The sequence below is a fragment of the Urocitellus parryii genome, chromosome 5, assembly GCF_045843805.1.
Source record: "Urocitellus parryii isolate mUroPar1 chromosome 5, mUroPar1.hap1, whole genome shotgun sequence".
NCBI lineage: Eukaryota > Metazoa > Chordata > Mammalia > Rodentia > Sciuridae > Urocitellus > Urocitellus parryii.
The window spans coordinates 203,877,155-204,021,023 of NC_135535.1; the positions used below are offsets into that span (position 1 = coordinate 203,877,155).

Consider the following 143,869-nt stretch of genomic DNA (forward strand, 5'->3'; position numbering starts at 1 on the left):
AAAGTGCTCATGCCCATCACCAGGTGACTGGTTTAATAAACAACGGTATCACCAGACCCTGGAAGACCGTCCTCTTTTTAAAGAGTCAGGAGGGGCTTTATGTGCTGATGTGGAATAATCTCCAAAGTGTACGCTGAGGTTTTTAAAGAGCTCGGTGCAGGTGAGAGCCCGTCATGCTTTTGCTCAAGTGTGTAGACCTTGAAAATGCTGAGCCTTCCATGGACAGGGTAGCACAGCTGGCTGAAGGAGGACTAGGACCTGTGGCCCGGCGCGGAGTCTCACTCCCGCTCTCCACTGTGCTTCTTCTGTGCTTTCCCCTTCTGTGTGTCTGCATTTTATGTATCAAAGCAAAGAGAGATGAGAAGGGCGTGACTGGATCCTGGCCGGGGTGGGCTGTGGAAAGGACTGCGTTGACTACTCTGCAGAGAGCAGGGCTGACAGGGGAGGGGTTTGGTGGAAGCACAGACCCTTCCCGCCCTTGGGGAGGCCAACAGGTCTAGGGAGTCTGGGGGGCCTGGCTGCCCTCTAGGAGGGAGTGCTCTGTACAGAAGAAGCACAGGCAGAGCCATGGTGGGATCTTCAGGTTTGGAGGACTTTAGTAGCCGGAAGAAAGTCTCCTATTAAGGTGACGTGGGAATGTGTGACTGCAGATGCCTCGGACCCTCGCCCAGCTCAGCCCGACTGAATCAGAACAAGAAACCTGAGCTCCACGCTGGCCCCACCCAATCCTGCCCCAATGGGAACTCACTGTGTTCTTCTAGAACATGGGTCTGATCATTTCACAAGCCCTCTAGAGCCTCCTGTGGTTTTGCATTGTATGCAGAACAAGGATGTTCACTTACCCAGGTCCCCCGAGGTGCTGCCCTGCCACTCACCAGCAGACCCTCGGTGCTGGCTGAGTTAACCCCTTCCCTCCAATGCTATGCTGGAATCCCCTCTCCCAGGGTGATGCTCAGACGGTGGAGCCTCTGGGATTACTTCCCACATCACTTCCCTGGTTACTTTAGGGCAGGAAGGGGGAGCTCCGCTTCATGGCATCAGTGGCCTCATAAAAGAGATGTCAGAGAGAGCCCCTGCCCGTTTCCATGTGAGGACACACGAGGAAGATGCTCATTTATGAACCAGATACAAGACCTGCCACTGCCCCTATGTTGGAGAGTCTCCAGAAATATACCTCCAGAAATGACTGAAGCCCCCTGTTTTGCTGTTTAACTACATCAGCACCAGGGGTCGACCACCCATTCCGACGGTTAGCATCGCAGACTTACCAGAAGCACCCAGCACATTCACTGTGCCTCTTGACAGCTCCTGGCTATTCGTTTTACTTTGATTAAAAACACAGGTGCACATATTGCTTGTTTCAGGTGTTATCTAGGGCCAGAGGCAGCCAATTATCCCATTACAGAAATCATGTACTATACTTGGAATGATGATTACCTTCAGAGTGATCCAATTTCATCCACCTGAGTAAAGCAAAAGCATTTATATTGCTCTGAAGACTGGCTCATTCTTAAGGGATTCTAGCGTGGGTGGATGGTGGGTGGAAATTCTTCCAACTGAGATCCGGAACATGGGGGTAGGAAGGATGGGTCCCTGTGGGCCATGGGAGTCTCAGTTTGGGACATCCCGTTGACTGTTGGGTAGACGACCTTGAAGGCAGAGAGTTCTAGGACGCAGATAAGGGGTTTGGGAATCACCCGTTTTTAGGAAACAATTGAAGCTAAATGTGTGGAGCCATCAGACACCAAGGGTGTGTAAGAAAGACCCAGAGAACGCCGACGTGGGCACGTGAAGAGAGAGATGGAGACAGAGAGGCACAGTGAGGGCCACGGTGAGCACAGAAGCCAAGGAGTGAGGAGGTTTCAAGAAAGACAAAATGTGGTACCAAGGACCAGCAAGGTGAGGCCAGCTCCATGACTGTGGCTGGAGGCAGGAAGTCAGAGCAGAGAGTCAGAGCTAGAAAGGGGAGATGTGGAAGGGCCTCGCCAGGCTGATGAGAACTGCGCCTCCCTCTGTGTGTTAAGTAAAGTTTAAAAAGAAAGGTAAATCCCCCCTGTGTTTCCCGGCCCCTCACTGTCCAGAACATCCTCTTCCAACCTCAAAGAGTAAGTGTGTGTGTGGGGGGGGGGGTGGGTCTGTTTTGCTGTGTTTGTCACTTTGCTTTCAGGTTTTGCTTCAAAACTATTTAAAATAGAAAAATAGAATGCCCCCCACAACAGGGAGGGTTCTCCAGAAACCCAGAAGCCACGTCTATTAGGACATTTATTTTAAGGAATCGGCTCACGTGGTGTGGGGGTTGGAAGTGTGAAGCGGAGGCTGGAAATCCAGGCGGGAGTCGCTGCTGCAGTCTGGAAGCAGAAGTTTTCTTCTCCAGAAAACTCAGGTGCTTGCTCTAAAGGACTGCATCAGATGGGAGGAGCCCCATCCCATCCCACCACTGCACAAGATGACCTCCTTGATTTAAATGCAGCTGACGGTAGACATTGGCCGTGTCTGCAAAATGCCTCACAGCAACACTGAGACTAGTGTATGAAGAGATAACTGGCCACTCCCGCCAAGCCTCGCCGACACATAGACCACCATCACGGACCCTCGATCACATGAACAGCTGGTTTCCTGTCCACCCTGGACCCTGGACCCTGGACAGACTGTCATTTCTGGTTAATGATCATTGGAAAATGGAAGAAGGAGCTCTTGGGGTCCTCCTGTGCCCCCAGTAAGTCATGAAGAAGCAGAAAGTGTGACAACCCCACTTTTCTCCGGCGATTTCACCCCACACAACCTAAGTGTCTTACACAAAGAAATGCCTTTTTATTTATCCAGCAGATGTGGTCCCAAACTGACTTTCCCCACAGAGGGTTAGCAAGCAGGGCTCCTAATGGCAGCCAGGGAGCGGATAAAACGCCCCTCCCACACGTGGATCTTACCTTGTATTTAACAAGGTCAACCTGTCAGCAGCTCCCAGGGCTGCCCTGGAGGGCCACCCATCAGTCACCACAGGGGAGGTGGGATGCTGCAGAGAGGCCCACAGAGCCTTCTCTGGGAGAGCCTCCTCCCCCAGCTGAAGGTGGCGACTGGAAGTGGACCAGAGGGCAGGACCAGCCCCCTGCTGTGCAGTTGAGCCTGGTACCAAGCGCTGAAGGGCAGAGGAGGTGCCTGGGCTCCCCCACCTGCCTCCCTTGCCTGTGGGCTTTTGGCTTTGTCTCTCTGCAGTGGTTATTCTCTCCTTGGCTTGGTCCACAGTGACCAGCATCCACCAAAGGTGTGGCTGTAGGGTCTACCTGCCAGGCAGATGCGCATTTCTCAATCGGACGGGGAGACTCTAGATTTGGGAAAGGATCAGCCACTAGCAACTGAGGGCTCCTCGGCTGATACTGACACCTGCGGACCTACCTCTTCCTTTGTGGACTGTCTCAGTGTTAAGAGCAGAGTGCCCTTAATTCTTCTGCCATCGAAGGTGTGACATGCTTGAGGCAGGGGCGAGTCCACTAGACGGGGGCTCCATGGGGCTGTTTGGGTTCTGCGAATTTGAATCAGGGAAAAAATTCCTTTGCTTTCACTAACTTCTGAGGTCTAACATCCCTCAATTATGGACATAGGTAGGGGACACTTCAAAGTATTATTGGTAGCACCGTGACTTGTCACCACTGATCATCACAGACATTTCCATAGCATATTACAGTTGCAGAATTCTAAAAATTGCACTTCTGCTCACTTCTGCTTCACAGCGTGGCCACTCTGGGGTCATCGGTCAGACCTAGCATCTCATGTACTAATAATGATGAGGACTCTTACTGTATCACACACTTGTTTATTAAAATATTTTTATCATTTTATCTCAGTGTAATAGGTTTCCTTGGCAGCCCTACTTACATTGTCTTGTGCACTGAATAGATGATCATGAGAAATTTGTGCCAGAGGAGGATCAATAATTTTCAAATGGTGGGAATGATCCTAGCAGCCATAGGTCAAAAATCAACTTAATGGGTTCCAATTGCCACTTTCTCTAAGGAAAACTGAATAAAATAGAAAGTATAAGAGTACAGTTTGTGTACTAAAGACACACCCAAAGTTTCTTATTGTGGGGTGTGTGATTACTGACTCACAAGGTAAAATACAGTTCTCATTGTGCTATTGTTGAAGTGTGTGAAAGTCCCAGTGCTAAACAGCAAGGCTGATGGGGACAGGATCGTGCTTGCAGTTAATAAGGGGGTTGGCAAATACCTGTAGGATGGAGAAGTGGAAACCGAAGAGTGAGAGCCATACGACACACTTCTCCATCAAAATGTTATGAGCCATTCAAGAAACACTTTTTGCATACTTCTGCCTGGGTAGCGTGCCTGGTGGTGGAATTTCATAGCAAACAGTTAACCCTTGTGAAGTTTTATTCTAGCAGAATGAATAACTTTTTGAAGTTTTGGCAAGAAGAGAGAAAGAAAGAAAGTGGGAAGGAAGGAGAGAGGGAAGGAAGGGGACGGATGATGAGTGTCATCTTCTGCTGCGGCAGTTCCTGATCTTAAAGCCTTCCGCCAGGATCCTATTTTCTTCTCCTATATTTTCGATTTCCAAGCTCGAGCTTGCATCTGGTTATTCTGGAATGGGTCTCTGCGTCTTCCTCCCATCTGCAACTCCCTCTGTGAAGCTTACTGTCTAAGCTGCCACAGACAGTTCTAGTATTTCCCACCACTGTTCCTTGTTTGTATGACTCGGACTCAGATAGATTGGTCTCTTATACATTTTATAACTTTTTATAAACTTGTAGGCTGATACAACTGGAACTCTCCTCCTGGGAGCTCAGCACAGTTGCTGGACAGTGTGCTCCTCGGGGAGGATCGTGTTTGCTCCTCCTGGCTCCTGGGAGCATGAAGGACCTACCATCACTTTTTGTGAAATATTTTCCTTGAGCCTCCCAAATGATATGATTTCATATCACACCGATGATATGATCTCTCGTTCCATGGGTCAGCTGATGGTGACAATATTGTAGGAGAAGCTTTTTAAGGATCTTCTTTTTTTTAATATTTAGTTTTTTAAAAAGTAGCTGGACACAATACCTTTATTTTGTTTATTTATTTTTATGTGGTGCTGAGGATCAAAGCCAAGGCCTCGCACATGCTAAACGAGAGCTCTACCATTGAGCCACAATCCCAGCCCAAAAGATTTCCTTCTTGAAGCCAATATGAGGTAGACAGATTTCCGTGACATCCAGTACCGTTGGGCAGGTCCCTGGGGGCTTCCCAAGCCATTTCCCTGAAGGGACATGGCCTCCGTGCAGCAGGGGAGCCCAGGCACGTGGCGCGCAGGGCAGCACTGGGTTACCTTCCTGGCCGCCCATTCCCTGGCCTCAGAAGCTCCTTTCGTTCTCTTGGGATCTGTCTGGTCATTTTAAAAGGATGTTCTGTTGCATTCTCAGGTGCCTTGAGCCTGGGGGAACTCAGGGTCTCTGGTCCAGGGCACTGGCAGATCCTGGCACTTAGAGGCATCTTAGAAGATGAAGACAGAACATGCAGCTGGGGACCCAGTCTCCACAAGCACCTGCTCTGGCCTCTGTTGGCCAACACAGCGTGTCCTAGAGCTTTGGAAGCTGGGTGGACATGAAGAAGAGCTGACCCGTCAACTGTGCCTGTGATTCTGGGCACAACTCCTGGAGTCAGCAAAGACGTCCCCGCACCTGTCCCCTACCCACATGACCAGACAGGCCTACTTTCCAGGAGAAGGGGAAGGACAGAGAAGTGCAGGGATTACAGGGGGCTGCAGGGCAGACACCGTTGGGCAGAGGGCCATGCGGCTGCGGGGAGGCATGGCTGTGGTAGGTACTTAGGAGACACCCCCTGGAAAGAGGCCATTAATCTGAACCCTCCTGAGGCCATGGGTCATGCTGACTTCTGGAAGAGGGGACAACAGCGGGAAGGCCCTGCGGTGGGAATGGGTTCGGCATCCCTGAGGCTAGAGAGAGGAGTGAGAGGGAGGTGGTGTCGCAGGCGGCCAGCCGGAGACGTAGAGGAGACTGGACCACGAGGTCCCTGCAAAAGACAGGAGCCATGGGGGCTGGGGCAGAGGAGTGCCAGGGCGTGGCTTAGACTTACCAGAATTGGTGACAAGATGCCTGAAGGAGGTCAGTGGGCGTGTCCAGGAGCAGGTGGAGGGAGGGGCCGTCTGAGGTCAGGAAGAGGCCTAAGTTCCCGTGAGACTGGGGCTAGCAGGGGTCTCAGACCTGAGTCCTGGCAGCTCCTCTCCCCACCCACTTGCCACCTGGGACTTGGAGTACCCAGCGCAACAGAATCTGGACATGGATAGTCTTTAAAATAATCCAAAGACTGAAGCCACCTGATGTCGTGGCAGACAGCAGGCGAAGACTGGGGACTGCTGCTGAGCAGCTCCGCTCCTTCCACTCCAGCCGGTGCCCTAGCCAAGTGGCTTGGGCTAACTCTGACGCTCCCCTTGCCTTGAGCTCCTCCTTCCTTGGGCAGTCTCAGCTCTTAGAAGGGCTGGCTCCATGTCAGCAATGGAAAGTGCCACCTTGCTTAGGAGGCAGGTCCCAAGCCACCTCCTGGACTGGCTGACTTGTGGGGCTATGAGTACCAGGACATTCATCTGAGGCCAGGACAAGGTGACTGAACCACAGGAGGAAGGAGAGGTGCCAGCCAGTGTCGGATCCCACTGTGGTCTGGTGGGCGTGTGGACAGGTGGAAGTCCCCTCCCTGTGCTCAGGAGGGGATGGTGGCAGAGGAGCTGCCCTGGGTCTCCCCACCAAGCCCTGGGCATGGCGGCGGCTCAGTTCCCCAGGCTCCCTGGGCTCTACAGCTCTCTCAGCATCCGTGCCATGTCTGCGGCCCCTGGCCTACTGGCCCACTCCCCCACGTGGACAGTGAGCTCCTCTCCATCAAGAGCTGCAGCTCATGCAGCAGCATGTGGCCCGGTGCCGGGAAGAACTCCAGGAAGAAGGAGCTCCAGGAAGTTTTACATTGAGAAGAGACCCCCAGGCGGAGAATGTGCCTAAGAGACACAAAGACGCTTCTTGTTCCCAAACCACGAGGCACAATCCCTATACCACAAGGAGCCCCTCTGCCTATGACAGCAACAGCCCCTTCCTTCGCCTCACAACGGGCTGAGTCCCTGCTCCCAGGCCATTCTCTTTCAGACGACCGAGGCTGGGATGTGGTCCAGATGCAGCGTGCCTGCCGAGATGTCAACTGCAGCTGATTAGTTCTATCTCTACACACTAACGGTGCCTCCATATTTTGGTGCAGCCACCAAGTAGCCCCACCAGCCTTAGCAACGAGGCCTTGTTCAGACAAGGATCTGTGGTTGGCCAGTGTCGTGGAATCCGGAGCATTGTAGAGATTTCTGCAGTGTCACCCCAGGCACGGGTGGCAGCTTCTCACTGTAATCTCCAGGAGTCCACTGTCTGTTGTCAGAGGGACCCCCGCTCACCCACATACCTAGAATGTCAAAGCTCTAACGTGCGAACCTGTGCACGCGCACGCACACACACACGCATACCACCTGCCTGTGAGCTCCCTGGAGAGTCCCCCACTGTCCCCTGACTGCAGTGGGAAGGTGCCAAGGCTTTGGAAGCTCCTTCTGGCTTCTTTCTGGTCTCCATGGAAACCTTGAAATGAGACAGTGCAAGGTCAGCCTGAGTTATTTGTCTCCCAAATGAGGAGCCACAGTGGAGCTCAGTCCCTGGGGCTACAAGTTAATAAGACAAGGACTTCTCAAATAGACATGCACAACATCCTTAAAATACTCGGGCCAGGTGGACTAGGGACAGTCCCTTCACACAGAGCCGAATGTATTCCTAGGTGAGGTGGCCGGTGCTGGGACTGAATATGGGCTGATCTAACCCTTCAGTAATATTAATAAAAATAAAATGATGATAGCTATTGATAATTGAGGACTTACTATGTGCCAGGCACTGGGTAAAAGGCTTTAACAAAATCATCCCCTGTAAACTGCACAACCTAGTGATCTTTCTGTGGCCGTGTGACATCTCCAGATGCCCCGCTCCACTCCTTCCTTCCTCTGCGGAGCGCCTCTGCAGTCGGCTGTCCTGAGCACTGGCTTTGAGCTGCCGGTCCTCTCCTTGCCCTTCTTCTTACTGCACTTTGATTCCCTTCTCCCCACTCACTGGCCAGCACTGACTGAGACCTGACAGCTCCAGAGCTGGGCAGGTGACCCTGGTGCTCTCTGGCCCCCTCCTTGGCCAACTTCATACTAGTTCATAGATGGACACTTGGCCCAAATCAATCCTGTGAGGAATAACCTCAGGATATTTTCAGGAAGTTTGACACCAGCGTCGAGGCTACTAGGATGCAGGCTTCAAAGTTCTAGGAACTTAAAGGGTGAGCGACGGCTCCGAAGCAACCCACCATAAAACTCGCCGGCTCACAGCAACAACTGTGTGACCTTCTCTCATGATTTCACAGCTCCACTGGGATCAGCTAGGAAGTTCCTCTGCTGCACGGGATGATGCTTGGGCTGCAGTGGAACATTCAAGCACTTGATGCTGGCTGCTGGCCCAGAGCTCAGGGGTCCGCTGACCAGGGGGCCTCTGTTCTCCTCTCTGTGGCCCCTCATGTGGTGAATGAGTCCCACAGTCGTGCTCCCGAGGAGAAGTTATGGTGTGCAAGCACTAACCAAGCCTCTGGTGGTCATCACGGGAGGTCTGTAAACAGAAGGATACCCAACTAACTTTGTGATCTTGACGTTTCTCACTCACCTAATGTCTTTGAGGTCTACTCAGGTCATTATGAGAACTGATAGCTCATTCCTTCTCATTACTGAGCGTATTCCATGGCGTGGATGTACCCCATTGTTTGAATCCATCCACTTGTTGATGAATATTTGGGTCCTTTCCAGTTGGGGGCTATTACACACAAGGCCTCTGTACAAGTTCATTCATGTACAAGTCTTTACATGTGCTCTCATCTCTCTACCAGTAGGATTGCTGGACTATTTAACAGGTCCATGTTTAACTTTAAAGAATCCACCAAACCCTCTTCCAATGTGATCGTATTCTTTATATCCCCACGAGTAGAACATGGGAATTCTAGTTCCTCTGCATCCTCACTAAGTGCTTGGTAACACTTGGTTAATTTTTTTGTCTTCAATTGTAGTCATTCTTGTGTGTTGTAGCAATTCATTGTGGCTTTAATTTGCCTTTTCCTACTTAATGGTATTGATTATATCTTCATGCGTTTATTTTCCCTCCATATATCTTCTTTGGCAAAGTTTGTTTACAATTTGTTGTCCATTCTTTAATTGAGCTATTTGGTTGTTTATTATTATTATTATTATTATTATTATTATTATTGAATTCTTAGAGGTCTTTATATAATCTGATCATAAGTCCTTCATCAGAAATTTCCTTGCAAAGACTTTCTCTGAGCCAGGGACCATAGACCCTAGTGTAAAACCTACAACATAAGACTTACAGAAGACAGGAAAAAATGCCTGCGACTTTGGGTTAGGCAAATATTTCTTAGATACGAAACCAAAAGCCAGCTCTTTGAAATGGCGTATTGATAAATTGAACTTCATCAGAATTAAAAGTGGATCCTCATAGGACAATTTTAGGAGAATAAAAAAATTTGAAACTACTTTTATTCCATTTTAAAGAGGAGCATGTGTCATCCCTTAACAATGAAGTAATGTGCCTCACTTGCCCAGAGTGAGGATCCAGGCCTTGGGCCCAAGACAGAGTCGTTCCAGGCACGTACCCCTGGCCAGCTATGTCTAGTATTTCCTGAGAATGTTCTACGGCCTCTGTTTAGAAAACAGTAGCAGACTTTAAACACTTTCCAATTACTCAGACAGAGTGAAACCTTGGACATGTTTCCAAAGTCCAAAAAGCAAAGGAAAAAACAGAGACATTTTTGGTGCAGTGAGAACACACAGACACGGTTAAATCCTAAGGGACACGCCTCAGATTCCAGGGCTGGAGTCTGCAGCGCATCGGTTCACCTCTGAGGAGGCAGCGACCAGTCTGTTTGGAGAAGTGTCTGCAGCCGGGGCCAGGAGGCCTCCCTTCCCCAGACTCCCTGGGCCACTGTGCTGGCCGCGGGAGTTGACTAGCGCTCCAGGCTCTTGACAGCTGTGACCGATCTGCAGGGGAGATTCGGAGCATGAAGTTTGTTGACTCCCTGATGGGACCTGCGTGACATGAGGGGAGCCTTGCTGGCTGTCCTTGCCCACCACCTCCGGCTTCTCAGGGCAGAGCTAAGGCTCCCTGGATGAAAAGGCCACACTGCAGGGACCTCTTTTGGGTGCCTTCTAGGTGTGCTGGCGGCCCCCGGGGAGGCAGGCCAGGGTGGGGACATGAACCCGAGTGGGGTCCTTCGTTTTCCCCCACAGCTTCTGCACAACAACGATGACAGTGACCATACCAGGTTCCGGGAGCCACCAAGGCGAATCTGAAACGGAGAAGGGCCTGGCGAGGAGCTCCTGGGCAGCCTGCGGAGGGAAGGAAAATGCCCACAGCCCTGCGTGGGGACCTCAAGGGAGCTCGCGACACAGTAGGGCTGGGGACGAAGGTGTGCTTATCTCTTAGCATGGCCACCTTCCTGGACACAAGCACTTCAGCCAGCGCCGCCCGGCATTGATGGGCTCTGTACCAGAACTCACAGCGGTCGATGTGTTTTCTTTGTCAAGTGCTTTGTTAACATTCATGTCCTCAACAGGCCAGGAATGCGGGCGGCATCATCCCCGATACAAGATGGAAACGCTTAGGGTCACCAAGATTAGTGCCTCAGACTGGCTGAGGGGTGGACCTAGACTCCAATTCAACATCCCTGCACCTCAAGGAGGCTTGTGTCGCAAAGTGGGGCAAAAGCCGCCGACACAGACACGTAGTCAGGGGTCCTGCAGACGCTGGTTAGCGTGGGAGGAAGAGAAGACTGGAGGTGGGCAGACCTCAGAGCAGACGAGCAGGGGAGGGGTGCCTGGGAGTTGGGGACAGGCTTCCGCAGGAAAAGGGAAGCAGGAATTTGGGGGATGTCAGAGGGTGCTGAGCTCTGGTCATACCATCTGCACCTGACAGGAGGCTGGTGACAATGGAGCTGTGCGGTGACTGACTCACCTGGAGGCCAGGCCAGCATGGGGGTGCTCTGGGTGCTGGCCACAGTCAGACCTTCCTGTGGTGGGAGGGCTCCGTCATGTGGGCAGCCTGGCCCAAGGTACTGACATGTGCACGCATGCCCAACCTCCCCAGACCTTGGCTCTCCGCTGCCAGCACACAGGGCACCTGGACAGTCCTCTGCTCACCTGGGCCCTGCTGATCCTGAAGCAGAAACAGTACCAGATCCCCCTGCCCTGGAGGATCTGCTCCCAGCATCTCCGAACAGGGTCACAACACTCCCATGGGATCACAAGGAGCAGGTCTCTTGTGCTTAAATCTGAATCCACTTTTGGTGAAGTTCAAGGTCAGGAGAGAAGAGAGAAACCAGCAGGGCACAGAGGAGGCCCACCCACCTGCTCTGCTTCAGGGCTGAGCTTTCCTTCTTCACTAGGTCCTCAAGTAAAAGCCCTGTGCTGCACCCTGCCCCAAGCGGGTCATCTTGACATGGCAAAGCAGAATTTTACACAGAGGTTCTTAATTAGAAAAGAAACCCCACAGCTTGAATCTAACGATAGCAATGTCCTGTGACATGTTCAAGGGTCTCCTCTTGTCCTCATGTTTCAGACACTGATCAAGAAGCACACTCAGCCAGTGGTGCAAAGGCGGGCGAACGGTGGATGGGGTTTGGAAAACACGCAGGAAGATGCATCTGTGAGCTGAAGTCTCAAGAATGACCCAACCAAGAAAATGCCACCTGAGCTCATTCCCTTTATATCCGGCAGTATCCAGGTCCCGGCTGCCCCCTCTCCCAACATAACATTTCCTTTAGGGCCATCAAACATCAAAGGGGGAAGGATTTTCCCCAGATCATAAGGGCCTGGCAGAGAGAAAAGCAGAGCACTATCGGCCCACAGTTGCTGCAGCTATGGAACCAAGAGAGGGCCCTTCTATTCCAGGGAGTGGGCCATGGGAGTTCAGTACCGACAGCCCCACACCTGGTGCAGGCACGGGGTGCACCCGCCAGGGAGGAAGGAAAATCTCCCGGGGGTGGGGGGGGGCTTGTGGGGTCTTATTAGTCAGAATGAAAGACTCAGCGCTTGAAGGGAGACAGAGACCCCTCCACCTATGGTGCTTTTATTAAGTCAGTTATAAGAGCTCCATGCAGCAGTGACCAGATCCCATGTTCCTGCTCCCAGTCCAGTGCCCACTCACTCAGCCCCATAGCACCAGTGACATAGTGGTCAACAAAGCAGCAAGAATCCCTGTCTCACAGAGCTTATGAAAATCTGCTGTTGCCCTGACTTCTCTCTGAAGCTCAGTTTGAGAGCCACCCACAATGAAGCAAACTCCAAGGAAAACAGAGGCAAGTATAGAAAGCGGCACCCAGTGACATCATCTGCACCCAGATCCAGCCACACCTGATGTCCGATACTCCTTGAAGTTTCAGTCACATTATCCAAAGAATTTCTTGTATCTGAAGCTCATTTCAGTTGCTTTTCTCTCCTTTTCAGTTCAAACAGTCTGAATCTCTATAATGAGGATGACCCTTTTGTACACACTTCAAATGAATCTACTCTGACAAGCAAAGGCAAGGTGCCAATCAAATCCCTTCCATCCACTGCACCCCTGAGTTCCATGCCCGGCTGTTCATTCCTGCCTCGTCTCTGGGTGGGCTCAGACACCACTCTGCTGGAACACAGGGATGGGAAAATCCTAATTCAAGTCATTTTTAAACTGTGCAGGAAAAGAACCTCCATAGCCCGTGACACAGCTCACAGTCACAGACACACAGCTGCATTTCTGCGTGTTGCTGAGAAGCTCACCTGTTGCCACCTCGGCCCTTGAATGCATGAAGGAAAGCAAGATGGTGCCTCTGCTCAGGGACCACCGCCTGGCCACAGGACAGCAGGGAGGACAGGGTAGGGCACAGGGAACTGCAGAAACCACTCTCCTTGCCCGTGCCCACTGACGTCAGCTTCCCCGAGGTCCTTGGTTTTGGGGGAGCAACTCCCAGGTGTGGAGGCCGGGAACTGGCCAGTGACACCAACAAAGGAGGCCCCTAGGAAGAGCCTCACATTTCTCTCCCCAAAACTATTTTTCTATCCCTAATAAATGTCAAATACAGAACTCAAGTCAGAAAGAAGCCCATAAATCAGCCTCTGGCATTGTGCTGCGGGGGATGACTGATAGCCATCTCACTGTGTGATCCGATCCTGTGAATTTCCCATTAGATTGACGCCTCCCTGCAAGAGCGCGTAACTCCTCGCAGGACAGAGTCAGCATCAGCAGCTGTGTTCTTTCCTGCAGAAAGCACACTCCTGCTCCAGAAGAATCTTCCTTCTTTTGGGTAGGAAACCTGACGTGGTATGTGGGGGGAAAGGCAAGGACCGTGGGGCTTCCCTGATCATGTCCTGGCTGGTGGTGTCACACAGGACAAACCTGTGGCACTTCCGGTACCGAGAGGCATCGTTGGGAACCGGCACACCTTGGAATCCCTTTCCAACCTAGAGAGAGGCATGTCCCTCGACAGCAGTGTAACCAGTTATGAAATGTGATCGCCTGCTCCTGTTCTGAGCAAGCGAGACCTTCTGTCTCCTTCTCTTCCGTCCAAGGAGGAGGTCGAGGGGTTTTGCTGAGGACCCTAGAGTACCGGAGAGTCTTTGGAAAGACAAGCTATTGGGACGTGGCAACGGTGTCGGGCTTGTTTGGCTAAAGACTGTGGACATCATGAGAAAAATGTCCCCAAGTATGGGCGAGATGGCCTGGGGATGTCCATGGCAGCCTGGCTGATTCCAAGGCCTCTAAGAGTCCTGGTCTTGGCCTCAGTCCTCAAGAGGGAGGAAAAGGACCCGCTTGGGAGCCCTGGAGTCCATGGCTACCTTCAATATGTCCTTGCTACCACCGGGCAAGTTAGACGTGTTGGACCTGAGACCAGACGTCTGCATAGGAACCGCTTACCTGGACTCCGCGAGAGCAGGCCCTAGGTAAGACCGGACGTGGTACCATCCGTGGCCGCCCCGTCCTAGACCTGGGCCGACTCTCACCTGCATAGAGCTTCCCAAAGACTCCTCTATGAAATTTTCCCGCCAACATCATCCTTCCCAGGCCGCTGGAGAAGGGCCACCTGTCCTCGGCTCTGCGGCACCCTTGCAGCTCAACCACACCTGTGTGTTTGTGGAAGGACTGGAGTGCTGTGTGTGGACGACCTTGGGCCCCACCGACCTGGCCAGACTTTTCAAAGGCCTGAGGTTGACCCCCAGCCTCTAATCTTCTTTCCTGGATGGAGATGTTTGTATCCTGCAGACTTTTCTCCAGGCCTCCTTCCTGGCCGAGCACATCCCTACATCTAACAAGGAATTGTCTCACCAGATTCCCTCCATCGGTGACCACAAGGCTCCCTCCATCTTTGCTCATCTGCAGGAAGCCCACGGAGGCGGAAACATCCAGGGGAAACTCGAAGAACACCTCAAAAAAGCCATGTTCATGAGGCCGGAGACATTCCCTGCTTTCTTCCTGGCTTTGCCCTCTGATCCTAGCACAGTGTCTTGTAAACAGCAGGTGTTCAATAAATACCTGTGAAGTGAATGAGCCACTGAACTGGATGTTCTGCCCAATCACCAGCTCACCTCCTGCCCTCCAGTTCCTGGAACCTGGGATTCCTTATAACCAACCTGCACCTGGGCGAGGAGGGGGGACCTGGTCTCCACAGTCGGGGGCTGAAGTGGTGACTGTAAGTAACCCCTCCTCTTCGGTTGTTTCCTGTTTGGAGCATTTTCCTGAGCCCACCTTTCAAAGATGACTTCAGGGTGTGCAGATGCTCCTGGGGAGTGGAGCCCACGTCCCTAGGTCCACCTCTGATCCAGCTCCTCACTTCCCACTGGCGGATTGGCTCGTCCTCTGCTGTGCTCACTGTTTACACCAGGCCCTTTCCTGGCCCCCTGGAGCCCATGGGGCCTCACACAGGGGCCTTGAGTGTGCAGGGGGTCAACACCCCAGGGACAACACTTGACCAGCAGGAAAGGAGCTGGGGAACAAAGCTCTCGCCGCTGTCCGCGTGGAGGAGAACAGGGCATCTGGACGCTTCTTAAATGTCCCAGGTCATGAGCCACCACTGCTGCGCACAGGCTTCCGTTGGCTTCTCTCCTCCATGTCCCCTTCCCTGCTCCCACCCCTGCTTCCTGGGACCACCCTCAAACAGCACTGAAGTTCTGGCCTGGGCCTTGACACTAGGGGGACCCCAAACCCACGCACACAATTAGGCAAAACACCTAATACTTTTCTGCTCCAAATACCCATCTTCTGAACTTGTCAGTTATCCACCCTTCACAGAGTCCCAGCCTCTCAGGATTTCTGCTTCTTGTTAGGGGTCAAATCTTTGGAAATCCCCTGACTGGCACAGGCCTCACGGCTCCCTGTCACACAGGGAGAAGGACACCTGTCTCCCCAGTCCTGCTGCTCTCCTGGGACAGGAGACAGGACAAGCTGGTGTGTGGCCCGTGACGGCAAAGCTACCAGATCTGGTAGATGTAAGTTTGCAATTAAATGGTGAAGCCCTTCCTGCAGTTGCTTGATTCTTTAAAAGCCTATTTACCCTCCTTTCTTAAGAACTCAACATTCTTTCCACTCCATTTATTAGAAAGAAGCTTTTTAATGTGCCTATTTTGAGAAGGAAGTAACCACTCTGGATGGCCCCATTACAGCTTCGCACAGAGCTGCGCTCCGGCTCCCGTGGCGTCCCTGGGAGCTGCGTGCGTGGCCCCTGCTGCCTGCTGCTGGCCTGGAGCTCCCACAGGGCACTCGGGGCCTCCCCGGGCAGCAGGGCCTCCCTCTTGCCCTGCTCTCCTCTTGGCTTATGTGGCTCTGCTCATGGGATTTCCCCTCTACTGGGGGCCTTCCTATGCTCCTGAACATGACGCACCCATGTCCCTCTCTGCCATCCCTACCCCGGGCCCCTTTGCCACCCGTGTCCCTCCTCCCTGGAGAGGTCAGCCAGCTCTTGTCCTCCCCTGCCTGCCAAGTAACTCCTCCCCCTCCAGGGAAAGGGCACCTTTTGGCCTGATGCCACCTCTGGTCCTCAGGGAGAGCTGACCCGTCTCTGAAGCACACATCCAAGAGCATCTGCAGGTCGCTGGGGTCACCTCCCTTTCCCAGAAGAGGCTGGGGACTTGTCCACCTGAGAGTCCCCAGTGCCTCTCAGAGGGGGTCAAGCAGATGCTCAACAGGTTTTGACACACAGCTTCCTGTATGGGAAGCCTGCAGTTTCCGGGCTCCTGCAGCCCCGCTCACAGCAGACAGACGTCCTTCCTGGAAGGAGGTATGATAACTAGGTCATTGGAGCAGTTAGGGTCTTTCTGATCACAGGGCAGGATTCTCCGATTCTTCCGAGCCCTCCCCTCCGCGGCACCGCCAGCTCCTGGTCTTCCTCCTCCTGCCGCCCTGGCTCCTGACCTCACGGCCTCTCTCTGGATGGCTCACAGTGCAGCCGGATCCTGCAGAACCAAGAGCGGCTGTGCAGCTCTCCATGGTGTGAGGCTCCAGGCGAGGCGGAAATGCGTGAGTCCTCCCCTGCTGGCCACCTCTGCGCCCTCCTTAGAGGCTCGGGGAGGCTCCAGGCAGGAGCGAATGAGGTGGAACAGGAGTCGAGGCCTCCTGACCCAGAGCTCAGCCAAGGAAGGTTTCTTTGGTCACAAAACGAACCTTTTCCCACCCCCATGGCAGAAGATTCAGAGGTGCTGACTGCCCTGCTGGAAGAGGGGATCCAAGTGGGGCTTGCCCGTCCCGAAGCACTGGACCTGCCCAGGCCCAAGTGAGGGACCCAAGATCAAGGGGGAGCAGCGGTTCCAGCCCTCACAGTGCAGCAAACCACCCACTGGGAAAAGTGAACTGGGTTCTGTCCCATCAGCTCAGCCTTCAGGAGGTGGTAGATGAGCCAGGAAAGGAGATGCACGGACGGCGTCAAGGGCAGGTCATCTGTGAATGCCCGGAGTCCTTTAGAGGTGAGAACTGAACCCAGGGCTTCGTGCATAGGAGGCCAATGCTCCCCACTCAGCCCACGCCCAAGCTCTCTCTTTCATTATGTATTTTATATTCTCTGTCTCCAGAGGTTATGAGTAAATCATATTAAAAGTCCCTTAAATTAAAGAAGTTGCCTTCTGATTGGTGTAAAGAGATAAACACAGAAATTAAATTTCCTAAAATTTTCAGAAAACAAGGACATTAACCTTATAATACTTTAAATGTTCCAGCAAAGCTAACTTACAAGTATTTTAGGAATCCACATAATTAAGGTAAATCTTTGGTAAATGAGACTAGTTGAATGATTGTGATTTCATAAAAATACCAATGACTTCTCTAATTAATGCTATAAATAATATGAGCAATATTTTATTCTACTATGTGTGCTATTTCCTAAACTTTTTCATATTTGCTGATCAAACAAGCCAACATTCTCAATTAATGTTGAGGGCTACAAAAATCAAAGTAAATTTGTGTTCAACTAAATTGAATCAATATCCTGAGAAACTCTATATTTCAATAGAAAATCCATCTCATGATGTGTCAGACTGAACATAATTTCTAAGATCTTTAAGCAATTTAAATCTTGGGCTGATATTAAAGTGCGTGAATTAATGGATTGTCATCAGATGCCCAGACCCTTCCTTGGTGAGATGCATCCTGAAACACTGACTATTAAGCATGGATTTGAGTCTACAGGCACTTGATCCTTAGGTGTGTATGCTTTGAGCCATATTCATGAACATAGGGTTTGGCTCTTTTAGAGGTTTTCTAAGGGGGTATGAACATGGAGTTAGGAGGTTCAGAGAATTGGCCAGCTCTGTCAGGTGGCTGAAATGCAGGTGTGTGGCAACAGTTCTCCGTGAACTGCCCTGCAATTTGCTCAATGAAAAAATGTTTACTTTGATCAACCTGATAACTGATGTAAGTGGTTATGACTGTACCAGACATGGGTAAAGAGCAATACAACTGCGTATGTGCTTCTGTTTTTCAAGAGCAAATCGAACAGTACTTTTGTCCTAAAGTGACATTTCTCAGGTTTTTTTTTTTTTTAATTTCAAGATACCTTTGAGTTTGAAATTTATGGAGGACCCAGGGAGCTTTTGACTTTTGGATTATAACTGTTAATGCTTTCTATATGGGAAATTAAAATTGAGAATTCAGTTTTTAAAAGTTTTTTATGGATGTATTGAAGAAAACAACCACGAATGCTCTGCATGTTGACAGCATCTTAGTATCATTATTAAATCAGTCCTGGCCTCAAAGAACCCCATGACCTGTCCTCAAGCAGAGGGTCAGCTTATTCCAGAGTGTGAAGGTGCTAAACAAGGACAGTGGGTTGGATTTGACTTGGCTTTTGATCCTGACTTCAGAACCTCTCCTGAGTCTCCCTCCTCAGGATGGATTTATGTGTCCATTTGCCTACATTCAATAGAAATCTGTCCTCCTCTTCACTAGGATATAATCAGAAAAATTGCTCATACAACCAAAGATCTTGCCTGGAATGCTGTATTTGAAAATGATTCAGTATGACCCTATTTTTTTTAAATAGCTTTATTGTGAGTTTATAAGTTTAAAGTGTATGAATTTATACATTAAAAGCGTTCAACTCTGGGGTTTTTCACCACAATCAATATTGAATATTTACCCCAAAGGAGACCCCCTGACTTATGTGGGCTGCACCTGTCCCAATCTCCCTGTTTCCCTAGACAACGGCTGGTCTACGGTGTCCCTGTGGATGTGCCCACTCTGAACATTTCACAGAAATGGAATCATTCATGTGGCCTTCCGTGATTAAGTTCTCTTGCTTGATGGTTTCCAGCTTCTCCTGGCTGGTGAACGTGACAGCACTCTCTCCTTTTCATCGACAAGTTAGGTGCCACCACAGGATGACCACCTCTTGTTGACCCATCGCCCAGACCATGGGTTGCTGGCTATCCAGAGCATGTTGCTGCTATGAACATTCACGCTGGGTTTTGTGCTCACGGTTTCCAGTTCCTGGGGCGTGCACCCTGGGGTAGATCTGCTGGATTCCCGGAAGCCCCCAGGGTAAACTGGAGGAGAAGCTGCCTGTCCCTGCTAAAGCAGCCGCACACTTCTCTAACTACAGCCCATTTTCGCTTCTAGGTCACTTCAGTGTTTAAGTTCTCGGTGTTTTAAATAGATTACCCTCAACCAAACCCACACAACCACCCCAAAAGTCAGGAGTGACTGTGCGCACTTTGGAGATGGGGAATCAACCCTGAGAGGATGATGTCACTTGCTCAAAGTTGCTCAGATGGAGAGGCCGTCCGGGGTTCCAGCAAGCCCACCTTCCCCAAAGCTCCAGCCCTTTGCTCTCAATCCCACTGACCCCCGAGGGGTGCAGGGACTGGTGGGCTTCTTCCTTCCTCTGAAGACCCTGGGCTGCCTCTCCTCAAGGCCTCTGTCTCCTCCCCAGGCTTACATGTGAGGTAAGTTACTCTGCCCATTTTACACATGAGAAACTGAGGCTCATAACTCACCCACAGCCGTGCAGGGAGCAAAGCAGGGCTGGGACTCAAACCCAGATCCCCGAGCCCCAAGGATGAGACTCTCAAACACCTGGCTTTGTTGAAGGCTACTCGGAAGGACCTGGAGGCAAGTCCAGCTGGTAGGTGGTGGACTCCCAGGATGGACTCACATGTCAGATCCTCCCTGCTCAGGCTGCTCCAGAGGGGTTGCGGGCAGCTCCAGGGAGAGGCCCTCCCACGGATCCGGGCAAGTGCACGAGGCACGATGTTGCGTAACCCAGCACCAGTGAGCCCCGAGCAGGGCCACCATCCCCTCCCGAGCCAGGTTGTGCTCACGACGCTGCCGTGTGCTGCTGACCTCCTGACACACGGGGGTGGACAGACCAGTGAGGGATGCGGAAGCTGCACCTCCAGGAGCGTCACCAATGGAAAACCAAGTGTGACAGGCAGTTGGGAGATAGCTGTCAGGTCCTCCCACCCGGACCTGGAGCTGTGACACAGGAATCAGGCCCGATCAGCTTCTTCAGGGCTTTGCTGCGTGTGTAACCTGCTCCTTGCTGGTTTCCTGCACATGCTGAGCCAGCGAGGGCTCCTTCTTCATTCCTGTCATTTCCAGAGGGGCCTGGGGCCTGGGATGCTCTGTCACTGCCTGGAGGCATGAGCTGCTCCTGAGAAAGTCAGGCCCTGCAGGCCAAGACGTCGAACCCCAGGGTTGTCAGGACCTAAAGACAGCTTCCCAGGCTGCAGCTTTCCTGCCCTTAGTGGAACATGCCTTTGGGGGATCCATGGCCCTCCCAGGGGCTCAGTTTTCCTGTCTGGAGGGGGGCGGGCGGGGGCTGGACCTAAAGGCTGCCTTCCCGCTCTCACCCCTTCCCATACCCAGAGCACGTGGCTAATGAATCACAGCAGTCTTTCCCACGGAGCCAGAACTCTGCCTCAGAACCCTCCTTAACACCAAGTTCCAAGTAACTATGCTGATGAGTCAGTCTGCAAGAGGAGGCCTGGCTCCATACTTGCCGGCACTGGTCTCAGAAGTGGCCCTCAGCTCCAACTAAGGCACTCTGCTCTCCTCTGCACTCACCGAAGCACCCCAAAGATTTTTTCACCCCGTGTTTCAGTTCTTGGATTTTTATTTTCCTCATTTTCTGGGGACTTTCTGTGCCCTGGACACTTGGGGATGTGTTTAAGTGAGGGGGATCCACAGTCAGGAGAGGACCAGCCGCCACAGCCTCAGAAGAGGTCAGCCCAGGAACCATAGGTCTCAGCAGCAGCTGGCTGGTCCCACTGGGCTGTGGCTTTGCGGGTAGCAGCCACCCCACTGCTGTGGCTGCCCACTGGGTATGGGGACACCAACCCAAAATGGTATGGAAACCCAAGCTTCTCCAGCAGGGTGGTGCCACCCAGAGCTTATCCTGAACCTGCAACTCAGGGAGACCTTTCTGGCCTTGCCATGCAGAATACCACTGAAATCCAATGCCACTCACACCCGTGCTGATTGCACAGGGTAACCACGTGTTGCAGTTCTACAGTTCTCTGTAACATCCCTTTGTGCAGGGACTGAGTCCTGTGAAAGACTGTGCCCCAAACTCAAAGAAAACGAGCTGTGATCACTGAATAGTTCTGATTTGAGCTTCTGCTCCACGCAGCCCCTCAAAACCCTTCAGTAGGGCCAGGCGGGGGTGCACACCTACAATCCCAGAGACCTGGGAGGCCGAGGCAGGAGGATTGCAAGTTCAAAGCCAGCCTTAGCAACTGTCTCAAAGCAAAAAGTAGAAAGGGCTGGGGATGTGGCTCAGTGGTTAAGCATCGCTGGGCTCAATCCCCAGTCCCATACCAACAGTTTCAACATCAAGCAGGGGTGGCAGTCAAATGGCAGTGCAGCCACCTGGGACTTGAGTGGGGAATATAGATGACAAACACTTATCCTTAGGCTGATCTTATCCTATAGAAGGACATCTGAAACAAAACAGACCCCCCATCTTCTGAATGGATAGTGTTTCTACTCAGCGAAGTCCAAGATTGGCTTATACAAGTGAAAACTCAAGAGGAAAAAACACACTCGATAAATTCAAATGACCGACTTTCAATTTCTAAAGTCACATTTTCTCAACTTTTAAGGGAATCTTAAAAACCAAGGCTCCGGGTGGCATAGACTGCCCCCCCCCACACGTACTCACACCTGCTGTGAGCAAAGCGTGGCCCTGGGGGACAGATACCAAGGGGTCACTGCTCCTGCCCTTGGGAACCCAGACCTGGCCCCAAGGCCTGAGCTTTCAAATGCTTTGTATCCTGAAGGCTCTTCTGAAGGACTCCAGGCAATGGGGCGGATGGTTGCTGACTCCCAGGGACAGCCCACACCCCAGCGGACCTTCCTGGCCCCGCCTGGCTTCCAGACCCAGGGCAGAGAGGCCTGCAGGAGGACCACTCCTCTGAGAGGTGCTGAGGGCAGACTGTCCCAGGGCATGGAGGTCCTGAGAGGAAGGAGGGCTGCCTGGGAGAGCCGGAGGCGAGGCCCGGGAGCACAACTCCGCCTGAGAATGGCAGGTAGGGGCCAAAGCCCCCGGGCTGGGCCCAGGGAGGTGGCCCAGGTTGAAGGCCCTGCGAGGAGCTGCTGTGCATGGAGAGGGCCCAGGAGAGAGGCCACTCCCGACTCCTGAGAGCAGAGCTCTGGAACCCGGGCTCTGGCTTTCTTCCCAAAACCAGCAAACATCCCAGCCAGCCTGACCTTCAGAGTCCATCAGACCCGGGGCTTCGCTTTGCAGCAGCAAATGAGAGACCGTGACTTCCTGAGACCACACACCCACCGGAGGGCACTGCCAGCCCTGGAGGCCAGAGCTCTTCTTAGAGTCTGTGGTGCCTGACGGAGAAGGACTGCAGGGAGGACGGAGGCCTGCGTAAAGGCTGGAGACCGTGCGGTGGCCCTGCACACTCCAAGCTCCACACTGCTGATGAGCCTGAGGCTCCGTGGCACCCAGTGCCAGGGCTCAGCTTCCAGGTCAGGCGTGGCAGAGACCCCACAAATCCACCATTTCCTGAGCAGATGTGGAGCCGTTGACCTTCTGAAGTGCAGGGGTAGGAAAGGGGTGGGGTGGGGTTACAATTTTAAATGTTTTATAGCTGCACCTACAGCTCTAATGCTGAGGGGTGGATTTTCTTAGGAAGGGCTTGGCTGAGAGCTGTGTGGCCCAACATATAGCCTCCAACCACAAATGGCCACTCAAAGTTAAATTTAGATTAATTAGAATTACATAACACGAGAAGATCCTGGTCCTCAGTCTCACCAGCCAACGTTCAGGTGCTCGGCATCCCCCCGGAGCTAACAGCTACCACATTAGATAGCACAGAACAGAGCATGTCCACCATCTCAGGAAGTTCTGTTGGACAACACGGGTTTACAGCAGGAGTCGATGATGCCCCAGCCTGTGGGCCAGATCCAGCTGCCACCTGTTGTAGTAAATAAGGTGCACTGGACCACAGCCATGTCCACTCATTGATGTATGTGCACATTCAGAGCCGAGCACTTACACAGAGACCACACGTCTGGCACAGCCTCCCATCCTGATGATGTCACCCATATCAGAAGTCAGCCAAGTCCTGGTGCAGATCATACAAAGCTGCATGAGGACTTTACTGCAGAGACACTCACTGGCATCTGTAGGAGGCACTTGTGTGTCCCCACCACTTGTCTGTCCTGGGAACGGGGTGGGGAACATAGAGCTATCAGTGCCATTGCTGTTTTACAGGGTCCAGGTGGCATCTCTTCTAGGTGACTGACCTCAGAGACAGGCAATGGCGGTAGCATATGGGTGGCCACAAGACCACCCAGAAAAGGCACACCGGGAGACTCTTACCATTTGTTTTCTTTATTTTTTCCCATTCTTCCCAGATCAATGAGGCAGCAACACGAATAAAAAGTGACACATAGCTGTTTGCTTGTTGATAACCCAATAACCCCCCCCACACACACACTCTGAGGCTCCACAGGTAAGCCTCGGGGTTTCTCAGGGACTTCGTCTTAGGTGGAAGACCTGCATTCCACACATCAAAAGTATCTCCCAGACAGGTCAGCTGGGGAGGCTGAGAGCGGGAGCAGAGAGAGGCTGGGAGGCCGACCTTCTCCTGCTGTTTGCAAGTCCCAGCAGACCACAGAGGAGACCAGACTAACTCATTCGGCACCTCTGGAAGGCCGGCACCTCTGGTTCTCCTCCGCCCCAGATACTGCCCCCATGCCTGCTGGGCCAGCAGGGAGTTGGGGGCTTGGGGCCCAGTTTGCACGCGACAAGCCCAGTGCTGCCTGGCTCCCAGCAAGCACTTCTGTCCCCTTTTGTGGACACAATCTTTGCTGAAAAGGGATACTGGGCTGACCCCGAGGCCCACTGATGTTCACTTGGTAATGTCCCTATTGTCGTCAGAGTGCAGCATTTTTTTGTAGCAGCTCGAAATGTCCTGGGGCCAGCCAGAGAGGGCGGGTTCTCTAAGGGCACCCAAGAGCATCTCGAATGGTAGCACTGGGGATGGGCAGGCTCCAGGAGGGCTGCAACATCAGCTGTGCCAATCGCAAATGCAGAGGAAACTCCTGCTGTCACGCGAGCGGGGAAGCCCTGGCCCCTCGACACGCAGCCCAGCCGGGAGGCCCTGAACCCAGAGTGGCTCCCTCCGCTCCTGGGGTTCACTTGGCGAATTCTGCCCCCTCCAGCCCTTCTTTGCTGCTCTGTCCAAGGTATTTGGAAAAATGGGAACAAAGGAAAGAAAATATCCTAAGCCTCCAGCATCGGATCAATCTCCAATGCACCCCCCGCCCCCCCAGACGCTTCTTGAATTACAGAGAAAACAGCTTGAGCGAGTCTTCTACAGGCTACTACTAGGTGGGTTTCCTTGCCAGAGTCTGGGACGAGTCTCAGCCGTCCAGGAGGGTCACCCGTGCTGCCGTCTCCTTCTCCCCCGCAGCCTTGGCCGCCGGGCAGGCAGGCTGACAGGCTGCTTCCCAAACTTCTCCATGATCTCCCTGATCCTGGCCAGGTTGGTCTTGCTGAGCGCGAAGTCGCACCGCGTGGCCCCCATGTCGTAGCCGACCATGCAGTTCTTGGTGGAGGTGGTGAAGCCCTCGGCCTTGGCCGTGACCACGTACTCGCCAGGGTTCAGGAGGCGCCAGTAATCCCCATCGCTGGCTGGGAAGAGAAACCAGGGCGGAGGCTCAGAGCAGTTCTTTTCTAACACAAATACCAGCGGCCTGTTCCAAGACTGCCCCCCGTAGAGGCCTCTGAGCCCAGCCAGAACCCAGCCTGCGGAGCAAGCCCTAGTGCATGCTGGAGGCCAAGACCTCTCCCTCCACTGGAAGCTGCCATAATGGGTTTAACAGGAAGGGGCTTGGGATGCACGATATCCCCAATGATCCTGACCACTCCTCTCTCTGTGGCAGTACAAGCCATTCGTTATGAACGCCATCAGGCCTCCTGATGCCCTTGGCATGGCTACAAACACAGGAAAACCATTTCTAAAAGGGCTGGGGTTCTTCACTTCTGAAAAGAGAAATGGACTCACCCGGAGGGCCTGGTACCTGCGGCCACTCCACAGCCACCGTTCCATGGCTGGGGCTGAGGGAGACAGAGCCGGGTCCTCACACACAGCTGCCATGAGGCAGAGACGCCCTGAGCTCACAAGCTGTGGCTGGACCCAAGGTGGAACCCTGACCCCAGTTAGGCCACTTACCAGCAGGTACTAATTGACCAGCGTCCATCCCTGGCTTCCTGTGCCTCAGGACAGCCTTTGGCAGGGGCCAGCTCAGGCCTTGACAGATCCCTGTGAGCCCCCGCTGTACTGCAGACTCCCCATATCCACCCGCTGTGCTAAGAGGGCGTCTGGCCCCCATTCCCTCATGTCTCTCCATCCCATTCAATGAGGGCACTTGGCAGAGTGCTGGACACACACTTGGAAGGACTTCCCAGCCTAGCAATGGGCCAAGACAGGAGCAGGAGGCCATCATCACCCTCAAGGACAGCGCTGGTGAAGGAGAGGAGGGTGGAGGTCCCGGGAAGGAGGGGCTTGCTCAGCTCGGCCCAGGGAGCAGTGGGAGCCAGAAGCGTCTCCAAGGGGACCTGCCTGAGCTCAGCGCCAGGAGAGCCCCAGGAATCTCTCACCTGCTGAAAAGCCAGGAAGGCATTTTGTGTTGTAGAAAACCCTGCACTTTCACAAAAGGAAGAACAGGGGAAAACGGGGAGCCACCTCCCTCCGTGTGTGTGTGTGTGTGTGTGTGTGTGTGTGTGTGTGTGTGTGTAGGGGGCACCTGGCCTCTCTCATGGAGTCCCCATGTGGCAGACCGCATGCACCTGTGGCAAACAAACACCCCTGTAATTCCCTTTTCATAACAACTTGTGCTCCGGAGAGCTCACTGCGTGGCACGGGGTGTCTTGATGACTGAGACCATAACGTGAATTCAAATCTGATGCTGCGAGTGTTGTATGTGTACAAGGGACTCGTCAGCTTAGTACTCCATAAAATCCAGCCTTCGCTCCCAGAGCTCTAGACTGGGTGTCCCAGGACAGACCTGCTAGTTACTAGCTGAGTGGCCTCACACACAGGTGTCCACCTCTCCGGGCATCACACTGCACGTGTGGGAAAGGGAATAACCCGGCAACCTCCATCATGAGTGGCCTGGAGGGTCTAAGGAGTCAGAGCAAGCCCTGTCCTTCCATGTGCCAGGTTCCCCAGGGTCTCCTCTTCTGTCTCACAGCCTCTGAGGTGCCAGGGCCTGTGTTCCCATCAGGCTGGAGGCCTGATGACTTCAGGCAGATGCTACGTCTGTCCAATAGGGAGATCAGACAAGTAGCCAGGGACTAGGAGACAGTGTCCCTGTCAGCTGAGGAGTCCCTACTCACGTGAGAGCTAAGCACTCAGCAAAACCCCGCTCAGGCCTGTGGCCCTGCCCACCTTATCGCGGCCACTGCCCACAGTGGCCACTCCAGCCACACAGCTTCTCCTTGCTCCCAGATTCTTGACTCAGTAGCTACCCTTCCCTCCAGCTGCAGTGCTGTTCCCGGCTCTTCCACATTCCCTTCTTTCCTGGCCCTGATTACGGTCTGCACTGAACTTGAAGTCTGTCCCTTACTCTCACTCGCAGGCCTCCATGAGAAGGCGCATTGCTGGGGAGAGGAGTCCCCCCTTCTTTTCTCTTGCAGCATTTCCAGTCTGGCACCTAGTAGGTGCTCAGTAAGACGTGTTGGAAGAATGAACGGAATTATCAGGAAGATGTGAACAGGAAGTGTGGCTCTGTACTCTGACAGTGTCCACTTCTGAAACCTGACCTGCTTGATTCTCACCTGGGCCGGGCAGGCGCTCTATCCCTGGGAGCTCCTGGCCAGGGGTTCCCCACCTTATCCCCAAGGTTGTTATCTCTGCTCCTACCCTTGACAACCAGAAATGAACATATACTGGATGAAATGTAGGGCACAGTGGCGGGTTCCTGTCCCCCTGAGTGAACCGCTGGTGTCAGGGGTGAACACCCCAAGCAGCCACAGTGGAGAGGGGATAAGGAGTGGCATCACTGGGCATTTGCGGACAGCAGGGGCAGCCCAGGCCCGTGAAGGTCTATCCACTAACAGGTCAGGTTGGTCTCAACTAAACAAGAACAGTCCACAGTGGAATTCCAAGTCAGGTGTTTAGCAACACGTTCATGTGCATTTCCAAAGCATCCTTGGGCGCTTGGCTCCCTGTGGAATTTGTCTGTTTATTTTATGCAAAATCCTCCTGAAACAAAACTTGTCAATAAAACTGGTCAAATAAGTGTCAGATAGAAATCAAGGCAAATTCAGAGCTTTTGTTGAGCTCCCAAAGACAGTGAGACCAATAAAATGAACAGGAGATGTAAAGTATGGAACACGCCTGTCAGGAGAACACAGTGGGAAATCGCTTATGGGGGGAATAAGAGCACGTCCCATCAGCTCATCCAAACTGCCCCTTGAATACAGGGGCTTCAAATGCAGAGCTCAGCCAGGCTTCTGTGGCCCAGGGCCTCCTCCCTCCCACTCAGTTGGAAACCCTCCCATGGCCTCCCAGGCACTAAATAGTCCAAGGAATGACCCAGACGCCTTTATGAATCGCTGTTTTAAAGGATCCCTTAAGGGATATTTAAGATACCAATCCTAGGCAGGCCCAGACCATTCATAGTGACCTCATTCATAGTGACCGCCAGCGACCCGTCTCTAGCACCTTACGGTCCTCGGTTCACATCTGTTAACTAACAGATGAACAACTGAAGGCAGAGCCTCTGTGGGGCTGCCGTGTGCAAAGTCACGAGCAATGAGGCATGAAGCCTCGGGGTCAGCAGCTGTCGGATCTGGGAAGGTTCCGAAAATATGGAGTGAATAAGTCCGAACTAAATGGGAAGAATGCAATTTACGGCCCCACAAGGCCCTCTACCACGCGGTGGCGCTTCAGACATAATTCATCCATCTACATCAGTGGCACTGAACCCAAGGCCAGGGTGGACCCCGCCTGTCCTCCTCCTATGTCCCAGGGTCTGTGTCTCCTCGCAGTTGAATGGACCACAGCTGGAGGACAGGATCCGTTGACAGCTGTGAGCGGTGACAGCCACGTGGGTTCAAGGATAGTATGTGAGAAGACAGAAGTTCCCCAGACAAAGCTGGGTGCTAAGAGGGACCGTCGGGGTGGGCGGGCTGGTGCACAGTGTCAGGTCGGGGTCACGGCTGGCTGCCCTGAGTGGTGACATCTGAGCAGCCTGGGCAGGGCTGGGGGAGGAGCCAAGGACTCCCTGGGGAAGAAGGTCCGGGCAGAAGGAGGGGCTACGGTGACAACCCTGACGCGGGCTCAGTCCAAAGGAACTGTGAGTAGCCAGGTGGAAGGAGCCGTCACCCCTGTTTGCCAGGGACTGGGGATTCCTGGAACCTGGCATCTCCAGTTTTGAACTGAGGTCTCCCAGGTGATGACCGTGCTGGGACCTGAGGGCTCGAAACCCTGACCGTGGGAGTACCTTCTTTCCACCTCACTTTCAAGTCACCAGCAGCACGGCAGCGTCCCCTGTGTGGATACTACGGAACACCTGCAGGTGACACTTCAGCCCGGCCTGGAGCAGGGACCGGAATGCCAACCCAGATCATCTCTGGAAACTCCATGGGGCCAACTCGCCTTCTGGAGCTTCTGCTTGTCACCTGAACAGGGGAAAGAATGGGCTGTCTCCCTCACAGGGATAGCACAAAAAAGAAAAGAAAGGACATGTACGGATGTTCTCAGGGAGGGGAACAGGTCACATGAGACAGCATCGTGCCACCGCTGCAGCTGAGTGACCCGGGGGACTTGGGGAGAGTCAGTCCTTTGCTCTCCTGAGACTGTGGGGTCACACCATGAATGCATTTGAAAGTGTGAGGTTAGCCGGGAGCAGCGGCACACACCTGTAATCCCAGTGGCTCAAGAGGCTGAGGCAGGAGGATGGCAAGTTTCAAAGCCAGCCTCAGCAACTTAGCGAAGCCCCAGGTCACTTAGCAGGACCCTGTCTCAACATAAAAAATAAAAAAGGACGGGGGATATGGCTCATGGTGAAGCACCCCTGCCAGGCAGGTTCAATCCCAAGAGCCAAAAAAAAAAAAAAAAAAAGAAAAAAGTGTGAGTTTACTTTGGTATTTTAGGAACTGGAAACCAAGTTTGCAAGACTGGGTATTGCAAAAGAGTTGGAACAAGATTTCAGCACTGCCTTTTAGATAGCATCTTCTAGCCCTTAGAGCATCCAAGATTCTGAATTCTCCACACTCACTAAAATGGAAGTCAATGTGTGGTCCCTCAAGAGTTAACAGCCCAGCCCCTTTGTCCTTCAGCAGATGGGAGCTGGGTCTCCCTGCTGCACTTCTTCACGTGCCTCGTCTCCTCGCCTAGTGACCAGCATTGTAAAGACAGGAGTCAATCCACGCAAAGCTATGGAGAGTGTCCAGCAGGCAGGAGATGCCAGAAAGCATGTGGGCTCACTGTGATCCTCCGCTTTACATCCGGGAGGCTGGAGTCTTCCTAAAGCACTTTGGTCATTTCCATGGTTCAACAAAAAAGCTGCATCCTCTCTGATCTGCAGTCAAGGCCAGGTTCTTGCCCCACCCCAGCTGCTCCCTGGATGCGTCCTTTCTGAAGGCTCCACCCCAGCCCCACCAGGTCCTCCATGAGCAGGAACACCCAAGTCCACAGCGTCTCCCTTTAGGGGCGCCTGCCTGCCCTATCCATCAGGGCTCATCCTGCTGACCTGGGTGCCAAGCTGCTGCACAGGCCATGACCCAGGGGAGGAGGAGCTGCTGCCTCCTCCACCTCTCAGAAACTTCCACTGCAGCCAGAAGCCAAAGGCTGCTCCAAGCCCATCCCAGAAAGCCAGAAGCAGAGGCTGAAAACCCGGCTCCCCGGGGTCGCTTGGGAAAGGGAAAGAAGGAGACTCTACTTTAGCTCTGAGCAAGGAGTTTCTGGCACTCGGGTCATGATTGGAACTGAAGTAAAGCACCTCAAGAACACAGGTATTTCTTATGGAAAGACAGTTTACAGACATTCCGCGTTACCTGTTCGGACGTCATGGTTAACGCCTTCTACGGAGATGATGGCATTTGGGATCCCCTTTCCATGTAAATCTCTCACCAGGCCTTTGATGCCGCGATGAACCTGCTCGGGACATGGGGAGACACAGTGAGCTCTGCACACTCAGCACAAGGAAGTGGCCCCAACTCCAGCCAGCCCCGTCCGTGCCAAGCAAGCACGCTCCCTGCACCAGGCCAGCCCCAGGACCCTGGCTCTGCACGGACCCAGTGCATTTTCCTGAATTCCATTTAGGGGTCCATGCACCAGAAAGTCTCCCATTAAAATTAAAATATTCCACAGACTTAAAAAACATCAGGATCCAAGAGTTCAAGACCAAGACCCACCCAAAATGAAAACTTAATGTTGATAAGACACATTTATTTGGATTTCCCTGGGCTCTGTGGACTTAATGACTGAAAAGTCAGAGAGGAAAGAAGAGAACTGAGGCCTTTCTAGAAGGGCCCACTGTGCCTGGACACCTTCTGCTCATCAGCTGTATCAGGAGACATGTCAACTCTGAACCTCCTGCCTCAAGCCCCCGGTGTAGGATGACGTGGTGATCCAAGGTGACATGCCCTCATTTTCCAAAGACATTCTTTATGCATACAACTGGGCCCAGGCTTTGTATCCACAGGAGACTCTTTGGCTAAGTCAGATCACTGCTTCAGAATGACGAGTTGCTGCAGTCAAGTCTCGAATGCAAAGGGGAAGGCGCCATCCCTCACGAATTCCCCGGGTCGGGACAGACGTGTTTTCATGGCTTCTCAAGAGAGCAGACTGGCTTGCATCTTTTATGCCAGGGAAGCTATAGGGCTGTGCTGAAGCTCCTGGGACCTCGTGGGGCAGACTGAGAGGTCAGTTCCAGGTGCAGAGGTGCAGCCACAGGCACCAGGAAGCTGGCACCCAAGCCACGGGCTGCCTGCAGCTTCTGACTCATACACAATAACCCACAGGAGGGCACCTTGTGTGCAGCCCCAGGACTGTCCTTCCTCCAGTGGGGGATAACCAGAATCTAATTGGTATGCTGGCGGAGTCCTGGGCTCACTGTGCATGCTGGCATACCCCCTGATCTCCAGGAAGTCTGCTCCTGATCTCCAGGAAGTCTGGGCCTCTTTATGATGCAGCTAGCTTTAGCGTTAGACCTGGCTGACTCACTAATGCTCCATCATGGGTGTGTCTTGAGAACACGTGGCAGGGAAGGTGTTCCAGGGGTCCAGTGAAGAAGACTCAGGGCCTCATCAGTTGCAGGACCTTGGTAAAAGTGCTTCCAGTCATCTCACGCCACACCCTGCAACAGTGACTCTGAAGGCCTGGGAGTATCATGGGCTGCACTGGACCCCCCCCACGTTTATCACGTGAAGCTTAGTGCCTCCGACTGAGGCTGTCCAATGAAGCCATGGGCCCTAATCCAGCAGGACTGGTGATCTGGACATGCACAGATGCACATGATCAGAGGAGTGACCTCCTGAGGCAGCAGAGGGCCACCATCTGCAGGCCACAGAGAGCAGCATCAGAGGAAACCACCCGCTGACCTTGCTCTTGGGCTTCCAGCTCCAGGACTGCCACTGGAGCCCCCAGTCTGTGGTATTTTCTCCTGGTGAAAGCAAACTCAGACACGGCCTGCAGGCACATCTGCTCAGACAATGTCACCCACTCCCCACACAGCCCCCGAGAGCCCTGCTCTGGCTGTACCACCAGCGTGTGGAGGAGCCCCACTAGTTTGGAGCATTCCCCCACACCCCGCCCCGGGCTCTGGCCAAGTGCAGACAGGCCAAGGTTCTGGGCAGCCCTGTGGCTGGCCAGGGTGACGGCCAGGGTGATGGCCGGATCCGGAGCACTAACTCAGCCCACGCCCTCAGCCACAGGCACAGCCCCGTCCCCGGCTGCCCCACCCCAGCCGTGCGCCCCGCCACACCTGCTCCATGAACACGATCAGCGATTCCCGGTTGTTCTCCCACTCCTCGGGCAGCTGGCTCTCGTGCGGGAACTTATCGCAGCCCACGTAGATGGACAGCTCGAAGCAGTTCGTGTGCAGGTAACTGAAGTCGTTCAGACCTGCCAAGCCAAGGGACATTCTCGCTGCACTAGGCTCCTGGTGGCAGGGGAGCCAGCAGGGGTATTCCCGAGCACTCGGAGGACGACGTCACTAAACCCAGAGGCATCGAGCACCTACCACTGACCAGCACCTGCAGGACCGAAGAAGTGAGGTCTGCAGAGAGTGGGCAGGGAGTAGGGGAAGGGCCCAGGGGAGGACACTGCCCGAGGCGGCACTGACAGAGGAATCGGGGGAGTAGGTGCTTTGATGTATTTATTTTATTAAGGTGGTTTAACCCACTCTCAGTCATGAACACTGTGGGCTTTTAAGTGTTGAATTAAATCTATCTCCACAGCCACACGGACCTCAGCTTCAGCCATTTCCTACTCTGAGCCATAAAATGGGCGTAATTCCATGCCATGTTTTACTGAGTGCCTTCTGTCATCCAGGGCCTGTCCTAGGTCCCCTACATCCCCTAGAGGGGTCACTGTATCCCCCCCACCCCCACCCAAGCGCAACAGAGGTACGCAGCAGGGCACATTTTTACACATAAGACAGTTGAGGCCACAAATGATCAGAATCGGGTCTAGAATGTGGGCCTGGGTCTGCCTGGTGACAGCCCCTGCTCGCATCTCCAGACCATGTGTCACTTCTTGTGGACTGCAGGGCCATCATGCCCACCCCACCAGCCCCAAGCAGACAACCCCCACATCCAACATGGCCACAGTAGGACTAACCAGGGAGCCAGCGGCCGCCCGGGCAGGGGACAGGCTCTGTACCAGGTTCCCGGCCTGCAGCCGCTAAGGGCCTCAGCTGGCTTAAAACGGACTGGAGCCCACTCCCCGTGGTTCTAGAGGCTGGACGTGTGCCATCAAGGTGTTTGTACTCCCCCAAAGCCTCTGGGGGCTCCCTTCCTGCCTCTCTGCTCTTGGTGGCCCAGGTGTTCCCCTCTCTCTGCCCTGTCTCTACACGGTCTCCTCTGTCCCTTGTAAGGACACTTCTCAGGGTTTAAGAGCCCATCTGGGTGACCCAGGATGACTGCATCTCGAGGCCTTTAGTGTAATCAACTTCAAAGACCATGGCCCCAATAAGGTGACATTCCCAAGTAGGGGGGCCACGGGTGAAGCCACCGCCTCACCTAATATTTGTGAAAAGCCACTCTCTACCAGATTCTGGGTTCCAATCACTCAAAAGCCAGTAGCCATGGGCTTTGGTCACCGATTGTGATAAAAGAAGGAGGGACAGGAGCGGTGGACGGCGTGGCTGTGTCAGGGAATGCGAGTCCTCCGCCAGGGCCTGGCCTGGCTGCAGACAGCTGGCCCCGTGCCCAGTCAGTTCACTCAGGCAAGTCCTCAGAGGGACTGCAGAGGGCCTCGGGGCCGGGCAGTGTCCACTAGGGTTAGCATGGCTCTCCACCGGGGGCTGGACATCTCAAGGCACACAGAGTGTCTGTGGCCACCCTCTCGGGCCTTGAGGAACTGATGGAGTGATCAGGAGACGTTTTGCAAATGTCTCTAAAGGTCGGGAAGCCTGAGCGGTAGGATGAGAAAGCAGAACTGGGGGAAGCTCAGGCCAGGCCGGCTTTGCTGCTGACGCCAGCCAGGGCCAGGCCCCGTGAGGCCGGCTCCCACAGCCAGCTTCCTCCACCTGAGCACAAGGGACGAGGCGCTGCGGCATTGGGCAGCGCTTGTCAGGCCTCCAGTGCTGGCCGGGGCAGGGGACATCCCCTGGTGTTCTCAGACTAGACCAGCTTCATGGGGGACACAGGGCCACACAGTCCTCAGAGCTCTGTGCACCTGCCTCCTTGGAGGACAAGGCACAGGACCAGAGGCCTGGGACAGGGAACCCCACGTCTATCACCGTGGTGCTCGATGCGCACCGTGCCCACGGTGGCTTTGTGAAGTTGACTGAGCCTGGCTCTCAGCTGTCCCTCCCCCATTAACCAGGAAGAACTGGACAAAAAGTGAGAGTGAGAAATCACATTTCACTAACCTACAAAGGACACGCCTGCAGACTGTCACCCTTTGCGAGGGAGGATGATTAAAAAGGCCCCAGCCACCAAGAGCTCCGTCACCAGGTCCCAGGAATAATGGGAAATATAACTGAGAGAGAAAACCACACCCCTGATGGCTGCCTAGACCCTCCTTTACTCCCGCCTGGGTCTGGGAGGTGGTTGCTCTCCTTTTATAAGTGAGATAACTGAGCCTTGGAGACTGACCGGGGTCTGCCCAGCAAGAAAGGGGTCAGGCACAGCTGACTCTGCGGGACGCTGCTGGTGGCCCGACCCCAATCCCACTGCGACCGCACCTGGCGTAGTCACCGCAGCCCCTGAACCGCTGCACTTGAAGGTCTCCCTAGGTAGGTCCTGGGGCTAAAACTGAGCGTGTGAAGTGTGACTTGCCCCTAGGGACTCTTCCTGAGAGACGGGGATTTGCAGCTCTTAAACATTTCATAGGAGGTAAAAATCATGGTGGAGACGAGAGGGAGCACCTCCACTTGGTGCACAACGGAGAAGGAGTCGGGGAGGGAGGCTCTCTGTGTTGTAAAATGGCCATGGGAACACATACTTCTACTTTTTTCTTTCCCAACGGTGGAAATATACGTGAAAATTATGTGAAGGCGAAATTTAAAGCAAAGTCAAGTCATATGAAAGCTCACTGTACAGTGAACGGAGAATAAGAAGATAATCAAAAAAGAGATTCACAGTGAATCTGCCCTGAGAGAAGAAAAGGGCAGGATGGGAACTTGCCCTGAGGGTTTCTGAGAAGCCAGACCTTGAGCAGCCCACTCCTCCACCTCCTCAAGACACCCCTCAGGGGACATCACCATCGCCACCACCATGACCACCATCATGTCAACTTTACTAATGGAAAAAATATAGGGGTCCAGAGGGGTAAACTAACTTGCTCAGGGTCACACAGCCTCTCAGTGATAGAGGTGAATTCGAATCCAGGTCTTTCTGACGTAGAGTGTTATTCAAATCCATCATTGGCTTCACCAACCTTCACAAAATCAAGAAAATACGCCACAAGAATTATGCTGGGGTCTTGTAATCCAACGCCGGGGACCTTAGGGAATATGCCATCCTTATCTCTCCTGGATTAGGAGCCAGAGCCAGGAAGCAAGGTGGACCATGTGGACCATGGGGTCCTCTGGGCTGCCAAGCAGTTCTCGAGGTTTCTGGCGGAAGCATCTCCAGGCCTGTTGGATTCTAGAAGGAACACCTCACGGTCCCCACTCTGCACACGGCTGCTTGGACCACGTGCAGTGGTGCGTCTGGAGGCCAGGCCTGCTGCCTGCAGTGGACAGCAGATTCGGTCTCTACCATGCAGGGGTCTCTGGACACACCTGCAGCCCACTCACTCCACACCGGAGCGTGGGATCAGCACCAAGCCCTTCACGGGCTCTGGCACAGCAAACCCCAAACCAGAACAGCTCTGGGTAACAGCCCAGCTCTGTGCCAGTGAGCTCGGCTTCCTCATGGGGGGGCTTTCTTTGGGGTCCAACACCACCACTAAGTCCACTTTCGCTCCTCTGTGAGCCTATAACAGTCTGCATAGCTCCGTGGCCAAGAGCAAGGTCAGACAGACCCCAGCTGACCCCTTTCTTGCTTGGCAGACCCCCACGGTCTCCGAGGCCCAGCTACCTCACTTACTATAGGAGAGTCAGCACCTCCCAGACCAGGCGGGAGCCAAGGAGGGTCTAGGCAGCCATCATTGGTGATGGCACTGAGGGTGGCCTGTGCCCTTCCTGTGGGGCCAGCCGTCTGTGAGTGCGTGGCCTGGTGATGCCCCCAGGGCCATGAGACTCACTTCCAGCGACGGTGTGCCAGGAAGCCCCGTTGACGGTGCCCTCCTCCTTCTGGAAGTCCTCTGTGTGGCACACCCTCCTCCTGGCGTCGGTCATGAGGCGGTGGGTGGAGGCGTAGGAGTAGGCCAGCCAGCGGAACACGTGGTCGTCGGGCGTGGGCGTGTGCTCCTGGGTCTTCCAGGGGGAGCGCACCATGTCGTAGGGGTAGGCCACCACCAGCTCGCCCCCCTGCAGGTTGCCACCCAGCACGAAGGGGATCTTTTCCATCCAGGCAATGACCGCTCTGGTCTCCGCGGCCACCTGTGAGCGTGGAAAACCGATGGGTACCATGAGACAGAGATGGCTTCACCCCGGCTGGCTCTCAGAACAGCCGCCTGCTCAAAAACACAGCAATCTCCTAGAATAACCTTAGAATTGCTAGAATTTCAAAATCTGTCCTGGGGAACCTGGACTTGTGAAAACAGTGGATTAAAAAAAAAAAAAAAAGGAGGGGGAAGCCAGGGAAGTGTCTGATTTCCATGGTGGGAATACTCCAGTGAACACCATTGTGCGAAGCCCCGGCTGGGTTCAGTCCACAGTACTGCAGCTACATTCCCAGACCTTTTTATTCTTTATTTTGAGACAGAATCTTGCTACGTGGCTGAGGCTGGCCTCCAGACTCCTCCTGCCCCAGCCTCCAGGGTCACTGGCAGAGTGATGATTCACTCCAACACCATTGAATCAGTTCACAGGCAGCACACTCACCCATGGCTACCAATGGCATGAGAGACCGGCACCCCGAGTGTGGCCGAGCCCCAGCCCAGGGGTCTGCTGTCTCTCTGTGCAAAGGGCCAGAGAGTAAATATCTTCAGCTTTGTGGGCCTCACAATTTCTGTCACGATTACTCAACTGTGCCCTGCGTCAGAGAAGCAGCACAGACAAAAGGCCAATGTGCACCCACAAAAAGCCATTTACCTCAGCAGCCCTGGTGGCCTGGCCCCCCCCAGGCCCGCCCACCTACTCTGTCCAGGTTCAGTCCCACGCCAGCTGCCTAGAGGTGCCAGGGAAGCATGTGTGACATCACGGGACACAACTGGCTGCACCAGAGAGCAGAACATCAGGATCCAGTGTTACAGACCACGGGATCCCAGGGGAATCCCTCAGCTTCAAGGAGACTCAAAAGACTTCAAACCCATGAAACCCATGAAACCCACGGCTTTCTGTGGATCTTGACTTGAGCAAGCCGGAGGATTAGGTGGGATGAGAGGGGCTCAGAGAGGACAGAGGAAGAGTGGAAAATGGGGAGGAAGAGAACTCACTGACCAGTGTAACAGGGGGAGTGTGAACACTGACCAGACACTGTATAATATTAAGACATTATTCACTTGACATAACAACGGTAATAGATCATGGTGCATTATTGTCTCATTATCATTCAGTTTATATAGTTGGTAAATACGGCTTTGAAAAAGAGTCCCCATTTTTTACAGATAGCTGTTGAAAAATTGATGGGTGATTGGCACAGTTTCTGGGACTCACTTCAGTCAGTGGGGAGGAAAAGAATGGAGGTGAAGGTGTGGACAAGTCATCACTGCCAAGTGACAAAGTCGGCCCCGGCCCCCGAGGGGCTCCCCAACTTACTGGGATGGTGCCTGTTTGACGGCTCACAGCTCCTGCGGATTCCACCCGCCCCAGCCCTGGATCCCACTCAAGAGGGAACAGCCTCCTGAAATGAACCTCATTTTCTCTCTCTGTTTCATCCCATAGGCAAATGTCCAAAATATGCGATTGAGTTTCATTTGCTCTTGATCTAAAGAAGAGGAGGGTGTGACCACGCCGACGGCTGCCTGGTACATCTTTTCCACTCAACTGATGTTTCTAACGCTCAGCCCCAACGTCGACTCAAACCATCGTTCGGTCTTTGTCACTTCAGCACTAAGATCTCAATTGATTCAAGCTTAAAAGGACGGCATGAAGTAACCTCCGATCTTTGGCTGCGATGGACAGTGTGCTTTGACCTTTCTGGCGCTGTCACCTGGTACCCACCTGCTGAAATTTCTCCTCCCTGTATCACAGCATTGGAATTGCACGTCACATCACAGGATGTGGAAATGTCCCAGTTTCACAAGGTAATCAGGCTGGTCCCCAAAGTCACGACTCTCACCACCAAGGTATGACGCTCACTGGGCCCATCCTGTCTGACATCTGGGTGTTGTTGGGCCTCTGATTTTGCTGCTCATCCACACTTCCGGTGAGACCAGCCCTACATCTCCTCCTCTGTGAACCGCCTTCCGTGTCTTTTCTACGGGGCTGCTTACATTTTTCTTGAAACTCTTTATACATATTTTGAAAATTCTACTTCTTTTCAGCTACATAATTTGCAAATAACATCTCCCAGTTTGCAGCTTATCATTATAGTTTATTAAATCTTTTGATGAGTAGATTTTCTTATTTTGAGGTAGTTGAATTTATATTAATCTTTTATGATTAAGCCTGTGTGCATCTTGCCTAAAATAGGCTTTCTCACCCGGAAAGCTAATCATGTATACCCAGAGGTTTACTGAAGATTTTACTGTGAATTATTTTCAAGCTTTATCAAATGCTCCTTTCTGCAGACAAATTACTTCATATTTGTGTTTTTTTAATCATTTCATTAACTTGAGTTTCTTGTTATCTTTTTGATAACTTCTCAAATTAATTTTTGGCCTTTCTTCTTCTTTTGCAATAAATTCATTTAAAGATACACGTTTCTCTAAAGCACTATTTTGGGCTGCACTCCACAAATTCTGATATATGATGTTTTTGTTACCATTTGCTTAATATTTTTTGAGTTGCCAGTATGATTGTTTTCTTCTGGTCTATTACTTAGAAGATTTTAAAATTTTTTCTAAATACATACTAATTTTTTCGTTCGTCTTATCATCATCTTCCAGTTCAGACAGAAGGTGATGAGATTGTGTTTGCCTGAGTTCTATTCTCTGAAATTCCATCATAGCTCCATTCACCCTCAATTTTTGAAAATATTCCAGGATTAATGAGAATATTCTCTAATTGTTGGTTGTAGAATTCATATGGGTTCCTTACATAAAGCCTATTGGTCTTGTTAATTAAATCTTACTTTTGCTGATTTCTCAACTCTAACCTGTCCATAATTTAGAGAGGGATTGGTGATGTGTAATTCTCCTGTACTTCTGGAGAATGAGAAGCTTAGAAAACTGAATTCCAGGCTTAAAGCAAAGTCTGAACTCTGGGGAGCTGAGCCTGGCTGTGCTGGAGTAATAGGATGCCTCCATTCTTTGATCTCATACGTCAAAGAATGTTTTCGGGGGGACCAGAACTGGCAACCAATTCCAATTTTGATCCAAGTGTTCCCAAAATATAGCATCTCTTGAATTCTTAAGTTTGCCAGGTATCATTGGGATGTTATGGACCAACTGGGTTGGACCCAAAACCAGGAGAAAGATTGAGAAGACCTGGAGCTCATAGCCAATGAGGTCAATCTCATCCCTGCATCAGCTTGTGGACATCCTCACCAACCACAGGGTGCCACTGTGATCTGTCCCCATCAGTCAACTTCTGGGGACCTGCTCGGCCCTGGGCTGTGGGCCACTGAAGGAGACCACATGCTGACCCTCCAACAGTAAGAGGCCCAGCGTGCTGTGCTGCATGGGCAGGGGCTCGAGGCAGCATCCCCCTGGATTAGCCCGCAGCATGCTACCTAGACTACAGCTTCCCAAAGCAGCGGATGCCCTGTGCAGAGAAACTGCCCAGGGAGATTTCAGCCCAAGTCTGCAGGGATTCTAGGAAGGACTCCTACAGGACACTGAGCTCCCTGAGAAGGGGACCTTAAAAAAACACAAACAAAAGCAAACACAGGAAAAAACCTTTCTCTCCTCTTCCTTCATAGTCATGACAGCCAGAGCACCGGCTGCCACCCTGGATTATGACCTTGAGGGTGAAAGTCACATGGCTCCATGGTAGAGGCAGAAAGACAGATGAATGCTGGGTTCCTGACCACGGGGTTCAACTACTTAGGTTCCAATCAAGGCAGACCTGGTGAAGGACGGATGAGATCAAAGAATAAGGGAAAGGAAGGGAGTTACCACGGGCAGTGAGGGCACCCCAACAACGTACGGTGCTTTCATGAGAACGTATTTGAAACAGGAACAAAGACATTTGGTGAAAACATTTCCTACAAATTTCATTTTTGTTTCCAAAGATGTGACACATGCAATAAATGCACAGGGACTTATTCAAATAAAATCAGATGCATCAAGCAATCAGTGAGGGCTGTGGGTAATGTCATGAAAGATGGACGGGGGGACAAGGATGACAGCAACCAACAGGTACAATTCAGACACGTGTGCTTTGGTCTTTGCAACACTGTGCGGTTGTCAAGAAATGTAATTCAGTGATTTCTAAGAAGAACCTCCAAGTGCCCCTTCAGAGGGGGCTCCTTCCCTGCCTACTTCCCTGCTTCTGGAGAAAGCAAAAGCACCTGGCTTTGCCCTGCTCCTAAGTGCCAGGCCTCGGCCACAGCAGGTGGCCTCTGGCTGCCTGCTGCTCAGCAGATCGGGATACTTTTACTCACTGTGGCATTTTCAGACAGAAACCACTCGGGGATGGCAATGTGGTGATTGGGAACTTTCCTGGGGACGTTCTGCCGATCCTCGGCCTCCCACAGCAGCGTGTTCAAATCAGGAAAGTTGTTGTTGATGTCAATCCCGTCGTGGGTCCAGCGCCCCAGGGACCAGCCTCCCAGCTCCGAGCCCTGAGAGAAGATTCAGAATGTAAGGAACCCACAGATGTAGGAAAACCAACCCCTGCCCTAGGAGATGCCCATGTCCACCTCCTCCCGTGAGTCTCGGAGCCTCTGACACCCTCTGACCTAAAGATGGCATCCAGGAGAGTCCTGAAAACCTGCTGCTGGAATTTGATGGGTGACGATGGGTAATACAGCAAGGTCACTCCACAGAGGGCACCCAGAGAACCACCCTGCCACCTGGCACTGCTCAAGAGGATGAGACCCCTCCTCCCACCTCTTCCTCCTCTCTCCTGCACAGCTCGGTGGGACCTCTGAGTGACCACGAACCTGGGACTCCACCCCTGCAGGGCGACACGAGGCTGGCACAGCCTAGAGTGCTTGTTCTGCCGCCTGCCCGGGTTTGGCTCTGCAGAGCCCCAGTGAACAGAACCAAAGCTCTGTAACCTAAAGCTTGTGTTTGATAGGTGCCACTGTTTATACAGGGGTCCAATTTGTCCCCAGATACTGTGGTAAATCATCGTGGACCCACAACACAACACAGTTCTACCGTCAGCACCTATTTACATCACGGGCTTGTTTTACATCTACCGATGACCTACGGAAATTCTGCATCAGACTTTGAACAGGAATCATCAATAACATCTCAAATAATAAAAGCAGCTCTCCTTACAGGGCTGTGGAGAGGGTAAAGGTGCTGCGCGTGGCTGGCACCTGGTTTCAGGGTGCAGTCAACACAGGGCAGAAGTCTGCCGTCATTTCATCCTATGTATGTTATTATTCATGTACTCTCTGTCCATTTTGTGGGCATGTCCCTCTTGCAGGGTCGCCATGGTTTGCATCCCCCCTAAACCTCGTGGCTTCCTGGCCACAGCAGGGAGGCACCAAGAAGAAGCCTCCTGAGGGGCCTCCCGTGGCCTGGTGGCCGAGCACACCCCGGGCTGGGCTCACTTTACCCCTTCGTAGGCCTTCTCGTAGCCGTCGGGGTTGAGGGAGGGGACGATGTGGATCCGGGTCTCCTCCACCAGGCGGACGATGCGCGCGTTCTGGGCCAGGTACTCCTGGCACAGGAACTGCAGCAGCAGCAGCAGCAGCTCGCGGCCCAGCACCTCGTTGCCGTGGGCGCCAGCGATGTAGTGGAACTCGGGCTCACCTTCACAGAGAGAGAGGCACAGGCTGGGCGGACGTGCGCATGGCCAAGGGCGCCTGTCTGTCCCTGCCTCTGAACGATACAAACTTAACCATGCAGCCCAACCTGTTCTTTCCAATAAGCCTCCCAAATTATACTGGGATAACTTTTAAATTCCAAAATAGTCAGGTACGTAGGCAAAGACAGAAAAACCCTGGGCGGCACAAGCCACAGGCAGTCCTGCTCATTCTTAGGAGGTTTAAGGGTTACAAGTCACAGCAACCATATTCTCCTTTTCCATGTCTTACAAAGACACAAAGATGAAAGGACACAAGCAGAAAAGAGTCCCGCAGGGCAGGTTAACAGTGGTACAGTTGGCAAAGGGGCTGAGCATTTTCTCTTTCAAAGCTCAGCTTCTGAAATACGAGGGGTGCTATGGTTTAATGTGTCTCTCCAGAATTCAAGTGTTGGAACTAAGACTCATGTGATCGTATCCAGAGGTAGGGCTGCAGCTGATATGAGCTAGTACCCTTTAAAAGGGCCTGAGGGAACCAGCAAGGCCCTCTTCCCCTTCAGGCTTTTGCCCGGAGAGGACACAGCAAGAGGGAGCCTTGAGAGAAACAGGCCTCAGCAGACACTGAACGGGCCGGCCCCTGGTCTTGGACGCCCAGCTTCCAGAACTGTGGTAAACGGATTTCTGTTGCTTGTATGTGATCCAGTCTCTGGGATTTTGTGACAGCAGATGAACAGATCAGACACGGGGCCATCTGTGCTGGGCAGAGCTGACAATTCTCTGTCCCTTATTGTCCTCACCGCCACTGAGGACCATGCGATTGACCAGCAGAGCTGGCATCTGCCCTTCAAAAGAAACTCCTGGGATTCAGCCGAATGCGAGGGTTGAGTGAATCTGACAATCTCTCACCTACATGGCAGTGGATTTCTAAGCAGCTGGCAGATTTACCAAAAAGGAATCCAGAGAATCCCACCCTACCCGCAGGGGCTGAGGATGGGGAGCAGGTGAATGGGAAGTGGCTGAATGCAGGAATGGGTAAAGATAGGACTGACGTGAAAAACTAAAAATAAAAGAGGGAGCCAGCCAGGTGTGGTGGTGCACACCTGTAATCCCAGCGGCTTGGGAGGCGAGGTAGGAGGATCGAGAGTTCAAAACCAGCCCCAGCAAAAGCGAGGCGCTAAGCAACTCAGTCAGACCCTGTCTCTAAATAATATATAAAAATAGGGCTGGGGATATAGCTCAGTGGTCAAGCACCCCTGAGTTCAATCCCCAGTCCCCTTCTCAAAAAAATAAAAAAAAAGAGTGAAGCCCTGTAGCTTGAGCCATCAGTGAGCAGCGGTTCCTTGGCTGCTGTGAATGGCCTTGGGGGGACACAGATCAGGTGTGGGCTCCATGGAGAGAAGGAAGGTGTGTCCAGCTTAAATAACCTGCGGCCTGTAGCACAGGGCGAGAGGCTCTCAGGTCTCCGATCTGTGTGCCCTGCAGAGTCCACCCTATGAGACGGCTGACGATGGCCAGCACAGGCCCTGCTTCCTGAATGTTCTCAGGGATGGAACATGGTGCCTGAGGAGGCGCCGTGGATGAGGCGAATCACCGCCACCCCCCAGGGGCCCCTCACCGACTTCGTGCTCGCCGGGGTGGTCGGAGATCTCCACGGCGTACAGCTTCAGGCCCTGGTGGCTTTTGCCAATGTTGTAGATCCTGGTGATATTGGGGCACATTTCGTTCACGACCTTCATCAACTGAAAGACAAAGTCCATGAACCATTTCAAGTAATGACGGGGCAGACATCTCAGGAGGACAGCTGCTCCTGTTCCCCACAGGGCTGCTCCACGGGGACGCTCCTCCCCACAATCATCCCCCCAAGGCTCTCAGCACCCACCTTCTGTGCCAGCCTGCCCTGGGGTCATCTCTAAGGAGGCGCTCCTGGCCATGGCCCACCGCAGCTCTGGACGCTGAACGCCCCTGGCTGTGGTACCACCTCCTGCCGCGGCCTGAATGTTTGTGTCCCCCAAATGCATGTGCTAAGACCTAGTCACCAAAGCCACAGTGTCCAGAGGTACAGCTGGCGGGGCCACTAGGTCCCAGGGCAGAGGCCTGGGGAACAGGGGCGGTGACTGCGTAACTGGGGGAGCTCGCTTGCTCCTCCTGCCACGTAGGCACGCGGGGACAGCGCGCCTGTGAGCTGGAGGGCGAAACCTCGCAGACACAGCTCTGCCACTGGCTTCCTCCAGAGCCGCAGCCTCCAGAACACAAGCAACAACCTGTGGCCAGCAGCTCCTTCATGGTGCTTTTGTCACGGTGGTCCTGTGAGCAAAGAGCTCTCCCTGGCTGTGGCCGTCACCTCCCTCCAATAAGGCTGTCACCTCCTCGACTGTGGCTGTCACCTCCCAGGTTGTGGCTGTCACCTCCCAGGTTGTGGCTGTCACCTCCTTAGTTGTGGCTGTCACCTCCCTGGTTGTGGCTGTCACCTCCCTGGTTGTGGCTGTCACCTCCCTGGTTGTGGCTGTCACCTTCCATGTTGTGGCTGTCACCTCCCTGGTTGTGGCTGTCACCTCCCTGGTTGTGGCTGACACCTCCCAGGTTGTGGCTGTCACCTCCTTAATTTTTGTGGTTGTCATCTCCCTGGTTGTGGCTGTCACCTCCCTGGTGGTGGCTGTCATCTCCCTGGCTATTCATCACATTTGTCATCACCTCCTTGATTGGGTCATTATTTTTCACTCTGATTTCCTGCTTTCTTAATAAATATCCCTGGACATGGAGGGTCCACCTGAGTGTCTCTTGAATACCATTTCTCATGACCTATGTGCGCGGTGCTAGGATGGGGGACACTCCCCGCTCCGCGCTCCTGAGCTGCTGTGCCGACACAGAGGGGCTGAGAGCACCACTCCTGTGAGTGCTGAGTGAGGACCGCACGTGTGGCGTGGTGACCGGTGTCACAGGGAAAGGGCGCAAGGCAGGCGGCAGCCCAAAGTGAAATCCGTCTGTGCCGCTTTCCGGATCTTGCCGTGGGAGTCGGCTGGTCAGACTGACAGCTGTGGTCTGCGAGGACGACGCAAGTGCCAAAGGAGTCACCAGGCTCCGCAGTCACGCGGAGCGAGCTGCCCTGGTGGGGGAGGAGCAGAGACACCTCTCCCTGGAGGCTGCCTTGCCTGGACCACTCAACAGGGCCCTGCCAGTCTGCTCTGGGGCGGCTTGGGCTTCCAGCTTGGTTCAACTCGTTTAGCCACCCCAAGTGCAAGACGCCCCGATTCAAGGGACACGGTCCCTTAACTGCATTTTTATCGAGAAGCCTGCCCCTTACCAGGCCCCGTGCTCACGGTGGAGGCTTCACTCCTCATGGGACAGCTGCACCACCCTCTGTCAATGGCAGGAAGGGTGCTGGGGGCTTCCAGGGCAGGGAGAAGCAGCCCAGCCAGGTGGTTGGCAGGCAGCCATGAGGAAGGGCTCCATCTTTCTGAAAGATGAGCTGGACTGCTCAGCAAGGGAAAGGCACAGTCCCCGAGGGACAGCAGGGGCCTGCAGGGACTGGAACCGTCTTTCAAAGGTTCCTGGTCAGCAGAATGATCCACTGAGGGTCCTTGTAAATAGGCTGCTGCAACTTTTATAGTGGGTGAAAATCTGTTCAAACTGGAAAACTGATATTACACAGAGCCTCTGATACAGGACAGGTGTCATGCTGTGGTCATTGTCACCTGCATAACACAGTATTCTGCCATCACAGGGCAGAGCAGGTTAAGGAGCATTCCTGAGGGGCCGAAGGATTTATCATCACCATCTTGGCTTCCAGCACACCTTCGAGGGGTGACAGGCGCTCCTCTGGTTAGGAATTCAGGGTCTGATTCTCTCATTGATCCTGGGAGAAAGTGTGCTTCACTCTGCAGGGACTCACTTTGTGTCACAATATTCAGTTGAGAGAAAGCCGATTGCTAAAGACCTGTGTTTGCAAGACAGCTGAGGCAGACACCTGCCACAAGGGAGGTGCATGAACATCACAGGGGCCACACACAGGTGGCACCAAAAATGGCTACAAGTCAGAGCACCCACATCCCTGCCAACATAAAGGAGACAGCAAAAATGTGTCATCTCACCATCAAGACCTCCAGGTGACGTAGATGAGGCAGAGAGACTGCCCCCGTTCTAAAGACAGGCAGACGAGTCGCTACGGGGTGATATGCGGAAACCTAAGATCCAATGAGATGGTCTATAGAGATGGGCCTTTAGTGGGTGTCCTCATGAATGAAATTAATATCCTTTTGAAAGGTCTGTCGGGAACTAGCGAGGCCCTTTCCCTCTTCCATCTCCCACCACAGGAGTAGAGCAACAAGGTGCCATCTTGGAAGGGGACAGCAGCACTTACCAGACACCAGATGTGCTGATGCCTTGACTCCAGAACATGAGAAATGAACTTCTGTTGTTTGTAAATTATCCTTTCTCTGGTGTTTTGTTACCAGAAGTATGAACAGACTGAGACAGGTAAGAAAATGTCAGGCTGAGACAGGTAAGAAAGTTGGAGAAGGATTTATCTGTAGGTTTGGGGTCACACATTGATACAACAGTGTTTGTCCAGTGGATGAAAGTGTTTAACGAATAAATACAAGAAGGCAGAGGAGAAAAAGTTCTCTCCCATGGTTTTTCTTCATTCACCTGGGAAACAGACTGCGCCTGGTCAATGGGAAAGGAATTCCACAGGGCGGGAAGAGGGAGAGAATCGCTGAGAAGGGGACCTCGTGGCTCAGGGCTTTGGTGTGTCTGGACCCACAGGCCGCTGCCCTGCCCTGACTCCCCCCACCCTGACCTCCCCCAGGCCAGGCTCAGCACGGAGAGCGTGGGCACACTCAGTGGCCGTCCTTTCAGCCTGATGCCCCTGGCCATCAGCTGCCCTGGATATCAACTTCCCTGCAACTCACGTCCCGTCCCTTTACCTCCTCCGTCTGCCTGCACCTCACTCTCCACAGATCAGCCAGAAACCAGGGCTTCCTGAGCCTGGGGCCCCGGCAACACTGTGCCCCCAAACAGAGTCAAGGTAAACCCAGTCCTCAAGATCACTCTCTCCTTCCTGGGAAAGCACCACCCCCCTGCAGGACAAGGCCAGAGGGCCTCAGAGATGCCTCCCTCCATCTTTCTCCAGGCCCAGGAGGCCCCTGTCCTGGGGACCCAATGGCTCTTATTCACCTTCTCTCCACACGGAGAAGAGGCCCAGCCTTGCTCAGCGAGGAACCTCAGAACCCGGCTCCTTCCCAGCCCACTGCCCGCTGTGGCAGACACTCCCTGGACACCCCACCTCCACGCGGCGGTTCCTGCTGCCCTTGCTGCTGGCCATGCCCTCCTCTGTTGCCGCCTGTCAAAGCCCCCAGGGTCTCCAATGAGGGAGACGGACAACGTGTCTGTGAAGGAACAGCAGCTAAGTGATTAGCAAATTGGGACCTGCTCTAAGGCCTTCTGCTTCTCCTGGCCCGGCTCTCCCACTCTGCCCCCGCCTTCTCCCCTGCTTCTCAGTTCCCCCTCCCACCCCTGCACCTCCCCGGACAGAGCCTCCCAAGTTGGTGCTCAGGAGAGTCTGAGCCGGGAGGGCCACACACCTGGCCTCTCCCTCTCATAAGGAGTAAGATTTTCACTTTCTCTTCTTGCTTTCCGCTGCTGTTTCTCTTTTCTTTTTTTCTCATCACAAACGTCTCTTTCAATAGTAGGATAAACTAACCATTGTCCCCAAGGTAGAGAGATTTCTACAGTAACCAGTCGATGCCAGGAGGGAATTGCTAAGCTGCTGGCTTCTCCGCATCTCCAGAGTCGGGAATCCAAGTGGCAAGTCACACTCGAGAACTTGCCATACAATGGAGAAACGCTCCCTGGACAGTCTCCAGTTGAGCACTACCAGGCAGGGGGACCCTTGAGGACTCAGTGTCCCTGAGGCAGCTGACTGATGATTCCATGTCCTTGTAGTGGCTTTGACACCCCCCCCCCAAGTGACAGTGACTTGCGTGATGAAGGCTGCTCCACCAGCTCTCCTTGAGAGAGGAGCCCCGTTGTCCACATGCAATGGCTACTGACCGACACCAGCACCCACACACCTCGGTGCAGCCTGCTGCCTTTAAGTGCAGATTTATGGCTCAAATTTACGGCTCTTGACGTTCATTGCACCAACTCAATTGATATTTGCTCTCTTCTGGACTCAGTGGGATGTCTGAGATGTCCAGAAAGCAGTGCTGGGTCAATCCACGGTGCCCCTGTGATAGAACTAGGGGCAGAGCCACAGACACCCCAAGAATGCATAGCCACAGGCACGAGTCACGGACCTCAAGTCCAAGGACATTATCTTGGTTTCTGAAGAGCAAGAGGCTCAGCACTGCCACCTCCCGAGTCAGTGCTGACAGGTGTCTGGAAGCTGCCTGTCAATTAAATGACACTGGGCTGCCGGGCGTGTTCCCTTCATGGACTGGGCTCAGCCTAGAGGCTCCGAGCTCAGACACATCTTCCATGTTTGTCCTGCGTCTGCTCCTTCCCTCTGCTCCTCCAGATCTCCTTTGAGCCTCAATAATTTGCCCGAGTGAATCCTTCTCTGAAAATACATTCTCACAAACATTCCTGCTTGTTCTGACTCTTCAGACTGATGCTTTGATCTCTAGGGACTTCTTGTCTGCCCACACCCCTGTGCATTTCCAGCACACTCGGGGGCAGACATGGAACAGGATGTCAGGGGCAATGCGCTCCACCCAGGGGCTGCCCCTTACCTGTTCTGATGAGTGGTGGCCCTCCCCCGCTCCTCAGCCAGCAGGTACAGGCTGCCACTGCTCAGACTACGGGCCTCGCTGATTCAACCTGGGGAATCTCCTCTGATGGTCTTTTCCTGCCAACTGCACCCCCCACTATGAAGGTGTCAAGCAGAAGCTCTGAGACCTGGCTACACAGCAGAAGCCCAAGGCCAGCTTTTAAAATCTTGAGTCCCCAGGTCCTTCTCCTAAGGGTTCTGCTTTACTTGTTCTGAAGCGAGTTCAGGAAAGTGTTTTTTTTTACAAATTCCCCCAGGTGACTATAACAGGCAACCAAGATGGAGACTGAGAACCTGCGTAACACAGGGAAATGCTGTGCAGTGGCTTGGTGACTTGGTTTCCCCATCTGTAAGAAAGGATGACCACAGTGCTACCCTCCTGGGGCGTGAGAGGACTGAACGCAGTGACGTGGGCTCCAGCAGAATCCTGCCAACAGCAGGGTCCCCATGTGCTTCCTCTTCTTCGACTCTGCACATGCCTGACTTCCTCCGTCCCTGACCTGGCTCACACACAGGAACTGGAGTATTAAATGAGAAGAGTCTGGATATCAGTCCCATTTCAACCCTGTGCAGTGGGAGAACCTTCCTGGTCACTGAATCCCAGAAAGACCCCTCAGCCTTGAGGCCACGAGCATTCAGTGTGTCTTCCACAGCCAAAGGGACCATTCAGGTTCCTGTCCCTTGAACATGAACCGTATATACGAAGTGCTTAGGGCATCTGCCCTGCACAAACTCCTGGCCTGAGGCTACAAGCTCCGTTTCTCGTTCTGTTCTGTGATTATTTTGTGAGGTGCTGGTGTTGAACCCAGGGCCTCGTGCACGCTAGAGGAGAGCTCTACCACGGAGCCACGGCCCCACTCCCTGTGTCCTGGGTCTTACCTGGCGCATTTCCTTATAGTTGTGGTGCTTAAAATCCAGGTCGTCCGTGGTGGTCATTTCATTCCGTCGGTGGTAATAGTTATTAGGATCTGGGGACAGAGAGATGACCTTGAATTCATTCACACCATTCTGTGACTTGTGGTAACCCTGTCAGGGCCTGACTCATGCAAGCTCCGTGGGGATGGCAAAGCCTCCCCAGCCCAGTCCAACCTCGCGCTCCTAACATTGGCTCAGAGGCAGAGAACCGAGACACAGGGAGCAAGACAGGGGTTGGAATCACCCAGTGGTTAAGGGTGTGGAGCCATGGTGCCTGGGTCCAGATATTTTCCATTTATGTGCCATGTGATCTTGAGCAAGTCACTGGTCAGTCTTTGCCTTCGTTTTTCACCCATAAACAGGGAATAGAGTGGTTCCGGCCTCACAGATCTATGTTAGTGGTAGAGGGGACAGCCTACGTGCCTAGCAAACCCCCACTCTAAAAGACATAGATGCAACATGAAAGCTGCGGGCATATGCGGAGACTTTAGGAAGGGTGTGGACACTGTTGGGCTCTTAGACACATTCCTTTTGTTCTTCCTAACAGAGGCCCCACATTTGGAAATCCCCTCTTCCCACCTCTAGAAAACTCAGGGCCCCAGCTCCAGGCCACCAAAGCACGCCCCCCCACCCCCACCCCGGCCACTCTAACTGCTCCAGCACTTGGGCACAGAGGAGGACAGGGAAAGTGTGCAGAAGCACATCGCCTGGTTGCCACAGTGGGCATCTGACTACAAGAGGAACTAGCCCCAGGAGGACCTCAGGGACATGGACAACCAGGAGCAAAAGACAGAGAAACCCAACTACATCAGGAGCTACCAATTAGTCAGCCCCGCAGCCCGGCCCTCCCTGGACTTGCACTCACAAGACACAGAGTGACCAGAATGCTGAAGTCTGTGAGTTCCCTTCACAGGAGCAGAAGTCCCTTGGAAGGTGTGATCAGACCATATTAACCGCGGTGACCCTGAGGACTAGGGCTTGGGCTCTGGGGAGGACATGCCTGCTCTTTGCTTGATTCCCTTCCAGAAGTATAAGTTGATTTTTACCCTTTAATTTCTTAAGCTTGTATTCTGCATATAAATATAAAAACCAAAGAACACACAGAAAGAAGGGGACACGGAGGAGGAAGATCAAGGAGGACGGCAGGAAGGGACATCAGTTGGTGCTGAGGTCCTTCTCCTCATCTGATGATGACTGGAAAGGAGGGTCGCAGGCCCCAGCAGCCTGGTAGCGTCTCCACCAGCACCAGCTCCCGACAGGAAGAACATGGGAGCTTTGGAAGCCGACGGACAACCCTAGGAGCATGTGAGCAGCTGGAGAGCCACAGCGGCCTCGGCTTGATGCAGGAGGCTCCAAGGTCATTCTGGAAGCAGAGCCAAGGTAGGTGGCAGAAGGACGGGCACTTGCTCCCTAGGGTGGCAGGCTGGGCCCTGTCTCTGATCCGAATGTGCAGCACTGGCTCTTTGTCAGAACCAACCTGACAGAACCTTCTGACTCAGCAGGTCAGAACCACACTTTAACAGAACGCCAGCTGACCCTGCAGGCCAGGAGGCTGAGAACCGCCCAGTTGTGTGGCATGAGGAGGAGGCACCAGCGACCTTCCACCCAGCCGGTCAGCTGAGCCAGCCCTGCGCCCTTGAAGATGGCTTCACCCTTCAGAACTGAGGTCGCCTGCCACAAGGTAAGAATCACAGATGGACCCAAACACTGAAAATAGAATTTTAAATCTTCACAAAAAGTTTTCCAGGATACGATCAGATACGAGTAACCAAGGCGGAAAGGGAGTGTCTCCGGAGGCAGGCGGGCATGCTGGCCAGCAAGAACAGAGAGGCTCAGCCAGAGGCCCACTCATTTCTCCAACACTTTCCTTTCGGGAGTGGGCTGACCACACCTCTGGCAAGCTGCCTTCCCTTTGAATTCCAGACCTGCAGATTTCAAAGCATTTTTTTTTTTTTTTGCATTCATGTACACCAAACCTACCCAGTCATCTACAGTGAACCTAACCAGAGTTGCGTGCTGAGAGCTATTCCACACCCCGCCCCAGTCTCTGGGGCCTCTTTCCAAAGGACTTGAAAGCCCCCTTTGTTTTCCAACACAAGTTCTGCCTTCAAGGTTGTGAAAAGGAGTGAAGAAAAACTGAGAGCCTCCAGGACAAAAGAACTCTGTGTCTGGGATATTCTTCCTTCCTTATGACGAATCAGTGTGCTGAAAGGTTCAGGTACCAGTTCCAGAACTGTCTCAAAGCCATGGCAAGTTTGCACAACTTTCAGTCTCCCTATCCTGAGAAAACTTCTTCTTTCCTGTCCATTTATTCTGACTGGCCAAGGTTTTAATTGAGGCTCTACTAGGAGCCACGCACTGAAGTAATGAGTGCACACAGAGCAATTGGCATCGGAGTCCATCCCCAACTTCCCTCTGTGGACAAAAGAATTCCTTGCCCTTGTGAGTTCCCAGGGAGCGGCCCTGCCATGTGACTCAGGCCAGCCAGTTAACAGACTTGTTCTGGCCACAGTCACTGGGTCCAGTGATCCCAGGACCCACACGGGGCCACCAGAAGACCCTTAGCCCAGAGCTGTGCAGTCTCTCCTCCTGGAATCTCTCTGAAGAGAGGATGACTTTGGGTCATCAGTGGCCACCTGCCTGTCTGCAAGAGACCAAGAGAGCCCTGACCCAGAAGGCCCTGAGACAGTAGACCTACCCCAACCTGAAGCCAAAGTCAGACCCGCTCCTGAGATTTGACATCAGCTCACTCTTTTCTCTTCAGCTGGTTGGAACCGCGCTGCTCCCATCTGAAGCCCCAGCTGCCTCAGTCTACAAGCCCGACTGCCTCAGACGGAGCTTTGGCTCCTGTCTCCTTCCATGGGGCACATCCCATATGCTGAAAAACAGCTGATTCCTCAGAGACACCCGAGTTACAGGGACAAACTCCAGACGTTGGTACCTAAAGCTGTCTTCCCAACCGACTCCCCTTACTGAACTCCCCAAATCCTCTGTTCCCCTGATTCTGCTGACGGAGATGTGGTCTCACCAGAGAGAGGCCACCATGTGCTGGTTTGCTTGGGGCTCTCCTGGTTGATAAGTTGAAAACTCCATGTGTCCCAGACAATTGGGATGGGTGGTCACCCGTCTAACCCAACAACTCCAGCAAGCACATCTCCCTTTACAAGGCAGTATACTCCTGCAGCTTAAAAGCTCAAAGCAGACGCACGTTTTCCTATTAAATAATTAACTGTTAATTCCTTGGCCCATTGTTCACTACCTCCATGACCACAGTCAATGAGAGCCATCTTGTGATCTCATCTTCAGTTGGATCTGGCCTGTGTCCGGCTGACGCCCTGTGCTTGATGGAGACATGGCTTCCGTCTTGGAGCGAAAGGCCTTCCCTCGCTTGGTGCCGTTGTTACGGAACACTGCTGTACGCCCTGTGCTTCACACCATATGCGCAGCGCTATCCAGCTACAGAATGTTTTTCATCTGGCAGACCCGAAGCTCTAAACCCATGCAACTACAGATCCCCATTTTCTTTTACTTCTGAGCTTCAAAAACCCTATTAATAGTCCATGGTCTATGGTAATGCACTTTCCAACTCAAAGATTTCTGGAAATATTCACCGAGTCTTAGAAAGCAACCCGCACCCTCCAAGTCCGCCTCCACCAGAGGCCTCCCAGGAAGAGGAGAAGGGAGGGCATGGTTGGAATGCAGAGATGCAGAATGGAGGTAAGTACATTTTTCATAAAAGAATTCCAGGAAGCGTGGAACTGGTGGCTGCATTTAGACCTCAAAGTCACCATGGGTTTGGGGAGCTGCATTGTCTGCACAACTCTGGCTTCCATCTCATTAACTTTCATGAAGGTATCTTCTCTGCACAGCCATGATGAGAGGCTCATTTTGGACCTCTGTGCTGCCCTGGTCCTTGGACCTGACTACCACCAGGCAGCATGTGTGAACACTGGTGCACCTCTGGACAGAGTGCTAAGTAACTTCTAGAAGAAAAATGGCCCTAAATATTTAGGGGGTGGACAGCAGAACCCTGCTGAGGCCATACTTGACAGCCACCCAGATTTCACAACGCAACTGTCTCTGCGAGTGATTCAACAGCTCCCAGGACCTATCTTCAAACACACCCCAAGAATAACCTCACAGGGAAATATTTATTTCGTGAGACTCGCACAGGCTGCCCTCTGCCCTTTGCTAACAACAGATGAATTCCTGCCTGCAGAGAAGAACCATGACCCTTCTCTTTAAAGCAAACAGACTGAGAGTGTGCTGAACAAGAGTCCCAGGTTCATGTAAAGAGGGCCAGGGCCCATGACTCCCCCTCTGCAGATACCTACTGACTTCGGGACCTTAGAACACACTGAGCCCGGCAGGTCCCACTTGGCAGCAGGCTGGATCTGGACAGCAGTGCCCAGTTCCAACACAACTTGCCCCAAAAGGAGGCTTCAATCTCAAACCAGGCAGCCTCTCCCCACGTCATCCTTGACAATGGGCGCTTCCTTTGTCCCAGCAACTCCACTCTCCCCAAGGCAATCCTGGGAATTAACCGTGGACATGCACACGTGGAATAGTGACGTGGAATGGTGACGGAGGAACGGGGAAGCCCACTGCGGGTGTTCACAGAATCAAGATGCTGGAAACAACTCAACTTCCAACTCTCCAAGGCAGATTAAAAACACAGGATCTCTCCATGGATTAGGAGAGAAAGCATCAGTAAGACAGTGGTTCTCTGCCAGTTTTAATGACATAAAAAAAAAGTAGGTGTGAACAATTATAAAACAAAATATCTGACATGAGGGAAATTAAGTAGGTACCTAGATGCAACTTGGTCTCTAAAAATCCATGGTTGCCAAAGCGAGTTCATAGAAACTATGGGATGGAGAGGAAAAGAGTACAATGACATAAACACACTTGAAAACACAGTAAACGTGAGTTCACGGTGGGGGTGGGGTCATGACAGACTCAGCCTCAGAGCTGGAGGTGCCAGGCCCCCAGAGCACTCGGAGGAACTGGGGGTCCAGAGAGAGCTGGGGTCAGCTCACTTCTGCAAGATCAAGTGCAGGGAGGCTCCCTGGAGGAGCAGCCTGGGAGAGATGAGACATGGCTCGCTCCTGGTCCTCCCGACTCAGGGTGCCCAGGAATGAGAAAGTTCCTGCCTGCTGCCTTCCCTGGAGAGGTCTGGGCAGGAGGAAGAGGCTGCTACCACAGGTCCCTGAGCACACAAGCCAACCATCTGTGAAAGCCAGCTCAGGCCAGCCTGTCCAGAGCAGGACAGAGCAGGGACCCAGCTGGCTCAGGAGTCCCCCCTCCCCATTCTCCCTGTTACCCTAGGGTCACACACTAAAACCATCATGTAGAAATAGGGCCAAGAAAACACAACCAATAAGAATAAGTGACCCAAGACAGCGGCGTCCCATGAAGCTCTCTAAACAAAGACCACATCAACGGTCAAGTTTAAAGTGAACTTCTGCTGCTGCTGCCCTACCTCCTCTACCTAGAAGAGTGGGATCTGAAGAGACAAATAAATGTGGCCTCCAAAACTCTTTTTTTTTTTTTTTGGGGTAGTGCTAGGGATGGAACCCAGGGTCTTGCCATGCTCACAAGAGTGGTACCCCAAGGCTCCAAAAACCCTTTATAGTGTCTCTGCTCACCCTTGAGATATGCACAATGGGAAGAACCTCCCTTGGCAAGAGACCTCGATACCCCCAGTGGTCAGGATGCTTCTTAGCAGGATGATGGGAAAGTTTTACTTGTTTTCTTTTGGGCTCTCCTGTATTTCCAAAATATTCTAAATAGACACATCTCTTCTTTTTAACACCAGAAAACAATTGCACGGCTTAATTTTACTCACCCCGGCTGGCACCTGTTTTGTGTCAGCATCCTGCCCTGCAGGAAGTGCAGGTGGGTGGACTCACCTGGCAGTGGGCAGCCCAGGATCTCCATCCTCAGACAGATGCTGCCATTGTCAAGCCAGGACTGCGGGTTGATGCGGATGTAGCGGGCCACCATGGGGACGGGCAGCTCGTTGAGCACAGGGATCTCCTTTTCACTGTTTCCTTCAAATATCTATTTATGTTCAAGAGGAAAAGGAGGCTCTTGTAGGGTTTGATTATTGGGGGTGCGAGACTGGCAGTCCACTGGCTCAACAAGAGGCTGTTGAGGAAGACCTAAGGTTGTGTGGGGCGCTGAGGGGGAGGGAGAAAGGAGTCAGGTCCCAGGAAGCCCCCATCGGTTGGGGCCTGGGGAGAACCTTTGGCTGTAGGATAACTATCAAGGTCAGAGCAAAGGGACACCACAGAGCTTTTGGATTTCAGCAGAAGAAGACCAAGCCAAGCTGTGGGGAAGCAGTTGCATTTGACCTGACCTGGGGGGAAAGACATTCCTATCTTGGAATATTCTAGAGAAAGACACAGCCATGGGTTCCCAGGTAGAAGAGCAGCTGTCACCCTTCTACCAGGACACAGGGATGTGGGTGATAAGGAATCTGCAGGCGGTGTGCAAGATGGGTGTGGGACAGGGACATGGTGCTGGGAATGTGCCCTTGAGGATCTCAGTGTGACTGCAGCGTGAAGCTGCCCCACATCACAGAGCTAAAGATCCAAGGTCATTAGAGAAAGTTGGGAAACTCCTAACTGAACAGCTCTGAGGGTCCCTGCGTGCCCTGCCTGCCGTGTCTCTCCAGGGCTGGCCTGGGTGTGGGTAAGAGGCTGGGTTCAGACCCTGCAACAGGAGGAAAGGCGGGAGTCCACATCGTGCCCAAAGGTGACCACCTGGTGCTAAGCTTTGGGCCATGGAAAGGGGTCACTGTCCATCACACTCTCAGGGTTGGCTAGAGTGGACCCAGCAATGGTAAGTCCCAGGTGACTGGGCCTATCACGTCTCTCTGCAGGGTCCCACACAGCCAGAGCCAAGAAGAGACTCACCATGTCTCCAGATCCGTTCTTGACAGTGACCCACGTGTGGCTGTCATTGCTCACCATGACCTTATAGGATGTCACCCAGTCACTCCTAGGAGAAAACAAAGCATCACTGGAACTGTACAATGTTTACCTCCTCCAGGTGGGTGCAGAAGTAAGACAGCAGAGGCTCTTGTAGGGTTCTATTATTGGGAGTGTGGGAGTCGGCGGTCCACTTGTTCAGCAAGAGGCTGTTGAGGAATACCTAACGTGTGTGCAGTGCTGAGGGGGAGGGAGAAAGGAGTCAGGTCCAGGAAGCAGAAACTCTTCCCAGCACTGGGCCAAACCCTGGTTCCAAGACACCGGCTATGCAACCTTGGCCAGGTAACTGACCCATCTATGCCACTGGTTACTCATCCTTAGGATGGGAATCGTGGAAGCACCTACCTTAAAGGATTTGGGGAGCAGAGAACAGTTTGATACCCTCTAACATGTGGGACCATGCCCAGCCCCAGGCAGCGCCCAGCACTGACCACACATAACAGCGCATTTGTTTGTAGTCAACAGTGACGTCGCCCACAGGAAGAGTTTGGGGAAATAGTCTCAGGACAGGCCAGAAACTGCTTAAACATTTCATTCAGGAAACTGACTTGGGAATGTAACAAACCAGATCCTGCAACTGCAAACCAGATCCTGCAACCGTAAACTGAACTGCTTGGGTCTCTGAGAGACACTGAGTCTCTCCCTGGCTGTCCTGGCCACACAGATGATCCCCACCAGTGGTGTCCAGACCAAAGCCAAACCTCTGTCAGTACATCCTACTGCCCCAATGTCACTGGGGACAAAGCAGCTGTAATCTGACTTCCCGGAGCAAAGCTCAAGATGAGGGACTCAGCAAACTCAGAGCAAGAACTTGCATGTGGAGAGAACACTTCTTCCCTCTGCCTCATTTTTTCATAATATTAATTCTTAGGCAGGGTAGAAAGTTCCCCTCTGCCCTCACCCTTCCTCATTTTTTAAATACTGGCCCTAAGCACCTTCCCTGGTTTTCTAGAAAACTCTGCCCACTGAACTGCTTGGACTCCTTCCCGTGCTATAAAGTCCGCTTGGTCTCGGGGTCCAGAGCTTTCCCAAGAAGGTTCTGAGCTTCCCGTCGGAGTCAGGAGTGGCCAGTGAGTCTTCAGACACAGCAGCTGGTTTTATTCATTCTGTTTCCTCTGACAGACGTGGCATGAAAGTTCTTCTCAGGGGCTTTCACACATGCTTGGAAACAAACCCGTACCTGTCACCTTCTCCCCTCTCCCCTGCTCCCCACCAACTGCTCCAGATCCCTGCAAGAAGCCAGAATCTCCCGAGCAACACGATTTCCCCTGCGAGCCCCAGGCTGGAGCCCACCACTGCAGTGGACATAGCAAACAGGCCGTTGAGAAGCACCTCGGCTCGGGTGTCCTCTGCTGGACAACCACCCTCCCCCCAAACAGCAACCCCTTTACCCCATCACGATTCCCAAATGACTCACAGGAGGTGCCTCTGACTGTCAGCTGACCCTCCCCACTGGGCTCTGGAGGCAGAGGACAGAGGTGGGGTCTGCAGCTCCTGAGGGAGAGGTGGCACATTTAGGTGACCCTCAGGCAAAAGAAACACACACTCCAGAAAAGGGAGGTAGAAAGAAAAATGGAAATAAATCCTCCGAAGAAGGAAAGAGAGGGAAAAAAAAAAACAAGGGAATGAAACAATTTCTCAAACTTAAAAAACACGTAGATAAAAACCAATCTGCTACTTGTGTTTGTTTGAACAATGACTCGGTGATGCCTCAGAACTCTGGTCTGAACTGCAGAGCAGCCCTGTCTCCTGCCCATCTGATCCTCTACTTGATGTCTAAGTGACATCTCTGAGCCTTTCTGCCACCGTGCACCCCAACATGGTGGCCTCGGGGAAAGTACCACCATCCACCTGGGCGGCAGGGTCCAGGAACCATCCTTGGCTCTCACACCCCGCCCCCTGTCCTTGGATCTCACATCCGCCCCTCCCCTACATTCCAGTCACCATGTTTAGGTATTCGACCACCCACATCTTTGCAGAAGGCTCACAACTCTGTCCCACCTCCTGGTGACCAACCCAGCCCATTCTCTGGGGCCAGGACTATTACAGTGGCCTCTACATGGTCTCCTGGAATCTAAACTGCTCCCCAGTAAATCCCAGAGTCAGAGGCTCACTTTGCTAGTGAAATATCATGTCACCTCCTGCTTGAAATACCTCTTACTTTAAGCATCTGGCATTCCAACAGCCGGTGTACCCTCATCTTAGCATGAAGACCAAAATCTTCACCATGCTGTGCAAGACCCTAGCTTACCTCTTGTTTTCTGTGTTCTCTCCTTCAATTCCCAATATGGAAACACACTCTGCTGCCTCAGGCTCTTTAACATACAGTTCCATCCGTCTCAACTGCTTCTTCTGTTTGCCTCTAAATTATTCAGAAATCAAACTGTATCAAAAAGCCTGTCCTGGCCTCCTATCTAGCCAACTTTTCATTGTATGTCCTTTTCCTTCTTAGTTTGGGTTTGGGATTTTAAACTCCTTTTTTTTGAAATCGCCTGATAATGTCCTTTATCCCCTACTGGAGTCCAAGCAGCTCACAGATGGAGAAGAGAGACCATGGTGCTCTGGAGGCCACACAGGAAGCCTGGAGCACCCCGTGAGGGCCAAAGGGGCAGGGCCAGGCCCGGTGGGCTCTGGAGGCCATGTGGTGGGAGCAGGGCTTCTCTGCCATGCAGTGGGGAGCTGGCCCCCAGCCCTGAAGGCCAACTAGAAATTCTCCTCTGCCTCCTAAATTTGCCTCATCATAGGATGCTTGCTATTTGGAGACGTAGTTCCCTGTTTACACTGTAAAGCTGCCTCTCCTTCCCCGACCTTTGAACCCCAGCTGAGGTGAACACACCCACAGAGGGATCTTCTGGCCCCAAGTTCGTGAGGCCTTTGCTCATTTTGTCTGAGACTTTGTCTTACTGTCGTCATGATGCAATGCTGCAGATGCAACCCGGGCCTTGCGGATGCAACCAGGGCCCTCGCGCTCCATGGGTGAGTGCTCTGCCCTGGGCCATGCTCCAGCCCGCTGTCTCCCGCGGTTCCTATTATCACCTACAGCCATGATTTTCCTTCCACTCTCCGTGCTTTCCAGTGTTCCTCTCTGAGCAGATACCCCACCTTATCTGCCCACTTTACTGCCAGTGAGGATCTGAGTCGTTTGGGGTCTGGACTATTAAAAGCAGTGCTCCTGTAAATATTTTTGTATGTGTCTTTTGGCAAATTTATATAAAATCCTGTTTGGTGGATAATTGGGAGAAGAATTTCTGGGTCACTGAGTCATAGATGTCTATTTATATACGTCTGTTCAGCTGCAGCCATTTTCCAAGTTAATTGGAACTATTTGCACTCGGGCCCCAGAGAGTCCCCACTGCTCTGGATTCTCGCCAACACGTGGCACGTCTTCCCCTTCATCTCTGCCCTTCGGGTGAGTGTTAAGTGAACTACGTGGCAACTAACTAACGAAGCCATAGGTTTCACAGGTCTATTGGCATTTGAGTAACATCTGGGAGGTGCTCACATTCCCCCCCTTCTCCAGTTAAGTTGGCCAGTTTTTTTATACAGGTTTTCAAGAGTTCTTTCTGCATTCTAGAGATGAGATTTTTGATTGAATATATGGTCTGAAAGTATTTATCTCTGATTTCTTCATTTCATTCACTTTCTTTGTACTTTTTGATAAAAAGATTTTCTTAATACCAACCAATTAACTATTTTCCTTTATTATTTTTTAGTATTTGTGCCCTTTTCAATAAATTTTGTTTCCTCTTGAAAGCTTCATTGCTTTATCTTTCACATTTACTTCTGCAACCCATCTGAAATTGATCATCGTATGGTGTGAAGTGGGGGTTAAGATACATTAGGTGCAGGGTCTCTATTCTAGTGCCTAAGTCTTTGATCCACTCTGAGTTGATTTTTGTGCAGGGTGAGAGATAGAGGTTTAATTTCATCTTGCTACATATGGATTTCCAGTTTTGCCAGCGCCATTTTTTGAATAGGCTATCTTTTCTCCAGTGAATGTTTTGGGCACCTTTGTCTAGTATAAGATAACTGTATCTGTGTGGGTTTGTCTCTGTGTCCTCTGTTCTGTACCATTGGTCTACAAGTCTATTTTGGTTCCGTTTTTATTACTATAGCTCTGTAGTACAGTTTAATATTTGGTATTGGGATGCCGCCTGTTAACTCTTCTTGCTAAGGATTGTTTTGGCTATTCTGAGTTTCTTATTTTTCCAAATAAATTTCATGATTGCTTTTTCTATTTCTGTGAAGAATGTCCAAATCTTCACTATGTTGGCCTAATATCTGACTTCCTTAACAAGATCCCTAAAGCACAAGAAGTAAAATCAAGAATCATAAATGGAATGGATTCAAATTAAAAAGCTTCTTCTTAGCAAAGAAAACAATAAAAAAATGTGAGGAGAGAGCTTAAGATTGGGAGAAAATCTTTACCACATGCACCTCTGATGAAGCATTAATCTCTATAATATATAAAGAACTCAAAAAATTTAACACCAAAAAAAACAAATAACCCAATCAATAAATGGGCTAAGTGTTAGAGTCTGTAAACAAGTCTGGATGGCGCCTGGCAAAATGCCAGAGGGAGTGGTTTGTGAAGTAACGCCAGCGAGCCATTAAGTGTGGAGATTTCTTATTGGTTGACTGATGTATCTAGTTTATGCTAATTAAGATAAGCTGTGTGGAATGTATAAATACCCCTCCTGACCTAAAATAAACGGCTTCCACTCCTGCTGTATCAACATACACAAGTAGTTCATCACCCCCCGGTTATTTTGCCCAGCCAGCCGGGCTGCAGCAGCTAAGCAACTGAACAGACACTTCACAGAAGAAATACAGTTGAGCAATAAAATATATGAAAAAATGTTCAACATTTCTAGTAATTACAGAAGTGCAAATAAAAACTACACTAAGATATCATCTCACTCCAATCAGAATGGCAGTTATCAAAAACAAAAGCAACAATAAATGTTGGTGAGGATGTGGGGGAAAAGGTACACTCATACATTTTTGGTGGGATTGCAAATTGGTGCAACCACTATGGAAAGCAGTATGGAGATTCCTCAGAAAACCTGGAATGGAACCACCAATTGACCCAGTTATCCCACTCCTCTATTTATATCCCCAAAGACTTAAAATCAGCATACTACAGTGATGCAGCCACATCAATGTTTATAGCAGCTCAATTCACAACAGCTAAACTATGGAATCAACATAGGGATCCCTCAATAGACGAATGGGTAAAGAAAATGTGATATATATATATATATATATATATATATATATATATATATATATACACACACACACACACACACACACACACAATGGAATATTACTCAGCTTCAAAGAAGAATGAAATCATAGCATTTGCCAGTAAATGGATAGAGGTGGAGAATATCATGCTAAGCAAAATAAGCCAATCTCAAAAACAAAGGCTGAATGTTTTATCTAATATGCAGATGCTGATTCACAATAAGGGAGGGGGCACTAGAGAAGAATAAAGTTACTTTAGTTTAGATAGAGGAAGTAAAGAGAGGGGAGGGGATGTGGGGAGAGGAAGGATAGTAGACTAAAACAGACATTATTACTTTATGTATCTATATGACCGCATGACCATCATGATTCTACAACATATGCACTCAAAAAAATGAGAAATTATATCCCATCTATGTATGTATATCAAAGTACATAATACATTCTGCTGTACATATAACTAATTAAAACAAATTTTAACAAATTTTTTGAAGATGCATTGTTTTCCATATGGGCTTCCAATTAACTCAGGATATTTACATGATGATCTTACTGCTGTTCTTCTGTGGCACTTATGTTATAAGTCGTATTACCATTCATGTGGAGGTATGTTTCTAGACCCTCTATTCTGCTCCCTTGGTCTATTCCGTATCTTATCCTGAACCTGCCTTAATTTCTACAGATTTATAACATATCTTAATATCTTGCATTGTGTTTCCCCACTTTGATTTTGCTTTTCCAATTTACCAATCCTTGGCCCTCCCATATAAATTTTAGAATCAGCATGTTAATTGCCAAAACAGAGTCTTCTGGGATTTTAATTGGAATAACATGACACTGAGTATAGAAATGAGTTTTTATTTGCATCTTTACAATATTAACTCTTCCAATCCATAAACATGGTATACCCACCTATTTATTTACATTGATTGCCAGATTTGCTATATTTATTCTTAAGAAGTTGATTTGTCAATGATTTTAAATATGATATCACTTTAAATTTTATTTTCAACTTGTTTATTGTAAAGATATATAAATGCTTTTTTTGTATCCAGCTATTTTGCTAATTCATCAGTTAATTCTAATAGTTTGTAGATCCCTTTAGCTATTTTATGGATGTGATTATGTCATCCAAAAGCAATGGCAGTTCTGTTTATTTCCAATCATTCGGTTTTCAATTTCTTTTTCTTGCTTTAGTACTTGCTAAGACTTCCAGTTGAATGCTGAAAGCCGTGGTAATAACGGAAATCTCTGCCTCCTCGCTGGGACTGAAGGAAAGATTTCAACATTTCACCATTGAACAAGACCACAGATGCCCACGTTTAAAACCACTTGGCATTTAGTAAATGTACAATAATAATATGAGCAGAGAAATGAATTCTAACCATTTTATTAGCTCTAATCCAGTTTTATTCTTTGCTAACTTCATGAACTTAAAAATCCACCTCTTCTTCTGAAAATAATAGCTACCAGGAGAATGTGTATTCATTTTTAAATTAAGAGATGTTATAGTGGAAGGTTAAGACTGCTGGTTCTGAGGTCAAGAAGCCAAAAGTTAAATTCTAGTTCTTCTACTTCCTGCCCTGTGACTTCTGAGCTCCACTGTAAAAAAAGACACCAACTCTACCTTCTTGTTCAGTAAATGAGATGGACCAAAGCAGTAGGGGCTGAGCTCAGAGCCAGATGCATAGCACGTGCCCTCTCTAGAGGGGCTGTTAGTAAGGATTCCCTCCTACTGGGCACATGTCAGACCCCAGGCCGGCCCTGGGATGTCAGGCTGGACGGAAGCACAAGCGGAGGCTTCTCCATGTGCTCTGGGGAGTGGCTCTTCAGGCTTAACCTTCCTGCCCTCATAATGGGAATGAGCTGTCAGAGACATAAAGAAATTAAGAAGGAGTTGTTTTAATTAAAATTAATAGGTTGATAATGCAGGGTGAGAGAAGAGCCAAGGGCCCGTCATTGAGACGCTGGGACTGACTGTGCCTTCCACAGGAAGAGGCTAAAGCCACGGGATGGCTAAGTCCTGCTCCCAGCCCTACAGCTACAGCACCCCTGACAGCACGTGGCGGAGGGAGGCGCCCGCAGCAGAGGCGGGGAGGCGGGGCAGGCTGGCCAACACACCTCACCCTTGTCCACTCCAAGGCTGCATATTGGATTCCTTTGTCAGGGCTCACTCATTGTGTGGAGAGCTAGCCGGGTAGACTGCAGCCACAGTGGCCCTGCTCTTTGGTCTCCTAATCCTTAGGGAAGGCTTGAAATTCATAGCACTTTTGTGGCTTTTCTTCCACTTCCCTTCTACATCACAAAGCCACCTTGATATTCAATCCTCAGCACTGAAGGCTGTGACTCAAAGCCCCAGGGTCCAAGCCAAGAAGCCCTGCGTCAGAGGCTTCTGGAGAGCAGACAGGGCCCTGGTGACGCTCCTCTGGGCCACAGCAGCTCCCTCAGCTTGGAAATGTGAAAACACAACAAAACCCCTCCTATGCCATTATCCCACCGCCTAGTCCAGCCTCCCTTAAAACCAGGGAAACAGGAGTGGGCCACAGAGAAGAAGCGGAACTCGGGGAGACAGGACTGCGTGGTGAAGACCTGGTGTCCATACAAACAAAACCACCGCAAAGGCTCACGGAGCCTCCACGGAGGCTCAGCCGCACCCTGGTTACCCTGAATCAACCCTCAGAGGGCAAAGAAGGGATGTCTGCACGCAGGGCCATGCACAGAGGCCAGGTCAGGAGGGGAGGAAAAGAACAGCCAGCAGTGTGCCAAGGAGACACCTGGGCGGCGGGGGAGGGCGTCCAGACAGTAAGCCAGAAAAGCTGGACTTTTCCCAGGACTCTCAAAGGGACAAAAACGGCCTGACAACAGGAGCGCCTACTCGGTTCCCGGGGAGCACCCCGGAGGCTCTCCGAGGTGTCACTGGCTGGGATCTGGAACAGCTGGCAATCTTAAAACATCATTGAACGTACAAGAAAACATCCCCTGTGAGAAACAAAACAACTCATTTAGATCCCAAAGAACTTCAGATTTTGAAACTATTGCCTACATATTTTTAATTTTCTTTATCAAAGATGCAAACAGATGCTCCTCCACTCAGGATGCAGTCACCTTCCCACAAACCCACGGTGAGTTATAAGTGCCTTACATACAGGTTCTGACCTACTGTGCACCACGGCTTGGTGACTCGGCCCACTAGAGGCCACATGGGCAGGGCCATAGCTCACTGCCACTGCCCAGCATCAGGAGAGAGCTTCCTACCAGCCCAGGAAGAGAGACATCCCCTGCACCTGCACTGCCTTCGCAGCCCTGGCGGGGTCTGGCTCAGTGGCACGGCGGGCTCATGGTGTTGGTTTCATTGTGATGCTTCATGCCTTACAAAGAGATTACACTCATCTTTTGTATCCATCAAATGTTACAGAAGGAGAAAGAGAAAATATTTTTTTGAATGTTGTATAATAGGCTGACGGACAGGACAGCACCACAGTTCTCTTGCAAAAAGGGTGTATGTGAAGATGCCACTCATCTCCTAAAGGCAGACTTTAAGAAAAAAAAGATAAATCTTCTATAACTTCTGATATGCAATTTTTCTGTCCTTGAAAGAACAATTCTATTAAGATTTCCTAGTCATAATTCAAATGGCACGTTAGTCTTCAAAATGCCTTTGCCTACTTGGTCTTGTTTCATCCTAGAAAAACAGGCAAAGTTCCTCATTTGGCACGTGGTTGCTAACTGGCTTGGTAGGAGGAAAGGGCCATGTCACTTTTATTCCTATACATAAATGCTCCAGTCTCTCCTCTGGTCTTCATCAAACTTCTCTCGTCCCTTGGTTCTGGGTACAAGGTTTCAGTATCCAGACCTATCCAGTGCTCTAGGGGTGTGTGAGCAAGCTATCGTAAGCCACATGTGATGAACAGTAGTTGTTCTTCTCAAAAGAACCTATCACCAGCACTTCTCAGTCATTTGCAAATAACCTCCCTTTCTACAAACACAGTCTGGGGCTGAGGCACCATCACAAAACAGTTCCCAAATGTAGCAAATGGAACACAGAAAGCACCAGACAAACATGGAGTCTAGATCTTGATGAATTTTCCTAAGGATGGTTCAGTAACATCACTGTCTTCAGTAACCAGACAGAGAACCTCAGATATCTGAAGGTGTGCCGAAAAATGGTAGTAACCTTGCCTACAGAACTGCTTTGATTGTATCTGTATGGGACACCGTGGGGACGTTCAGCCCTGTTGTTTTGAGCTACATTTCCACTTTGACCCTTATGCATGGTCACATTTGAAGCAGCTGTTCCACGGAGCATGACCCTGCACCTTGCCAGGCTGAAGAGCCTGAAGGTGGTCACCTGACAGAAACCAGGACAGTCACCGTCGACCGGCCTAATGGAACACCTGACCCAAACAGAGCCAAGACATTCTTCCCTGGGATTCTGGATCTGAGTGCAAGAGGTGGCTGGAGTCTGAAGCCACAGCCCTCGGAACTGCTAAGGGCAGTTCCATTCCTCATCCTGTGGCCAGAGAGGCAGAGGCCACTCTATAGAAGGAGATATTCAGCCAACTCTGGATGCTGGGACCCAGTTACACCCAAGGAGCTGCCTGAGGCCTGCTGGTACCCCAGAGTGTTTCGAGATGGGCCCTGTGACTTTCAGACAGGGAAGCCTCCTGCTCCTAAACTGTAACCAACGGTTCAGGGGTCCTCATATGTGGACTCTGCTGAGCCTGAGTGAGACGGCTTAGGAGCCCAGGTCAGGAGGCTGGAAGTTCTGGCTGTACAGAGGCAAAGCAGCCAAGCCATGACCAGCTGCATTTCATGACAACACAGCAAAAGCTGGGATATGGAGCAGGCTGGCTACTTCCTGTGGCCTCAGTAAGGAACTCACCAAAGGGAGAGGCTCTGGTCTAGGAGGTGCAACTGGAAGCAGGTGAGCAATAGTGAAGCCAGGGCGCTGTGTGGCTGGGCAGCTCCTTGACCCCACCAAGAATCAGAGCCCACTGAGGCACAGATGACCAAATGCCCAGCTGGACAGCAGCGGTCACTTTCCCCCACGTGGGCATTAGCAAACAGAGATTGCTATCACGGTAATGAGGACATCTGAGAAGAGCCAAAAGAACCCCCAAGTCCCTCCCAACATGCCCCTGTCTTTCAGCAAAACTGGGTACAGCATGTGGGTAGATAAATGTGAGCTCCCCACCCCAACCATGGTGGCCGTGCGGCTCAGTGAGATCCGAGGACACTCGCCTCAGCCCTGGGGCTCAGGAACGCGGTGGGTGAGACCTAGTCTCCGTCTTTGTCTTTTCTTATATACATTTTTTTTCTTTCTTAAAATAGTGACTATTACTACTTCCTAATAATTCAAGTGGCATTTCAGTTTACGGGGTGCTTCCACAGCACGACCCTGCTTCAGCTAAGAAGGAGCCACAGTCACCTTGAAGGATCATCCCCAGCAGATAGGTTCAGATGGGGTAAACACAGGCCCTCTCTTCACCCAGCGTCCTTTGCTTAATTACACTGGCCAAGTCCCTCTTACCATGTAAGGTCACATATCACAGATTCTGGGGACTGGCATGGGTGAGTTTTGTGGGAGGACATCTTCCACCTTGGGACCCTCACTCTGATTCTGGCTTCCCCCATAGACCCTCCAGAACCCCTTCTCTCTTGGCGCAGGCCTGAGAGTCCAGGCCTGTCCTGCTAGCCAAGTCACAACAGGACAACACGCTGTTTCCCAAATTCCAGTCAATAAACGGGAATCTTCAGTCTTAGCCAAAAAACCACAGCCAAAGAAAACTGCACCACTCCACCCCAGCCACCGCGAGGCTCTCTCCTGAAGAGCCAGAGTCCAGGGAAACAAAGAAAATTCCGTCCCACCTGACAACTCATGATCGACTTCTCCACCCACTGACTGTAATTAAAATTCCCTGGTATTTCTCAAGATATCTGACTACTTCTACAGGGTCAAAGCTGTGTTCCTGGAAGAGGCGGTCCACTCCTCACCCAGAGTCAGCCCAACTGGCAGAAGACATAGTGTCAGCCACTGCAGATTCCGGAAACCCCTCCCGTGCCAGCCCAGGCTCCCTGCACTCCTCTGGGCACCCAGCAATCATGCAGGTGTAGCCCATGGCTCTGCAAGTACAGCGAGGGCTCTTCAAGAGGGTATTTCTGCCCCCGGGGGCGTCTGCAGTGTCTGGGGCCATTTCTGATTTTTATGACTGTGGGGCTAGGGTAGGCTGCTATTGCAGGGTGAGGAGCATCTCCTGGGTAGAGGCCAAGGATGCTGCTAAACATCCAAAAATACACAGGAACGATTCCCATAGCAAAGACTTATCCACCCCAGACTGCAACAGTGCTGGGGTGGAGAAGCCCCATTCTGAACCATTCAAACAGCAAGATGGGTATTCTCCACTGAGGTTGTTCAAAGCTATACTGAGGGAAGAGCAATGTCACCTGCAATTTATCAGTGTGGAAACTAAGGCACAGCATTGTCAGGGGCTATGACACTTTAGAGACCAGAGTGGATATCAGATAATACAGGCTTCTTCAATATGCCTGTTGATTTGCCTGAAAGAACAGGAAGGACTCAGAACCAGGTATGCGGTAGCGAGAGCAGTTTTTCAGAATGTGGCTCAGTTACCTGACAGACACGCGCAATGAATAGCTGTTCAGTGAACAGAAACTGGTTCTTCCAAAATATTTTCAAATGTTTTGGACGCCCTTGCACCAGGCAACCCTATTCCTCTCTTACCAAAACTTGTCTTTTCAGACAGCCTGGTGTGTAGCCCAGAGCTGGCTCATATTACCCTAGAAGCCACAGTGTAGACTCGTGTTATGGTTTGGATGTGTGGTATTCCCCGAAAGCTCAGGGGTGAGGCAATGCAAGAAGTTTTGGAGGAGAAATGATTGAGTTATGAGAGCCTTAATTCAATCAGTGAATTAAGCACCTAATGGGATTAATTGAATGGTAGCTGAAGGCAGGTGGAGTGTGGCTGGAGGAGGTGAGGTATCAGGAGGCATGACTTTGTATCCGGCAAATGGAGTCCCTTTCTCTCCTTCTGATCATCATGTGAGCTGCTCCCCTCTGCCACACTCTTCTACCATGATATTCAGCCTCACCTTGAGCCCTGAGGAATAAAGCCTTCTGTCCATGGACTGAGACTTCTGAGACCATGAGCCCCCAAAAAACTTTTCCTCCTCTACAATTGTAGTGGTTGCATCTTTTAGTCACAGCGGTGAAAACCCCGAATAAAACAACTCATGACCAATACTTGTCAATACCAAGGACAGGGAGTGGGCCAGCCACTGCTCAGTGACCCTGGGCACAGGGAGTTTACAGTCTAGTGAGGAAGGCAGAGATTGCATAATTAATCATGTAATTAATTATGGAACTGCCATTGCGATATTGTTCAAAGGAGAAATACACAAGGCTTTTAAATGGGGCAGGGGTTGACTTCGTCCAGGGCTGGTTGGGGAACGCATTCCCGGGGAGGCTGTTTTTGAGCTGAGACATGAAGAGCAAACACGAGTAACTAGGTGAGGATCAGATTCATTTTAATCCAGTAAGAAAAAAAAGCTGAGATTTAATAGGTAAATAATAATTCTAAAAAAAAGCAGAAGAAAATGGAGCAGAGATTAATAGTAAGAACAATAACATAATATAAATAGAATACCTTAGAGCTGAAAAGTATGAGTTCCTATATTTCAAGGTCACATCAAGTTTCAGCTATAATAAAGTACAATATCGTGTGGGTTTTAGCACAAGAGATATAAAAATAACCCTAAAAACTTCATAGAGGAAGAATTATTCAAAGGTTCTTAGTAAGTATGATGTCCTCAGACAAATATATCATTAACATTGAAGGTAAAGAAGCAACAGAAAAATTCAGGACTTTGAGAGGTAACATGGTTTCTTTCTGGCATAATGGAAATGTTCTAAAATTGGTCACGTGATGATTGCACCATCTTGTGAATATATCAAAACACTAAATCACGCCTTTAAATAGGTGACTGTACGGTATACGTTATAGTACAGCAGATGACCTGGCTGTAAATAATAACTTGATATGACCATGATATAAGAATTAAGTGCTGATTTCACAAAAGTTTTTTTTTAAAGAGAGAGAGAGAGGGAGGGAGAGAATTTTTTTAATATTTATTTTTTAGTTTTCGGTGGATACAACATCTTTTTTATTTTTATGTGGTGCTGAGGATCGAACCCAGTGCCCTGGGCATGCCAGGCGAGCACACTACTGCTTGAGCAACATCCCCAGCCCCACAAAAGTTTTAATATAGCTCCTTAGGAAGAAGGAAATGAGAGAGGGGGGGTAGAATATGCTGGACACAGGTTATTAAGAGACTTCCATCCTTACTTTTCATAGCAGAATGTCAGCAGATAACTAATTTAAAAGATTAAGAAAGAGCACTGAGAACATTTTATTTAGAAACCTGGGGATTAAGAAAAATAAAACACAAGAACTAGCTGCCCCAGAGACTAGAAGATGGAACTGCTGTTTGTAATTGTCATTAGTGCTATTTGACTTTTTAAACAGTAAAATAAATTTTAATTAAAGAATAAACCCACATTTTTCTCATTTCCTCTTCACTTCTTTGACACTTTTTTAATTCTTCTCTCATTCAAGGTCTTTTTCTTCCAACACATGCAAGAATTGAGGCCAATTTATATGTTACAAATTCAAAGCAAGACGAAAAAGCAGAATTTCTTTTTTCCTTTTAAGAGTTCACATTTTACTATGCTGTGAACTCGAGAGAAGGTCAGTGGAATTTTATGAGAACAATTGGGAAGCACGTGGCCTTTCGCCCCTGTTGGGTGCCCTGTGTTCTGAAGCGCTGCCAATGGACTACTTAGCTGGCGGCACGAATGTTATTTTTTCGATGGACTTTAAAGAAAAACTGGAGAACCGAAGGTTATTTTAAAAGAATAAAAACAAAGTCTTCCGTGAAACTTAGCCAAGAGTTTACTTTCAAAAATGCTGGGAAAACCTTGTACTTGATGGCTCCTTCAACCTGGATGGACAGCTAGCATAGTACAAAAATTCTGCAGCAGAAAGAGATCTTAGTAGAAATAGGAAGCTTCCTACCAGGCATGGAAGAGGGGATCAAGTGAGCAAAATGCACACCATGAGAGCTGCCTGCCCCTGAGCCTGCTGGAGAGGGACAGGCACGCCTGCTGCGGAGGCTGGTGTTGGGGAGGGCCTCCCACAAGGCAGCAGCATGGGGCTCCAGGATGCCCCCTGACCCATACTGACCATGCCACTCTGGCAGGTACAGCTCTTTGCACCAAGCTGATAAACCGAACTTCCAGAGGTGTTGGGAGGAACGATGACCAGCACTTGCCATGATGGTAGCTCAGGACAGGCTAGCTGTTTCCATCAATACCGTTTCGTGATGAAACATGCCATCTTCCAGCATCTTCTATCCTGACAGCCGTTTTTCCAGGACCACAATTCTCCTAATTGTGTCTCTTTTTCCCTCAAATCAAAATTAGAGGATAATGATTTAAAAATTTCCAAGGTGACAGCTGAACATGTGCCAAAAATTCTAAGACCCGAGTTTTGTGGTGTAGAATTAAGAAGGGAAAATTTTCCTCTTCTAGACCTTGATGACCAGTGCCTTGACGACTTGGAGTGGACTTCATGAACTTGGGAAGCCACTGGCTAGATGTCCTGTAGGTCTCTCACACTTTGGCCCTATCCAGATACACAGCGTGCCTATACTCCATAGAGGAAAGAGAGAGAGAGAAATAATGCCAGCAAAAATCCAAACCACCATCAACTCCAGCCAGCGTCACTGGCATGTCACTGACACGGCAAATGGGCAAAGCCAGTCACGCACAGGTGGAGGGAACCTGGTCTGGAAATCCAAAATCTGAAACTCTGAGCACCAATGTGACAACACAGTGGAAAACCCCCCCCTCACCTGATGTGATGGGTCACGGTCACAGCACAAGCATCTAAAAACGGAGGAAACTGCCTTCAGGCTGTGTGCTGAAGGTGCAGAGGGAATCAATGAATTCTGTGTTAGACGTGGGTCCCCTTACCGATGCACATAATGTATGTGCAAATATTCAAAAAATAATAATAAAAAGCCCAAATCCCAAATACTTCTGGTCCCAAGCATTTCGGATAAGGGGTACTAGGCCTGCTGCAGGATCACCACTGGCCCTTGGCCCCTGGTGGTGACCAGTACCAGGTGTCACCCACTTCCACACAGAAGCAGGGCCAGCAGCGCCAAGTTCCTCTTCAGTGAGAAGAGGGAGAGTCCCAGGGCTCAGGCCTTTGTAGGCCAACTCTCTGCTGGAGCGGTGAGGAAGCTGGCAGCTCCCCGTCCGTCACCTCACGAGGCAGCGTTCCAGCAGCCTGGCAGGCTCGAGTCTTGCTGGAGGCCAAGCTGTAACTTTGGGCAGGAATACTGATCCCAAGAGGCCTAGACCGCCTTCAGCAGCTTCTGGAGACAATGTGTAAAAAGCTAAGTCCTATCTCTTGTCTACAACAAGCAGAGGTATGCACAGCAGCAAGAACACAGTGTCCTCATTCTGCCTGTCTGTCCATCTGTCTGTCCCCCCCCCCACTTTTACTCCCCAGCCCTTCTCTGCTGGAACCACTCTCAACAGCTGAATGGTGCTGCCACATCCTCAGAAGAGCCAGACGTCGGACACGGTGTGAAACATCAGCCCACTGATTTATTGGATTTCTCACTTTGGGCTAGTTACCATGGCTTTTTGAGACAGCAGGAGGGAATGTTATAAGCTTAGAAATACTATCTATTTTCCATTACCTCCAGTAAAAACGTCTACCGGGAAAACGGGAGGGGAAATGCCACTTGCAGAGCCAGGTTGCCATAAATCTGGATAAATGGTAAAGTGTTAAAACCCACTGTAGAGAACTAATAGTAAAAAAAAGGTATGTGACCCCCACCTGGACCTGGAACAGTCACGTGAGGGGCCAGGATGAAAGGAACAAAAGAGTGAGACCCCTCTGAAGGCCACAGGATGGAGCCTCCAGAGGACTGGCCCCCATCCTGCTCCCTGCCTGGCAAGCACTGCCCCGGGCCAGAGAGTGCCAAGGGGCGGGGCCTGCTCAGAGAGCCCAGGGCTCGACCCAGCTGGATTTGCAATGTCCGTGGGGCTGAGGCGGCACTCTGCATTTGTAGGCACTGTTCATAGTTTAAATAGCACAAACTTATTCTCTCACAATTCTGGGGTCAGAAGCCCTAAAATCAAGGCGTTGGCAGAGCTGTATTCCTTCTGGGGGCCTCAGGGAGAATCTGTTTTTCCTTGTCACTCCATTCCTTGGCCATTGCCCCTTCCAAGCCAGCAGGAGCGAAGGTCTTCTCAAGCCACCGCCACCGTCTCTCTGGCTTTCCCTGCTGCTCCCTCTGCATTTAAAGACCCTGGTGATTCCCTGGGGCCCATCTGTATGATCCAGGATCACCTCCCATGTTCAGGCCGGCCACTCAGCAGCCTCAATCCCAGGCCGACCTCGTGCCCCTTGACTGTGCAAACTTGTGTGTTCACAGGTTCCAGGAATCCGGTCACTGACACGGCGGAGGAGGGTCTCATCCTGCTGACTGCTCCCCCTTCCTCTGTAAACGTCATATTCTACAACTGCACCAGCACCAAGACAAATAGATTAACATCCTCAAGTGATTTCTTCAACCTAAGAGTTCATTTTTTCTTCTGATTTTAAAAGAAATTAAAAACTTCACGGGCTCCTGAAGGTCTCATGGCCCCAGGTACCATGACTGCTGCTCCAAGGCCCCAGCCTTGGATGCCCTCAGATGCAGTCCACACGGTCCAGGTGCGGCCTCCACATTCACCCAGCCTGTAGCAGGAGGGCAGACCCTGAGCACTGGCCAGGAGGTGGGCAGGAGGAGGAGCAGAGGACGAGCATTTTCACTGTGGCAGACCAGCTCAGAACACGTTACTTAGGCTTTCTACCCCTCAGTTTCTTCATAGTCCATAAAATGGGGACAAAAAAGGGCCCTGCCTGGCACGTTGCTGGGGTCACGGCAGGAGGTGGCAAGGTGAGGTGCCCAGCAGCCCTGATCTAGAGCCAGCGTACCTTTATTTAAAGAAACTTCCTATCCACCATCGTGTTTTAAAGAAATGCAGATGTGTGGCAGGATATTCTCACATAATGTCAGACTCAAGTTCTTGGTGGCCACATGATCAGTTCTGGTCTTTCCTCGGCGTGTCTGAGGAGAGGCGCTGGCCACACTGGCGGTCCCTGCTCGGGACGCTGGGGAGGGGCTCCAGGCTGAGGCTGCTGGGTAAGGAGCAGCACCAGCTCGTGGTCTCAGGCCTCCCCCCTGCAGCCCAAGGTCTCGGGCCTCCCACTGCAGCCCAAGCTGAGAGTGCAGAAAAGGCAGCGCCTCTCTCAGCTCAGGGGGTGAGATGACCTACTTGGGGCTGGTGACAGCAACCTTCTGGTTAAAGACACTGAGAACTGAGGATGTGGTCTGAGCACTCCAAGAGGCAGAGTGCACTTCAGATTGGCTGGAGAGGAGAAAGAAGGAGGGCAGGCACCAGTGTGTGAACGGGACTGTCCTGGGGGGGGCGGGGGGAATCTTAAGACAATCACAGCAACAGCAGGGCACCCACCGTGTGCCAAGGAAGGACGACCTCAGCTGCTTGACATGAATGTGCTTGCCCAGTCCCCACGACACTAAGCCAACGGCATTATTACTACCCCACATTACCATTGAGGAAACTGAGGCACAGAAAGGCCAGAAACCTGTCCCAGGACATGCAGCTCGGTAGGTCTGGAATCCTGATCTCAGTCTGGGCTCCAACTCCAGGGGAGCCCTGATCAGCCAAGGACCAGGGCTGCCCTGGGGAAAGGCTGCTTCCTTCCCCTTTGGGCAGACTCTGGGTGGCTGGCCTCTGGAGGAGGGTGGGTGAGCAGGGGCTGGTTATGCAGTCCTGGCAGGACACTGACCTAGCACTGGAGATGCAGCGGCAACAGGCTGCCTGCTCCTCAGGAGTGACCAACACAGATGCCAATCCGGGCCAAGCCGAGCGGGAGGACTCAGAGCCACAGGGAGTGGGTTTCCGAAGGTGGCCCAAGGAAAGCCCCTGGGTGCAGAGAGAGTCGAGTCTTCAGGCGGAGGGCAAGGCCACGCAAAGACCCCTGGCAGGAGCATGCCTGGTGCATCTGGGGAAGGAAAAGAGGGTCTGGCTCCACACACAGTGAGCAAAGGGAACGAGGCCACACAGGGCCTGTGGGCAAGGGGCAAGCTGACCAGGGGCGGCTGCAGGAGGCCCTCTCCACCAAGAAAGAGAGAGAGAAAAGCCTCTAGAGGGTCTCCCAGGGAGCCAAAAGGCAGGGGGTGCTCAGAAACCATTCAGAAGCATTTCCAGGGAGCCAGGCTGGGGCGTAAAGCCCCCGAATAAAGCAGGGTGAAGCTTGCCACCCAGGAACGAGCTCTGCAATTGTTTCCACTTCACACATGGTATCCCCGGAGAACTCACTCTTCAGTCAACACCCAGAAAACCACCCAGGAGCCTTGGACGCCATCTTGAGAGCACGATTTGATTTCAAGTAGCTATCTCTGCATCGCTGAAGTCTCACATAAGATAGAGGAAATGACTTAGTGCCTGACCTCATAATTGAACTTGAAGATGTTTTTGCTAAAATCCATTTCCTGACAAGCTCTGCTGCTCAGAGTGACAGTTCTCAAAGAGGTTAGAAAGGAGTTTGGAAACTTCTCTCTCCCCAGTCCCCCTCAGGTGCCAAACTTTTCATCTCACTGTGAAGGGAGGAGACGCAGCGTGACAGTTCTGCATACACACCCGCTCTCCAGGAAGGTACCGTGTGAGTGAGAAGCCTCCGCTGAGCTCTGCTTCCTGAGCTCCCGCCTGGCCCTGGCGCCTCTTCCCTCCGCACCTTGGCTGCTGCGGTGCTGGGACCCAGACCCACCCTGGAGGATGACCCAGCAGCAAAGGCTGGGAGGGGTCCTCAGGGAGCAGAAAGCAGATCCAGCTGAGCACTGCTGGGTGGGGAAGTGGGACCCCCAGTCAAAGAAGGAGCTTGGTGAGATCCCTGCTGGTCCCCAGCTCCGGGCTAACGTCCTCCCGCTGCTCATCTGCCACAGCCTCTGGTCACCCTCTCTTTTCCTTCTGCTACAGCCCTACTGTCCTGAGCAGCCGCCTCTGCTGAGCCCTGTCCAGCCTGCCCTGCAGACCCCCCGCCCCCCGCAGGGCCAGCACAGAGCAGCAACACCGCAGCCTTGGGGTCCCAGATGTCTGTCCTCTCTGCCCTTCGGCTCACTCCATAAACCCAGGGCACCCTGACTCCAAACATCACCTTCACTGCCTCCGGGAGTCCTCAGATTGGCCTCTGCCCTCCGAGACCAAGTCTCCATCACGTCTTAAGCCCTCTCTCTCCCAGAGATTCCACGAACCCGACTCCTGGCTTTAGCTCCTGCACCCCAGCCTCCCCTAATACAGCTCATGTTCTAGAAGCACACAGTGCCTCCTTCCTGCCCTCCTCCCCTGCAACTGCCCAACTCTACCGCCTCTGAGGGCATAAACCACCAAGAAAACCCTGTGGGACAAGGACAATTCTGTGTCCCCTCTCTAGGCACACACTGAGCCCTCTCTGCAACTGAAGAAACTCCCTGTGCTTTTTCTCAACGTGGATCTTACACTCTCTGCATTTCCATTCCCTAAACCTGCTACTGTCCGACAGGACCCGCCGCTGCCTTCTCTAAGACGGTACGGCCCTCCAGGAGCAGGCCCCGAGCCCCTCAGCACCGGCTTCCCTGCCTGGACTGCCTCCGGGGACCAGGCCCCTCTTCCTTTCTAGGCCAAGCTCTCCACTGTGGGTGTCCCTGTGCCCCTCCTGCACCTGTGCCATCACAGACCCCCCTCATATCAAGGTCCATGTCTCTCTCAACCTGATGGTCCCCTCCAGGGCGTGGACGCTGTCTGACCAGAAAAGGGCAACTTGCCTTTCCTGACCTTCTTCTTCTGACTTGGGTACCTTGGTCTTCTCAGAGTCTCCACTTTGAATGGCACCAGCTCCCCGGGGCTCTGCCAAGCCTCCCTCCTGGGCACCAAGCCTGGCTCCTGGCAGGGGCTGTGCTCACCCTCCCTAACCAGCCCAACTACTTTACAAATTCAGCAACTAGCCAGCCTTCCTCAGCCCCCACCTTGCAAACCCAATGCTGGCTTGCTGGGAGGCGAGACCGTCCTACCTATTAAACAGTTAAAATTTAAAGCATTTGGCTATTTTAAGTTGCCTGTATTTATTCTGAGTTCTTAGAAGCATCTATTCACCTCAAGAAGATTAATTAACTTTTCAATCATCTCACTGGTTATAATTGTAACTCTCATACATCTAATAAACTTTCTGTCATTGGGGAAATAAAAGATTGGTTTTATTAGTATACTAGCATTTCACTCAAGTGCAATGCAGTGGGAAGGACGATTTATATTGGTAAAAAAATATAAAGCATTCAATGTCATTAAAACAATTGCATTTTATTGCTTTCAAATATCTGAAAAATATTAAAACTGGAATTGTAGGCTTGTCAATTTGGCCATGAACTGGCAGTAGGACTATGGTGGCCGAGACTCAAGACCTCACTGCATCTCTGTCTCAAGTCAGTGGCACCAACAAGGAGCTGGACTGAAAGCTCACTGCAAACAAGACCCCTTTTTTGCTCATGCTGTATAGCCCCAATGCTTAGAACAGAGCATTCAGTAGACATCACACGGGTTAATTAACAAACACATAAAGAGGATGTCAGGAAGAAACATCCATCGAGCAAACTCCAAAGGACCAGCACCCTCTTTCTCTTCCATGTCTATGAACGTTACCAATCAAAATGCAGCACTCTTCAAGAATGGATCTGCTCTGCATGCTTACTTAGAAAAATGAAACTCTAATCCCAGCTCCGGCACGGCTTGTCTTGGCTTGAATCCTACAACTGTCCATGATCTGCAGAACAGGGATGTGGCAATGGGCATCTGGTGGCGGTCCAGGATTATCACCTGCATGGAGGTACCTTGGCTGTCCAGGATGCTTTCACACAGAGACACCTGCATGGATCTGTCTTTCAGGGGTGTCCCGTGCAAGGAGAGATGAGGGCCAGCAGACAGCATCCCTACCACCCAGAGATCCACACAGAGCCACCTCACCTGTCTGTATTTTCTAAATATTTTCAAGAAAGATCTTATTTGAGAAAAAGATCAGTGGCTAAAAATAAAGCTAGAAATCCAATGTTGTACATAAACCCAAAGAGGTGCTGAGGGAAGAACCTACCATTTACTGAGTGCTATGTGCTGGGTAATTTTCACACATTATTAATTCCATCTAACCCTCATCACATCTTGATGAGATAAAGAATAATTATCCCTTTTTAGGGAATTGAAAACTGAGGCTCAGAGAAGGGAAATCTCATAACCAGCAAGAGCCATGACATGATTTCAAATCCGTCAGTTCTGCAAGGCAGCCATCTCTATGTCTCTTTCCGAGTCCCTCCCTTCTTCCCCCTTACATCTGACGCCAGCTGTCAGTCATGTATGGTCATGGGTCATCTCGTTACTATTCAGTGTGAGTGAACCTTCGTGAACTTGCTTCATGCTGGTATTCATTCATTAGAGTCATTTATAGAGCACCTACTAGATGCCTGGGACCAGACAGGGTCCCAAGGATGCAGAACCTCAAGTCCTGCCTGTATCGTCAAGGTAGAGAGAGAAACAGAGACCAATGAACTAGTTTAAAACTGATGTTATCTGCCAAGAGCAGAGTGGGGACAGGACTTGGGGTGATAGAGGAACAACAGCTCTCTTCTCACTGTCAGTATTTAACGGTATCTATTATTGACGCGCTTTCTGGTGCCGCTGGGTAGTCCTGTTGCCTCTGACATGATTCATGCTCCCAGGAGAAAAGAGCTGGGTACCACAATGTACCCGTGTCCACTGCGGCAGTCCTGGGTGGAGGCAGCCATTCCATGAGGTAAGACACACTGGGACGCATCAGGTTTCTTCTTTCCATTATCCCTGAATAATAATTCAACTCGAAATACATTTAGACACTTTTAAAAATCTAACTCTGAAAAGAAATTCTATGCCTTGCCTTCCCCCTTAGATGTTTCTGTCCTGGCCAAACCAGAGAGATAATGCTCCCTCACCGCCTGCCTTGCTCTCCCCAGGCCCTCTGGTGCCTCCAATTGAAATGGAACATGAGCAACGTTCCTACCTTACTCTTATTTCCTAATGCAATAAACCGACTGCTGGATCTCCAATGACAGGGGCCAGACAGGTTAATATCTATGCATGAAGGTAAAAATCTCTGCCTCATCCCCTTGGAGAATCTCAAACCTCTCTTTCCATCTGAATCTTCATTTTCCCTGAGCAATCCAACTTCCGTGCCCCCTCCCCCTTCGAAGACTCCCGTCTTTCAGAATCTAAACAGTAAAGACAAGTATCCTGGCAGTAAACCACCGAGGAGAGCAGAAGGCAAGCTGCAGAACAAAAGCCGGCACCCAGGCACACGCTCAAAGAGCCACTGCAAAGCCGAGCAAAGGAGACGCGTCCGCCAGGCAGCACAGATACGCCACCAAATGCTGTTCAAGGGCACGAATGACTCCCGCTCTGGAAATTCATTTGAAGGAAATAATTTAAATGAAGAAAAGTGCAATGTGCTATGTGACAGCAGAAAAGGCATGGCTGAGTAAATTACAGGCCATTAACAATGATCATTATGAAGCCACAGTCACAGCACGAAAGCCGTTACCGAGATATTAAGTTAAAAATAACACCACTGGATACGCAATGTGACGGCCATATGTAAAAAAATCTGTCTGCATAATGACAGTGGGATCCGCGGTAATGTTTTAAAATGCTGCGAGATGCTACAATATCCTCTGAATAATAAAAAGAAATCGAGAAGAAAACAGGTGATGAGTCATGGCCTGACAATTGTCGCTGTGTGATACAACGTCCCCTTTGCAGGGACAATGACAGGTGGTTAAATGTGAGTACAGAGACCGGGTTTAGCTCTTTTATCCTGGGTTATTATGAACGTCGACCTCTCCAGAAATTAATCTCACTGGCAAGTTACACGCTGATCTCACCTGGTTGCCAACAGGTAATTCATAAATATTGAAGAATGCCAAGAAATGGAACTGGAGAGTGCGGCAGGTTTGTGTGAGGGGGAGGGCACTGCAGCCAGGGGGCCTTGGCAGAGGGTCACGACCAGTCACAGTGTCACCGTGTAGGCTTCTGTGTCCTTGGTGTCTCGGCGCAGGCCCAAGGTTAGGGGAACCAGAAGCATACTCATTTAAATCCAGCAAGTGTGGAAGTCCTTCCCAGGCCAGCATGCCCAGGTCCCTGTATGCCCCTGTCCATGGGGTGGTGCCACAGGCGGTCTCCTGAAGTGTCAGCTCCACTTCCACCTCCACAACTAGCCCAGGGCTGGGCAGAGAGGAAGGTGGATGGTTTCATGTGTGTCTGTTGTTTGTTGTCATAAAATATACATGACACAAAATGAATCATCTTAACCCCTTTCAAGTGTGGGGTCTGTGGCACTAAGTGCGGTCCCAGTGATTTGCAACCGTTGCCATTTCACCCTCCCCACGTGAAACACTGTACACTCAGCTCCCAACCCCACTGCCAGCCCCTGGCAGCCACAGTCCACTTCTGTCTCCATGCATCCCACTACGCTGGGTCCCCATGGAAGAGGAATCGCAGAGCTGTTGCTCTTGGTGACCCGCTGATTGAACCTAGCACAAGGGCCCGAGGTCCATCCACATGCAGTGTGTGTCAGCATTCCCCCCTCTCTAAGCTGAACACAGCTCCCCTGGAGGCACATGCCATGGGATGGGGACTCTCAGGGGCTGCTCCTCTAGGAAGTACCATCAGGTCACACTCATACCGCCCCAGCTTGACCCCACACTCAATTCTGAGAAACGGCCTTGCACCTCACTCGGGCCTCAGGCCAGGTCATCCTCACTGGTACTACTTCTCGAGTGTTCCTTCACTTGGGAAGCTGTCAAGACTTCTGGCCCTTCTTCTCAGAGTGTGAACGGTTCACATCCTCCAGCCCAGGACAAGCTCACTGCTTGTCCAGAGTTCCCACTTGGGCCTGTGCTTGTGCACCTGTCTGGATCGTGCCATGGATCCAAGATGGCAGCCACCTGCCTACGGCTTTGTTTGGACTGTACGTTTGCCTACTCTATCCTACCTTCCAAGTGGATCCAGCTCTCTGCTCTTGTACATAGGAAGGTGTCTTTCTAGGAGATGGACCTTTGATCCAGTCCACACTTCAATTTTCCTTTTTTGCATTACCCATTGCCAGATATCTTGCTCCAGCCTCCCATCTGTCCAAACCCTCCAACACTTGACTGAGGACACAGAGCCCCAAAAGCACAGATGCAGGCCACTTACAGCCAGAGTGAGTTCCGTCCCTGCGTGATGACCCCCGTGAACCTGGTCAGGCGCCTGGCGTCCACTTCAATCCACTGATGAAGGTCATTCCTACCTGCGCACCATGCACCGTCGTAAAAATCATTTTCATTAATGCCTGCCTGGAAAGAAAAGAAGGGTGTGTTTCAGAAAGACCTGAACTGAAGAATAGTAAGACAAACATTCTCCTGAGGCTGAGAGGAGGAAGGTGAGATAGGAGAAAATTATCAAGGGGATAAAGAGAAACAGCCGTTGTGCCCTCAAATCCTCGTTCTAAGTCACAAAAGGGAGTTGCTCAGTACTAACAAGTTGGAACTATCTCAATGTGGTATGTCCTCTTCTTGCCCAGTGTGAAAGATGAAATTTAATGAGTTCTCCTATTACTCATTCATCCAACACACAAAAAAATGTCTCCCACACCCCAGCCCACACACGCCAGGTGCTGGGGAATCAAAGGTGAATCATTCCATCTCAGAGTTTCACCATCCAGGCAGGAAGGAAGACGATATGAAAACATAAATCAGAACCCAGCAGGGCAGGTGCTATTCCAGGAATATGGACAAACTCCTATGAATCTCAGGAGACTACACAGAAAGCCCCAAGGTGAGGGGGTACTTGAGCTGGGTGCTGAGCGGGTGCTGAGGTTGTTTACCAAGTGAATAGCTGTCTGGTAGTGTCTGACTTATTTGATGTGCTCAGTATCTGTTACTATCATTACCAAAAAAATCTTTGGCTCTGAATTTCCAAGGCAGGTGAAGTTTCTGCTCTGAAAATTCCCAGCAGTATTACCATTTGAAGAGATGAGACCTTGACCAAAATAAATAAATAAGGACATTGAAGCCAAAAGAAGCATCCCGGTTTACCAGACCATTCTGCATTGACTCTGCTTCTCCATGGCTGTTTCTCAAGGACCTAGTGAATGAGAAGTCTAGACAGAGAATGGCAGGCCAGCTCATGCTCCCTGCCTCCACTCCAATTCTGCACACGGCCTGACTTTTCATGGGCATCAGGAAGGTGCAGTTCACCGTACAGTGACATCACGGCCAAGGGTTCCTGCGATCCAACAGAAGCTTTGTATCAGGACCACCCTGCGGCCTGCGCAGTCCCAGGCCACCCTGACACCCACCTGCGTGAACTCTGAGGGCAAATGCTGGAGTACAAACACAGCGCTGACGCCTCACACGAGGGCCCGTGTCAGAAGCTGCTTGTCAACAGAAACCCGCACTCTCCATAACCAGATGGCCTTGGAGACGTCCGTGAGGACCCCGAGGGGCTGCAGGTTCTGCCTTTGAGAACCGTCAGAGAAAGGCTGCTCTTATCACGTGTGGGTCACAAATGCTCCCGTGTGCTGGTGACATGCTGATTCTTAGGAAGTGGTGGGGCCTCTACTCAGCACAGCATCTCGGCTCCCAGCCCGTCATCTAGCAAGGAGGCCCAGAATCCAGCCGGAGGGCTGTGATTATGCCCCTGCTTCCTTTCTGCACTGGAAGGTAATTACCCTGCTAATGACAGAGATTTGCAACACATTAATGACCTACAATATCACAACTCAGCTCCTCTCACGAAGCCCTAACATGCACTTACTGTTTGTTGTGACTCCCCTTTCCTCATCAACCACAGGCGAGACTGCAGTGTAGAATGGTCCCATTCATTTAGCAAAGCAAACCTTCACTAGGTCTCTACCGTATGTCAATGATTGGTCCAGGGAACAGGGACATAAAGGTGAAAAATGTGTGCGGCCCTGTCCCCTGGTTGGCACATGAATTAGTCTACCCATACTGCCATCTTCAAATTAGCCATCACACAGAGCTCTGGCTCTGAGGGCCCACTACCTGGCCGGCCAGGAATCCTAACTTGGCCACTTAAATGCAGACTCAGGCACTGGGCCCCAGCTTGTGCCTTGGTTTCTCCCTCTGTCAGTATAGAAGCAATGATCATTTTTCCCTGAGGATGTTGGTTGTGCTTACAACTGGGTCTGGCACATTGGGTGAGCTCAGAGTTTGCACTCCATACACATTATTTATCAAAATATTTAAAGCAGTATAATTCAGTTAGCCCTGGCAAAATGTGGAAATGTGGATGGTTTATGAATTTTCTCAAGTTTCACAAAATTCCAGGGAATTATGCAACTAATTCCAGTTAACTTCTGCCATATTTTCTACAACTTCAAACACCCAGAACAGAAGTATACAGAACTTTAAAGTCCTTCACAGGAGTCCAATGCTGCCCCTCTGGGGTGTTTAGAAATGTCTGGAATCATTTGTGACTGTCACTACTAGGAGTGGGGGTGTCCCTGCCTCCACTGGGTAGAAGCCAGGGATGCTTGTTGGACATTCTACAGTCACATCCTACAGTGCACAGGAAAACTGCCACTGTGCTGAACAGCCTGGGTTAAATGTCCGGGAGGCCAAGGTTGTATAATCCTGGCCTAAGGCAAAGTCAACTAGCACAGAGCTGCCCTGTGGCTTGAGATGTTTACTTTATGGAATCCCAGAAGCCTGGATGGAAGAGCTATCCTCATGCTATTAAATCAACATCTACTGAACAGGATTTGCAATTAAATTTAAGGTTCCTGGTTTGCCAGCTAGGATATTTTGCCTCCGCTGCCAGTCTCAGTTCTTTCTGAAGACACCAGTCCATTAAATGCAGTTCAGTGTCAGGGGAATGGAGAGCCCTGCCTGAAGATGACTCATTGCAAGAAGACAGCCACCTCTGCAAAATCAATTACTGAACTTAAAGGACAAGCACCTGGGAGAATTTAGTGAAGGAGGAGGTACCAGCCTCAGAGATGTCACCAAATTGTGCCACACTGCAACATGCAATATTTATAAGATGTCTCTGGGGAACCAGGAAGAGAGCACATTCGTCCCTTTCTGGTTAATAATACAGGGAAATACTTGAAAAATTTAGGAGAAATTTTAGTTGAGAGTTGTTGAAATAAAAGGTTTGATTCTTAAATGTATGATTTAACACTGTATGATTCATTCTACTATAGCAGCAAATTAACTGAGGATTAATGTAATTTTCTCAAGCTGATGAAGTTAGGTGCATCATTTCTTTAACTTAAAGAATTGATGCACCTAACAGAGTAAGTTTTATGTAAGATAAATGTGGCAGTCACTAAGACCATAACAAAGAGAAAACCTGACATTATCTATTTAAGATCAACCAAATAGAATTTCTCCGCTTCAAGAGGATGGAGGAAATATCTTATTTTTTTTTCCGTGTTCTTTTCTCGAGTTTCCTCCCAAAGAAAAAAAGATATAGAAATAGAACCTCAAACTCTGGTAAAAAAATAGAAGGCATTTATAATTCCTAAATTACAGCACATGAATATCTGAGATCAAATGGAAGAATCCTGGATGGCTCCAGAAGAGAAGGAAGGCAAACCTCTAAGCAGCAAGAGGTTTAGGTGGAGAAGCAAGCCACCTAAACTATAGAAAAGCTCAGAACTTACATTTCAAGGTGTCTTGGAAGGTGACCTGGGACTGAAACAGGGGATTGCTTTCTAAGGCATGAAAGAAAACAATTGGAGCCCTACATCCTAACCCGCACGCCACAAAGAATCTAAATTCTTTTTTAATTTTTCTAATAAAAAGCAAACCAAAGAGGCTCTGGATTTGGATGTACTCGGCACAGAGGAAGGCAGGGAATCTGTGAGGGTCTCAGGGGTTATCAGCAAATTGAGGGTAAAATGCACCAGCTCCCTCCCCCAACTCAGCTAGAAAACTATGCAGTCAAGCTTATAACTAACTAAATAAATAAATAAACAAACAACAATGTAACTGAGGATAGAAGAAAATGTCAGATAAACTGTACTTCATGTCTCCAGAAAGAACACCTTGCCTACATAAAACAAGAACAGAGAAAGAGAAAGCAATAAACAGGAAAGGGTTCTTGGAAATTAGGATTGGAAAGGTTAAAATTTTTAAAAGCTACAAAGAGAAAATTGGAAAACATCTCACAAAAAAAGTAAGCACAGAAATAGACAACAGGATAAAAGAAAGAAAAGCAGCGAGAAAAAAATCAAGAAGAATCTTGGGGGGTGGGGGATGTGCCAGATAAAAAAACCATAAGATCATTTCCCATATCTGAAAGGTTTAAGTCTCCAAAATGCTAACAAAAGAGCACGGCATGTCATTATGAAACTTCAAAACATCAGAAATAAAGGGAATATTCTAAAAGCTACTAATGAAGAAACAAGTAGTAAAGCAAATACATATAGAACTAAAGAGGAATAAAGATGGTACCAGAATTCCCAATAGCAGCATCTGAAGCTGCAAGATTAGGCCTTCAAAATTCTGAATACTCCCCCAAAAAAATTTTGAGAGAGAGAGAGAGAGAGAGAGAGAGAATTTTAATATTTATTTTTAAATTTTTGGTGGACACAACATCTTTGTTGGTATGTGGTGCTGAGGACCGAACCCGGGCCACACGCGTGCCAGGCAAGCGCGCTACCGCTTGAGCCACATCCCCAGCCCCTCAAAAAGATTTTTCACCCTATATTTTATGCTCAGCAAAATCAATCAGTTGTGATAGTAAAATAGATTCATACATCCTTAAAAATTTTCTTTCTCATGCACCACTTCCATGAAGCTACTCAAGGATGCACTCCACAAAAATAAGGCAGAAAACAAGAAAGGGGAATAAATGGGATCCAGAAATTAAGAGCTTCAACATAGGAGAGTTCTCAGAAGGATGGTGAAGGAAGTCCCAAGGCAGTAGCTATCTATGCAGAAGACCCATGAGCAACCGGCTCAGAATGCAGCAGGCAAGGGCTCCTCGGGGGATGTCTACAGAAACATAAAAAATAAAAGCAGAGCTAAAAATTATTCAACAGGTTTGACCTTATAGAAAATTATATTGCCAGGTGTTTTAAAGACCCAGTCATGTTATAAGGTATGGAGAGATTTTTTTAAAAATCAAGGTAGTCCTAGGAAAACAAAATGTCTAGAAATACGAAATCATTTTTTCTAGGCTCAAATGTATAATACTTCTTGATTAAGTAAAAAAATTCATATTTATACCGTTATAATAATAAATACCTTGAATGTGGATCTACCTGAATACTAAGATAGAATTTGATTGGAAGCATTAAAGAGGGGCAAGAGGATGATTAAAAAATGAACCGACAACCCCATTCTTAATGGTAAGAATCCAAAAGACATAATCAAAAATTCACAAATGATTGCACGTCACTCTGTTCATATTATTTCAAAATAAAGATTAAATTTCCCAAAGAAATAAAAAGTTTAAAGCAGTTGTCCCATCCACAGAGCTTGAGGACCGTCACTGGTGGTGTGGAATGGGGACTGCATTGGACAGGGGCCCAGTTTTTTGTTATGATTATTTCAACATTCGGATTTCTTTAACTAATTTATAACAAAACTGATAAACATACTTTTTTATTTCAAAAAGCAAAACGAAGGGATATATAGCTATCCAGAGTGGCAGGCAGGAAGCCTTTTGTTTTTCTTTGATGTTCCAGGTGTCTACAGAGAACCTACTATGTGCTAGGCATTACGCAAGGTGTTTTGCTGTATTGTCTGTACAGAAAATGTACATTCCCAAATCCTGTGCGTCTGCACGGTTCCTGTCTCATTTTCATGAGAAGCAATGCAAAAACATCTGGAAGCAAATTTAAAAGTCATATCCAAGTGAATGTAACTATTTAGCAATCCTAAGATAATTGACTTACAGTTGCTACTCTGCAGACGTAGCCCAGGGCTATCCAGACAGAGAATGAAATGATCCTTATTTTAAAATATTTTTGAGAAAAAAAAATTTAGAAGCAATGGCTGAAACTTTACAGGTTACTAACAAGCTACCACTTTTGGGGACAGGGTTACTTAAAAATGTTAGATGTGACATCTGATTAGTACAGTTAAGTAACTAATCTGCCATCAAATGGCCATAATGCCATCTGAATGCCTGCCTTCCATAAATCTCTGTGATAAACTTTGTAATAAACCTATAAAACTGACCAGGTACAAATCAGTTGATCCTTCTGCAAATTAGCAAAACACCTTGTCCCAATTCAGACCTCAATCATCAGTCAAGTCAGATAAAAAGAAATACTCGCAGGTTTTATAGATGTTTTTTAAACCCCAAACCAATTATATTAATTATTTCCTTGCATTGGCCCAGAAAACCAGTATAGATTCAGAGCTTGAAATTAAAAATGCTGAAAAACGAAGTCTATTAAATATACCATGTAACCATTTGTTAATTGTTTTATAAAAGGAAACATGAGGACAGAAATATACTAATTGAAAAAAAACTAAAGAATACTTTTACATCAACATTCTAATTCGATTCAGCTAAAATCAGAGAAACACTTTGGCCATTAAGATTGGATATCTGTGGGATAAGTTGAATTCTCAGAACAAACCATCAATGGTTCACTTACCAGCAATTCACGGAAAGGAAGGCCAGGCTCCCTGCACTCCAGGGAGGCGGCTCCGCGTGGAATGCCCCTTGCTGTCCACGCTGTCCCAGTTCAAGTCCTGGTTCGACAGTTCACATCTGAGTGTCTCCCATTGCATTTACCTGTCCCTAAACTAGTGTCAGCAATGGAATCTACTCGATAGAACCGTTGGGCTGGCAACGCCGTCACAGGTAAAAACTTCCCACAGTACCTGGCACGAATAAGCACCCGAGAAGTGGAAGCCCTTGTGGGTACGGGCACGATTCATCTTTTCTGAGGTCCACTTCTGCTGTGGCCTGGGGTCACATTCATTTGATGACAAATCAGTTTCCTTCTATTACTAGGTGAATTTAGTCCATAGACAGATATTCACTAAGTCATCAATTTTTCTTGTCTATTTTTCTTGTTGCTTTTAGCTTTTGGTTTTTAAAAATATATATAATTATATTATATATTATGTATAAATAATATATAGACATTTTAGCTTTTATTTTATTTTAGCAATTGACATGTTTACTTTGCTCGATGTGCAAATGGCCTCTGGAAATTTTAAAGGTTTAATCTTTTAGTGGTTGATTTAGTAGCCATGCCTTTTATGTAGCATAGTTATTTCTGTATTTTTTTTTTTTAGAAACTATCTTTTAACTTCTTCCTACCGACAGTGAAACCGTGATTTCTACTTCCTGTAGCCTCTTCCTTTACCCCCTTCATCATCTCATTTTATTACATTATTCTTACATTCATTTCATATACTTTTAAATTTTAATTGTCTGGTTTTAATTTAATCTTAATATATGTATAATGTAGTAATTATACATCTATTTATGGGGTCCAGAGTGACCTGTTAGTACCTATATACAATGTACAAAAATCAGATCATGGTAATTAGCAAATCTAAAACTTCACTTACCATTTCTCATTTCTTTGTACCAGGAGCATTAAAATCCTCTCAAGAAGCTATTTTGAAATAATCAATTAATCGTTGAAAACCATAGTCATCTTTCAGTGCTACAGATCATCAGAAATGATTCCCCCATTCGATAGCACACCTGCACCCGTTCACCATCTTCGCTCCATCTCTCTCTTCCCCACTCCCTTCCCAGCCTCTGGTAACCACTATTCTACTCTCTACTTCTTCAACCTCAACTTTTTAGCTTCCAAGATTATGCAGTATTTGTGGAATTTTCTTCAAGTGGTTTCACAGTGCCAGGCCTTACATTTAAGCTCTTGAGCCTTTTCAGTTGATTTTTGTACATGGTGAAAGACAAAGGTCTACTTACTTTCTTCTGCATATGCATATCCCGCTTTCCCAGCACCACTTATTAAAGAGGCTTTCCTTCAGTATTTGTCTATTTGAAATGAATGCCTGATTCATTTCACTTAACACACATCCTCCAGTTCTATCCATGTTTCTGGAAACAACATCCTTCTTATGGCTCAATAACATTCCACTGAGTATATACCACACTTCTTTATCCATTCATCTGTAGATGGTCACTCAGGTTGATTCCATCTCCTTGGCTGTGATAAACAGTGCCACAATAAGCAGAAGAGTGCAAATATCTCTTACACGTGCTGACTTCGGTGCCTTCAGCATGCACATCCAGCAGTAAGACCACGAGGTCATGTGCTTGTTTTTGGAGGAATCCCAATGCTATTTTCCTTAACACCTGCACCAATTTACATTCCCGCCAACAGCGAGGAGAACTCCCCTTCTCTGCATGCTCACCAGCATCTGCTAATGCTTACCTTTTTGAATAACAGCCCCTCTCACTGAGGTGAGATAGTATCTCTTTGCAGTTTTGATTTGTACTTCCCTGTTGATTAGTGATGCTGAGCATGTTTCATGTATGTGCTGGTCATTTGTGTCTCTTCTTTGGAGAAATATCTATTGAGGCCATTCACTCCATTTTTTATTGGGTTATTTGTTTGGAGGTTTTTGTTTGTTGTTTTTGTTTTGCTGTTGAGTTATTTGAGATCCTTATATATTCTGGAAATCAATCCTGTTTGGGATGAATAGTTTGCAAATGTTTTCTCCCATTCTGCAGATGATCTCTTCCCTCTTGATGGATCCTCCTGTGCTGTACAGAAGATTTTTAGTTTGATATAAACCCATTTGTCAATTTTTGCTTTTGTTGCCTATGCTATTTGGGTCATAGCCCAAAACATCTCTGCCCAGACCAATGTCCTTAAGTATTTCCCCTGTATCTTCTTCGAGTGGTTTCCCAGTGCCAGGCCTCACATTTAAGCTCTTGAGTCTTTTCAGTTGATTTTTGTACATGGTAAAAGATAAAGGTCTACTTTCTTTCTTCTGTGTATGCGTACCCTCTTTCCCAGCACCACTTATTAAAGAGGCTTTCCTTCAATACATACGTTCTTGCTGTTTAAAAAAATCAGTTGGTTATAAATATGTGAAGCTGGAGGGACTGCATTCCATCCCAGGGGTCTTGGTGTTGAGTCTCAGCTCTGTGTGTAGTGGCTGTGGGAGAGGGCGGCTCCCCAGCCTCTGACTTGGGCTTCTTCATCTCTAAAGCAGGGCTTTCCCTCTGGCGATATTGAAGGCTACATGACATTCAGGGACATACTAGAGAAAAACTCCCGTGGTAAGCAGAACAGGGGCTACGCCCGGGCCAGGTACCAGGTTCCTTCACAGTCCATGGCCACAGGTCGAGGCTCCGCGCTCTGGGCCCTTGGACCTCCACTGTACTGTCCCAGCAGCTCCTGTGTTCACAATGGAAGTTTCTCGAGAAACAAGAGCAGCACGCTGTCATCATTTTGGTAAACACACATTTTTAATTTTCCGGGGCAGTCCAATTTTAAGCATTTGGTCCTGCTATTTTCATAAAAATCCAAATATCAAAAATCCAGGGTTTTGGCACCCAAACTGTCTCCTAAGACTTGAAGCCAGATGAAGAACAAAGGCCCTTTATCAGAAAAGACACAACATTCCCAGACTCAGAAACGACGACTACTGCTTTGCCTCCGCGGCCCTGCCCCTGCTAGCCCCTCAGAAGGACTTGCTGAGTCACAGCGAGGTCTGTGCAGCCAGAAACCAAAGGAGGCTGAGCTGAGAGAGTCAGGAAGATGGGAGGTCCGGCAGGCTTTGGGGTCCAGGACTTGGTGCAGGGCCCAGCATCGGCAGGCACAGCACCTGCGGGGCAAAGCTGAGAAAATGAGCTCCAGGTTCTTCCCACCAGGTGAGACGTGGTGGCCACCTTGGCCAGGGGACCCCAGGCACAGCAGGGCCGAGTGTGGGCTGGGCCCAGGCACATGAACTTCAACCGCAGGATGAAACTCTGTTGGTTCCCTGTTCTAAAACGGAGTTCCTATCCTCAGGAACAGAAGGCACCCAGGAAGCCACAGGCATGGGCTACATTCAAGGCTCACCCTTCATTTCAGGTGAAAGGAGATCAGAGTGCTGGAATTGGGTTCCAACACCAGCATCCAGGTGTTCTGTAGATGTCCCTCCAAGGAAGGACCAGAGAGAAGCCATGCTGATTCCAGGGTGGAGGGGAGAGAGAGGGTTCTCTTATATCCAGACAGCTCAGGAAAGAGGAACAACAGGATGCCAAACTGAGCGTTCTCTAACACTCGAGATGGGGGCCACCAAGTATCCAACATGGCAGCCAGACCATCACAGAGGCAGCGGGAGGTGTGAATGTGGTGCCACCTTCCGTCTTGGAACGGTAAGCACAGGCCCCTCCCTCCCAGCTCTGCTCCGAGCAGCAGCTTCCTTACATTCTCAGCTGTAGGCAGGAACCTAGGGATACCTGCCCCGGGCACTTGTCAGGGTTCCTTTGCTCCTGGGTTGGGCTCTCCCAACCATAATCTTGAAGACTTACAAGGGATATAGAAACCAGCCCTTCAAAACAGCCAAGGCAGGAAGCTCAGAAATCTCCAGCTCAGGAAGCCCCAGCACCCTAGCAGTTGTGAGACACGTCACTGAGCAGGGGGCGCTACCTCTGAACCCCCTGCCTTAGAGTACAAGCATGGAAAGTCTCACAGGGTCCTCAGAGGATGCTCTGGGAACGGGACAGGGGAAGAGCTGCCATTAGACAACCCATCTAACTACCGGGCTACCTCTGAACAGTGACTGCAAGCAATTCAGAGGTAATTGTCAACATGCTCTCCTGGAAGCTTGGAATGTCAATGTCCAATCTGCGGCTTCCAGAGCAGGAGAGACCACTGACGCTTTCTACGTGAGATCAAGCCTCCTCTCAGGACTGAGGATAGAAGGTCCTGTGCACACTGGAAGAGTAATCAGAGGGAGAGGACAGCCTTCACTTTCCTGCCTGCCTGACTCTCCTGAAATTCCTGGAAAATCTATCTTGTCCTGAGCACAAGACGTTGGTGTCCTCTCTGAGCTTATATTGTTAAATTAACACAAGTAAAAGTCTACTTGGAAAAAAGGAAGCTGTAAGCTGAGCTAAGAGGATTCTTTCAAAGTCCTCTGCTTAAAATGAGGGCAAAAGAGGGAGGTGCTTCTGCTACACCGTGGCAGATGCTTTCCAGTAAAAGGTCACAGTCTGCAATATCTTGCACCACAAAAACCAAGTTCATGGAGAAAACCAGGTAATAGCCAGAACTTCCAAAATTCCACGCAGCTCCATAATCAGAAGACTCAAAAACAATCAATTCTAACAATATTAGCACAGTTTAGACAGGTTGAATGCAGCAATCATGATAGGATTCGGCTTTAGAGAAGTAAACAATCAGCACAGGCAGGTGAGGGAAGGGGCAGAAGGCAGAGTGGAGCTGATGAGCTGCAGGGACAAGGACAACGCTCACAAAGGAATGGAACACAAGGCAGCACATGGCCACTCTGAGTCAGAGGAACAGGAGGTGAGAGGACCCTGCAGGACCTTGTTGCCTGCAGACTCTGCACTCGCCCAGGCTAGTGCACTCCACGGTCAGAGGCTGGGACTTGGTCCCACCAACATTACTGCACACTGGGCCCTCCGGCCGATTCCACCAACCATGAATCAAAACCCTTCCGAATCAGGATTTGTGTTTGTGCTGAACACGTACATGTTTCTTATCATTACTCCTTAAACAATGCAGAATAACAACCATGGAGCCTGCATCTACACTGTATTGGGTATTGCAAGTCATCTAGAGAGGATTTAAAATATATGGGAGGATGTGGTGGGTTGCATGCAAACACAGCCATTATTTTACATAAGGGACTTGAGTAGCTATGGATTTTGGAATCCAAGGGGTGGGTGGCTGGAACCAAACCCCCACAACGTCAAAAGATAGCTATAGTAGCAAAAATCACACATGAACCAATGCTACTTGTGCGTGTCATGATGACATCATTCCTGCGTCTGCCAATCACAGAAGAAAGTGTGCCAATGACAGCTGACCCGCCTCCTTCAGGACAGCTCCACTGTCGCTATGGAACCCATATGCACGGCAGCAACTGTCCCAAAGCCCATGTGAAGCACGTGTGCAGACACTGCATGGACACTATGCAGGAAGACCCAAGAAAGCAGGATGCACATGATTGGCAAGAGGCTCATCACCTGGCCAGGGGACAGATGAGTACATCTACATGCGCTCCCTGTCAGAAAAGAGGAACACAGCCAAGCCACCATTCCAGATGTTGTAGCTGGAACACCCCAGCTGCCACCGTGGGAAGCAGCTTTATGGCACTGTCAGGGCAACAAACGGAGGTTTCAAGCTGCTGGGATTCATAATCTACCCCTCCTGGGAAATCCTAGCTGAGTCACTTGAGCGCCCTGCCTAGTTTACGTAAGTCAGAGGAAATAATAATGACCCTTGTCCCTCCTGTTGAGAAATAAATGAAGCCACATATGCAAGGTACTGAGCCCAGTGTGGACACTCTCAGGGTCTCCCTGTCACAATCAAAGCCTCTGGAAGGTGAGCAGTCAGCAGGGGCTTTCTGTGCCTGGCCAGAGGAGGCACTCTGCAAGGTCCCCTGAGAGTATGAACAAGGCCTCGGAGGGACAAATCTCCTTCTTTACTCCTCTTTGTCCTCACAATACCAGGACAGAGTCAGAGGTGGGACCTGTGTTTTCCTGATGGTGACACTGAGTCTCCAAGGAGGTGGGCCTCTCACTAAAGCCACTCAGCTAACCGGAGCCTCCCAGCCTGTGACTCTGTGTGCTCCAGCCTGGACTGTGGCCACTGGGTGCCTAGAGAGCCCTGGGCCCGTGCAGGGCTGCACTCAACATCCCACGAGCGCTACAGAATATGTATTTAAAATATGACTTCTAATTCTGACACATTGCTGTTTCTCGCACTTAAAATCCCATTAGTTTGACACGCCTACAAAATACTCATATGTGAGACAAGATGTAGTTATTTTTAAGTTGCATTTGAAACCGTTATGTGTGGGGAGAAGTATTTTTGGATTGACTTTAATTGTGCACCTGCGGCAGCGGAATCACGAAGCTTATGGAGCTGACAGGGAGGTACAAACCCCAGGGGGGCCCGACCTAGTCCACTTGCTGTGGGGGTTGGAATCGGAGCCTGCTGCAGGCCCATCTCCACACTCTGGGGCCAACACCAGGTAGCACAGGTGGTGTCCAGAGGCCTCGCCCTGGCCATTAAAGCAGCACATTCACACTCTAAGAGCAGGTCTCGAGATACAGGGTAAAGAATCTACCACTGAAGAGAAAAATCCCCATAAAGACAAATGTGACTTCCATCCACCCTGACAGAGGGCAGGGGAGTGGGCTCTGCTGACTCGCTCATGGTGGGGAGCCTAGTTGCTCCCTGCACTCTGTCTCCCAGGGGTAAAGGACAAAGGAGGAGGTAAGATGGCCAGGAAGTGAGGAGAGGACACACCCACCGGGGGCCTGCTGCACAGCCCGGTGAGGCAGGCCATGGGCACTCTGTCCATGTCAGCCAGCTCTCGGCCACATTCTCTGTGCTCCCTGTGTGCTGCAGGGACTGCTGTGGGGCACCTGGAGAGACAGGAGCTGAAAACAAGGCCCCTCTCAAGGGGGATGGCTCATTCAGAGAGGGGTACACACGCAGGGAGACCGAGAGGGCTCGGGCACCCAGGGACTAACTGGGGATTTGTTCAAAGAACAGCTGGGAGCCACCAGGAGTATTCAGCAGAGGAATGAGGTGACCCAGCAAATGCTTCAGAATTGTCATCACCAGTTTCCCTGCTCAATCAACCCTGGGGACGCTCAGGAGGCTCATTTTTCTGATGAGGCAACTGAGGCTCAGAGACGTGAGGTGATCATTCCAAGGGTCTCGACATGGAGGAGCACACGGGCCAAGCTCAAACATAGCATGTCTGACCCCGGCACCCTTGCTGCCATGCTCTGCCCATCCAGCCTGCTGGTGGACAGTCCTTCCAGGTCAGCACCCCACCTTCTCACTCCAGGCCCTACAAGTTTAGGGTCAACGGGGCCTTGCCATTGACGGCAGGCGGCATGGATAAACATAGACAGTTTTATTTAAAGGATAACTTCATTTGTAGAGAAAGCATGGAAGGCATCAGATGAGCCCCCCTTGTTGATGCACAAAACAGCCCCACACTCCCGTGTGGATCTAACCCCTTGGGTCTGACTCTGGTTCCCCTTTGGAGACACCCCAAGGTGCCTGGGACACTCAGGGATCGACAGCAGGAACTTCTGGTCAAACTCTTTTCAGAGTTCCTGTGTAAAATACAGGAGGTTTTTTTTGTTGTTGTTGTTGTTTTTATTTTTATTTTTTGTAGTTTCCAATTGTATATAACCAAATGTTTCTTCACAGTTTTTTTTTTAAAAAAAAGAGTATTTCTAAACCAATCTGGATGGGCTCAAGTCTGGGGCCCGCAGCAGGACAGCAGAAGCTCAGCTTAGAAAACCCTGAGCCCCTGCACTCCCTGGGAAGGGGCCTCTGGCACAGCACACTTACAATGACCGCAGGGGTCCACACTGCCACTTTGAAGCCACTAGCCTGAGTGTAGCAGGGATGGAAGGACCTGAGCAAGATGGCACTTGTGCATAAGGCTTTGGAACCTGCACACCGTTACGGAGCGGACGGGGAAAGAGAAAGGAAATGTGGAACAGAAGAGAGCAACGCGGGGCAGGACAGATCAGACACTACATTGAGAAGAGCTGACCAGCGGGAGCCAGGGTGGGGGAATGGGCACCGGAGAGAGATGGGCAAAATCATGTCCCCCAAGAGGCCCATGTCCCATGCACATGTCAGGCTACGTGGCAAGGAGGAATGGAGACTACAGATGGGATCTGGGTTGCAGAAGGGGAGGGAGAGGGTCCTGGGGCATCTGGGAAGACCCAGCACAATCGACAGAGTCCTCAAAAGTGAATCAGAAGAGAGAAGCAGAGAGACAGCAGCACCCAAGGACTCGGACCGCCCTGCAGGCTCCCAAGAAAGAAAGGCCGCAAGCCAGGAGCAGGTCGGCCTCAGGGTGCTGGGACAGGGAAGGAAAGACATGCTCCCGAGCCCCCAGAAGGAACCAGCCCACCCACACCTTGACCTCGCCCAGTGAGACCTCCAACCGCCACACTGGGAGGGAATACATGTGGGTTGACTTAAGAGGCCACAAAAGTTGTTGGAGCAGGGACAGCAGGGATCAGCAGGGATTTCTACTGTGAGAGGCAAAGGGGTTCCAGGCAGAGAAACGCACCTGAGGAAAGGTGTGGAGTCAAGAACCATGTGGTGTGTAGAGTGTGTGGGGCATCACTTGAGAGGGACACTTGACAGTATCGAGGGCCAAGGTCACAGTGGCCCTGGAGCCTCAGGGATGAAAGAAAGGCGGGATGCACCCAGCCCCAGGAAGCACTAAGGATTTGACCTCGAGGGACCTTTGAGGTCACTGAACAGCCTGGAGGAGGTGGACACAGTGGAGATGAGAAGAGACTAAGATTGGCAGGGAGCCAAGGAGGAGCAGTGCCACCACCTCCCTGCCCCACGCCTCAGCCACAAGCAGACCCCTAGGCCTGTCTCACTTTGCTCCAGCTCCTCCCAGACAGAGGGCCTGTGGAGGGACAAGCTCAAGAGGGAGGCAGACCACCTGGTTTAGGTGCCAGGGACCTTACTTCTACCAAAGGCCATCCTGAAGAAGACACGCCCTCTCTGCATCTCAGCATGCTCTCTGCACAGTGAGATTTACGCAGCGATGCCACATTTGTCGTGAGAGCCCGGACTAACACATTTTAAATGCCATGCATGGTGTCCAACCCGAGCTCAGTGAACCCTGGCCGCATCTGTGACTGGAGCAATCGGAGTTGCAAGCAGAATGCACCAGAAGGGCTGGTACCTGGATGTTGAGTCTCCCTCGATGCGCTCCCAGGCCATAGCGCTTCACCGTGGAGGCGTGGAGCTGGAAGTCTGTGATCTTTAGGGTCTCCAGACCAAGAGGCGGGCAACCTGGAAGAACAAGGCGCGTTATAAACAAGGCCAGCTGCTGCAAGAAACCTTCCTGGTTTTCTAAAGGTGGTCATGTGCTCTTCCTTTCCCTCTGAACCCTCGCTGCCGGCATACTGTGTTTCTAGACAGATAGGGTCACTGCGACTGTCAACACTCTTGCCGCCACCTGCTTTCTGTTGCTTCGGCCCTGGTAGTCCTTCTCTGTCGCTGTCCCTGCTGCTGTCTGAGCCTGTTCCCAATTAAGGACCCTTCCACAAGGTGACTCAGTCAGACAGCAGCATGGGGTAACAATCTCAGAACAATCCCATGGTTGAGCTCTGCAAATCAATCAGAAGTTGTTGATTTTGCTTCAGTAACTCTGGCCTCCGCATTGTGCATGCTAATGAAGAGGACACCAAAATAGAAAGACTCTATTGTTGTCTGTTCTGACAACTTTGAAAACAGCTACTAGTACCTTTTGCCCCTGGAATAAAACGCCAGTGCTTGGGCAGACCCTGGTGATCGTCCAAGTTCAGCCCATCATCCTACACGTGGGAGTACTAACAGCAGCGGGGGCTGAGCCACAGGCCTCCCCCATTGGAGCTGTCATTCTTACCTGCAGAGCACTGGGTGGGTGGCCGTCATCTTGCCAGGCTCTCCAGCCCCCTGAGACCAGTAGGTCTTTTCCAATGGGACTCCTCCTGGGGTGCCCTGAGATCCCGGGGCACTTCCTGCCCGGTCGTGACCCACACAACTGCTGGCACCTGGTGTGCTCACCTGCAGACCTGCCACTGTGCTGGAATCCAAGTCTCCAGTGGCGCCTCCACCTTAGCACCTGACTTGGCGAAGCCCACAAAACTCCCAAGTAGGAGTGAACCTACCCATCCCTACCAGAAGTTAGACAGCTCCTAACGTAACGGGGTAAATGCAAACAGTCATGTGGGTCGCCACTGAGAAGGTGCCCCGGGATCCCAGGGCCCCCAGCAGATGTGGGGCACCTGAACATCCCGGATGCCTCCCCTCAGGGAAAAGCCTGCTGGTCCCAGGGGGCTGCAGGGCTGGCCAGAGGACAGCCAGCAGGCCTTCTGTGGGCACTTGCCGGCCAGGACCGCAGACACCACCAGGCCTTCCTTGAGTTCTCAGAAAGGGAAACCAAGGCCCTGAGAGCTGAGGCGGGTCACCAGAGACAAGCCTGCTGGCCTCAGAGCTCCAGCTGACACACGATGCCACTCGGCTCCCTGGCCCTGCCAACACCCGCTGGGAGGAGGCTTCCTGGACCAGGAACTGTTCATTTGCCATCTGCACTGTGCGTGGGAGGCAGAGGGACAGGGTCCTGCCACGGTGAGGAGCAGGAGCCCGCAGGTGAGATGTGGCTGTCCACCTCCTGGGCACTGCAAGAGGACAGGGGAGCTTGCGGTGGGCACTGGTGCTCTAAAGAGGTTCTCTGAGAGGGTCCTGCAGCAAGGGGGGATGGAGCGGGGGAGATGTGAGTGGGGCAACACGTGAGTGGGGGTCCTGCAATGTGCCTGGGGAGAGGCATATAGGAAGTGAAGGGGCCACGGGATGGGGCCACGCAGCAAATGGGAGCCATGCAGTGAGCCAGAGAGAGGCCGTGCAATAAGGGATGACCATCAGCAAGTACCCAGACCACCAGAGGCTGATATGCACTACCAGGAGGGGCACAGACTTCAGGTGAGAGCTGGTGGAAGGAAGTGGGTCCCTGGAGGCATGTCCTTGGGGATTATGTCTGACCCCTGATTCTTCCTCCCTCCCTGCTCCCAAGCAGCCAGGAGGAAAGCCTCCTCCACATACCCTCCCACCCAGAAGTCCTGCCTTGTCTCAGGCCCAGACACAGCAAAGCCAAAGATGGGCTGCACTCTGGACCCCAGGCCCCAGACACAGCAGGGGACAGCTGCTAACAGCACAGCTGCAAAGCCTGCTTCTCTGGAGCAAGAACAGCCACGCCAAATCCACAGCAAGGATGAACGGCTCCAAGGACACCTCCTTGTCTTCAGAACTAGAAATCCAGGAGGACGGGGGAGACCAAGGGCATCCCCAGCTGGTCCTGGAGAGGACCAAGTGCAGTCATCAAACCAACAAGGCTCCTCAGTGGCAGTTCCTGCAGCGAAGGCTTGAAAACAAATGAATTGGAATCTGGGCTCCATTGCCAACCAACTACCAGTCCACAATCAAGACAATTAAGGGCATTTTAGACATATGAGCACTCAGAAAATTACCCCCTCCCACCATAAGCATAGACCTTTCTGAGACAGTGTGCTGGGATAATGTGCCAGAGACAAGCAGATAAACCCTGGGGACAGCAAGAAGTGAGGACCCTGCCAGCCAAAGGACTCCAAACACAACACAGAGTTGGAACAAGAACTTGAGAATTCCTTCAGTTTAAATTCTCAAAGAAACATCTCTCCTTGGCCAAGGACCTGCCAATCACAACACTGCCTTTCAACAAGGAGGCCTTTCCTTCAGCCTTCAGGACACAAAGCGGAGGAAGACAGGTGCATTAATGATCAAGCAGAATGAAGGAGGAAAAAAGGGGTTTCAAGGCAATTTAGACATCTATAAGCAGAAAGCAAAAGACAAATCTTGGATGAACTATAACATATTTCTATTATTATGTCAAGCCATGAGAGAATTATTGTGCTTAAAGAATGCTTGAAATAAATGGGAGTCTCATTCACAGCAATTCAGCCCTCGTCAGTGTTCTGCTAAGCTCCCAGCCAGGCTGAGGGAGAGTCCCTTCCCTGGCACCAGGACCTGGCTCCCCAGCGGATCTGGGCCAGCAGTGCCACCCACTTCCTCAGGCAAGCTCCCCCACCATCTAGAAAAACAAGCAGTCATGTCTTTTACCATCAAATCACGTTTCCATTGCTTCTAGGAAGAAAAAGGCTCTAATCCTGAGAAGCATGTGGGTGAGCAGAAAGGTGTGAACAAACATTTCAGGAATATATCATTTAAGATCTGAGATGTGTCACAATTTGGAGAAAGGAGAGTGACAGTCATCAAGGATGAACATACTTTCTCTTAAAGCAAGCAGGGCTGTCTCCCAACACCTCTGTTGAGTAGGGTGCCTGCCGTCTCCCAGCCCTGGGCTCTGTTCCTTGGGAGGTGAAGATGGGCCCCTGCTTCACCCCACCCTGTCCACCCCATACTTCATTAGGTCTGTCCCTTGCTAGCACCCTCTGCACTGCAGACACTTTGCAGTGGTCCCTACTACCACCTAAATCACCCCATGTGTACATCAGCACTTGAGCCAACTGGGTTTGTGCATCATCTTTAATACCAAGGAGGTCTTTGTGACCCATAAGCTACAGGGCACAGTCAGAACACGGCATGTGAGTCCTGAATCGGGGGCACCAGTCCCAACACTCCACTCCCAATATCCCAACTCTGCTAGGGTGGAGACAGGTTGGAGGGAACGCTGTTATATGAAGGTCGAGTCATAAGAAATAGCTGAAAGGGTAGTGATTTGGAGGCCACAGGGCAATGTGCAAACAACCTCCAGGCCCTCTGGAAGTTTCTTCACTAATTCATAAGAGTAAATCTTCATAATGACCATAAGACATGGGCACATCATTCCATTCCCCACAGGAACAAACGGAAACTCAGGGAGACTAAGCTGAGCTTAGCAGCTACTAAGTGTCTGAGTTAGAACCTGAAAATCAAGTGCAACGCGGATCCCATATAGCCTTATGCCCCCTGTTTGACTTGAAAACTCCAAACTCTACTACAAATGCTAATTGCTTGTTGTTGTTGGGTCACACCAGGAAAAGGGCACTGGAGCTGGGACAATTGTCATCAAATTGGCAGAGGGGAGCTCAGGGTCCTGGTCCTTGCGGCCTGTGGTGGCTGCCTGCTGGAAATGGAGCAGGGAATTTCTAGGGGCAAGGGACAGGCTCCTGGTTATAATTCCCAGCCCTCCCGAACTTTTAGCTTCCATTGTTGCCTATAAATGGAATAGCTGTGATTTATGGAGTGCTTTCCTTCCCCTTTCTGAACTTGACATTCCCTTTGATGAATGAGGCGCACGGAGGCAGCTTCCTGGTGCGTGGGACATCACTGGAGTGGCTCCTGCCTGTCAGACACCACTGACTCCAGCCGCTCAGGGTGTTGGGAAATCTCTGAGCTGCTCTTTGTTTTAATGTTAACGGAAACACAGGAATGTAAAAGGAAATTTTATCACTAGAAGGTGACTTAGGAAAAGTCCTCAAGATCTTGGGGGAGGCAAGAAATACTTAAATAAAGAAAAAAGCACTAATCATAAAACATTAATGATTTTTTTAAATTTAAAATTCACATTTTAAATTTCAGAACATCTTTTATTTAAAAGACGCCATTGCTAGAGTGAAAAGGTAAGCCGAGGAGGGGGGAAGATACTTGTAATGCACATATCCAACAAGGAACTCACATCTGCAGCATTTTTTTTTTAGGGAAAGCAAATAAACAAAAAACCCTCCTATAAATGAGTAAATGAGCAAAAGACCTGGATGAGTAGTCACAAAAGTAGTCAGCCTGATGGCAAGTCATCAAGAGAATGCCAATTAAGACCACTGTGGCATAGCAGTACACAGCTCCCAGTACACAGCTCCCAGTACAAATAAAATCTTGAAAACTGATAATACCAAATGTGGGCCTCCAAAGAAAAGAAGCAACTGGACTCTCATTCACTGCTGGTAGGAGCGTTAACTGGTCTAATCAATCAGAAAAAATCTCTAGCAATACTAACTAAAGGTAAATACTCACACCCTAGGACCCAGCAATTCCACTGGAGGAAATACCCAACATCACACATGCACCTGAAGGCCAGCACAAGAATGAGCCTAACTGCACCATGTGTAATAGCCCGACACTGAAAACAACCCCAATGTCCGTCAATATGAAAATGAATGACAAGCTCAGTCTTGCAAGAGAATACTGTGAATCAATGTGCCGCAGTAGGGTGAATCTCCAAAACACAAAGCTGAGCAAAAGGAGTCTGGTTCAAGAGTACATGATGAATACCACCAAATTCATCCAGGCAGGTCATCTCTAACGGTGGGGATCTCTGAGGAGAAGCTGGGGAGTGCCAAGCTGGGGCAGCGGGAGACCCCAGAGGTACTGCTGGTTCTTCCTCCGTCTAAGCCATAGTTTAACAGCACATTCACACAATGTGCAAGTGGAGTCTAGGACAATTCATTTCTATGACGATTCCATATGATTTCTATAATCTTCTGTATACATGTTACACTTCAACAAATTTTAAAAAGGCCTCAGCTTTTCCTAACTACAACATCATACTGATTACAGACTAAACCTGTTTTTCCAATTCAGAAGGCATAAAAAAGAATTATGTTGAATGTAAAAAAAAAAAGGCTATTTCAAAAGTTACCATATATCTTATTGTCTAAGTACAAAAAAAATTATAGAGAAGAAAACAGATAAGTGGTTGCAGGAGTTAGGAACAGGGTGGGGGACATGCAGCTACCAAGCAGCAGCACAAGGGTGCTTTGGTGGGACAGGGGTCCTTCCACGAACCTGCACAGGACTGCACTCAGGCACACCGGCACACGCACAGCTGATGAAGTCAGATCATGCTCCGCGGCTTGTACCAACGCCAATGTCTCAATTCTGTTATTGTACCACAGTTGTGCAAAATGTCAGTACTAAAGGTGGAGTGTGAAGGCTGCACGGGATTCTTCCCCCCAAAATCTCTTTGCAACTTCCCGTGGTTCTGTAATTATTTCAGGGGGACAAAAAGCTGAATTTTTAAAAGAGGATTTAAAAGGAAAAACTCTCTTACACTATGTTCAAGATTATTTAATATATCTCATAAAACCACTGGTTGTTCACAGACTTTGTGGAATTCTCGTTTAAAATTCTGCAACCTCCCCCAAACTTGCCCCAAAACACATGAAGAAATAAAATAGGAAAGTCTCCCGACAGGGCTTCAACCTAATGCCAGATGTGGACTAACAGTCACCACGTGTGAGTCAGATGGAGATGGTTAAGGGGAAAATAGGGCTTCCCAAACGAGGGGCAAAAAACCTTTCATCCCTTTCTTGCTATGAGTGCCTCTAGCAAATCCAGGGTCTGCAGCAACTAGAAAATTAGACGCTGTCTATAAAAGCCCACATGTGGTTTTCTGGAATGGCCAGGAGCTTACCTCTCCACCCAAGGAACTTTCTAGAACTATCCATATCAGAAATTCTCAGAAAACAGCTAGACAGAAAGTAGGGGGAAGGCAGTGCCCACAAGAGGAGACAAGAAGAACACTGTCACAAAACACAGGTGATTACCGATCTTCCCAGCGTCCCACTGGATCGCAGTGTCTAAGGGCTCACAGCGGGAAACCAACTTTGGCCTCTCAGAAGAAAACCAGCAGAAAGATAAAAGGCTGCTAGAAACCAGGGTCAGTGCTGTCCTGGGACTGGGTGGGGGGCCAACCTGGGCGATATCTGTACCTCTGGGAAAAGCCTTAGACTGCCCCCCAATGGAGGAAATCGGAGTGGATCTTGCCGCATTCAAAGACGAGTAAAGACAAACACCAATGTGCAGTCGTGGGGAGCAAAAGTGTCTCAAAAGAAGATGAAAAGGGTACACCATCCAAAGGACGCCGAGAAATGATGCAGCTTTGAAAATGGTTTCATGTAATAGCTGGAAAATACTTTTCCCAGAAATTACTCCTCTTAACTATAGCCCAAGAGACTCGACCTTTACTTAACAACATCAACCAAAAAAAAAAAATGATATGATAAAGTTAAAAAATGAAAATATATTATAGGTTTTTAAATATTTAAAATAAGGACACATGTGAAGAAAACTAAATATTTAAAGGCAGAAATTAATCCAAAAGGAAAAAGCTATTCTTTCTAAAGTGGGATCTTGACCAATGCAGCAAAGAAAAATAAATAAAAAATCTAAGAAATGGAAAGAAAAACCAAAATTGTCATTATTTAGCATATCTTATAATTTTGCACTTAAATCCAAAATAATGTATTTTTATAAATAGTAACAGTTTAGTAAGGTTGCTGGATATGAAATCAACATACAAAAATCAACTATATGTCTGTATCCTAGCAATAAAGAGTTGGAAAGTTAAAATTAAAAGCATCACACAATAGCAAGTATCTAGGAATAAATCTATTAAAAATGCACATGACCTATAGAAAAAAAAATTATGAGCAATAGGAAAGAAGATATAACAACTGATGAGCTATACCATGTTCATGGATTAGAAGATTCAATGTTATAAATGTTTATTCTTCCCAAATTGATTTGTGAAATTAATGAAAATTTAACCAAAATTCCAAGAGTTTTTCTAGGATTTGACTAGATGACATAGATGTATGTTTGTGTGGTTCTACATACATGTGCACACAGTGGGTCAAGAATAACTAAAAGAAGGGGAGGAGGGGAAGAAGAAGAATAGAAAGAAGAAGGAAGAGAGGGGAGAAGAAGAAGAGGAGAAGGAGGAGGAGGGAGGAGGAAGAGGAAAACTACCAGATATAAAGATCTGTTAGAAAGTTAGAGTAATGTAGAGATCCGAGTGTTTCATGCATGGGTAGAAAAATGAAGGAGTGATAAATGGAGTAATGAGCCTTAAATCACTCATATGTAAGTGGACACTTGATATCCAACAGACAGAGGCAGCACTGTAGAGCATCATCTTCCTGTTGGAGCCCTCTCTTGTTCCACTCAAGTTGCTCTACCTGCATACCACAGATTATGTGGCTTATAAGCAACAGAAATTTGCTTCTCACAGTTGTGGAGGCTGAAAAGTTCAAGATCAAGCCACCAGCAGATTCAGAGTCCAGGAAAGGCCTGTTTTCTGATTGACATGCAACAGCCATTTTGTCCCTGCATCCACACTGGTGGAAGGAGCTAGGGCGTTTTGGGGAATCTCTTTTAAAAGAGGCACTAATCCCACTCATGAGGACTTGCCCTTCATGACTTAATCACTTCCCCAAAACCCACTTTCAAACACCTAGACTCCCTAGAGCACAAAGTCTTCTCGTGCCACCCATGTGTGCTACCAAGACAGGGGTTCTGTCTCCTGAACCCTTGTCTGGAGCAAACACCCAAGTCTTTGTCCTGAACACTGAAGTGTTAGTTCTGGCACACTGCATGTGCCCAATAAACAGGTGTGCCATTCTTTCCAAGTGCTACTACCAATAATGAGTGCACCCCATGACAGGTCTGTAGGAGCCCTGCACTTGAGCATTCATACTCTCTCAGAATCAAAGAGCCACGCATAGGAATCACTATGAGACAATGAGAAAAAGGCACAGGGGTGTGAAAGAGAGATGTGCCGGGGAGGTTCTCTGGAGGCAGCACTTGCCAAACACTCATTCTGAGGCAGGGCTAGCAAACCACAACCTCAGGAGAGCCAGATAGGGTCTACCACCAGCAGATTTTGCATGACCCATAAGAATGAATTTTATATTTTTAAGGGTTACATTTTAGGTGGTTATATAAGTTCTTACATAATGTCCTCAATTTTGCCTCTTAACCAATAACATATTTACAATTTGATATTTTATAAAACTTTTCTGAACTCTCTTCCAAGGAATATGGAAAAAAAAAATCCCAAGATAGCAATCAAAATCAGCAAACTTTGCTAAGATCTTAGTGTGTCCTACATGTGCTACACTCGGCAGACACCGTATAATCTTCACAGGATGCCACTAAAGAAGATGTTATCTCCACTTTACAGAGGCAGAAACTGAGCCATAGCAAAGTCAATAACTTATCCAGAGTCTCACAGCCAAGAAGCATAGAACCCGATCCCAAAAGCTGTCCTCTGAACCACCTGCTCAGCCACTGGTCCAAGTCCCTAGGGAAAGGATGTACAAGCGGAGGCTTAAACCACAGGACATATGTGAGAAACACCCTTCCATCTGGCTGGAAAAAGGAAAGCAGAGGCCAGAAATGGGTCCAGCCATTGCCAAGTAGGAAATCATTTTGCAAGCTATACATGGTAAACGGCATGGCATATGGTAATTTCTCTACAACACTGTTTAGAGTAGCAAAAGATTGGAAACAACATAAATGTCCATCACTGGATGATTAAATGATGGAGTATCCAATTGGTGAAACACTAAACAATCAAGGATATTCTTTATCTCTGTTGTAGTAGTCAGCTATTGCTGTGTAACAAACCATTAAAAACTCTTAAAGGCACACAACAAGCATTTCTTTCTCAAGTGTCTTGTTGATCAGCTGGGCTCAGCGCAATGGCTGTAATCTACAGGCTGTTCCACTCCCTACTCAGCCTCCTTGGGCCAGTGACCTAAGTGTGTACATTTGGAAACCAGCAACACCTTTTAAGCCCTCAGCTCAGCACTGGCACACGGTCACTTCTCCTCATTCTATTTGCCTAAACAATCCCATGGACCAGCCCAAAGTCAAGGGGCTTTCATCTGTTAAGAAGGGAACTGAGAAATTGCCTGGCAAAGAGTGTGGATATAGAGAGATGAAGTAGACCAGTAAGTGACCAACCCTGTACGTCATTACAGAACAACATCTAGAATGCAGGTGGGCCCTGACACCACAGCTGCTCCTTAGTCATAGCGACAGCCAGATTCCTGTTCTCTCCCACAAGACTAGAGCTCCCCAAGGTGACTTCCACAGCTGAGACAAGCCCTTCAATGCCATCCACCTCACAACTCGATGTGGTCAAGATCTGCACTGGAAACTGCCTTGGACATGACATCATGGACACCTGCACTGCCCACCACCTTGAACTTGATATACTGGCCATCTGCACTGGCCATCACCCTGAACTTGATGTAGTGGCCATCTGTACTGTCCACCATCCTGAACTTGATGTAGTGGCTATCTGCACTCCCCCAGCCTCTGCCACATCTCCATCAAGACGCCCTAGTGTGGCCTGAGGAGATGCAGAGAGGAGACTGACTCTGTCCTGAGAATGCCCAGCTGTGCACCTGAGACCCTGTCATGCTCAGCACCACCCCACAGGTGCAGCTGCCTGACTCCAGGCCTGTCGCTAACTGCTAGGCCACCCCACACACACACCCCAGAGCATCGTCACCCAGCTCTCTTCCACAGCTGCACATCAGGAACATCCCACCTGCTCGTCCCCTCCCAGGCTCTCCTCAATCTTATTTTTTTTTTTAAAGAAGAATTTTCAGAGTAAAATCAGAGCCACGGTGGCCGCCTTTGAAGTGAGTGATCCTATCCTAAGGAAACCATGAGGCCAGGTCAGGAAAATAATCCCTAATGATCCAGGGGCAGGTGTGGGGGTGTCAGAAAAGGAGGCGACTTCAGACATCAGTAAGAAAAGAGAAGGAGAAGATGGGCCTTCAAAAAATCCTTCTCAAAATATCTCCTCAGATTTTAATAACTTCGATTCTCAGTATGAAGAACTAAGAGCGTTCAAACCCACCGCTCTGCTGAAACTACTAAACATCTGCACCAGATACAGGTGAAAGCATTAGAATACACAAGGTAGTGAAGACCAGCCTGACCCAGCTCTTCACAGCGGCCAGAACCCGGGCACTACTAAGGCCGAGCTCAAAGCCACCCCAGCCCTGCAGCCTTTGGGAGCGAGCGTTTTACCAACCTGTTTGGATGGAAGGACAGAAAGTCAGCACCCGAGGCCCACTCAGACCGAGGCCATCAGCACCCAGTTAGTTCAGACTCTGGGAGAAACCCAGAAACACACACAGCCCCCACGCCACACTGGATCCTCAACGCAGCCTTCTGACGGCTAGTCCTCTCAGTGGGCAGGGGTCCACTTATTACTGACTTCTGGTTTTATTTTAGAATGTTCGTCCTACCCGTGATTTCTTTGCTGGTGGGTTCTTAGAAACACAGTGCCAAATCCCACATTGTGCCTGGGGGTACATGCAATTCCCTCTGTGACAGCTCACTGTGTGACACAGTTTATGGGTTCACATGGCAGCTGAAAATGAGTCCTGTCTGTGTGAGATGTTCTGCTTATTTTCAGCAGCAGCACTGCTAAGCAAACGGGTAGCGTCAGAGAACTTTGGGTTCAAATCTGTTTTATCAACTGTAAACAGCATAACACAGTGTTGCTTTCCTCATTTGCAAAATATGGATAACAACAATGATAATAACACCCTCAATGCTCAGGGTGCACTGGGAGACGTCAAATACTAGGCCAAGTACCTGGCAATTTACTGAAGTATTTAACAAACGCTGCTATGGCTAGTGTCAGCAGAAAGGCGATATTGGATATGATAGTTCAAAACAACAAAGAGGCAATAACAGTCATGGGATAGTTAATAATAGTAAAGACTCAGCGAGTGGATCAGAGCTTGGCCACGAGTCTCAAACTAACTCCTTGGAACGTCCTGAGCTAAGTAGTTACAGGACTGATGTGTTCACCTAGTGCAAGATGCCAGGCCAGCACTGCAGACTGTCCAAATAGAAGCCTTGATCTCTGGTTCCCAGGGCCCCTGGGTCAGGTTGGGAGGTGAGAAGTGCACATCCAGGGCTGTGGGCAGCTAAGAGGTCCCACAAGAAAGGAAGTGAGGTCTTGGGGAGGGGGAAGAGGCGGGAGAGCACCAAGGGCCCCAGGAGAGTCAGAAATGACCTGCATGAACGGATCCGAAAATCAGGCTGGGAGCTGGGACATGAGTGTCTCCACCACCGCGGTGGCTCCATGCTCAGGCTGCAGCCGCAGGGGCCTGTGCCTACCCGGCACAGCTCGCCCACGGGGAGGGGCTCTCCGAGAGGCTCACTTACTTTCTCTGACAACGTCTCCCGGCGCCGGGACACTGTGGTCGTCGCTGGCGGTCTTGTCCAGACTCTTGCTTCTTCTGCCTTTTCTGTTGCTATTTTTCCCTAAAAAGAGAAAGATTCCTTTACTTCCACACGTCAGAGCCACCTGGGGTGTCAGAGCTCACCGTCCTCTCCTGCACATCAGCCATCTCCAGCTCTGTGTCCCTGTCCCTAGAGACGGTGCCTTGGACTCTGGGGCACCTTGTAGGTAATGACAGCGTGTTAAACGCACACCTGGTGAAAGCCACGCACACCTGCACGTTGTTATGATTATGAGACTGCAGAAGGCTCTTGCCCTCCCTGAGGCCCGGCCGCGCCACACACAGCTGCTGGAGCTGGAAGTGAAACCCTGGAGTTCTGACTCCAGTGTTCCCCCACAGGGGGCTGCCCCCACCTAAATCTCCCCAAGGCCCCGGCTTGGGAGCCTGCAGGTAATGATGCTGCCCATCTACTGGAAAGCCACCTCGCCGTGGCCCAAGAAGCCCGCTGGCTGCGCTCCTGCTTCTCCTGACAGCCCCACCGGCATCCCTCAGCTCATGCTTCCTCCCCCCAGAACTGGCATGTGCTGCTCAGCCTCCCCAAGTGCCCTTCCCCTCACTCCTGAACTAGCTCGCTCCCCCCCCCACCCACCCCTGCTGCAAGTCTCAGCATGGCCTTGCCTCCTTAAGCTGCCTTTCCTGACCTCTCCGCCTAAATCCAGCCCTCCACTGATGGCTCTGATAGCCTCCAGTGAGGGTCCAGTTGCTTCCAGGCAGAGTGTGATGTAGGAGTTGGGGTGCATTTGAGGAACCAAGGAAGAGAGGTAGGGAGAGAAGCAGGGGGAGGCCAGGCAAGTGGCCAAGCAAGGCTGTGGTCCCCTCGGCCTGAGACCGGCTTGGCTAGTCACCCGGGAGCTCTGGAGCAGAAGCCGCACACACAGTTGTCCCCACCTGAGACGAGGGGCTGCCTCTGACTGCAGACGGACATCTGGGAAGTGAGAGATGCAGCCTCCACCAGGATTTCTCCAGGAAGGGAGGAGCTGTGAGCAACCAAGGCCCGGGCCCCAGAGCCTGGGGAAGAGTCTGGGGGAAATGACGGGGGCTCCAGCAGCCTCCTCACAGCTCCACACACCTCTCCTGTGTGCGTCATTAGGGTGGCTCTGTGACGTGTCTACTCAGAAGGCAGGGGCTGCACCTGGCTCTGCTCACTGTCTACTGCCAGAGACTGTGCATAACAGGCTGCATGAATGACTGGGTGGCCAAAAGGACAAAAGCCAAAGGAGGGCAGATCCACAAGGAGAGACACTCGAAGAATAAGAGTCTCTAAATTAAAGAGATTTTAAACTGCAAGCTAAAAAGTCAAAAGCAGCTTGTGACTTGAACCAATTAATGAAGCTATTTCAGATTACTAGTCACCTGCTTCCCAAGAAAACCCTAGTTCTTCAAGAAATGACAAGGACCATTGGGCCCAACCCAGGGAAATCCTCTTTTGTTGTATTCTTGGGTGATGCCCTCTGGGAATAGCTTTCATTTCTCATGTAAGTTGAAACAGAGTTAGAAAAATGGGTGTCCCCTTCAGAGTCTAGAAGCCAGAAAACTGACACTTCATAATGGCTGGAAGAGGACCGACTCAGAGACCTGGTCACATCAATACCTGCTCAGTGTCACCATTGCAGCAGTCCTGATTCTATGGGTGGGACTGTCATGGCCAGTGTCCACCACAGACAAGATGGCCACTTCCAAAAGAGCCTGACAAGCAGTGTGCCCAAAAGACCTTGGTTATTCAGGAAGATTGTAGCACAACTGTTGGTGACACTGAGCCTGGTGTGGGAGGGAGATACGGGGTTCTACCGAAAAAATAAAGGTTCACAAGATGAGACCAACATGCGGGAACAGGGTGCCCAGTGGTAGTGGCAAGTAGTACTGAGATCACAGTCGGGAGGGCCCAGCCACCTTCTCTGGGCAGAGACCACAGTGGTCAGGAGCACCATCCTGGGAGCCTGGCTCCAGTGTGGGGCCCGCCCCGTGTGCCCTGCATGGCCAGGGACCTGCCCTACTCATCTGGGCTCCCTCTTCAGCAGGAGACACAGTGCCACCACAGAGGAAGCTCCCGGGAGGAAACAAAGTCACGTGTGTGACCCGTGGTCACCCCCGAACAAAAGAAGGCTTCTATCTTTTCGTGGCCAGCGTCTTCCCTGAGCCCCAACATCACAGAGCACTGCTCCAGTTGCTAACAGCGAACACGTGTGGCGCGATTCACAGTCCACCAGGCATTCCTGCAGTGACTCCAGCCCTCGACCTTGGCAAAGACTCCCAGGGGCAGGAGGCTCATTAAGAAGAGCGTTTTGCAGATGGGGACACCGAGGCTCAGCAGGAGGAAGAGGTCTGCACAAGGTCACTGACGGAGCAGGAGGTTCGGAGCAGGAGATTGACTCCAAACCTGAGCCCTTCCCAGCTGGCTTGCAGGCTCCCTTCCACAGTCCCCTCCTCTCTGGAAGAAGAAGGGCAACATATGGTCTATACAGATGAAAGAAGAAAGTGGGGGGGAGAGACTTCAGAGAAGGAGCCAGAATCAAATCAGCATCTCCATCTGGGCTGCGTGACAACACAGAATTCCTTAAAAGTAGCAAACTGAAGTGCCAGTGAGGGCCACATGTTCTATTCTGGTCTACAGTGACAAAGATACTTCAGCTGCTTAATAGAAAACCATTCCCCTCTCTGCACAAGCAGCTGACAGTAGCAACCCCCAGTCACCGAAAACCCTTGGCTTTCTGCAGCTTTGCCCTTCCCCTGGAAATTCCAGCCCCAGAGGGCTCTGAGTCCCCTCTGGAGGAGGGACCTGGCCCAGGACTCTGAGGTCCCTGCCTGCTTCTCCTCAAGGAATAAACCCCTTGAGGAGAAAAACCCCACCAAGTGGGTCCTCGGGAGCACCCCAGAAATGCAGCCTCCAGGCCTCAGGCAGACAGTCGTCGGGGGTCCCTTAGCCAGGGCCAGGGGGACTTGGCAGGTGCACACACACAACCTCGAGGACAGTGGCTCGATATTCCTGCTCCACGTGGCTGTGAGCAGGAAGGGGAGGGAGGCAGAGGGGGCAGCCTGGCCCCATTCCTTTCCGAGGACGGGCGGCTCCCAGAGGAAACAAGGATCCCCAGAGGATTGCGTGAATCCTGAGAGGCGGCTCAGTGGCTGAAGGATGTGTTCCCTTCCAGTCACTGGTGACCTCTGTGGTCTGGCGGGGAGGGGACACTGTGGGGACATGGAGGCAACAGTGAAACTTCCCAAGTATGTTTTATCAGGACCAGACCAAACCCAGGCAATCGGGCAACCAAACAGCCCCTCCCCCTCCTCTCGTCTGCTGTGTCTTCCCTGAGAACCAGGCTGGTTGGCCCCTGCCCCTAGGGTCCAGCCTGTCATGCAGGAGACTGTCTCCACCAGACCCAAGGCATGGGGGACAGTGGGGTCAGCTGGGGCCTCAGGGCCTTTGTGGCCACCACTCCCGCCCTCTGTGCAGTCAGCAGTCCCTCCCTGACCCATAACCAGATGGACTTCCTTATTTTTAATTTAAGGAGGCACAGTGCTACCAGCAGCAGGGCACGGGTGGGCACAGTAGGCACTGTGCAGTACCTGCCTGTTTCAGTTTGGGTTCCACCTGAACAGAGCTGGGGACAGGAAGGTCTGGAGAGCAGGACTGCGTCTGAGAGGTGATTTTAGGCAGCACAGTGAAAGGACAATACCAACAACGCAGGGGTGTGGCTGGCAGGACCCCTGGGGCACAACCTGGCAAAGACTTGAGGAACAGGGGAGAGGTGCCTCTGAGCTGCCTTCCACTGAGCAGGCTGAACACAGACCATCCAACGTCACAGCTCCTCCAGAAGGGTGAGGGTATTATTGCCTCCACAGAGAGGAATCAAGGTTTGGAAATGTCACAAGCCCCCGTAAGTGGCAGAGCCAGGCGCTAATGCCAGCTCTGTGGATCCTGGGATCGCCCCACACGCCTCACAGGGACCAGTGTTCCATATATATGCAACATCAGAGGTTCACATTAAAATTTAATTTAAAGGTGTTCTATGCTGTGCCAACCATCCCATGGTGCCCAATGCTAGTTGGCTGCTAGCCAAGTGGGGACACCAGTCCTTTCCCAGAGCCAGCCAAAGAAACCATGATCACCGAGCCACAGCCACAGTGGCAGAGACCTGAGTGGGCCACAGGGGGCTGAACCTTCATTGCTGACAATGCCAAGCGGGGTGCTCAGGGTCCCCAGCCCCCAGGGGACATCCGGATGATGCTCCATCTCAATCCAAGCTCCAAGGCCAGGCTTCCTGCATCCCAGCAGTGAAGGCACCGACCGCCACGAAACCTGGCAGCCACGGACCTTGAGGCGCACAGGGAAGCATGAGCCACAGCATGCAAGCCAGCTTCCCCAACTGTCACGAGCCATCCACGGGCTGTGTGTGAGAGCTCTGTGCATTTGTGCATACGAGGGGACTGGTCTGGCATTGCACGCTGATTGGGCTGTGCCACACAAGTGCGCCTTTCCTCTCACTCTGCCTGGGATCCCACACAGCACCTGAGATGGGTGTGACTCGCCAAGATGACAATCAATCTGCTGACCACAAGATATCGCAAAGCAAGATTCCACCTTTGAAACCCTACTCCCTGCCTTATTTGGTAAAGAACATTCCATCAAACTCCCTTGTGTGTTTCCCCCCAAATAAAATAAAAAGAATCCGGGTGCACACTCTCTTTCCAGCGCTGCTCAGTGTGGAGCTGACCCTTGGGGTCGGAGAGCAGTCCCTCCCTCGATCTTAGAAACTCATGTTTGTGTGCTGCGTGCATGGTTTCTTCGCCGTTTTCTTAGTTACTGATACAGCCAGGTCCTCTAACACCAGCTCATCTCGTCAGCCCAGCCAGCTGGCGAAGGGTCTCCCACCCTTTATGATCCAAGCCTAAGTTCTTATTTCTGGAACCATGGGCACAGGCAGGAGGGAATGTGCCAATGCTAAGTTGACTTTGGAAAGCATTTTGGAAAGGGCGGTGGTGCCTTAGAAAGCTGATTTTAAAAAAATAAAACATGTCCTTTCCCTTGGAGTTTTGTAGGAAGTTGACCTGGACAAAACACACTTATGATTAAACCCAGAGTGAGCCTGGAGGTTTGCTTGTTGGTTCTTTGGGTGCTATAATAGCATCATGGTGACACTGAAATATTTATAAACACATTCTCCTAATCCTCACACTCCAGCTTTCCCAAGAGAAGACACTTCCATCCAAAGGCCACACTGCCTCATGCTGGGGGAGAGATGTAGCAAAGCTGAGAAGTATCCTGTCCACCAACCGGTGGCAGCGCACACAACAGAAAGGCCTTTGTTGACAATCACACACGCTCAGATAACAGCTCTGGCTACTTCCCCCGCAATTGAGACACAACACAGTACAAAATACAGACTGGATGATTCTGGGCATAGACATACGAGCAAACATGGCTCACTGCCCACTCTGCAAATTCCACGGGCTCAGGACGACAGTGGCGGTGGGTTTGTACATCCTCTATCACCACACAGCCTCACTGCTGCCTGAAGAAACCACAAACAAAGGGATACACAGGAACCCACCCGTTATGCTACATATCTGAGCCTACTTCTGAGCCAAGGTGCCCTGGAGGGAGAAAAAAAAATCTTCCCATCACTTTTTCTGAGTCTTGTTTATTATTTTGTTTCTAACAGTTAAGTGGAGGGGGTGAGTTATGTAACTATGGTTTATTACTCTGTGCCATGTTATTCTTTAAAAAGAGTAAGGCCACTAACCAAAGTCATCAATTTGGAGATGTCATGCAAAGAAAGCACACCCCAAATGCACTGGTGTGCCCACCATGGAGGCACGGGACCATGCAGACCAGGGTCCTGGGGCTCCCTCCCTGAGCCCCAAAGCATTCCAGCTTCAGGAACCTAGAAACCATGGAGTTTAACTCAAAGCAGCTGAATAAATAGAACTAGAGGGAAGCAGGTTGTCAAGCCTGTGTGAGGAAGAACATTCTAGCAACTAGTACATTCATCCAGTGAACCAGCAGCCTCCAGATGGTGAGAACCCATCTGTGGCAGGTTGTGACCAGGGACTGTGCATCCTCCCCTCAGGCCTGCCCAGGTCTTACTCAGTGACCATTTAGGCTCCTCCAAGTTGTAATGTTCAGGAATGAGCTGAGGTTCACAAAGGAGGACTTCAGAAATTGCATGACACCCAAGTCCACCACAAACTCAAAAAAAAAAAAAAAAAGGATTCCATATGCTCAAGGGGACATGTACACACAAGCATAGTAAAAACTAGTGGAACGTGATGTTGTAATCTGGTTAACATTGTTTTCAAATGTCATTTTCCTAGTTTCCATGCTGTATACAGCAGTGTCTCTCAACCCCCTGGGGATGTTTGGCAATGTCTAAAGACATCTATGGCTGTGACAATGACAACTGGGGGAGGGTGCTACTGACACTTAGTGGGTCGATGCCAGGGATGCTGCCAACATCCTCCAACTCGCCAGGCACCAGCCTCCTTGGACCTGCACACAGTTGGTCCAAGATGTCATGGTTGCCACTGCTGAGAAACCCTGTGCTACAGTTAGCTAAGGTTTATCTCTGGTGGAAACTGCGGAGTAGGGTGGTGGGACTTCACTGTGCTATTTTTGCAATTTCCCGTTAGTCTGTAATCATTTTAAACTAAAAACTTTTATAAATGTTTTCAAAAATTTCATCCCACTCTATATATCAGGGTTCTCCTCGTGGAAGACGCAGTATTATCCAAAATGCCTGGGACAAGAAGGGTTTCAAGCTTTGGAATTTCTTGAATTTTAGAATATTTGCATATACCTGATGAGATATTGTGGAGATGAGAATCAAATCTGAACACAATATTTATTAATGTTTATATACCTTGTACACATAGCCTAAAGGTAATTTTACACATTTTTAATAGCTTTGCATATGAACCATTTCGTGGTGTGGAAGTTTCCACAGTGCCACCTTAGCGCCCAGCCCGTATTTGGTACCCAGTGTGCAACATCCACCCAGTGCAGAGATTCAGCCTGTAGGCTGGGGCCCTGTGTTCCCTCCTCCATAAGAATCTTTCCAAGATAATATGACACCCTGCTCACACAGCAGCCACTGAAGAGATGCTCACTCCTATGACACCGTGAGCAGAGTCCAGGCCAAGGCCCCACTCCAAGTGGGAAACCATTGTTTCCTAACACAGTTTAACTGCACAGAACTGACCCCCTTGATCTAGGTCACTCTTAAACCTGACTCTTCCACTGCTTGAGGTCCAGATCTACTGAGTGAACACCAAAATTCAAAACCAAATTTTTAAAAAATAGAAATAAAACCAGCCACAAAATAAAAACGTGAGATAAGAGTCCCCACACATGGATGACCCTCGTGGAGAGGAGCTCTAGAAAGCCCCCACACAATTCATTGGAAATAGCAGAAAGCTTGGAAGCAGCTCCCCAGCAGGCCAGCTTCCTAAGATAGTCTGGAATTCTCCAGGACCTGTTTTGGGTTTGGGGGACCCTGTCTGGGTAGATGCTAGAGGCGCATTTCCTGCGGGAGCCAGGGCTGGCTATTCAATAGGAATAAACTGCTTTTTGTCCCACAATCAATCTCTATCTGCAAGATGACTTTCCAAAAGCAAATGACATCCTTCATGCAGATTAGGATGCACCTTGATTTCTCCTTCAGAGACCCCATTCCAACACCAACAAGTGCTATCTATGCTCAAAGGACAAAGGAGAGCCACATCCCCATATCTGAGTCCACAGACATATTAGACAGTGAACGCTGCTGAGGGCAGGCTGTGACTTTCTGAGCTGTTTTCTTTAGTGGAGAAAGCTGTCTCAGGAATGATGGCTAGTCACTAGTAAGAGTCCCCAAAAAGCAAATTGGCTCACTAGGCAGGCCATAAACATCAGCATTGCCCAAGCTCCCTTATTTATTTCTTTTATACCCCATACTCTCATACTTCTACCTCTAACTGTTTTCTCCTAGTCCCCCAATTTCCATGAGACCCATGAGGGTAGGGGACAGGTGGTCTTATACTTTCTATCCCAAGGGTCTCCCCAGCACCTTGTGCTGAACAGGTTCTTAGGGATGAAAGAAGGCCTCCCAGGAGAGTGAGAACACCTGTGAGGTGCAGGTGCAATGGAAGCTACAGTCAAAAGGCTTTTGCAGCAATGGACAGAGTCAGGGGTAGCAAGCAGCAGGTTTTACAGTCTTCCTATCTGCAGGTGAAGAAGTTAAGAAGAAGTTAAGGCTCCAGAAGCAGAGCCAGGAGCCCCAGACCCCCAATTTGGTGAGCCCAAGACCTGGCTGGTAAGCAGTCTGGAGCTTCAGCCACCTTTCCCTACCACCACCCCAGGGACTACCAGCAGCTAGCCATGCTAAGCACGTAGCAGATAAAACAACAACAATAACCCAGGCAAATTCGACTCCAACCATTAAACCAAAGAGCACAGGAGAAGGGCTTTCAAATCTCCCATGTCAGCAAGTGACATTGAGCAAGTTACTTCAACTGTCAGTGCTGCCAGTTCCTCATCAGTAGTTCAGCAAGGACATCCACCCTCCAGAGCCACAGAAAGAACATATGAGTCTGGTGCACATAAAGACCAGACACGGTCAGCATCCTACAAGTGGGAGCCTCTCTGTCCACTCCCATTAGCAGCCACTGTGGCTTTTACACATCTTAATTCCCACAACTTTCCCACTGGAAACAGTGGGAAATCTGGATGGTTCAGTTTAAGGTCACACAACTCCTAGAGCCACCTGTGAAACACAGCAGGGCCACATGTATGTGTAAAGAGGATGCTCAGGTAGGGACACCTTCTCAAGAGTGTCCCAACCCCCACTTCCCTGCTACCCTCACTGGTGACTTTCAGGAGCAGTTTAACCAAACAAAGGTGTCATCTTCTACGCCCCGGCTCTGTGACGGTGTCCCTGAGCTTCAAGAAAGGCTCCTGCAGGGTTGGAGAGTCTGGCCAGAGCCCTGATGGAAGGGCCCTTGCTCATTCCCCACTGCTAAAACACCAAGCCTGCGGCGTGCACGATGAGCAAGGACCACTGGAAGGGACAATTGAGAGAGAGTTCCACCTCACAAGGTTAGTGCAGTGAACCAAGTGGAAGTCATTCCCAAGACAGGGCTGGCAGAGACAGGAGGGATTGGAGAAGGGTGTGAGGGACGGATGGAAACAGCCCACTCCAGGCTGCCAGCCCCCGAAGAGCTTTCCAGGACTCAGGCAGCCTGGCCTCCCCACTATGGTACACCTGGGGCACTGGGTCCTGAGCCGCACAGGGTCCCCAGCTGGGGCTGTACCGGCCATCTTGCCCCAACTGGGTGGAGGATTCAAGGGACCCACTGACAAGAGGAGGGAGGGACTGAGAGGGACACAGGCTGGGTAAAGGCACTCTGGCAGAACTTTCCACAGAGGGCCACCTGCCAAAACAGGCCAGTCATTCACATGGCCAGAAAGGAAATTCATCTCAAGAAAACGCTGCCTGTGAAGACTGAGGAAGAAGGCAGAGCAGGAGGAAGTGCCCAGCAGAAAGATCCTCCGCCCCACAGGAATGTCAAGCTTGGGGGCAAAAGGTCCTGGCTCCCCCGGGCAGCTTCCCAATGTCCAGCTCTGGTGTCACCTGAAGAGACAGAGCGGGAGTGATCCTTGCAGCTCAGTGTGGGGAGCGCAGAGCACCAAGGAGGCAGATGAAGTCCCCAGGGAGGCGTGGGCACCACAGAAGGTTGGCTGGAAGCCAGAGTCCCCTGGCAGCATCCCCCCTCCGCCCCCCAGCCAGCGCCGGCAAAAAGTTACCTGGTGGAGGCGGAGGCGACTCTGCGTACAACTTTTCCCTTTTGGGCGCTTTCTTGGGCTTGGTGGCCCTGGTGGGCGGCCTGGGTTGGGGCGAGCGCGGCTGCCGCTCCTCCTCCCCGGGCCCCTCGGGCAGCAGCGGCGAAAAGGGCTCCAGCTCGGGCTCCGGGCGCTGGTCGTGGGGCTCCCGGCTCCAAAGTTCCTGCACGTAATAGTCGGGGTCCTCGACGGTCGCGCGCTGGGCTCCGACCCCAGCCGTGGCCACCGCCAGGAGCGCCAGGGCCAGCACGGGCGAGGCGGCCCCTGGGCCGGCCATGCCCGTTCCTCCTCGCGCCCTGGCCAGGGTCCGGGCCACGGGAGCGCCGGCGGGCCGCGGGCAGACGAGGCGCGGGGCAGGGGCGCAGGCACTGCAGCGGGCGCGGGGCGCGGGAGTCGGCGGCCTGGCGGGTGTGACCGGCCCTCCCGGGCGGGGCTGGGCCCGGCGGCGCGGGGCGGGCGCAGGGGCTCGTCCCGCCTCCCTCCTGCCCCGGGTCCGCCGTCCCGCAGCCCTGCCGCGCCCGCAGGTGTTGGAGTCCTGCCAGCCTCGGACTGTCCCTGACCTTTCTCTTCCACCATGCTGGCCAGCGTGCTGCCCCGCGGGGCACCCCTTTCCCCAGGAGTCCGGAGTTCCCCGCTAAAAGAAACTTCCAGGCATCTCTCAAATTCCTTCCTTTTACAGGTGGAGAAACGTGCCCCTAGCGGAGGCCAGACTGGCCCCGGGTGCAAATGCAGATAGAGCCCAAGGCCTGCTCTTCTGCCCTCCTGCCCCGCCCCGCCCGCCCCATGCACCAGACCTGCTGGCTCAGGAGCAGTGAATGAGGAATTCCAGAGGTCCCCCTCCCCCCCGCCTTGGATAAACCTCCCTCTGGACAGGGCCTACTGACCCTGGAGGACATTGTGTGTGATTCCTTGGAGAGAGAATGGAGTCACCCCAAGGACCACCATCCCAGAGTTCAAGAGGGGACGTTTGATAGCCCTGAGAGCAGGTCTGCCCAGAGTACCCTGCACTGCCTCCTTTCGGGAAAGGGCCTCCCACCTGAGACCACTGTGTGCAGGGTTTTCTTATGTAGGGAGGAACCCCACCATCCTCTCACTTATAGTCTCCAGACTCAGGGTGTTTGGGGAACCAGGAACAGCTCTGCGTTTCTTTTCCTACCTCAAAAAATCCCCACAAACTCTGTGACTTAAAGCAACACCTGCTTATTACCTGGAAACTCTGCAGGTCAGCAGCCTGACTCGGGTGTCTCTGTCTAAAGTCCAGGTGTGGGCAAGGATGGGGTCCTCTGCGAGTCCTGGAGGAGATTCTGCCTCTGAGCCCACTCAGGGTAGCTAAAGCTGGTCGGTTCTGGCAGTTGTTGGACTGGGGTTCTGTTGGCTTTCTATCTATGGAAGCCAGACTTCACTGTTGTTGACTCTATCCCTTCCAGGGCTTTCCACAGCTGCTAGAGGCCTGTCTTATACCTGCACATGAGCCTTAGACTCAGAGCCAGTACTGGCCCATCAAATCCACCCCACAACTTCAAATCTTCTACTTTTGCCACATCTTTCCTCCTTGCAGTAGGAGAAATTCTTCACTCTAAATGGCTTATGTGACTAGAGGGGCCCACTAATAATCCAGGACCTCCACCCTCCCTGCAGGTGCTCACCTTAATCTGTCTGCACTGTCCATTCTGTAACTTAGTCACAGATTCTAGGGATTCAAGTACAGCCATCTTTGATGGCTGATATAGGGACAGAGGACCCTCTAGCTGTGGGTTGGGCTCTCACCTTCCCAGACCCATTTGGCTTGGGATGTGATTCCAGGATACCACGGAGTTGAATCTGGATACCAGTGCAAGGCCTCCGTCTTCCCCTAGGAGCGTGGGGAGTCCCATTTCTGAGCCCCACAGTGGGCAGAGCTTGGGCCAGGAGAGTTGCTATTCTCTGCCCAGGCCCCTCTTGCCACCTCTTTCTCCCTCATTGCCCACCTAAGCCACCCAGCCAGGCCATTCTTTGGGGCAGTCTTCTGGGTTTCTAGGTCAAGTCCAAAGCAGAATGGCCAGGTGAGAAGGAGGGCTGCAGGTGAGGCAGTGCCTACTGGGAAGCACCAGGATTCTTGGACCTGGCTGTCAACCCCCCGGGACATTCTGGAATACAACCAGCAGAGATTTCCAGAGTGAAAGGGGAGGAGACTCCCTCCCTCCCCTTACGTTCCAAGCAGCCTGGGATGGGCTGGATCCCACCCGCTCCTCCATGATGTGTCTCCAGAGCCCACTCACAGGATCTGTTTTATCCGAAGCCAACTACCCCGGACAATGGGACAGGTCAGCATGAGGCTTCAGTGGCAAAAAAGAAAGGCTCCGAAATGAGCCACACACCTGGAGGTCCCAGCTAGCCTGGCAGCCCTCGCCAGAGGGGCTGCAGAGATGGCCCAGGCCAAATGTGTGCCCTGGATCTCCTCATCAGAGCCCTAGGGCTCGCTGAGCATGCAGACAGATGCCAGGCCCACCCAGACCTAAGGACCTCCTACGGGTGGGCTCAGGCACTCCCACCTCTATAAAACGCCTCAGCTAACTCACAGAGTTGCATTTTACAGAGGAGGCTGAGGGCCCAGACCCACCCCAGGAGGCCAAGGTCAGGAGGAAACTCAGCTTGGTCCGGTAGTTCAGCGTCAGGCTGAGTAAATCTTGGCAGCCCCAATCCATGAGTTCCTAAAACATTGTGCTTCTTTCCTGACACTTCTAAGGTAAATAATGGAACACAAACCTGTACTGTAGTGTCTGGGAAGCATCCAGAGAATGTCCCCAAGTGTGATTCTAGGCACATCCCCGGAATCAGGAAACAGTCCCCCTCTGGCTGTGTGCTTGTTTGTTTTCCCTGGAGAGACACATAATTAAAGCAAGCAGAACAAACAGAATGGGAATTGATTGCAGCATGCCAACTCTCTGGGGACTGCAGTCCGTGGCAGTTCCTGGAGCGCCCTTTGTCTGCCTCTCTCTGGGGCTGCCTGCCTGGAGATTGGTGGGAACAGTCGGAGTTCACAAGTGTAAGAAGAGAGGGCGGCGAAGCTGAGCTCATTCTCCTGGTCTCCAAGCCTCTTCTTGCTTCCCATCTTCTGCCTGGCTGCCCAGGAAGGGCACTGAATTCTTCTGCTTCCCCAATGAAGCCTTCCTAGGTCACCTTTGTGTCCCATCTGTCCTTTAGCCTCTGCTATAGCTCACCCATCAAAAGTCCCAGGGCCTCTTATTCAACTTATTCTTCAACTCACCTCCTCTCCTGTTCCCACTACCACTCTTTTAGTTCAACATTCAGAACTCAGAGGCCCAAGCCAGAATATTGGAATACTGCTCACGGGGTGTCCCTGCTCTTGCTACTCTGACTTGCCGTTTACCCTGCGCTCAAGGTTCCCAGCTACTCTCCATGTACAACATCACCCCCTACTGAAGAGCCCACGCAGGTCTCATCTCTCTACTTCTCTCCCCTTTCAGTGGGCAACAACAGTAATGCCTACTCTTTATGACTTCCTGCACAGCATCTGTAAACTCTTTTAAACTAGTGATTATTATAATCTACTAATTTTATGTCTCCCAAGAAACCAACAGAGTTCAAGAAAGAAAATCCTCCGTGACTCCTTGTTGCATGTTGGCTAAAGTCTTCCATGGCATCAAAGAGGGTTGCTTTTTTTTTGACCTTTGTGTTCCCAACCTAACAATGTGTCTGTTTAACTTCAGTCTTGGACCCTACCCAAAGGGCTGTGAGCATCTCTTGAAAGCATAAGTGAGCTAATGCCGAGGATTCTGGACGACAGTCATGCTATAAAACCAGACACTCCCTCTGGGAGCAGCAGCTGGGCTGAAGGGAACCTAAATGACAGCTCAGATCCCCGGTTTCTGAGTTCCCCAAACAGTGTTCATTAAAGGCAAGCCATTGTCTGCTTCCCTCGAGAATCCATTAATGCATTTCTGTTAAGCATGATAAGCCAATGTTTGTCTGCTCCTTCATCCCTCAGACTCAGGATGCTGTTAAGCCAGTTTCTGTTATACAACATAAATCTGTGCTTGTCAAATAATCCTCAAACACCTCACACAGCTAATAATTGTTCAAATATTTATGAGCCCCACAGAGGAGATTTATGTTAAGCTGCTTGACAAGGAACAAGAGCCTGTGCAGGTCCCAGGAACATTCTGTTGAAACAAGTATTGCCAAGACATCAATACTTTCCTAGCATTTTTCATAACGGACTTTTGCACCTGCTCATTTCCCTAATTATCCCTGAAGCTTTACACTTTCAGAGAGAGAACGAAAATGGAATTTTTTTGAAAGATCAGTAATTTGAAAAATTAGCTTCTATATAAAGAAAAATACATACTCAGGCACAGCCATTTCTAAAAATACGGTCTGGAGATGGATGCTTAGAGAGAGATATCAAGTTGTTATGGCAACTATGATTATAATTATGAAGCTGGAGGGTTTTCCCGTTCATTACTATGTTGAGATGTGGTGATTTAAATGGCAGCGTCCTTTGTAATATCCTCAATCTCATTACTACATAATTACCCATTTCATATTTAATCTTCCGTGTGTTTGTTCTTACTCCCATGCCCTGTGGAGTTGGCATCTTTTGACAAGCCTTATTCTTAGTTCATGGGTCCCACTTGCACCTCAGCTCCTCGCCCGGCCATTGCCTCTACTCTGTGATTTCATTTTCACTTTGACCTCTGGGGAGACTTGCTTGGGCATGAGCTAGTCCATTTGTGAACAAGAAGACACTGTTATGAAAGTTGTTAAGAAACCACCCCAACCGACATGTGGGGAGATGCTCAACTCAGAAGATCCAGAGCCTGCAGGGCATCCTAGGAAATCCAGAATTTCTTGTTCGCCTACTGTGTGCAGGGTATTTACAGCAGCAATGATGCTTCACCTCTGTGTTGGCTTTTCTGTGTGCACCCCTGGGTCTCCACCCCTCTTGCCCTCCTGTATACTGGAGGCACCCCCTTGAGGACTGAGGGCCAGTGTCCTCTGGTTTCTGATTGGCATTGGCCAATGGGAGGTGCCAGCAGGAGGTAGGAAGATGAGAGGAAGGAGAGGAGGTTTGGGTATTTCTTCCCCTTGACCCCAACCCTTTCCCATCCCTGTCCCTGGGGACCTGCTGGTGGCTGCATTTATTCACTACCTTGGAGTCCTCTTTCTCAGCCCCAGTTTTGGAAGCCTGTGGGTGGCAATGACTTCCTGCAGACCTGAGCCCGCAGCAACTAGGCTCTGGTACCTCAGTATCCCTCACGTGTCCCCTCATCCCTGCCCACGCCTCTGAGCTTCAGTCATCTGTGTGTGCCACTCTTTCCTGCTGGTCTCTGCTGGTTGATACACTCCTCCCAAAGCACTAAGAGAGGAGAATAAGTCTCCTCTGTCTTGCAGCTGAAGAAACTAGAATAGTTAAGTCACTTGTTGAAGGACACCTAAATAACAATTCACAGAGTTGAATGAACCTCCAACTGTTTGGGTCCAGAATCTCTGTTCCACCATGTATGCTGCAGCCTCAGGCCAAGGGAGTGCCTGCCCACACATGGCCCAAGATGCATTCAGGCAGAGCAGCTGAGTGCAGGTGGAGCATGAGCCCTCCATAGTGGTCACCAGTCGGGGTGGCTTTGGACCCTGGCATATCTCTAGCTCCTCCTTCCAAACAAGATTGCTTAAGGTCTAAGTCCCTCCAAGTTAAAAATTGTGGAGCTGTTCCTGTTGTCACTGAATGCACAAAACCCAAGAGAAAAGAAGCAATAATCCTTTTGGAGTCTCCATTTTCATGAAGAGAACTCCAGGTGAGAAGCCAAGACACAAGCCAGCCCATCACCTCCACATGCATGGAACAACTGTGTTCCAGCCCAGAACCAGAAGAAAGGGTCAGGAAGGCCTGAAGCTCAAGTACATTACTCTCTATCCCCTATGCCAGGGGTCAGGCCTCTGAACAGCATCAGCGAGTGCCACTGGTCTACCCATCTGGAGAGGCCTAGGACTGGCCAAGAACAGCCAGGCCTAGAGTCCATGGTCAACAAAACCCCAATAGGGGTCCCAGTGGAGACTCTGCAGTGGGGCCTCTCTGCTCTCTCCCACACCAACCACCCACTGAGCCAGACACAGGGAAACTAAAAAGATTCAAAGCACTGTGAACCTAACAAATTTGAAAGTCAAATAAATTCCCAGGAAATGCTAGATTTGACATGAGAAGAGAGAACTCAAACAGAATAATATTAAAGGAATTGAAATGGGAGTCTGCCAACTCTGAAAAAAAAAAAGTTCTAAGTAATTTTCCAGGTGAATTTGCCAAGTTTAAAAAAGATAAATTCCCATCTTAAAGAAGTTGTATGGGTTTTTCCCCAGAAATTGGAAAAGTGAAACCTATTATCTTATCATTTTATTAGGCTAATGTGACCTTAATACTAAAACCAGAGAATGAAAATGTCAAAAAATAATCAAATAGGTTCATTTTGTTTTATACATAGATGCAAAAAAGTCTAAGTCAAATATTTACTAACAACTAATTTTTTAAAAAATAAGATATAATCAAATAGGCTTTATTTTAGGAATACAAGGATGGTTCAACCATAGAACATCTATGTAATTCATCACATCAATAGATCAAAAGAAAGCATTTCATAAACTCCAACATCTCTTTTGGAAAGAAACTTTTAGCAAACTATAAATGAAAGGGAACTCTTGACTTGATAAGGTTATAAAATAAAAATTTTATAGCAAACATAATAATTAGTTGAACAAGTTTAGATAAACTCTCAGGAAGACATGATTTAAGGCTGGGATATTATTTCCTGGTCCTGGACATTATGGCCAAAGCTCATAGGGAAAGAAAAAGATACCCAAAAAAATGTAAAATTTCAGAAGAAAATAAAAATATATTTATTTTACAGGTTAAACAATCAGGAAAAACCAATAGAAATATCAGACAAAATAAGACTTAGTTTTACAAGATTGTTTGATCAAATATAAACGGTAAAAAATCAATTCCATTTCTCTATACCAGTAATAACCAACCAGAAAATGTAATACAACACAGAATCATTTATAATATCAGCTAACCTATGAATTATTTTGGAATTTACTAGCCAAGAATACAGAAGAAAGCAAGAATCCTATAACAGGGCAATTATGAAACTTTAGTCAAAGTCATAGAAAATGTATTGAACAAAAAGCAATATACCCTTGCTCTCATGGAGGGCAACTTGGCAAGATACAGATTCAGTTCCTCCCCAACAAATTGATCTGTGAATATATTAACCATAAGTATAAATAAAGTATATGCAATCAAAATTCCAGTTTTTTAAGGAACTCAATAAATTTACTCTAAAATGCATAAGGAAGGAACATGTCCTCAAACAGCTGAAATAGTGTTGATGTACCCACCTAGATATTAAGGCACATCACAAAGCCATATTCAAAAATATGAAGAAGGAGAAAGAAAGAGGTGGAGAGGGAGTGAGGAGGAGAAGGAAAAGGAAGGCAGGGAGAGAAGATGAAAGGAAGGTTTTTGCTCAAAAATAGGTCACTGTCTAATGTATGCAAAGAGAGAACTACGTGCTAACTTCTGGTCATATTTGGGGATAATACATTCATTATGAGAACATTATGGGTCAAGGAGATTCTTTACTCTGTGGCCACTAGAAACCCAACTCCGTATAGAGAGAAGTGAAATTGGATCCTTACCTCACACCACACAGAAAGGTGGACTCCAGGTGATCTAAAGAATTAAACATGAAAACGTAAGATAAAAAGGAAAATATTTTTGCATCCTACAGATGGAGACGAACTTCTTAAATAAAATCTCTATAAAAAGTGAATATCTGTGATCCATAAGGAAGAGAAAGAGGAGTCCCAGTAGAAAAATGGGCAAAGGCAATGAACAGGCAGAAGAGAAAACTGAAAAGTTTGATCCCTGAAAATGAGATGCTCAAAGTGATTAGGAGCCAGAGAAAGGCATATTTGAATGAAGAAGTGTCATCTGACAGCTACCAGCTGGGCAAGTGTCACAAACTGCACGGCATCAAGTGTTGGTGATGATGTGGGACAGGAGGAGCACTGCTGGTGAGGCTGCAAGAGTGTCCCATCCAGGGCTGGGCTGGGACTCAGTGATACAGCACTTGCCTCACACATATGAGGCACTGGGTTCCATCCTCAGCACCACATAAAAATAAATAAATAAAGTAAAGGTATGGTGTCCATCTACAACTAAAAAAAAAAAAAAAAAAAAAGTGTCCCATCTGGAAAGCAGATGTGTGTCCCTTGATGAATCCCAACATTCACATTTGTCACCACTGAATGCTAATCACAGCCCTTCTGCAACTGCAGGCACCACATCCACAGATTCAACTAACCTCAGGTCAAAAAATATTTGGAAAAAAAAATAATTGCATCTATATTGAACATGTACACACTTTTTTTTTCAACATTCTCTAAACGATATGGTGTCACGACTGTTTGCAAAGCATTTATGATGTATTAGGTATAAATAACCTAGAATTCAGGAGGTTGTGCATGAGTCCTATGCAAATACTATACCCCTTTGTATAAGGGACATGAACTTCCACAGTATCTGCAGGGGGGGGGGCTGCAAAAATGTGTCCCCCTGTCCTTGCTGGGTGTGGTGGAACATGCCTGAAATCCCAGCTGCTCTGGAGGCTGAGGCAGGAAGATTGCAAGGTCAAAGCCAGCCTCAGCAATGGTAAGGTGCTAAGCAACTCAGTGAGACCCTGCCTCTAAATAAAATACAAAATAGGAGTGGGGGTGTGGCTCAGTGGTTGAGTTCAATCCCTGGTACCACCCCTCCCCCCCAAAAAAATGACTATCCTTGAATAAAAGAAAATGTCAGAGATTATGAGCTCAATGAAAATTAAAAATATACCTGGGAAGAATTTTTTCCATTAAATGTTTGTGCCGATAGGGAATATTTGAATATTACATTAACTCAGGACATACATCAATAAATAATTTCTACATGTTGCCATTGGATAACATAAAACTTAGGTCAATCAACATAACTGTTTTTTTTCTTTTCCACTGAATTGAATAAGCCAATCATTTTTATGGCAGTATCTTCCAGAATCAGCCCAAATTAATTATTGGGAAAAGTGGATTAACCTTTTATTCTTCCACACTTTCTGATGGCCTCAAGGGAATGAGATACATGACAGATAAGCAAGCAAATGCACGGATTAGAAGGGGTGTAAAATGACCTCCTACCATCCAAGGACTATGTTACATAAATGCCCCATTCAGTAAGAAAAATAGATTTCCCAATATCGGAGCTACTATTACCAAAAGGAGAGACACGATAGTTTATTACATCCAATTACATCTATCCTCAGGGGCACAGTCAGGAGAAACATTTTTTTAAAAGTCTTAGCATCATTTCTTTGAACCTGGATTTCACTGAGGACTTGCCCCCATGTTGTAAATCACTTGCTGAGCTCTAGCCTGCTTTGAGGGAACCAGGCATCAAAGGTGGGAGCTTGGAGCAGCAGGGACGTGGTTTTCCTTCCACCCAAGCTCATTAATCCCTCCAGATGCAAATGAAGGTAAGTTGTCACATGGGTCGATAAACTCTGTCACTAAGACTCCATTTCTATTTCTAAGAAGATTATTGTTCCAAGTCCAAGACCTGATGCTCTGGGTATGCAACTTACACTGGCAACCATTGCCACAGTCTGGGTAAGATTCTTACAACTTTTTCAAGTCTAAGTGTGCTTGACAGCTTTTCATTGCTGTGACCAAAACACCTGACCAGAACAGCTAAGAGGAGGAAAAGTATTTGGGGGTCCATCTCTGGTCAGCAGACTGCATCACTCTGGACCTGAGGTGAGGCAGGACGTCGTGGTGGAGGAGTGTCACAGAGGAAGCAGAGAGAGAGTGCCCGTGGAGCCAGGTCCTAAACGTCACCCCCCTGGTTCTCCCCTAGGGACCTGCTTCCTCCAGCCCTGCCCCACCTGTCTGTGGCTACCACCCAGAAATCCATCCAGATTTATTAATCTAGCAAATGGAGCGATCCACTGATTAGGTCACAACTCATAATCTAACCATGTCACCTCTGAACGTTCCTGATCTCCATGTGAGCTTTGGGGGACACCTCATACCTAAGCCATAACACTCAGCTTTTCAAACTCCAGTGGATAAGACAGAAAGCATTTTTTTCCTTATTGTTTCCGTGTTCCATCACAAGGGTGAGTGGAGAGTGTTAAATATGGAGTGTTTAAATGTTATATTTTAATAAAGAAACAAATTCTGCATGGAGGTATCTGAACCAGCAATGGCCTGTTTGAGGACACGTACAGGCAGGTGACAGGCCATCAGACCAGTGTGGGCATGAGGCCTCCCATCCTGACTCCACCCTGCCAGCTGCACAACCTGGAGCAGGTATGACTGCCAGGTGACACGACCCCATGACAACCTCATAGAGAATGATGGTGAGATTTTAATGAGATCATGTGCATTATAGGTAGCATAAATCTTGCCATATAGTGTCTTATTCTGTTTGGTCCACCAAACAAAATACCATAGATTCGGTGGGTTATAAACAGCCACAGTTTAATTCTTACAGTTCTGGGGGCCAGGAAGTCCATGATGGAGGCACTGGCAGATTCAGTGTGTGGTGAGGGCCCATTTCATAGAAGGTGCTTTCTCATTGTATGCTCATGTGGTGGAAAAGGCAAAAGAGCTCCCTCCGCCTATTCATAAAGGTATGAATCCCACTCACAAGGGCGCTTCCTCTTGATCTAATCATCCCTCAAAGGCCCTACTTCCTGACACCATTGGCCTGGGGGTGAGGATTCCAACAAGGGCGCATTTGGCCCACAGAGCCTGGTGAGCACTCAGCCAGGGTTTGCAGCTGCTGTTTACCCCTGCTGTCGTTACTGTTTGTCCCATCAGCGCGAGGTGCAAGCTGTCACTGCCTCCTGAGGAAGACACCCTCTGCACCATGCCCTTACATTCTCTGCCTGTCACTACCTGGAGTGTTCGGGGACCCTCCTCTCTCGGTGGACTCCTGCTCTCACATGGAGCGCTGCCAGCCCTGGCAGTGGGCAAGCTCCTGTCTCTCTGAGCCTGGGCTCCCCAGCTCCCTCCCTGTGCATGGGCCTCATGTGGAGGCAGAGGACACTGAAGTGGTTCCTGCTAATGGATGGCTGCCTCCAAGGGAGCAGGCATCTCTACCGCATACAGAAGACGCTCAGTAAGTGTGGTTGAATGTCTGGGGAAACGATTTTAAGAGTGAGGTCCAAAATCGGATTCTCCTCTGCATCCTGCCCAGGGGCCCTCCCAGGGTTTGGCATGCAGTGGGTGCTCTATAAAAGTTCACATAGAAGTTGACTTTCCAGGTCTGCCTGGACTTCACTTCTTCTGAGTGCCTCTTCCCCAGCCTTTATCTCAGCAGGGACCAAGGCCACCTTCCCCGCTGCCCCTGCTGTCCCCACCCAGCCTCAGGTCCCTCTTGGCATCAGTGGAGTCTGCTCTGGGGCTGGGACAGATCCTGCTGTTCCCATGAGACTGGGCTGTGGCCCTTCCTTGTCCCACAGTGGGGAGCCCTGAGACTAAGGACCTGGGGACTTCATAGTGTGCAGTGTCCTCAGGTGGCACAGCCACTTGAAACTTTAGGTCTCATTCTCCAAGAAGCAAAAGCTGGTGCCAAACCAATTAATTTTTTGAACAGCCAAGAGAGCCAAATTAAGCTAGCTGCCAGACACAGCTATTGTGTGACAGAAGTCGGGGATTTACTGGGGAGGCTCTGAGGATATCACCTCTCCTATCGGTCCTTGCAAGGTCTCAGCATAATCGAAACCCCACCTCAGTGAATCAGCTTTGGACAAAACAGTAGATGAGCTTAGGAAGCAAAATGAGAACAGCATAATCATTAACATCAGTAAACACTGTTTTCTTTTCCAAACAAAACCACCTCTCCAGTTATTAGTTACATAAATAAGATGATTTTCATATTTCAGGTCTCAGTTTAAAGTGCATTTCCTCGGGGAGCCCTTTCCAGAAAATTCTATCTGGAGACTCTCTCTTCAGGGCCTCCCTGCCACCTTGAGTCTGGTGTTCATGCTCTGTCCCCGAGTCTCTGTTGGGTTGCACTGGCCGCCCTGCCTTCCTGCTCTCTCTCCACTTGTCACTCACCAGCCATGTCCAGTGGAGTGAGGTCACACCACCTCATGGCTCCCCACACCCTTGCTCCCCGACATCCCACTGCCAGCAGAGGCCTCACCGACTCCAGCCAACCCCTGACAACTTCTCCCCCATCTCCCCTTCCTGACTCCCAACCTGGCACATTTCATTCCAGAAATCCTCCTCAGCCAACACCAGCAGACCCTACACTGATCTCTCTCTCTCAGCCTATGGAGCCTCAATCTCCTGGTGTGTAAAAGGGGACCCTCATGCCTGCTCGGCTCCCCCAACTGGAAACGCTGCACCTATGTCAGGGCTGGTGCTAAGTAAAGTTAGCCATGCCCCTGCCCGTCCACCCGGCACCTGCCACGCAGCGGGTAGGAAGCCTTTCTTCCTTCAGACAGCTCTGGGATCTTGATGGTCTGCCAAAGCACGTCCCAAACACCCCAGCCACAGCTGGTGTCAGCCCCAACAGCTCCTTCTGAGCTCCTGGACACGACAGAGCAAAGCTTAAACTCAATCCAGAAGCTGCACCACATCATACACCTCAAAGTGCACAACCCCCACTGTGGGACACAGAACCAACAAAGGGACCATAAATAAGTACCACATCTTGCCCCACGCACCCTGAATACCCTGACTTGGCTCCAAAGGAATATGGGGAGGCTTCCAAAGATCAGGAGTCTATGCAGGAAGCATCTCCCATGGTTAGGAGTCAAGCCACTCTCATGAATTTTCTAGAAGAGAAGCAGGGTCCCAAACCACTGAGACCAAGAAGCAAGGAAAGCAGCCCAGGATGGTGCAGGGAGGACACCCTGGCTGCCTCCCATGAGGCTGCCTCCCTGGCCAGGGCCAGCTCTCGTTCTCCAGGGAAATGCCTGTGACCAGTCTGGAGTCACCGCTGGGATTCATGAGTCTCTGCCCTGCAGGTTCATGCTGAGAGGCACCTGTAGGAACCTGGGCAAGATGTTTCAGCGTATTTTCTAGGTAATCCAACTCCAGAAGGGCTCCTTTCAGCCTGGAATGTTTGCCAGAGGCTGCTGCCCAGGTGGGGACACCTGCTTCTGTGGCCAGAGTGATTTTCCAAGGTAATTAACACTCATGTTGAAATGGAGAAGGTGCTTCTAATCACAATGGCTATTTTTAAAGACCTCCTAATGGAAAACTCTTTTCTTTTCAAACCACACAGCTTTCAGTAATTGGAAGAGAGACCATTATTCAAGTCAGATTGTCCTTTTTTTTCTGGAACTTTTGTGCTTTGTAAGATGTTATCATGAAAATGCATTTACTTGGTGCTGACCACAGTGAAAGCAAGCAGCATCACCCTCACAGTCTGCTTCGTCATCCATGCAGGGGAGGGAGATGGAGTCACCCACCCCAAGGCCCACGCTGTCCCTCTTGGGATCACCTGGTGAGGTGGAGCCCTCCTACCAGTATTCTCCCAGGACCAGGTGGCCTCTCCCCTCACGCCTCTCTGCCCCAGCCCTCCCCTGTAGTCTTGACCTCCTGGGACGGTGATCCTCATTTGCAGGCCTGTCTGCCTGGAGGCTGTAGCTTCATCCCACAGTCAGGCTCCCAGGCCTGCCCAGGGGCTGGCTCTCTGTGAGCACTGACATCACTGAACAATTATTTTAAAATGTTTCTTCCACTGTTTCCATCAGAGAGTCACAGATACCCTCCCCCAGGTTCCTATGTGCAGCGTCAAATAGTGAGCACCTGCTTGGTGCCAAGAGAAGTACTGGACCCTGCCAGGGACCACTCTGATGGACAGGAGGCCTCATGCCATGTGGCCTCACAGAGCTCACATCCCAGTGTGGGGGAGGCTGGTGCTAAATAAATAATCTAAGACATCAATGAAACAAGCTGCTTTTGATAAATACTGGAGAGCAAAAGAAGAATAGAAGAGGGACCAGAAGAAGGGAAGGAGGGGGAAGGAGAGGAAGAAAAAAGGAAGAGAAGAAAGGAGAGGCCAGGAGGAGGCAGGGAGGAGCAGAGTGTCTGGGATTCGAGTGGAATTTGAGGGTGCAGGTAGACCTGTCTGCGGGCCCCCGCCATCCATGGGAGGGATGGTGGTGGCTTGGGGTGGGCACAGGGACCATGGAGAAGGAAAGGAGGGGTGGCTTTCAGCCAGCTAGTGGGATAAAGTCCCAGGATTTGCTGGGGTGGCTGTAAGTGGTGGAGGGAGGAGGAAACGTGGGTGGGGAACTGGAGTGGGGCCCCTGTGTTGGAGAAAGACTAGGAATGAGAGGGGTTCCAGACCTCAGCTGGAGCAGCACTATTGACAAGGCTCCAGCCAGATGCAGAAAGCATCCCGTTTGCAGCTGAGCCAGGTCACCTGCTGATTTTTTCACTGGTCACTTATTCAGCAAACACCTGGGCAGGCCTGGGGTCCTGCTGTGGGGACCACGTGCAGCTGAGCAGGGAGACAGACGTGCAAGTGAGATCCACCTGGATCTGCCTGCTGGGGGCACCAGGAGCAGGTGCTCCAGGCCCAGACCACTGAGCAGAATCTTCCAGAACACTGGATATGGACAGAATCTGTCCATGTGTGCCGAGTTGATCTAGAGTGGAAATAGCCAGAGGTCACTAACTGGGAAAGAACGCTGGAGAGGTTCTGCAGCAACGGAGTCGCACCTCGTGGCTGGTGTGGATTTCATGTTGATGAAAACTCAGCACACTGTGCGCTGCCCATCCATTTCACTGCACGTAAATGTCACTATAGGTAAATGATACCCTAAAAAAAAAAGATTTAAAATAGTAAACTAAAAAATCCAGGAAGTGTATCATGAAGTTTAACTGAACATTTTCTTACGACCCAAAGTATTGCCTCTCCCTTTTAAGAGGCAAGTCTGTCCTTTTGAAGCTGTGGTTTCAAGCTTTCTGCAGGGCTTAGGCACATCCTGCCATCCAGCTCAGGCACCATGGTCCCCATGGGAGACAATACAAGAATAGGATCTCAGCATCGTATATGTCACATAAGGGACCCTCGCTTCCCTCTGCCCTGAAGTTCCCAGTCTAGGAAAGACTTCCCGGGAGCCTGTGGGGGCCCATGCCTTCCTGCTGCCTGTCTCTGTCCTAGGCTGCAGGTAGGACTTGCCCTGGCCAGGGCCTCTCACCTCTGGATTCTGTTTCTGTAAGTTCACCACACACTACCCTGGGCTTTCCTGCTTTTCTTTTCTTTTTTTTAATAACAAACTTTGCTCAAGTAACAAATATGTGTTGAGTAAAGAAATTAAGTGGTGCTATGCCCAGGAAGAGAAAGAGCTCTGTGATTTATGTTCTGCTGGGCTACGATGACAAATGGAGGCCTGAGAACCAGCCTCTTGCTACCTTTCCTCTGCCCTGAGTTGGCTTCTAAAGCCTTTGTAGAGGCTGCTCTCCAACATGTTTAATTGCTGGGCCATTCAAAGCCTCCAGATACTTCTTTCCATTGTTCGGTAGTAAATCTTTGTTAACAAATCCCCAAAAGCAGAGGTTGACAGTCAGCCTTCAATGTCTAAAGTATGACTCAAATGGAAAGCCAATAAAAAATCCCCAAGGGACATCTTTCAACAAGTCATTCTGGCTGCATAAAATAATCCAGAGAAGGCAGGCATGAGGGAAGAGCTGCCACCACACTTCTCTCCCCTGCTGTGGTTTTGAAATCAGAGACCACACAGGGATGATTCAGGGCTTCCCCCAAGAAGACGTGGTCCCCCGCTAGGATGACCTGGAAGGTTTGGGGAGGTATCCCAAGGACAATCTCATACCAAAACCTGAGCCTGCGTCTGATGCCTCCCAGCAGAGTGTCCCCAGCCCCCACATCTCCGGCCTGTTAGGGTCACCTGTTAGGGTGACCTGCCTGCATCTGTGGGTGCAGCCAGGCAGCTCCAGAGCCCACATAACCAGTGCAGGTTAAGGGCAGAGCTTCCGTCCTCTACAGGCCACCACTGCAGACAGAGCCGGCAGTGGGCACCTACCCCATGTCCCCACTGACCCGGCCCCACGCTGGAGGCCAACCTGCACATGGCCTCTGCTCCCTACTCAGCCCTCCGTTGGCTCATTATGCAGACAGGGACCTTACCCTGCCCGCCAGCGTGGGACCAAGGCTCTTTTAATCCTTCTCCTGAGGGCTGGGGACGAGTTCTGGATCCCCATGACTTTAGATGCAGGATTCTTCTTCAAATGAACGACCAAGACCTGACATCTGCCCTGCAGAGGCCCTCAGGTCCCATCGGCATTGACCAAAGCTCACACCACACACTCACAGATGCTGGGGTGCATCGCTGGCCCCGGCCTCTGTGCCTGACTTCAGGTGGTGGAGATCTCCCTACCCCATCCCACTGGACCCCAGTTTTCGTCACCTCTCACCAGCTGGTCCTCAGCAGACCTCCCAATAGCGCCTACAGATGCCAACACCAGTTTACCTCCGACGCTTCAGTTTCTAGACATGAGTGACAGTGAGCCAGACTGGAACAGATAGAGGACACGGTACAGTTTCTCATCCCACACGCCCAGCTCTGACTTGTTGTCTTTGCACCCATTTCCCAGGGTGGCTGTAGCACTACAAAGTGGAAGCTTGAAGCAGCACAGGTTTACTCTCTCGCAGGTCCAGAGGTCATAAATCTGAAATTCAGGTGTCAACAGGGCCACACTCCCTCCAAAGGTCCTCGCTGAGCAGCCCCGACGTCCCTTGACTTGAGCCACATCTTTCCATTCTGTCTCATCTCTACATAGTGCTCCTTCGGGTCATGGGTTTTCCCACACGGTGGTCTCCTCTGTGTCTGTGTCTATGTCCAACTCCCCTCTTCTCATAAGGACAGCAGTCACCAGTGACGTCATCTCAACTTCATTAAGTCTACAAAGTCATTATGTCTGATTTCAAATAAGATCTCATTCCCAGGCACCAGGGGTTACAACATCAATGTGTCTTTTGTGAGGGACACAAATCAGCCCACCACAGACAGACCTGTGTTTCCTGCCACACATCCATTTCACAGACTTCTTCATTCCCTGACTTGTTCAGCAAGCATCTATTAAGCACCTATATATCCCATGCACTGTGCTAGGTGCTAGGGACTCCAGTACTCAAGAGCTCATGGTGGAGGGGACAGGTCCGCAGGCAGCCACAGTGAAGTGTGACATGAGGACATGTGACATGAGGTGGGCTTCTGTACCAGTCTCGGGACATCAATAACATTTCTCAGAGGGAACAATGACAGAGTTGAGGCTGAGACTCAGTGCCAGTTCCGCAAAGAAGCCGCGGACAGGAAGAGTTCCTGCCAAGAATCCAGGGATGAGAGAAGCCTCAAGTCTTAGAAACTTCAGATGGTTCCGCGAGCTGGCAATGGACGGGAGGAACGAGATGAGCCTGAAGAGACACCGGGAGGTAGCTCTGGGTCACACCAGGCCTCACGTGACACTGAAAAGTCATGGCATACCCAGGGCACCTGCAATGACAGGTGCCACAGTGAGCAACAGCTCTCCCTGCACCGGCAAGCCTGCAGAGCGGGGACTGCCCCACACAGCAAGGTGGAGGAAGACGAGGCTCCCTGCACCTACATTTCTCTCCCCGGACCCTCGAAGGCAGAAGCTTGACTCTCGGCTCTGCCCCAAGCCCAGGCCTCCGTCTGTAGACTAGTCCTACCCAGGGGCAAAGGAGGGGCTGGTGGCCACTATGAGCTGGGGGTGAGCACTTGTTATTGTCTGTGACACCTTCTCAGGTTCTCACCCACCTTCACCAGTTTAGATGAACCTCCAGGAACAGGAACGCGAACCCGAACACACACCCCGTCCACTCCATCCAGTGGAGGGCTTCTGAGCCCTCGCTGTCAGTCTCTCTGCCATTTTGACTCCCATGAACTATTTATTTATTTTAAACAATTTCATTCCAGGCAGCCATCTATGGTTCCTCTTTTTCTCTCTGATATCAGACATTCACTCTTTGCCAACAGGCTGCACAGTGACAGGTAGGAACTGTCCACTCATCTCTACCGCAGCCTCACCCAGGACTCTGACTAAACCAGTACCACCTGGAAGTTCAGGGCCAGGACCGGAAGTGCCAACCTGCCAGAAGAGTGCAGGAGAGGTGCCCCCAGATCCCAGGGCCCAACTCTGAAGAGATGAAGAGCCCAAATCTGGATTCTCTGACTTCTGTGGGCTCTTGGGCTCTCTGCCTTGATTTGATTCATGACTGCAGCGTTTGGCAGACGTGTTCCTGGAAGATTCTGGATTGGTTGTGTGTACACATAAAATAAAAGATGCACTGGGGGTATTTTTAGCTGAACATGACTGACAGCTATGCTTATTAGGAGAGGAGCAACCCAGGCTGTTTTAAGTTATACATCTTATCTAAATGCAGAGTTGCAGGATAAATGGGGAAAAATCCTTAAACTGCAAGTAGCATGTGGTGAGCGGCAGGCTGGGACACATTTTCCCTCACTCCTTACTTCTTTTCCTAATAATTGTTTGAGTAGCGTTGGCGAGGAAAGAGCTCTGGGATTATGAATGTGTTTGTGTGTGTAGGTGGTGTGTGGACATGTAAGTGAATATACGTATGCGCGCGATACCTTATTCCCTCAAAGGGAATTAAAGGGGACTAACAAAACTACATAACAGAATTTTTTTTTTTAATGGATAAGGAAATCAGGACAAGTGAGATGGAAAGTGAGGAGTAAAAATAGAAGGAAAACTGTAGCGGGAAGAGAGCGAGTGGGTGTGAGGACAGGAAAGAAAGAAAAGGGGGAGGAGGAGGAGGGTTGAGAAAAACCGGAGAGGAAGTGGTGAACAAAGGCTTCTGTTTCCATGGTGACCAGCAGCTCCAGGTCTGCAGAGATAAAGCTGGGGAAGGTGCTGGGATGGACTGTTTAACCCAATGCCGTGGGTATCCTTCCAAGCATTGGTCCAGTGCCGAAGGTCCCCACCTCCTGTGCCCTGGAAGCTGGAAGCTGCCAATCAGTCCCTGACACCACGTCATGGCTTCCATCAGGCCAATAGTACTGGCTCCCTGGGGGTCTAGAGTGGGCCCCAGCCTGCAGTCGTGTCCGCTTGTGGAGTGTGGCAAGTTGCAAGGGGCTCTAGACTCCCCTGGGATTGAGGGGCAGAAAAAATAAGTTGGACCAATTGAAGGTCAAAACACCTTTTCCCAAGGTCATCTGTGGACTCCGTGAGGATGACATAACTGTCCACTTGGTCGATCTCTCTGCAGTATTAGGCACTTGACCTGGGCTTCCTCCCCGCAACGTTCCATCTTGGGCCCATAAGGCCACTCTGCCTTTCCCCCCTGGCCTGACAGGCTCCCCGCCTCCCTGCCTTGCTGAGCCTCTGGAAGCACATGCTGGTTAGTGCTTGTTCTTGGTCCCTTTTCTCGCTTTCCACTCCCTCTCCAGGGGACACCCTCCATTCCTATGCCTTAAATAGTCTTCATGCAGATGGTCCCCATGTCACCCTCGGGCCCCAACATCTCCCTGAGCTCCCAGTCTGTCTACCCAAAGCTTCCTGACACCTGCCCTCAGATAATCACATCTGTGTCCCAAACTTAAATCCAAAAGCAAACTCCGGATTTTCTCCCCAACATGTGTTTCCCTCCTTTCAGTGGATGACATCATCCTACCCTCAGTTACTTATGCCAGAGACCTGGGGCTCAGCCTTAACTTCTGCCTCTACCCTCCGCACAGCACCCATCTGCCTGTCTGGTCACCCCAACCTCCAAGATGGACGGTGACTCTGCTTCCCTCTCTGACTCTGAAATAACCTGATCCTTCAGGTCACCACGGTCTCCAGTCTGACTTGCTCCGCAGCAATGCAAACTAATCTCACTTCCACTCTTGCTCACAGATGGTTTGTTCTCGATGCAGCATACAGGGGACCAGTTCAAACAACGAATCTACCGCAGCCCTGCTTCCACCCTTCCGGGGCTTGCCCTCACAGGGTGCCATGCAGAACTCCTATCCCTGGGCTTTGGGTTGAAACTGTCCCTGTCCAGTCCCCTCCAACACAACAGCAACTCTGGTTCCCGTCCCACTCCTCCCCCACCAGCTTCTTTTGGTTTCTCCAAAAGGAGATGCTCTCCTGCCCTGGAGCCTTTGCCCCGCTGGGCTGCCTGCTCTTTGTCTGGCCCTGCCACCTCCTCTCACTTCTCCATACAAAAGAAACCTCCTATTGTCTCCATCTGGCCTTTCCCAGCATTTGACCAACTGGTAAGTTTTTTCATTAGTCTGTTGCCTTGTGTAACTTCAACTGTAGCTCCCAGGAGAAAGAACTGTGTCTGATTTACCCACATTGTATCCCTAGGATCTGTCCATAGTGACATTTACAAGTATTACTTGGAAGGAATCAGAGAAGATAATGGGGGACTCAGAAAGTTTCCTAGGGACCTTCCAGTTCCCCAACCAAGTCACTTGGGAAGTCAGCCTGCACCCCCAGCCCTGGGGTCCCAACAAACACTCTTGGGGGCCTCGAGCAAAGCCCCCACTGGCCTTGAACAATTCTCTGCTCTTGGAACTGACACCTAGCACCTGCACCAGAGCCTTTTCGGTGGCCTCCGGGAGACCAGCCATCAGCCCTGGAAACTGGTGGGCCCCAGGGCACGGGGTGCAAGACTTGTTCTCTTATTGGGATTGGAGTTCAAAACTGCTTTTTCGCTTTTGCAGGAAAACGATACTTGGGCAAACCACAATTACTACAGGCAGGGAGACAGCTCAGATATCTGTCATTCCAACTCTGAGTGTGCTCTGTTGCCCACTGTCAAACTTGAATTGTATCCAGAGGGTCGGGGTGGGACGTCTTTATTTGTGTGATTAGAGCTATGGAGCAGGGGCTGGGAGTCGCAGGGTAGAGAAGCCACTCTGCACCGATGAGCTACTCACGAGATAAGGCTGTGGATTGTTCTGAGCCTCTGTTGAGAAGCCAGAACCATCAAGTTCAAAGTCCTGGTCCCTTTACCCTCATTCAGACACACCAAAGAGCTGCAGCAGGCTGACTCCCCCGGGTCTAGAGGCCCCCTGGCACTCCTGCCCGCTGCCATGGCCGCTCTTCCAGACCCTGCCAAGGGCTCTCTTCTGAGTCTGCTGATGCCACAGCTCTCCACGAGCACCTGATCTCCATCTCAGGAGCTCCTCCAGGGCAGGGGCCTTGGATCACTCCCTCCCCTGGCTCAGAACCTGGCAAACAGCAGGCATCAAATTAATGCTTGTTGGTTTGATCTCCAGGGTTCTGTGCAGCTCTCGGGCTCAAGCTGCCTCCTGCCATTTGATTCTCCTCTTGATTGCAGTTGCTTGCTGGGTGGAGTGGGCAGGCAGGGAGAGAAGCAGATGGAAAGGTGCGGGGCAGGAGGGAGGCAAGGATGAGGGTGCCGGGCCTGGTGGAGGCACAGACGTTGAGAGAGACCTTGAGGCAGAGGGAGAGCGGTGGGGTTGGAGACAGATCTATACAATCTCCAGGTGCCAAAGCACTCAGAATATCCGAGTCTCCCGAGAACACCCCTCCAGAGGCCCGGAGCAAAGATCTTTTATCCCGTCTCTAATTAAGGATCCGCTATGATGGGCTCAGGCACAGGAAGGAAAGTTACAATGACTAACATTTTTAATGTCATTACAAATAATTAAATTACAGAGTCATTTCTTACACCCAGCCTGGACTTTTTTCAGCACTTTCTTTCAGAAGGAAATATTGCAGAGCCGTGGGGGTGTTGGCAAGGGCTGCAGACCAAGCCTTCACTTCACGGCGGCTCTGGGGAGAGGCTGTAATGGGCTTTGCAATCCCCAGGAATTTTTCCTGCTATTTTCTATGCATAATAGTAGACATAATGCCTTGAATTTTAATGGCACCTTCCTACCTCACAACCAAATGTGCTCTCACAACCTGAAGGATTACTAGTCCTTGGTGCAGAAGGAGGAATTTGAAAGCAGCACGTAAGCATTGGGTCTATGAATGTCCACTGCACCAGGCCCCAAGCTTGTCATGCATTATCCTTCAATACTCCTTTGAGATCTGAGCCAGGATTTAAACCCAGCAGTCTAAGAACACATAGGTTGAAAGACTATGCTGTATTTCTTGTTTGACAAACATTTAATGAGCTTCTACTATGTGCCAAGCACTATATGGCTACTGGGATATAGTGGAGGAGGAGAGAGACAGATCCCCTTCCTGGAGGGGATGACATTATAAGACTATGAAACACACAGCAGATGAGCTAGGAAGAAATGAAAACAGGGGCTCAGGAGGTGGTAGAAGAGTCAGGTGCTTCCTGAGGTGTTAAATGACAAGAAAGTCCAATTCATGGGAAAATATGGGGCAGAATGTCCCAGAAAGCAGGTAGCACAGGGGTCTAAAGATGTTCCCTGTAACGTTTGACTCAGTATTCCACTCCTGGATACCTGTAGTAAGGCAACTAGTCTCCAAACAGAAACAGATACTCCCTGCTTATTTATAATACTGAAAACAAGGTGAAATGACTTCAAATCCAAGAGGAGAAAATTTCAAGAAATCACGAAATACTGGCTTGCTGAAATGTTACACAGCCATGAAAAATAATTTGACAGGCACTGATTGTGGCTAGGAGGTATACTCCCTCCTGCCTCTCCCACTAATTACAACTAAAATTTCAGGGTAGAAGATATAAAATAGCTATGGGAGTGTTCTGAGACATAAATAAGAAGGGGAGTGGGAGGGAAATCAAAATGGAGAGATACAGATGTGGCAGTGGGAGTCCTGGGTCCCCTGCCCCCATATTTCCTGGCTTAGAGACAGGACAGCCAAACTCCAGAGCTATGCAGAGATGTGGCCAGAACAGGTTCCAGGAGAACCCTCTCTTTCTGGTAGAGAAGCAGAGAAGCAGCCCCTGAGTGCAGAGCGCGGGGTGCCCAGGCTCTCTTTCTCCTGCTCTGGCTCTCCCAGCTCTGCCCTGAGCAAGCCTCTGCCACGGAGCTGTGGGCCTTCATCACCAGCCCCACGGCAGCAAGGTGAGCCTTAAAATTCTGAGAAAGACCCTTCCTCAGACAAGGGGAAATGTGAAAAATGGTCATCGTGGTCTAATGAGTGAGATGGGAAGGATGCCTGTTATTGATCTGTGTCCCTCTTATTTTTCCAAGCCTTGTTCCAGGTAAGACTGCATCACAGGAAGTTTGTGAAAATACAAGGAAGATGATAATAATAATAATAATAACAACAACAACAATAGATTTCCAGCCAGAGAACCAGACACTGGAAATAGTAGAAGAATCTAGAAGAGCAGGAAGCTAGAGAAAGAGACGTCGTACTTTTGTGCTTGAAGGCTGGTCTCTGTGCTGTGTGTATGGAACTAACACAAAGCCACACACACCAGGCTGCCGGACTTGACCTCAGGGTGACCCCGTCCCAGCCTGGATCCTGGGTGGTGTCTGCACACTACGTATCCAAATACCACTGTGAAGGTTTTGTAAACAAGGTTATCATTGCAACAGCAGGGGAAGATGAATGGGGGACTAATTGGGGAAATTGCCTGCTAAAATGAAACACAGTAAAGAAATTAACACTCACCGGAGGACTTCAACAGCACCCCAAATCTCATAAATATTCAAAACATCCAAGATAAGATCAAAAATTATTCAACATACAGAAACTACATAAAAAAAAATTACTTGAGGGGGAAGATAAGTCAATACATGCCAAACACAAGATTACCTAGATGTTTGAATTATCAAATAGTTAAAGTAGGTTTGACAGTCCTACTTCATAATAAGGGGCCGGGGATGAGGCTCTGTGGTAGAGCACCTGCCTGGCATGTGTGTGGCTCTGGGGTCCATCCCCAGTGTGAGGGGGAAAATGTAAGGGTGAACACTCTTGAAACAAATAGAAAGTTAAAAGTTCTCAGCAAAGAAATAGAAATGATACATAGAAAATTTAAAACTGGACATTATAATAGCAGAATGTTTTCAAAGAAATCCTCAGAGGGGGACAATAACAAAATGGAGGTGAAAAAGGAAGGAGTCAGTTTTAAGATAGGTCAATAGAAATTATCCAATAATAGAAAAAAGAGCGAAAAAAATTAGACTCAAAATCCCGTGGAATCGCAGCAAGAGTGTAACACTGATGCCACTGAGGACCCACAAGGAGTGGGTGCAAAAGACATTTGAATAAAGATCTTTAAACTTCTCCTGAATTTAGCAAGAGACATAAATTTATAAATTCGAGAAACTCAGCAAACCTTAAGTAAAATAAAGTCAGAGAAAACCCATGCCAAGTTATCATAATCAGACTGCTGAAAGCTAAAGATGAAGGGGAAATCTTGCAACTGTCAGAGAAAGAGGAGGCTTTAGGCATCCGGAGCCACAATTTGCATGACGGCAGATTTCTCACCAGAAACCATGGAGACCAGGAGACAGTTGAAAATTATTTTTAAAGTTCTCAGAGTCAAGAATCCTTTATCTAACAAAAATAATCTTCAGGAGTAGAGCTGAGATTAAGATGTACTCAGATAAAGGAAGACAAAAAAAATTACCACCTGTAGTACATAAATTTAAAAATTAAAAAAATATATATATTTTACCAAGGGGTTGCAATAACTTTGAAAAATTCCTATGACCTGATGTTTTAAAAAAACATGATTCTGAATTTAAAAGACAGTATGATTGCAGTTATGTCCAAACATTCTATTCAGAGAGGAAAAGCAAGATGAAAGTGAAATAAAGTGTCATTTGAGACTTATTTTAGTTATAAAACTATCAGTAATTTTCCTCTTCAGTTTTTTGTTTAATATTTTCTAAAATTTCAATGGATAATCCACTATTTTATAACATTAAAAAAGTACTTCTAAATGGATTGGTTAGTTGGGAAAAGGATAGAGTTAATCTCTAAATTTTAGTACAAAAAAATAACATGTTTAAGTCTGAAGGTTTCTGTAGGGGGGGTGAGAGAGTACCCCCCAGGTGAAGAAAGTGGCCCATTATTTCAGCTTTCATTCATTTTCTTGAAATTCCAGTTATCTGAGATAGTTGAGATTTTAAAAAATCAAACCTAAAGTTCAAAATCACTACGCGTTACACATGCCTGACAGTTCTCAACTCTGTTCACAGAGAGAAAAAGGTCTCATCCTCCAAGAGGCTAACAGTCACCACAGCCCCACCATTCATAAGTCATCCACTGCAAAGAAGGACAAAAAAAAAAAAAAAACCCGCTAGCCTCAGATGGCAGA

The 143,869-nt window shown here is 50.1% G+C and overlaps 1 protein-coding gene across 1 annotated transcript; it reads right to left on the reverse strand.

Annotated features, from left to right (window-relative positions):
• Positions 1–23,445: 23,445 nt before the first annotated feature.
• Positions 23,446–118,858, reverse strand: Cpxm2 (carboxypeptidase X, M14 family member 2). The gene is made up of 14 exons (XM_026384250.2): positions 118,546–118,858; positions 108,694–108,792; positions 96,881–96,990; positions 81,189–81,328; positions 56,456–56,540; positions 55,448–55,598; positions 49,500–49,588; positions 43,470–43,593; positions 41,666–41,862; positions 40,539–40,718; positions 35,971–36,268; positions 32,039–32,178; positions 30,108–30,207; positions 23,446–24,734 (listed from the first exon to the last, which is right to left on the reverse strand). The coding sequence occupies exons 1-14, from the start codon at positions 118,856–118,858 to the stop codon at positions 24,481–24,483; spliced, it is 2,280 nt and encodes a 759-aa protein (XP_026240035.2). The 3' UTR covers positions 23,446–24,480.
• Between the last annotated feature and the right edge of the window lie 25,011 nt (positions 118,859–143,869).

Excerpts from the sequence above, each read along its gene's own strand:
- Cpxm2 (XM_026384250.2), bottom strand. The coding sequence starts at position 118,858 with ATGGCCGGCCCAGGGGCCGCCTCGCCCGTGCTGGCCCTGGCGCTCCTG. Across the intron at positions 96,991-108,693 it reads GGGAGACGTTGTCAGAGAAA|GTTGCCCGCCTCTTGGTCTG; the intron begins GTAAGTGAGCCT and ends TTGTTCTTCCAG. Across the intron at positions 49,589-55,447 it reads CCTGGGCTGCCCACTGCCAG|ATCCTAATAACTATTACCAC; the intron begins GTGAGTCCACCC and ends CTCTGTCCCCAG.